This window comes from Orcinus orca, chromosome X (assembly GCF_937001465.1).
Source record: "Orcinus orca chromosome X, mOrcOrc1.1, whole genome shotgun sequence".
In the NCBI taxonomy this organism is placed as follows: Eukaryota; Metazoa; Chordata; class Mammalia; order Artiodactyla; family Delphinidae; genus Orcinus; species Orcinus orca.
In genome coordinates, this window is record NC_064580.1 from 51,185,969 (window position 1) to 51,330,147 (window position 144,179).

At 37.1% G+C, this 144,179-nt stretch overlaps 1 long non-coding RNA gene across 1 annotated transcript; it reads left to right on the top strand.

Annotated features, from left to right (window-relative positions):
- The first annotated feature begins 25,452 nt into the window (after positions 1–25,452).
- LOC125963012 (uncharacterized) lies at positions 25,453–101,306 on the top strand. Its single transcript, XR_007474772.1, has 3 exons — positions 25,453–25,569; positions 99,158–99,749; positions 101,147–101,306. It is a non-coding gene; the product is annotated as an uncharacterized LOC125963012 (long non-coding RNA).
- The last annotated feature ends 42,873 nt before the right edge of the window (positions 101,307–144,179 follow it).

Genomic DNA, 144,179 nt, shown 5'->3' on the forward strand with positions numbered 1-144,179 from the left:
GAACTACTAACCTGCACCGTGCAAAAAGGAGACCCCAAACACAGTAAGTTAAGCAAAATGAAAATAAAGAGAAACACACAGCAGATGAAGGAGCAAGGCAAAAACCAACCTGACCTAATGAGTGAAGAGGAAATAATCAGTTGACCAGAAAAAAATTCAGAATAATGATAGTAAAGATGATCCAAAATCTTGGAAATAGAATGAAGAAAATACAAGAAACCTTTAACAAGCACCTAGAAAAACTAAAGTGCAAAAAAACAATGATGAACAACACAATAAATGAAATTAAAAATTCTCTAGAAGGGATCAAGAGTGGAATGACTGAGGCAGAAGAATGAATAAGTGACCTAGAACATAAAATAGTGGAAATAACTACTGCAGAGCAGAATAAAGAAAAAAGAATGAAAAGAACTGAGGACAGTCTCAGAGACCTCTGGGATGACATTAAATGCACCAACATTCGAATTATAGGGGTCCCAGAAGAAGAAGAGAAAAAGAAAGGGACTGAGAAAATATTTGAAGAGATTATAGTTGAAAACTTCCCTAAGATGGGAAAGGAAATAGTTAATCAAGTCCAGGAAGCACAGAGTGTCCCATACAGGATACATCCACGGAGAAACACGCCAAGACACATATTAATCAAATTATCAAAAGTTAAATATAAAGAACAAATATTAAGCGCAAGAAGGGAAAACTACAAATAACATAAAAGGGAATCCCCATAAGGTTAACAGCTGATCTTTCAGCAGGAACTCTGCAAGCCAGAAGGGAGTGGCAGTATATATTTGAAGAGAATGAAGGAGAAAAACCTACTAGCATGATTACTCTACCCAGCAATGATCGCATTCAGATTTGACGGAGAAATTAAAACCTTTACAGACAAGCAAAAGCTAAGAGAATTCAGCATCACCAAACAGCTTTGCAACAAATGCTAAAGGAACTTCTCTAGGCAGGAAACACAAGAGATGGAAAAGACCTACAATAATAATGCAAAACATTTAAGAAAATGGTAATAGAAACATACATGTAGATAATTACCTTAAATGTAAATGGATTAATGCTCCAAACAAAAGACATAGATTGGCTGAAGGGATACAAAAACAAGACCTGGATATATGCTGTTGACAGGAGACCCACTTCAGACCTGGGACAATACAAACTGAAAGTGAGGGTATGGAGAAAGATATTCCATGCAAATGGAAATCAAAAGAAAGCTGCAGTAGCAATTCTCATATCAGACAAAATATACTTTAAAACAAAGATTATTACAAGAGACAAAGAAAGACACTACATCATGATCAGTGGATCAATCAAAGAAGATATAACAGTGGCAAATATTTATGCACCCAACATAGGAGCACCTTAATACATGAGGCAAATACTAACTGCCATTAAAGGGGAAATCAACAGTAACACAACCAGAGTATGGGTCTTTAACACCCCACTTTCACCAATGGTCAGATCATCCAAAATGAAAATAAATAAGGAAACACAAGCTTTAAATGATACATAAAACAAGATGGACATAATCGATATTTATAGGACATTCCACCGAAAAACAACAAAATACACTTTCTTCACACATGCTCATGGAACATTCTCCAGGATAGACCATATCTTGGGTCACAAATCAAGCCTTGGGAGATTTAAGAAAATTGAAATGCTATCAAGTACTTTTCTGACAACAACGCCATGAGACTATATATCGATTACAGGAAAAATTCTGTAAGAAATACAAACACATGGAGGCTAAACAACACACTAATTACTAACCAAGAGATCACTGAAGAAATCAAAGAGGAAATCAAAAAATACCTACAAACAAATGACAATGAAAACACGATGACCAAAAACCTATGGGATGCAGCAAAAGCAATTCTAACAGGGAAGTTCATAGCAATACAATCCTACCTTAAAAAACAAGAAACATCTCCAATAAACAACCTAACTGTACACCTAAAGCAATTAGAGAAAGTAGAACAAAAAAATCATAAAGATTAGATCAGAAATAAATGAAAAAGAAATAAAGGAAACGATAGCAAAGATCTATAAAACTAAAAGCTGGTTCTTTGAGAAGATAAACAAAATTGATAAACCATTAGCCAGACTTATCAAGAAAAAATGAGAGGAGATGCAATTCAATAGCATTAGAAATGAAAAGGAGAAGTAACAAGTGACACTACAGAAATACAAAGGAGCATGAGAGATTACTGCAAGCAACTATATGTGAATAATATGGACAACCTGGTAGAAATGGACAAATTCTTAGAAACGCACAACGTTCTGAGACTGAACCAGGAAGAAATAGAAAATATGAACAGACGAATAACAAGCACTGAAATTGAAACTTTGATTAAAAATCTTCCAGAAAACAAAAGTGCAGGACCACTTGGCTTCACATGAGAATTCTATCAAATATTTACAGAAGAGCTAACACCTACACTTCTCAAATGCTTCCAAAATATAGCAGATGGAGGAACACAGCCAAACTCATTCTACGAGGCCACAATCACTCTGATATCAACACCACACAAACATGTCACAAAGAAAGAAAACTACAGGCCAATATCACTGATGAACATAGACGCAAAAATTCTCAACAGAATACTAGCAAACAGAATACAACAGTACACTAAAAAGATCATACACCATGATCAAGTGGGGTTTATCCCAGGAATGCAAGGATTGTTCAATATACGCAAATCAATCAACTTGATACACCATATTAACAAATTGAAGGAGAAAAATCATATGATCATCTCAATTGATGCAGATAAAGCTTTCAAAAAAATTCAACACTCATTTATGATAAAAATCCTTCAGAAAGTAGGCATAGAGGGAACTTCCCTCAACATAATAAAGGCCATATATGACAAACACACAGCCAACATTGTCCTCAATGGTGAAAAAGTGAAACCTTTTCCACTGAGATCAGGAACAAGACAAGGTTTCCCACTCTCATCACTCTTATTCAACATAGTTTTGGAAGTTTTAGCCACAGCAATCAGAGAAGAAAAAGAAATAAAAGGAATCCAAATTGGAAAACAAGAATTAAAGCTGTCATTGTTTGCACATGACATGATACTATGCATAGAGAATCCTAAAGTTGCTACCAGAAACCTACTAGATCTAATCAATGAATTTGATAAAGTAGCACAATACAAAATTAATGCACTGAAATCTCTTGCATTCCTATACACTAATGATGAAAAATCTGAAAGTGAAATTAAGAAAACACTCTCAGTACCTTTGCAACAAAAAGAGTAAAATATCTAGGAATAAACCTACCTAAGGAGAAAAATAACATGTATGCAGAAAATTATAAGACCCTGATGAAAGAAATTAAAGATGATACAAATATATGGATAGATATACCATGTTCTTGGATTGGAAGAATCAACATTGTGAAAATGACTCTACTACGCAAAGCAATCTACAGATTCAATGCAATCCCTATCAAATTACCAGTGGCATTTTTCACAGAACTAGAACAAAAAATTTCACAATTTGTATGGAAACACAAAAGACCCCGAATAGCCAAAGCAATCTTGAGAAAGAAAATGGAGCTGGAGGAATCAGGCTCCTCCACTTCAAAGTATAGTACAAAGATACTGTAATCAAGACAGTATGGTACTGGCACAGAAACAGAAATATAGATCAACAGAACAGGATAGAAACCCAGAGATAGACCCACGCACATATGGTCACCTTGTGTTTGATAAAGGAGGCAAGCATATACAGTGGAGATAAGAGAGCATCTTCAATAAGTGGTGCTTGGGAAACTGGGCAGCTACATGTAAAAGAATGAAATTAGAACACTCCCTAACATCATACACAAAAATAAACTCAAAATGGATTAAAGACCTAAATGTAAGGCTACACACCATTAAACTCTTACAGGAAAACATAGGCCGAACTCCGTATGACATAAATCACCGCAAGGTTCTTTTTGACCCACCTCCTAGAGAAATGGAAATAAAAACAAAAATAAACAAATGGGACCTAATGATACTTAAAAGCTTTTGTACAACAAAGGAAACCAAAAACAATACGAAAAGACAGCTGTCAGAATGGGAGAAAATATTTGCCAATGAAGCAACTAACAAAGGATTAATCTCCAAAATTTACAAGCAGCTCATGCAGCTCAATAACAAAAAACAAAAAGCCCAATCCAGACATGGGCAGAAGACCTAGATAGACATTTCTCCAAAGAAGATATACTGATTGCCAACTGACACATGAAAGAATGCTCAGCATCATTAATCATTAGAAAAATTCAAATCAAAACTACAATGAGATATCACCTCACACTGGTCAGAATGGCCATCAACAAAAAATCTACAAACAATAAATGCTGGAGAGGGTGTGGAGAAAAGTGAACCCTCTTGCACTGTTGGTGGGAATGTCAATTGATACAGCCACTCTGGAGAACAGTATGGAGGTTCCTTAAGAAACTAAAAATAGAACTACCATATGACCCATCAATCCCACTACTGGGCATATACCCTGAGAAAACCATAGTTCAAAAAGAGTCATGTAGGGCTTCCCTGGTGGCTCAGTGGTTGAAAGTCCACCTGCCGATGCAGGTGACGCGGGTTCATGCCCCAGTCTGGGAATATCCCACATGCCGCGGAGCGGCTGGGCCCGTGAGCCATGGCCGCTGAGCCTGCGCATCCGGAGCCTGGCAACGGGAGAGGCCACAACAGTGAGAGGCCCGCATACCGCAAAAAAAAAAAAAAAAAAAAAGAGTCATGTACCAAAATGTTGATTGCAGCTCAATTTACAATAGCCAGGACACGGAAGCAGCTGAAGTGTCCATCAACAGATGAATGGATAAAGAAAATGTGGCACATATATACTATGGATTATTACTCAGCCATGAATATGAACGAAACTGTGTAATTTGTAGTGAGGTGGATGGACATAGGGACTGTCATACAGAGTGAAGTAAGTCAGAAAGAGAAAACCAAATACCGTATGCTAACACATATGTATTGAATCTAAAAAAAAAAAAGAGAGAGAGAGAAAATGATTAGAAGAGCCTACCGGCAAGATGGGAATAAAGATGCAGACTTACTACAGAATGGACTTGAGGATATGGGGAGGGGAAGTGTAAGCGGGGACAAAGTGAGAGAGTGGCATGGACATATATACACTACCAAATGTAAAACTGATAGCTAGTGGGAATCAGCCGCAGAGCACTGAGCCATCAGCTCGGTGCTTTGTGACCACACAGAGGGGTGGTATAGGTAGGGTGGGAGGGAAGGAGATTGTAGAGGGAAAGGATATGGGCACCTATGTATATGTATAACTGATTCACTTTGTTATAAAGCAGAAATTAACACACAATTGTAAAGCAATTATACTCCAATAAAAATGTTAAAAAAATAAAAATAAATAAAATTTAAAAAATAGAATTAATGCTCATCATTCTCAAACTGTTACAAAATATTGAAGAAAGGAATACTTCCAAACTCAATCTAGAATGCCAACATTACCCTGATACAAAAGCCAGTACTATAAGCCAAAAATCTTGATGAATACATGCAATAATTCTCAATAAGATACTAGTAAACTGAATGCAGTAGCACAGTAAAAAGATTATTTACCTTCACCATGTGGCATTTATCCCTTGGTTGTAAGGAAGCTTCAGCATATACAAATCAAACAATGTTATATATCATGTTAATAGAATGAAATAAAAAAATCATATAATCCTTTCAATAGATGCAGAAAAAGCATTTGAGATAATTCAACATCTCTTCATTATAAAAACTTAAATTAGGTATAGAAGGAACCTAAGTTACATTTGACAAACTTACAGCTAACATCAAATGCAACTGCGAATTGTATTAAATTTTTCCTCTTGGATCAGGAATAAGACAAGAGTGCCCACCTACTCCACTCCTATTCAACTTAATACTCAGAACCCTAGCTAGAGCAATCAGGCAAGAAGAAATATAAAGCATCAGAATGGAAAACGAAGAAATACAATTGTTCTTATTTGCAGGTAACATGATTTTATGGATACAAATGCTTAGATTCCACCAAGAAATGATTAGATCTAATCAGTGAGTTCAGTAATGTTGTAGGGTACAAAATAAACATGGAAACATTAATAATGTTTTTATACTCTAACAGAAATTTTCTGAAAAAGAAATAAAGAAAAAGATCCTATTTATAATAGCATCAAAAACGATAAAATATTTAGGAATAAATGTAAACAAGGAGGTGAAAAATTTCTACACTGCAAAACACAAGAGCTTAAAGAAATCAAAGAAGATATAAATATTTGGGATGGTATTGTTATTTATGCATTGGAAGAGTTGATATTGTAAAAATGTCCATACTCCCCAAATCAATCTATAGATTCAATAAAATTCCAATCAAGATTCCAATGGCATTTTTTGCACAAGTAGAAAAAGTCCTGAAATTTATATGGAGACAAAAAGACTCCAAATGGCAAAGCAATCCTGAGAAGAAAAACAAACCAAGAGACATCACACTTCTTGATTTCAAGTTATATTTTGAAGCTATAGTTAAAAAAAACAGTGTGGTGCTGACATAAAAGTAGACACATAGACCCATAAAACAAAATCAAGAGCCCAGAAATAAGACCATTGCATATATAGTCAACTAATATTTGACAAGGGAGCCAGGAATACTCAATGGAGAAAAGACAGACTCTTCTATAGATGGTGTCAATTAAATAGATGTAAAATATTTATTTTTATATATCATATTTTATATATATATCATGTGTTATATACATGATAATATATTATATATACATATACATATTATAATTTATATATTATGTGTTGTATAATATATATAAATGTCAATTTTATCTCAATAAAACTGAGAAACAATCTTGAATATGTATGGCACAATATATATTTGTAACTATGAAATTCGCATTGATAAAATCCATCAAATTTTATCAGTTATATACATGCATACATTTTTGTGTGTTTGTAACTCTATAATTTGGTTACATATGTAGCTTTGTTTACCACCATTACATCAAAGTATTTAACTGTACCATCTCAACAATACTCCCTCTTTTAGCCCTTGCAATGAATCACACTCACTGCCTCCCTTTACTGACTTCAAGGGATTTAGGGGATGATCAAAGAAAAATATACAATCATGAGGTGGTAGCAGCATTCAACAAACTCTATTTAGGTGATCCTTTGGCAAGTGTGCCTAGAAGTATGGAAAGAAGATTGGGATTGTGGAGGCTATAAAAATGGGAACTCCTTGAGGACAGGGAAACCAAAAAGGAGCTTACATGTCTAAGTGATATTGCTCAGCATCCCAGTGAGGAGTCTCTGGGTCAGAGGACAGCAGTATCTTGAGGTCTCTATAGCTCCAAAGTTCATATATCAATGGCTAATAGATGTTGGGTGCAGTTTGTGGGTTATGCAAAACAGGCAGGTTCTAAATGGTTAAAGTCTGCTAATTTGGGCTCTCTTTAAAGCAAATGGAGAGGGAGATCAAGATTGCAGAATACGAGGATGTGGAGATATGTCCCCCCATGAACACATCAAAAATGCATCTACACATGGAACAATTTAGGAAACTAAATGGAAACTGTCAGAAGGACTCCTGTACAACCAAGGCTGTAAGAAAGATACACATATAATTGCATAGAAAGGGAAGAAAGGCAACAGGTCAGGACTTGAACCCCTGCGGGGAGACTCAGAGGAAAAAGGAGATCACATATGTAGACAGAGTCCTGGGATCCTATGCATAGGAGACAAACCCCTGTGGCTGCTTGAAGAACTGCTAGCAGAGATAGAAAGCCTGAAAAAGCCTCGACTTGACTCATGAGGTGTGCACGAGCGCTGAATTTTATCCCCAGGCAGGGAGAAGAGGGGTCTCTTCTAGTGGCTGCCACCTCACAGCATTCACCAGTCTAAGCTGAGTGAATGCCCTGGCACTGTTCACTCCATGCCACACTTTGGCACTGGATCTAGGACAGCCAAGGCCCAATCAACGGACTTAGAGGCAACTCAGGAGCTTAAGGCCTATCCCAGGTGGGGTGGCAGCAGACATTGTTGGTGATCACTCAAGAGGTGCCCCAGAAGCAGCCCAGACCTTTGATGGCATCATGGATGCCAGATTTCAGTGACCACCTCACTGCATGCCCCAGCCAAAGGCCTGTGAACGCTCCAGCCCAAAACCCTTTATGCCAGAGCCTATCATTAGATCTGAAGTGGCTACAAAAGGGGAAGAGATGCAACAGTGGGCTGCATATGAGAAGCAGACATCTATAGAGGCAGAGCGAGAGAAATCTGTAAGCACATGAGCCCAAATTGCTGCAGTACTCCTTTCTTTTGGGGCAAAGTTCTCAGTATAGGGAGATGGGAAAACACAAATTTAAAGGGAAAAAAGTAAACTTTAGCAACTTGGGATCAGACTCCACCCCTGACAGGGCAGTGTCAGCCACTGAGCAGAGAGAAAGTCCCACCTCACAACACATGTAGGCTCTAGATCCTCCAACAAATGTCACACCCATTACCAAGGTGAGGGCTGCCAGCACACCTTGAAGAAAGATATAACTGGCACACAAATCAAATCAAGCTCTCTCATCAAAAACATTTGGCGGGCTTCCCTGGTGGTGCAGTGGTTGAGAGTCCGCCTGCCAATGCAGGGGACATGGGTTTGTGCCCCAGTCCGGGAAGATCCCACGTGCCACGGAGCGGCTGGGTCCGTGGGCCATGGCCGCTGAGCCTGCGCGTTCAGAGCCTGTGCTCTGCAACGGGAGAGGTCACAACCATGAGAGGCCCGCGTACCGCAAAAAAAAAAAAAAAGAAGAAGCATTTGGCACAGGCAGACTTTATAGGGAAGCTCCCACATAAGAACACCACTTCAAGACCACAACAGGTAAATCTTTTACTTAAATTCATAGAGACAGGGAAAGTTAGGTAAATTAAAAAGCAGAGGAAATACTGTCAATTCAAATAACGAGAGAAACCCTATAAAAAATAGTGAAATAGAAATAAGCAATCTACCAGATACAGAAGTTAAAACATTGGTAATTAAAATGCTAACTGAATTACGGAAAATAATTGATCTATACACATCAATTTAACAAGGAACTAGAAAATATAAAGAAGACCTAATCAAAAATATATAATTTAATGCCTGAGATTAAAAACACTAGAAGTTATGAATAGCAGACTAAATGACACAAAGGAACTCATAAATGATCTGGAAGATAGAATAAGAAAATCACCTATCAGAACAGCAGAAAGAAAGACAAATGAAAAAAAAAATGAGTGCAACATATGTGATCTCTGGGGTAACATCACATGTCAAGAATAGGATACAGGGGTTCCAGAAGTAGAAGAGAGAAAAGTATGTATTTGAAGAGTTTGTGGCTGAAAACTTCCCAAACCTAAAAAAGGAAACCGATATGCAGGTACAAGAAACACAGAGAGTCCCAAAGAAGATGAACCCAAAGAGACCCATACCAAGATATATCACAACTAAAATGTCAAAATAAGCAAAAATGGGAAAAGAACAAACAAGTGGAGACTAAACAACATGGTATTAAAAACAAGTGGGTCAATGATGAAATCAAAGAGGAAATCAGGAAATACCTCCAGAAAAAAGGAAAAAGAAACAACATTCTCAAATCAATCAATGTGATGCATCACATTAACCAAATAGTAAAAATTACATGATCACCTCAATAGGTTCAGAAAAAGCATTTGACATAATTCACATCCATTTATTTAAAAAAAAGTAATTGAATGGGTACAGAGGAAACGTATCTCACCAGGATAAAGTCCATTTATGAAAAAACACACAGCCAACATCATACTCACTGGTAAATGCTCAAAGCGTTCCTGCTAAATTCAGGAACCAGACAAGAATGCCCACTCTCACCACTTCTATTTAACATAGTATTGTAAGTCCTAACCACAACAATTAGACAAAAAAAAGAAAAAGAAAGAAATAAAATGTGTCCAAATTGGAAAGGAAGAGGTAAAACTGTCACTATTTGCAGATCACGGGATACTTTATGCATAAAACACTAAATTCTCCGCACCAAAACTATTAGAAAAAATAAATTAATTCAGCAAAGTTACATAATGCATGATTAACATACAGAAATCTGTTGCTTTTCTACACACTAATGAACTATCAAAAAGAGAAAATTTTAAAGTCTTCTTTAAAATTACATCAAAGGGGGAAGACGAGGGGAAGATGGCGGAAGAGTAAGACACGGAGATCACCTTCCTCCCCACAGATACACCAGAAATACATCTACACGTGGAATAACTCCTACAGAACACCTACTGAATGCTGGCAGAAGACTTCAGACCTCCCAAAAGGCAAGAAATTCCCCACGTACCTGGGTAGGGCAAAAGAAAAAAGAATAAACAGAGACAAAAGGATAGGGACGGAACCTGCACCAGTGGGAGGGAGCTGTGAAGGAGGAAAGGTTTCCACACAATAGGAAGCCCCTTCACGGGTGGAGGCTGTGGGTGACGGAGGGGGAACTCTTTGGAGCCGCGGAGGAGAGCACAGCAACAGGAATGCGGAAGGCAAAGCGAACAGAGTCCCTCACAGAGGATCGGTGCCGACCGGTACACACGAGCCTGAGAGGCTTGTCTGCTGACACGTAGGGGCAGGCGGGGCTGGGAGCAGAGGCTCGGGCTTCGGTCTGAGAGCAGGGAAAGGACTGAGGTTGGGAGCATGAACACAGCCTGCAGGGGGTTGTGCACCACGGCTAGCTGGGAGGGAGTCTGGGGAAAACTCTGGAGCTGCCGAAGAGGCAAGAAACTTTTTCTTCCCTCTTTGTTTCCTGGTGCCCGAGGAGAGGGGATTAAGAGCACTGCCTAAAGGAGCTCCAGAGACGGGCGCGAGCCGCGGCTAAATGCGCGGACCCCAGAGACGGGCAAGAGACGCTAAGGCTGCTGCTTCTGCCACCAAGAAGCCTGTGTGCCAGTACAGGTCACACTCCACACCATCCAGAGAGATTGTGCAGCCCGCCACTGCCAGGGTCCCGGGATCCTGGGACAACTTCCCCGAGTGAACGCACGGTGCCCCTCAGGCTGGTGCAACGTCATGCTGGCCTCTGCCGCCACAGGCTCGCCCCGCACTCCGTGCCCCTCCGTTCCCAGCGGCCTGAGTGAGCCAGAGTCCCCAAAGCAGCTGCTCCTTTAACCCCGAACTCTCTGAGCGAAGAACAGGCGCCCTCCGGCGACCTACACACAGAGGCAAGGCCAAATCCAAAGCTGAGCCCCTGGGAGCTGTGAGAACAAAGAAGAGAAAGGGAAATCTCTCCAAGAAGCATCAGCAGGAGCGGATGAAAGCTCCACAATCAACTTGATGTACCCTGCATCTGTGGAATACATGAATAGACAACAAATCATCCCAAATTGAGGAGGTGGACTGTGAGAGCAACATTTATGATTTTTTCCCCTTTTCCTCTTTTTGTGAGTGTGTATGTGTATGCTTCTGTGTAAGATTTTGTCTGTATAGCTTTGTTTCCACCATTTGTCCTAGGGTTCTATCTGTCTGTCTTCTTTACTTTGTTTTTTTTCTTAATAATTATTTTTTATTTTAATAATTTTGTTTTATTTTATTTTATCTTCTTTCTTTCTTTCCTTCCTTCCCTCTTTTAGACAACGAATCATCCCAAATTGAGGAGATGGACTTTGAAAGCAGGATTTATGATTTTTTCCCCTTAACCTCTTTTTTTTTAAATCTTTATTGCAGTATAATTGCTTTACAGTGGTGTGTTAGTTTCTGCTTTACAACAAAATGAATCAGTTATACATATACATATGTATATGTATGTCTCCCTCCCTCCCACACTCCCTATCCCACCCCTCCAGGCGGTCACAAAGCACCGAGCTGATCTCCCTCTGCTATGCAGCTGCTTCCCACTAGCTATCGACCTTACGTTTGGTAGTGTGTATATGTCCATGCCTCTCTCACGCGCTTTGTCACAGCTTAACCTTCCCCCTCCCCATATCCTCAACTCAATCCTCTAGCAGGTCTGTCTCTTTATTCCTGTCTTACCACTAGGTTGTTCATGACATTTTTCCCCTTATATTCCATATATATGTGTTAGCATACGGTATTTGTCTTTATCTTTCTGACTTACTTCACTCTGTATGACAGACTCTAGGTCTATCCACCTCATTACAAATAGCTCAATTTCGTTTCTTTTTATGGCTGAGTAATATTCCATTGTATGTATGTGACATATCTTCTTTATCCATTCATCCGATGATGGGCACTTAGGTTGTTTCCATCTCTGGGCTACTGTAAATAGAGCTGCAATGAACATTTTGGTACATGACTCTTTTTGAATTATGGTTTTCTCAGGGTATATGACCAATTATGGGATTGCTGGGTCATATGGCAGTTCTATTTTTAGTTTTTTAAGGAACCTCCATAGTGGCTGAACCAATTCACATTCCCACCAGCAGTGCAAGAGTGTTCCCTTTTCTCCACACCCTCTCCAGCATTTATAGTTTCTAGATTTATTGTTGATGGCCATTCTGATTGGTGTGAGATGATATCTCATTGTAGTTTTGATTTGCATTTCTATAATGATTAATGATGTTGAGCATTCTTTCATGTGTTTGTTGGCAGTCCGTATATCTTCTTTGGAGAAATTTTAATTTTTGTCTTCTGCCCATTTTTGGATTGGGTTTTTGTTTTTTTGTTATTGAGCTGCATGAGCTGCTTATAAATTTTGGAGATTAATCCTTTGTCATTTGCTTCATTTACAAATATTTATTTCCATTCACAGGGTTGTCTTTTGATCTTTTTTATAGTTTCCTTTGCTGTGGAAAAGCTTTGAAGTTTCATTAGGTCCCATTTTTTTTTTACTTCCATTTCTCTAGGTTTCCCACCAGTCAACAAGGATCTTGCTGTGATTTATGTCATAGAGTGTTCTGCCTATGTTTTTCTCTATGAGTTTGATAGTTTCTGGCATTGCATTTAGGTCTTAATCCATTTTGAGCTTATTTTTGTGTATGCTGTTAGGGAGTGATCTAATCTCATACTTTTACATGTACCTGTCCAGTTTTCCCAGCACCACTTATTGAATAGGCTGTCCTTTCTCCCCTGTACATTCCTGCCTCCTTTATCAAAGATAAGGTGACCATATGTGCATGGGTTTATCTCTGGGCTTTCTATCCTGTGTCATTGATCTATATTTCTGTTTTTGTGCCAGTACCATACGGTCTTGACTACTGTAGCTTTGTAGTATTGTGTGAATACAGGGAGCCTGATTCCTCCAACTCCGTTTTTTGTTCTCAAGATTCGTTTGGCTATTCAGGGTCTTTTGTGTTTCCATAGAAATTGTGAATTTTTTTGTTCTAGTCTGTGAAAAATGCCAGTGGTAGTTTGATACGTATTGCATTGAATCTGTAGATTGCTTTGGGTAGTAGAGTCATTTTCGCATTGTGAATTCTTCCAATCCAAAAACATGGTATATCTCTCCATCTATTTGTATCATCTTTAATTTCTTTCATCAGTGTCTTAAAATTTTCTACAAACAGGTCTTTTGTCTCCTTAGGTAGGTTTACTCCTAGATATTTTATTCTTTTTGTTGCGGTGGTAAATGGGAGTGTTTTTCTTGATTTCTCATTGAGTTTTTTCATCATTAGTGTATAAGAATGCCAGAGGTCTCTGTGCATTAATTTTGTATCCTGCTACTTTACCAAATTCATTGATTAGCTCCAGTAGTTTTCTGGTAGCATGTTTCGGATTCTCTATGTACAGTATGATGTCATCTGCAAACAGTGACATGTTTACTTCTTCTTTTTTGATTTGGATTCCTTTTATTTCCTTTTCTTCTATGATTGCTGTGGTTAAAACTTCCAAAACTATGTTTAATAAGAGTGGTGAGAGTGGGCAACCTTGTCTTCTTCCTGATCTTAGTGGAAATGCTTTCAGTTTTTCACCATTGAGGATGATGTTGGCTGTGGGTTTGTCATATATGACCTTTATTATGTTGAGGAAAGTTCCCTCTTTGCCTACTTTCTGCAGGGTTTTTATCATAAATGGGCGTTGAATTTTGTAAAAAGCTTTCTCTGCATCTATTGAAATGATCGTACGGTTTTCCTCCTTCAATTTGTAAATATGATGTATCACATTGATTGATTTGCATATATTGAAGAATCCTTGCATTCCTGGAATACACCCCACCTGATCACGGTGTATGATCCTTTTAATGTGCTGTTGGCTTCTGTTTGCTAGTATTTTGTTGAGGATTTTTGCACCTGTGTTCATCAGTGATATTGGGCTGTAGTGTTCTTTCTTTGTGACATCCTTCTCTGGTTTGGGTATCAAGGTGATGGTGGCCTCGTAGAATGAATTTGGGAGTGTTCCTCCCTCTGCTATATTTTGGAAGAGTTTGAGAAGTATAGGTGTTAGCTCTTCTCAAGTATTTGAAAGAATTCGCCTGTGAAGCCATCTGGTCCTGGACTTTTGTTTGTTGGAAGATATTTAATCACAGTTTCAATTTCAGTGCTTGTGATTGGTCTGTTCATATTTTCTATTTTTTCCTGATTCAGTCTTGGCAGGTTGTGTATTTCTATGAATTTGTCCATTTCTTCCAGGTTGTCCATTTTATTGGCATAGTGTTGCTTGTAGTAACCTCTCATGATCTTTTGTATTTCTGCAGTGTCAGTTGTTACTTGTCCTTTTTCATTTCTAATTCTACTGATTTGAGTCTTCTCCTTTTTTTTTCTTGATGAGACTGGCTAATGGTTTATCAATTTTGTTTATCTTCTCAAAGAACCAGCTTTTAGCTTTATTGATCTTTGCTATCATTTCCTTCATTTCTTTTGCATTTATTTCTGATCTGATCTTTATGATTTCTTTCCTTCTGATAACTTTGGGGTTTTCTTTGTTCTTCTTTCTCTAATTACTTTAGGTGTAAGGTTAGGTTTTTTATTTGACTTGTTTCATGTTTCTTAAGGTAGGATTTTATTGCTATAAACTTCCCTCTTAGAACTGCTTTTGCTACATCCCATAGGTTTTGGCATATGTGTCTCCATTTTCATTTGTTTTTAGGTATTTTTTGATTTCATCTTTAATTTCTTCAGCGATCACTTCTTTATTAAGTAGTGTATTGTTTACCCTCCATGTGTTTGTATTTTTTACAGATCTTTTCCTGTAATTGATATCTAGTCTCATAGCATTGTTGTCGGAAAAGATACTTGATACAATTTCAATTTTCTTAAATTTACCAAGGCTTCATTTTTTTTTTTTTTTTTTTTTTTGCGGTACGCGGGCCTCTCACTGTTGCGGCCTCTCCCGTTGCAGAGCACAGGCTCCGGACGCGCAGGCTCAGAGGCCATGGCTCACGGGCCCAGCCGCTCCGCGGCATGTGGGATCTTCCCAGACCGGGGCACGAACCCATGTCCCCTGCAAAAGCAGGCGGACTCCCAACCACTGTGCCACTAGGGAAGCCCCCAAGGCTTCATTTTTGACCCAAGATATGATCTATACTGGAGAATGTTCCATGGGCACTTGAGAAAAATGTGTATTCTGTGGTTTTTGGATGGAATGTCTTATAAATATCAATTAAATCCATCTCGTTTAATGTATCATTTAAAGCTTGTGTTTCCTTATTTATTCTCATTTTGAATGATCTGTCCATTGGTGAAAGTGTGGTGTGAAAGTCCCCTACTATGAATGTGTTACTGTTGATTTCCCCTTTTATGGCTGTTAGTATTTGCCTTATGTATTGAGGTGCTCTTATGTTGGGTGCATAAATATTTATAATTGTTATATCTTCTTCTTGGATCGATCCCTTGATCATTATGTAGTGTCCTTCTTTGTCTCTTCTAATAGTCTTTATTTTAAAGTCTATTTTGTCTGATATGAGAATTGCTACTCCAGCTTTCTTTTGGTTTCCATTTGCATGGAATATTTTTTCCATCCCCTTACTTTCAGTCTGTATGTGTCTCTAGGTTTGAAGCGGGTCTCTTGTAGGCAACATATATATGGGTCTTGTTTTTGTATCCATTCAGCCAATGTGTGTCTTTTGGTGGAAGCATTTAGTCCATTTACATTTAAGGCAATTATCGATATGTATGTTCCTATTCCCATTTTCTTAATAGTTTTGGGTTTGTTATTGTAGGTCATTTCCTTCTCTTGTGTTTCTTGCCTATAGAAGTTCCTTTAGCATTTGTTGTGAAGTTGGTTTGGTGGTGCTGAACTCTCTCAGCTTTTGCTTGTCTGTAAAGTTTTTAATTTCTCCATCAAATCTGAATGAGATCTTTGCTGGGTAGAATAATCTTGTTTGCAGGTTTTTCTCCTTCTCACTTAAATATGTCCTGCCAGTCCCTTCTGGCTTGCAGAGTTTCTGCTGAAAGATCAGCTGTTAACCTTAAGGGGATTCCCTTGTGTATTATTTGTTGTTTTTCCCTTGCTGCTTTAATATGTTTTCTTTGTGTTTAATTTTTGACAGTTTGATTAATATAGGTCTTAGCGTATTTTCCTTGGATTTATCCTCTATGGGACTCTCTGTGCTTCCTGGATTTGATTAACTATTTCCTTTCTCATATTAGGGATGTTTTCAACTATAATATCTTCAAATATTTTCTCAATCCCTTTCTTTGTTTTTTCTTCTTCTGGAACCCCTATAATTTGAATGTTGTTTTGTTTAATGTTGTCCCAGAGATCTCTGAGACTGTCTTCAGTTCTTTTCATTCTTTTTTCTTTTTTCTGCTGTGCAGTAGTTATTTCCACTATTTTATCTTACAGGTCACTTATCTGTTCTTCTGCCCCAGTTATTCTGCTCTTCATCCCATCTACAGTATTTTTAATTTCATTTATTGTGTGTTCATCTTTGTTTGTTTCGTCTTTAGTTCTTATAGATCCTTGTTAAATGTTTCTTGCATTTTGTCTATTCCATTTCCAAGCTTTTGGATCACCTTTACTATCATTATTCTGAATTGTTTTTCAAGTTGACTGCTTATTTCCTCTTCATTTGTTAGATCTGGTGAGGTTTTTTTCTTGCTCTTTCATCTGCTGCGTGTGTTTCTGTTCTAATTATGCTTATGTTACTGTTTTTGGTGTCTCCTTTTTGCAGGCTGCAGGTTCATATTTCCTGTTGTTTTTGGTGTATGTCCCCAGTGGCTCAGGCTGGTTCAGTGGGTTGTGTAGGCTTCCTGGTGGAGGGGACTAGTGCCTGTGTTCTGGTGGATGAGACGGAATCTTGTCTTTCGCTGGGCAGGTCCACGTGTGATGGTGTGTTTGGGGGTGTCTGTGGACTTACTATGATTTTAGGCAGATTCTCTGCTAATGGGTGGGTTTGTGTTCCTATCTTGCTAGTTGTTTGGCAGAGGGTGTCCAAACTGTAGCTTGGTGTTCATTGACTGAAGCTGAGTGCTGGATTTGAGTTGGAGATCTCTGGGATATTTTCACCATTTGATATTATGTGGAATTGAGAGGTGTCTTGTGGACCAGTGTCCTGAAGTTAGCTCTCCCACCTTAGAGTCACATCACTGACTCCTGGCTGCAGCAACAAAAGTCTTTCAGCCACACGGCTCAGATTAAAAGGGATAAAATGTAGGAAGAAAGAATTAGTAGAAGTAGAAGGAAAGAGAGAAAGAAAGAAAGAAAGAGAGAAGGAAAGAAGGAAAGAAAGAAAGAAAGAAAGGAGGGAAGGAGGGATCGAGGGAGGGAAGAAGGAAGGAAGGAAAGAGGGAAGGAAGTAAAAAAAGAAAGAAAGAATATAAGGTAAAACAAAATAAAGTACTATAAAATGTAATAAAGTTATTAAAATAAATCAATTATTAAGAAAAAAAAAGAGGTGGATAGAAGCCTAGGACAAATGTTGGAAGCAAAGCTATACAGACAAAATCTCACACAGAAGCATACATAGGGCTTCCCTCGTGGTCCAGTGGTTGAGAGTCCGCCTGCCGATTTAGGGGACATGGGTTCGTGCCCCAGTCCGGGAAGATCCCACATGCTGTGGAGCGGCTGGGCCCGTGAGCCATGGATGCTGAGCCTGCACATCCGGAGCCTGTGCTCCACAATGGGAGAGGCCACAACAGTGAGAGGCCCACGTACCACACACACACACACACAAAAAAAAAGCATACACATACACACTCACAGAAAGGAAAAGGGGAAAAAATCATAAATCTTGCTCTCAAAGTCCACCTCCTCAATTTGGGATGATTCGTTGTCTAAAGGAGAGAAGGAAGGAAAGAAAGAAAGGAAGAGAGAAGATAAAGTATAATACAATAGTTATTAAAATAAAAAATAATTATTATGAAGAAAAAATTAAAAAATGGACAGAGAGAACCGTAGGACAAATGGTGGAAACAAAGCTCTATAGACAGAATATCACACAGAAGCACACACAAACACACTCACAAAAAGTGGAAAAAGGGAAAATTTTTAAAATGTTGCTCTCAAAGTCCACCTCCTCAATTTGGGATGATTCGTTGTCTTTTCATGTATTCCACAGACGCAGGGTACATCAAGTTGATTGTGGAGGTTTAATCCGCTGCTTCTGAGGCTGCTGGGAGATATTTCCCTTTCTCTTCTTTATTCTCACAGCTCTCAGGGGCTCATCTTTGGATTTGGCCCCGCCTCTGCGTGTAGGTGGCCGGAGGGCGTCTGTTCTTCACTCAGAAAGGACGGGTTTAAAGGAGCAGCTGCTTCCAGGACACTGGCTCACTCAGGCCAGTGGGGAAGGAGGGGCTCCGAGTGCGGGATTTGCCTGTGGCAGCAGAGGCCGGCGTGACGTTGCATCAGCCTGAGGGGCACCGTGCGCTCACTTGGGGAAGTTGTCCCAGGATCCCGGGACCCTGGCAGTGGCAGGCTGCACAGGCTCCCCGGAAGGGGTGTGTGGATAGTGACCTGTGCTCGCACACATGCTTCTTGGTGACAGCAGCAGCAGACTTAGCATCTCATGCCCGTCTCTGGTGTCCATGCTTTTAGCCGCGGCTCACGCCCGTCTCTGGAGCTCCTTTAAGCAATGCTCTTCATCCCCTCTCCTCACGCACCAGGAAACAAAGAGGGAAGAAAAACTCTCTTGCCTCTTTGGCAGGTCCAGATATTTCCCCAGGCTCCCTCCCAGCTAGCTGTGGTGTACTAACCCCCTGCAAGCTGTGTTCATGCCACCAACACCTGTCCTCTCCCTGTGCCAGAGCCTCAGCACCCTGCCCCGCCCACCCTGGCAGGTGAGCAGACAAGCTTCTTGGGCTGGTGAATGCCGGTTGGCACCGATCTGCTGTGTGGGAATCTCTCTGCTTTTCCCTCCACACCCCTTTTGCTGTGCTCTCCTTCAGGGTCCGAAGCTTTCCCTCTCTGCCACCCACAGTCTCCACCTGCGAACGGGCTTCCTAGTGTGTGGAAACCTTTTCTCCTTCACAGCTCGCTCCCACTGGTGCAGGTCCCATCCCTATCCTTTTGTCTCTATTTATTCTATTTTCTTTTGCCCTACCCAGGTACGTGGGGAGTTTCTTGCCTTTTGGGAAGTCTGAGGTCTTCTGCCAGCATTCAGTAGGTGTTCTGTAGGAGTTGTTCCACTTGTAGAATTTCTGGTGTATCTGTGGGGAGGAAGTTGATCACTGCGTCTTACTCTTCTGACATCTTCCTGCCCCCTCTTCCTCTTTTTCTGAGTATTTATGTGTATGCTTCTGTGTGAGCATTTTTCTGTATAGCTTTGCTTCAACCATTTGTCCTAGGGTTCTATCCATCCATTTCTTTTTTCTTTTTTTTTGTAACTATAATTTTATTTTAATAACTTTATTATATTTTATCTTACTTTATTTTACTTTATCTTTTAATTCTTTCTTTTTTTCCTTCCTTCCTCCCTCCCTCTTTCCCTCCCTCCCTCCCTCCTTTCTTTCTTTCATTCTTTCTTTCTTTCTTTCAACTTCTTCTAATTCTTTCATTCTACATTTTCTCCATTTTATTCTGAGCTGTGTGGATGAAAGGCTCTTGGTGCTGCAGCCAGGAGTCAGTGCTGTGCCCCTGAGGGGGGAGAGCCAACTTCAGGACCCTGGTCCACAAGAGACTTCCCAGCTCCACATAATATCAAACAGCGAAAATCTCACAGAGATCTCCATCTCAGCTCCAACACCCAGCTTCAGTCAATGAACAGCAAGCTACTGTGCTGCACACCCTATGCCAAACAACTAGCAAGACAAGAACACAACCCCAGCCATTAGCAGAGAGGCTGCGTAAAATCATAATAAGTCCACAGACACCCCAGAACACACCATCACACGTGGACCTGCCCAGCAGAAAGACAAGATCCAGCCTCATCCACCAGAACACAGCCACTAGTCCCCTCCACCAGGAAGCCTACACAACCCACTGAACCAAGCTTAGCCACTGGGGACAGACACCAAAAACAACGGGAATTACGAACCAGCAGCCTACAAGAAGGAGACACTGAACACAGTAAGATAAGCAAAATGAGAAGACAGAAAAACATACAGCAGATGAAGGAGCAAGATAAAAACCCACCAGACCTAAAAAATGAAGAGGAAATAGGCAGTCTACCTGAAAAAGAATTCAGAATAATGATAGTAAAGGTGATCCAAAATCTTGGAAATAGAATAGACAAAATGAAAGGAACATTTAAAAAGGACCTAGAAGAAATAAAGATGAAACAAACAAAGATGAACAACAAAATAAATGAAAGTAAAAATACTCTACATAGGATCAATAGCAGAAAAAGTGAGGCAGAAGAACGGATAAGTGACCTGGAAGATAAAAGAGTGGAAATAACTCTTGCAGAGTGGAATAAAGAAAACAGAATGAAAAGAACAGAGGACAGTCTCAGAGACCTCTGGGACAACATTAAAAACACTAACATTCGAATTATAGCGGTTCCAGAAGAAGAAGAGAAAAAGAAAGGGACTGAGAAAATATTTGAAGAGATTACAGTTGAGAACTTCCCTTATATGGGAAAGGAAATAGTTAATCAAGTCCAGGAAGCACAGAGAGTCCCATACATGATAAATCCAAGGAGAAATATGCCAAGGCACATATTAATCAAACTGTTAAAAATTAAATACAATGAAAACATATTAAAAGCAGCAAGGGAAACACAACAAATAACACACAAGGGAATCCCCATAAGGATAACAGCTGATCTTTCAGCAGAATCTCTGCAAGCCAGAAGAGACTGGCAGGACATTTTTAAAGTGATGAAGGAGAAAAATCTGCAACCAAGATTACTCTACCCAGCAAGGATCTCATTCAGATTTGATTTAGAAATTAAAACCTTTACAGACAAGCAAAAGCTGAGAGAGTTCAGCACCACAAAACAGGCTTTACAACAATTTCTAAAGGAACTTCTTTAGGTAAGAAATATTAAGGAAGGAAATGACCTACAATAACGAACACAAAACAATTTAGAAAATGGGAATAGGAACATACATATCGATAATTACCTTAAAAGATAATAGACTAAATGCTCCCACCAAAAGACATAGATTGGCTGAATGGATATAAAAACAAGACCCATATATATGTTGTCTACAAGAGACCCACTTCAGACCTAGAGACACATACAGACTGAAAGTAAGGGGATGGAAAAAGATATTCCATGCAAATGGAAACCAAAAGAAAGCTGGAGTAGCAATTCTCATATCAGACAAAATAAACTTTAATATACAGACTATTAGAAGAGACAAAGAAGGACACTACATAATGATCAAGGTATTGATCTAAGAAGAAGATATAACAATTATAAATATTTATGCACCCAACATAGGAGCACCTCAATACATAAGGCAAATACTAACAGCCATAAAAGGGGAAATCGACAGTAACACATTCATAGTAGGGGACTTTAACACCCCACTTTCACCAATGGAAAGATCATCAAAAATGAAAATAAATATGGTAACACAAGCTTTAAATGATACATTAAAAAAGATGGACTTAATACATATTTATAGGACATTCCATCCAAAAACAACAGAATACACATTTTTCTCAAGTGCTCTTGGAATATTCTCCAGGATAGATCATATCTTGGGTCACAAATCAAGCCTTGGTAAATTTAAGAAAATTGAAATTGTATCAAGTATCTTTTCTGACCACAGCGCTATGAGACTAGATATCAATTACAGGAAAATATCTGTAAAAAATACAAACATATGGAGGCTAAACAATGCACTACATAATAACGAAGTGATCACTGAGGAAATCAAAGAGGAAATAAAAAAATACCTAGAAAGAAATGACAATGGAGACACGATGACCCAAAATTTTTGGGATGCAGCAAAAGCAGTTCTAAGACTGAAGTTTATAGGAATACAATCCTATGTTGAGAAACAAGAAACATCTCGAATAAACAACCTAACTTTGCACCGAAAGCAATTAGAGAAAGAAGAACAAAAAAACCCCAAAGTTAGCAGAAGGAAAGAAGTCATAAAAATCAGATCAGAAATAAATGAAAGAGAAATGAAGGAAACAATAGCAAATATCAATAAAACTACAAGCTGGTTCTTTGAGAAGATAAACATTATTAATTAAACATTAGCCAGACTCATCAAGAAAAATGGTAGAAGACTCAAATCAATAGAATTAGAAAAGAAAATGGAGAACTAACAACTGACACTGCAGAAATACAAAAGATCAAGAGATATTACTACAAGCAACTCTATGCCAATAAAATGGACAATCTGGAAGAAATGGAGAAATTCTTATAAAGGCACAACCTGCCAAGACTAAATAAAGAAGAAATGCGAAATCTGAACACACGAATCACAAGCACTGAAATTGAAACTGTGATTAAAAATCTTCCAACAAAAAAAGGCCAGGGCCAGATGGCTTCACAGGCGAATTCTATCAAACATTTAGAGAAGAGCTAACACCTATCCTTCTCAGATTCTTCCAAAATATATTAGAGGGAGGAACACTCCAAAACTCATTCCACGAGACCACCATCACCTTGATACTAAAACCAGGCAAGGATGTCACAAAAAAAGAAAACTACAGGCCAATATCATTGATGAAAATAGATGCAAAAATCTTCAACAAAATACTAGCAAACACAATCCAACAGCATATTCAAAGGATAATACACCACGATCAAGGGGGGTATATTCCAGGAATGCAAGGATTCTTCAACATACGCAAATCAATCAATGTGATACACCATATTAACGAATTGAAGGAGAAAAATCACATGATCATCTCAATGGATGCAGAGAAACTTTCGACAATATTCAACACCCATTGATGATAAAAACCCTTCAGAAAGTAGGCATAGAGGGAACTTTCCTCAACATAAAAAAGGCCATATATGACAAACCCACAGCCAACATCATCCTCAATGGTGAAAAACTGAAAGCATTTCCACTAAGATCAGTAACAAGACAAGTTTGCCCACTCTCATTAGTCTTATTCAACATAGTTTTGGAAGTTTTAAGCACAGCAGTCAGAGCAGAAAAGGAAATAAAAGGAATCCAAATCGGAAAAGAAGAAGTAAAGCTGTCACTGTTTGCACATGACATGATACTATACATAGACAATCCTAAAGATGCTATGGGAAAACTACTACAGTTAATCAATGAATTTGGAAAAGTAGCAGAATACAAAATTAATGCACAGAAATTTCGAGCATTCCTACACACTAATGATGAAAATTCTGAAAGTGAAATTAAGAAAACACTCCCATTTACCATTACAACAAAAAGAATAAAATATCTAGGAATAAACCTACCAAAGGAGACAAAAGACCTGTATGCAGAAAATTATAAGACACTGATGAAAGAAATTAAAGATGATACAAATAGATGGAGAGATATACCATGTTCTTGGATTGGAAGAATCAACATTGTGAAAATGACTCTACTACCCAAAGCAATCTATAGATTCAATGCAATCCCTATCAAACTACCACTGGCATTTTTCACAGAACTAGAAGAAAAAAATTCACAAATTGTATGGAAACACAAAAGACCCCGAATAGCCAAAGCAATCTTGAGAACGAAAAACAGAGCTGGAGGAATCAGTCTCCCTGACTTCAGACTACAAAGCTACAGTAATCAAGACCGTATGGTACTGGCACAAAAACAGAAAAGTAGATCAATGGAACAGGATAGAAAGCCCAGAGATAAACCCACGCATATATGGACACCTTATGTTTGATAAAGGAGACAGGAATATACAGTGGAGAAAGGACAGCCTCTTCAATAAGCAGTGCTGGGGAAACTGGACAGGTACATGTAAAAGTATGAGATTAGATCACTCCCTAACACCATACACAAAAATAAGCTTAAAATGGATTAAAGAACTAAATGTAATGCCAGAAACTATCAAACTGTTAGAGGAAAACATAGGCGGAACGTTCTATAACATAAATCACAGGAAGATCCTTTTTGACCCACCTCCTAGAGAAATGGAAATAAAAACAAAAGTAAACAAATGGGACCTAATGAAACTTCAAAGCTTTTGCACAGCAAAGGAAACCATAAACAAGACCAAAAGAGAACCCTCAGAAGGGGAGAAAATATTTGGAAATGAAGCAACTGACAAAGGATTAATCTCCAAAATTTATAAGCAGCTCATGCAGCTCAATAACAAAAAAACAAACAACCCAATCCAAAAACGGGCAGAAGACCTTAATAGACATTTCTCCAAAGAAGATATACAGACCACGAACAAACACATGAAAGAATGCTCAACATCATTAATCATTAGAGAAATGCAAATCAAAACTACAATGAGATATCATCTCACACCAGTCAGAATGGCCAGCATCAAAACGTCTTGAAACAATAAATGCTAGAGAGGGTGTGGAGAAAAGGGAACACTCTTGGACTGCTGGTGGAATGTGAATTGGTACAGCCATTATGGAGAACAGTATGGAGGTTCCTTAAAAATATACAAATAGAACTACCATATGACCCAGCAATCCCACTACTGGGCATATACCCTGAGAAAACCAAAATTCAAAAAGAGTCATGTACCAAAATGTTCATTACAGCTCTATTTACAATAGCCCGGAGATGGAAACAACCTAAGTGCCCATCATCAGATGAATGGATAAAGAAGATGTGGCATATATATACAATGGAATATTACTTAGCCATAAAAGGAAACGAAATTGAGCTATTTGTAATGAGGTGGATAGACCTAGAGTCTGTCATACAGAGTGAAGTAAGTCAGAAAGAGAAAGACAAATACCGTATGCTAACACATATATATGGAATTTAAGAAAAAAAATGTCATGAAGAACCTAGGGGTAAGGCAGGAATAAAGACGCAGACCTCCTAGAGAACGGACTTGAGGTTATGGGGAGGGGGAAGGGTGAGCTGTGACAGGGCGAGAGAGAGTCATGGGCATATACACACTAACAAACGTAGTAAGGTAGATAGCTAGTGGGAAGCAGCCGCATGGCACAGGGATATTGGCTCGGTGCTTTGTGACAGCCTGGAGGGGTGGGATAGGGAGGGTGGGAGGGAGGGAGACGCAAGAGGGAAGACATATGGGAACATATGTTTATGTATGACTGATTCACTTTGTTATAAAGCAGAAACTAACACACCATTGTAAAGCAATTATACCCCAATAAAGATGTTAAAAAAAATAACAGTAAAAAACCTGTAAAAAATAGAAACACTTGGAGGTGAAATATTACACTACATAATAATCAAAAGATCACTGAAGAAATCAAAGAGGAAATTTAAAAATACACAGAAGCGAATGACAAGGAAAACATGATGACACAAAACCTATGGGATGCAGCAAAAGCAGTTCTAAGAGGGAAGTTTATAGCAGTACCATCCTACCTCAAGAAACAAGAAACATCTCAAAAAAAAAAAAAACCTAATGTTACATTTGAAGCAATTAGAAGCAGAAGAACGAAAAAAAAAAAAACCATACTTAGCAGAAGGCAAGAAATCATAAAGATCAGATCAGAGAGAAATGAAAAAGAAATGAAGGAAACAATATCAAAGATCAATAAAACTAAAAGCTGGTTCTTTGAGAAGATAAACAAAATTGATAAACCGTTAGCCAGACTCATTAAGAAAATAAAGGAGAAGACTCAAATCACTAGAATTATAAATGAAAAGGGAGAAGTAATGACTGACACTGCAAAAATACAAAGAACCATGTTAGATTACTACAAGCAATTATATACCAATAAAATGGACAACCTGGAAGAAATGGACAAATTCTTAGAAAAGCACAACCTTCTGAGACTGAACCAGGAAGAAATATAAAATATGAATAGACAAATCACAAACACTGAAATTGAAACCGTGATGAAAAACCTTCCAACAAATAAAGGCCCAGGACCAGATGGCTTCACAGGTGAATTCTGTCAAACATTTATAGAAGAGTTAACACCTATCCTTCTCAAACTCTTCCAAAACATAGCAAAGAGAGGAACACTCCCAAACTCATACTGCGAGGTTGCCATCACCCTGATACCAAAACCAGAAAAAGATGTCACAAAGAAAGAAAACTATAGGCCAATATCACTGATGAACATAGATGCAAATATCTTCAACACAGTACTAGCAAACAGAATCTAATAGCACATTAAAATGGTCATACACCATGATCAAGTGGGGTTTATCCCAGGAATGCAAGGATTGTTCAATATAAACAAATCAATCAATGTGATGAACCATACTAACAAATTGAAGTAAAAGAACGATATGATCAGCTCGATAGATGCAGAAAAATCTTTCGACAAAATTCAACACCCATTTATGATAAAAACCCTCCAGAAAGTAGGCATAGAGGGAAATTACTTAGACATAATAAAGGCCATATATGACAACCCCACAGCCATCACAATTCTCAATGGTGAAAAAGTGAAACCATTTCCTCTAAGATCATGAAGAAGACAAGGTTGTCCACTCTCACCACTATTATTCAACATAGTTTTGGAAGTTTTAGCCACAGCAATCAGAGAGGAAAAAGAAATCAAAGAAATTCAAATTGGAAAAGCAGAAATCTCTCACTGTTTGGAGATGACATGATATTATACATAGAGAATCCTAAAGATACTACTAGAAAACCTTTAGAGCTAATCAATGAATTTGGTAAAGTAGCAGGATACAAAATTAATGCACAGAAATCTCTTGCATTCCTATACACTAATGATGAAAAATCTGAAAGTGAAATTAAGAAAACAGTCCCATTTACCACTGCAACAAAAGGAATGAAATATCTAGGAATAAACCTACCTAGGGAGACAAAAGACCTGTATGCAGAAAACTATAAGATACTGATGAAAGGAATTAAATGTGACACAAAGAGATGGGGAGATATACCATGTTTTTGGACTGGAAGAATCAATACTGTGAAAATTGTTACACTAACCAAAGGAATCTACAGTTTCAATGCAATCCTTATCAAACAATCAATGGTATTTTTCACAGAACTAGAACAAAAAATTGCACAATTTGTATAGAAACAAAAAAGATCCTGAATAACCAAAGCAATCTTGAGAAAGAAAAACGGAGCTGGAGGAATCAGGCTCCCTATCTTCAGACTATACTACAAAGCTACAGTAATAAAGAAAGTATGGTACTGGCAGGAAAGCAGACATATAGATCAATGGAACAGGATAGAGAGCCGAGAGATAAATCCACGCACATACTGTCACTTTACTTTTGATAAAGGAGGCAAGAATATACAATGGAAAAAGACAGGTTCTTCAATATTTGGTGCTAGGAAAACTGGAGAGCTACATATAAAAGAATGAAATTAGAACTCTCCCTAATGCCATGCACAAAAATAAGGTCAAAATGGATTAAAGACCTAAATTAAGGGCAGACACTATTAAACTCTTAGAGTTAAAATTAGGCAGAACCCTCTATGACATAAATTACAGCAAGATCCTTTTTGACCCACGTCCTAGAGAGCTGGAAATAAAAAGAAAAACAAAAAAAATGGGACCTAATGAAACTTAAAAGCCTTTGCACAGCAATAACTATAAACAGGATGAAAAGACAACCCTCAGAATGGGAGAAAATATTTGAGAATGAAGCAACTGACAAAGGATTAATCTCCAACACTTACAAGCAGCTCATGCAGCTCAATATCAAAGAAACAATCAACCCAAGCCAAAAATGGGCAGAAGAACTAAATAGAGATTTCTCCAAAGAAGATATATAGATTGCCAACCAACAGATGAAAGAATGCTCAACATCATTAATCATTAGAGGAACGAAAATCAAAAGTACAATGAGGTATCACCTCACACCAGTCAGAATGGCCATCACCAAAATATCTACAGACAATAAATCCTGGAGGGGGTGTGGGGAAAAGGGAACCCTTTTGCACTGTTGGTGGTAATGTAAATTAATACAGCTATTATGGAGAACAGTGCTTCCTTAGATTTCCTTAAAATCTAAAAATAGAACTACCATATGAGCCAGCAATCCCACTACTGGGTGTATACATTGAGGAAACCATAATTCAAAAAGTGTCATGTACCCCAATGTTCATTGCACCTCTATTTACATTAGCCAGGATATGGAAGCAACCTAAGTGTTCATCGACAGATGAATGGATAAAGAAAATGTGGCACATATATACAATGGGATATTACTCAGCCATAAAAAGAAAGGAAATAGAGTTATTTGTAGTGAGGTGGATGGACCTAGCATCTGTCATGCAGAGTGAAGTAAGTCAGAAAGAGAAAGACAAATACCGTATGCTAACACATATATATGGAATGAAAAAATAAATGGTTCTGAAGAACCTAGTGGCAAGACAGGAATAAATATGCAGGTGTAGAGAATGGTCTTGAGGACATGGGGAGGGGGAATGGTTAGCTGGAACGAAGTGAGAGTGTGGCTTGTACTTATATATACTACCAAATATAAAATAGATAGCTAGTGGGAAGCAGCCACATAGCACAGAGAGATCAGCTTGGTATTTTGTGACCACCTACAGAGGTGAGATAGGGAGTGTGGGAAGGAGATGGAAGACTGAGGATATATGTGGATATATGTATATTTATAACTGATTCACTTTGTTATAAAGTAGAAACTAACACACCATTGTAAAACATTTATACTCCAATACAGATATTTTTAAAAAGTAATAAAATAAAGACTATTACAAGAGATAAAGAAGGACACCTTTTAATGATCAAGTGCTCAATCCAAAATGAAGATATAACAACTATAAATATATATGCACCCACGATAGGAGCACCTCAATACATAAAGCAAATACTAATAGCCATAAAAGGAGAAATTGACAGTGACACAATAATAGTGTGGTATTTTAACACCCCACTCTCATCAATGACATACCTTCCAGACAGAAAATCAACAGGCCTTATATGATACATTGGACAAGATGGACTTAATTGATATTTATAGAACACTCCATTCAAAAACATCTGAATAGACTTTCTTCCCAAGTGCCCATGTAACATTCTCCAGGACAGATTACGTCATGGGCCACAAATCAAGCCTTGGTAAACTTAAGAAAATTGAAACCATATTGAGCATCCTTTCTGACCACAATGGTATTCGATTAGAAATCAATTACAGGAAAATAACTGTAAAAAACATAGTAACATGGAAGCTCAACTATATTTTACTAAATGTACAATGGATCACTGAAGATATCAAAGAATATATCAAAAAATACCTAGAGACACATGAGAATGAAAACATAATGAACCAAAACTTATGGGACACAGCAAAAGCAGTTCTAAGAGGGAAGTTTATAGCAATACAGTCTTATCTCAGGAAAGAAGAAAAACCTGACCTGACACATAAAGCAACTAGAGAAAGAAGAATAAGCAAAACTCAATGTTAGTATAAGGAAATAAATCAGAAAAATCAGTGTAGAAATACGTGAAATAGAGACTAAGAAAACAACAGAAAATATCAATGAAAGTCACCCGGTTCTTTGAAATGATAAATAAAATTGATAAACTCTTTAGGAAGACTCATCAAGAAAAAAAGGGAGTGTGTCCAAACCAATAAAATTAGAAAGAAAAAAGAAGTTACAACTGACATCACAAAAATACAAAAAATTAAGAGACTACTACAAACAACTATGCACCAATAAAATGGATAGCCTAAAAGAAATGGACAAATTATTTGAAAGGTAAAACATTCCAAGACTGAACTAGGAAGAAATAGAAAATGTGAACAGAAAAGTCACAAGTAGGGCTTCCCTGGTGGCACAGTGATTGAGAGTCCGCCTGCTGATACAGGGGACACGGGTTCGTGCCCTGGTCCAGGAAGATCCCACATGCCACGGAGCAGCTGGGCCCGTGAGCCATGGCTGCTGGGCCTGCAAGTCTGGAGCCTATGCTCTGCAATGGTAGAGGCCACAACAGTGAGAGGCCCACGTACCCCCCCTCCAAAAAAAAAAAAGAAAAGAAAAGTCACAAGTACTGAAATTGAAACTGATTTAAAAGCTTTTAAAAAATGAAAGTCCAGGAGTAGATGGCTTCACAGGTGAATTTTATCAAATATTTAGAGAACTGTTAACATCTATTGTTCTGAAACTCTTCCAAAAACTTACAGAGAAAGGAAACTCCCAAACTCATTCTATGAATCCAGCATTGCCCTGATACAAAACCAAACAGATACCACAAAACAAGCAATTTACAGGCTAATATCACAGATGAACTTAGATGCAAAAATCCTCAGCAAGATACTAACAAACCAAAATTAAGGAAACAATCCCATTTACCAAAGCATCAAAAAGAATAAAATACCTAAGAATAAACCTACCTAAGGAGACAAAAGCCCTGTACTCTGAAAACTGTAAGAGGCTGATGAAAGTAATCGAATATGACACAAACAGACGGAAAGATATACCTTGTTCTTGGATTGGAAGAATCAATATTTTCAAAATGACTATACTCCTCATGGTAATATACAGATTCAATGAAACCCTTACAAAACTAGCAATGGCATTTTTCACAGAACTAGAACAAAATAATTTTAACATTTGTAAGGAATCACAAAAGATCCCAAATATCGAAAGCAATCCTGAGAAAGAAAAATGGGCCTGGAGGAATGAGGCTCCCTGACTTCAGACTATGCTACAAAGCTACAGTAATCAATACAGTATGGTACTGTGCAAAAAAACAAATATAGATTAATGGAACAGGATAGAAAGCCCAGAAATAAACCCATGCACCTATGGTCTATTAATCTATGACAAAGTAGGCAAGAATATACAGTGGAGAAAAGACAGCCTCTTCAACAACTGGTGCTGGGAAAACTGGACAGCTACATGTAAAAGAAAGAACTTAGAAAATTCTCTATCACCATACACAAAAACAAACACAAAATAGATCAAAGACCTAAATGTAAAGATGGATAATAAAAAACTCTCCAAGGAAAACATAGGCAGAACACACTTTGACATAAATTGCAGCAAGATCTTTTTTGACTCACTTCCTAGAGTAATGAAAATAAAAACAAAAATTAAAAAATGGAACCTCATTAAATTTAAAAGCTTTTGCACAAGAAAGGAAAACATAATGAAAATACAACCTACAAAATTGGAGAAAATAGTTGCCAACAAAGCAACTGACAAGAGATTAATCTCCAGAATATATAAACAGCTCATGCAGCTCTAAGTCAAAAAAAAAAAAAAAAAGTCCAATAAAAAATGGGCAGAAGTTCCAACTTAAATAGACATTTCTCCAGGGAAGAAATACAGATGTCCAAAAAACAAATGAAAAGATGCTCAACATCATGAACTATCAGAGAAATGTAAATCAAAATTACATTGAGGTACCACTTAACACTGGTCAGAATGGCCATCATCAAAATGTCTACAAACAATAAATGCTGGAAGACCTACTAGAGAATGGACTTGAGGACATGGGGAGGGGGAAGGGTAAGCTGGGACAAAGTGAGAGAGTGGTAGTGTATATATGGACATATATATACTACCAAATGTAAAATAGATAGCTAGTGGGAAGCAGTCGCATAGCACAGGGACATCAGCTTGGTGCTTTTTGACCAGCTAGAAGGGTGGGATAGGGAGAGTGGGAGGGAGGGAGGTGCAACAGAAAAGAGGTATGGGGATATATGTATATGTATAACTGATTCACTTTGTTATAAAGCAGAAACTAACACACCATTATAAAGCAATTATACTCCAATAAAAATGTCAAAAGAAAATGCTGGAGAGGATGTAGAGAAAATGGAATCCTCCTACACTCTTGGTCGGAATATAAATTGTCAAAATCAGTAAAGAGAAAAGTAAGGAGGTTCCTTAAAAAAACTAAAAATTGAAGTGCTATATGATCCAGCTATCCCACTCCTGGCATATATCTAAGAAAAGAATAACTCAAAAAGATACATGCACCTCAATATTCATTGCAGCACTGTTTACAATAGTGAAGACATGGAAGCAACCAGAATGTCCATCGACAGATGAATGGATAAAGAAGATGTGGTACATATATACAATGGAATATTACTCAGCCATAAAAAAGAATAAAATAATGACATTTGCAGCAACATGGATGGGCCTAGAGGTTATCATACTAAGTGAAATAAGGCAGAGAAAAGCAGTTATCATATTATGTCACCCAAATGTGGAATCGAATTTTTAAAAAGGATATAAATGAACTTATTTACAAAACACAAACAGATTCACAGATTTCAAGCCCAAACTTGTGGTTACCAAAGGGGAAATGTGGAGGGGAGGAATAAATTAGGAACTTGCGATTAACATACACACTACTATATATAAAATATATAACCAACAAGGACCTACGGTATAACACATGGAACTCTACTCTGTATTAACCTATATGGGAAAGAAGTCTGATGAAGAATGCATATATGTATTTTTATAACATTATGCTGTACACCTGAAACTACTGTAAGACTGTAAATCCACTCTATTCTAATAAAATTTAAAAAAAAACAGAAAATGATAATAACGGAGTACTATGAACAACTCTAAACACATAATTTTGACATGTGGTGAAAAGGACTACTTACTCAAAAAACAGACTACTACCACTCTCTAAATATGAAATAGGTAATTTGAATAACTCTACATTTTAAGATTTAATCAACATTATATTTAAGAAATTCCCTCATAATGAAGTGATCACTGAAGAAATCAAAGAGGAAATAAAAAAATACCTAGAACCAAATGACAATGGAGACAAGATGACCCAAAACCTATGGGATGCAGCAAAATCAGTTCTAAGAGGGAAGTTTACAGCAATACAAGCCCACCTTAAGAAACAGGAAACATCTCGAATAAACAACCTAACCTTGCACCTAAAACAATTAGAGAAAGAAGAATAAAAAAACCCCAAAGTTAGCAGAAAGAAAGAAATCATAAAAATCAGATCAGAAATAAAAGAAAAAGAAATGAAGGAGACAATAGCAAAGATCAATAAAACTAAAAGCTGGTTCTTTGAGAAGATAAACAAAATAGATAAACCATTAGCCAGACTCATCAAGAAAAAAAAGGAGAAGACTCAAATCAATAGAATTAGAAATGAAAAAGGAGAAGTAAAAACTGACACTGCAGAAATACAAAAGATCATGAGAGATTACTACAAGCAACTCTATGCCAATAAAACGGACAACCTGGAAGAAATGGAGAAATTCTTAGAAATGCACAAACTGCCAAGACTGAATCAGGAAGAAATAGAAAATATGAACACACCAATCACAAGCACTGAAATTGAAACTGTGATTAAAAATTTTCCAACAAACAAAAGCCCAGGACCAGATGGCTTCATAGGCAAATTCTATCAAACATTTAGAGAAGAGCTAACACCTATCTTTCTCAAACTCTTCCAAAATATAGCAGAGGGAGGAACACTCCCAAATTCCTTCTACGAGGTCACCATCACCCTGATACCAAAAACAGACAAGGATGTCACAAAGAAAGAAAACTACAGGCCAATATCACTGATGAACATAAATGCAAAAATCCTCAACAAAATACTAGCAAACAGAATCCAACAGCACATTAAAAGGATCACATACCATGACCAAGTGGGGTTTATTCCAGGAATGCAAGGATTCTTCAATATACGCAAATCTATCAATGTGATAAACCATATTAACAAATTGAAGGAGAAAAACCATATGATCATCTCAATAGATGCAGAGAAAGCTTTTGACAAAATTCAACACCCATTTATGATAAAATCCCTGCAGAAAGTAGGCATAGAGGGAACTTTCCTCAACATAATAAAGGCCATATATGACAAACCCACAGCCAACATCATCCGCAATGCTGAAAAACTGAAAGCATTTTCACTAGGATCATGAACAAGACAAGGTTGCCCACCCTCACCACTCTTATTCAATATAGTTTTGGAAGTTTTAGCCAAAGCAATCAGAGAAGAAATGGAAATAAAAGGAATCCAAATCGGAAAAGAAGAAGTAAACCTGTCACTCTTTGCAGATGACACGATACTATACATAGAGAATCCTAAAGATGCTACCAGAAAACAACTAGAGTTAATCAATGAATTTGGTAAAATTGCAGGATACAAAATGAATGCACAGAAATCTATGGCATTCCTATACAATAATGATGAAAAATCTGAAAGTGAAATCAAGAAAACACTCCCATTTACCACTGCAACAAAAGGAATAAAATATCTAGGAATAAACCTACCTAAGGAGACAAAAGACCTGTATGCAGAAAATTATAACACACTGATGAAAGAAATTAAAGATGATACAAATGGATGGAGAGATATACCATGTTCTTGGATTGGAAGAATCAACATTGTGAAAATGACTCTACTACCCAAAGCAATCTACAGATTCAATGCAATCCCTATCAAACTACCACTGGCATTTTTCACAGAACTAAAACAAAATATTTCACAATTTGTATGGAAACACAAAAGACCCCGAATAGCCAAAGCAATCTTGAGAACGAAAAACAGAGCTGGAGGAATCAGTCTCCCTGACTTCAGACCATACTACAAAGCTACAGTATTCAAGACAGTATGGTACTGGCACAAAAACAGAAAGATAGGTCAATGGAACAGGATAGAAAGCCCAGAGATAATCCCATGCACATATGGTCACCTTATCTTTGATAAAGGAGGAAGGAACGTACAGTGGAGAAAGGACAGCCTCTTCAATAAGTGGTGCTGGGAATACTGGACAGATACATGTAAAAGTATGAGATTAGATCACTCCCTAACACCACACACAAAAATAAGCTCAAAATGGATTAAAGACCTAAATGTAAGGCCAGAAACTATCAAACTCTTAGAGGAAAACATAGCCAGAACACTCTATGACATAAATCACAGCAAGGTCATTTTTGACTCCCTTCCTAGAGAAATGGAAATAAAAACAAAAATAAGCAAATGGGACCTAATGAAACTTCAAAGCTTTTTCACAGCAAAGGAAACCATAAACAAGACCAAAAGACAACCCTGAGAATGGGAGAAAATATTTGCAAATGAAACAACTGACAAAGGATTAATTTCCAAAAATTACAAGCCACCCATGCAGGTCAATAACAAAAAAACAAACAACCCAATCCAGAAATGGGCAGAAGACCTAAATAGACATTTCACCAAAGAACATATACAGACTGCCAACAAACATATGAAAGAATGCTCAACATCATTAATCATTAGGGAAATGCAAATCAAAACTACAATGAGATATCATCTCACACCCGTCAGAATGGCTATCATCAAAAAATCTAGAAACGATAAATGCTGGAGAGGGTGTGGAGTTAAGGGAACACTCCTGCACTGCTGGTGGGAATGTGAAATGGTACAACCACTATGGAGAACAGTATGGAGGTTCCTTAAAAAACTACAAATAGAACTACCATATGACTCAGCAATCCCACTACTGGGCATATACCCTGAGAAAACCGAAATTCAAAAAGAGTCATGTACCAAAATGTTCATTGCAGCTCTATTTACAGTAGTCCGGAGATGGAAACAACCTAAGTGCCGATCATCAGATGAATGGATAAAGAAGATGTGTCACATATATACAACGGAATATTACTCAGCCATAAAAAGAAACGAAATTGAGTTATTTGTGGTGAGGTGGATAGACCTAGAATCTGTCATACAAAGTGAAGTAAGTCAGAAAGAGAAAGACAAATACCGTATGCTAACACATATATATGGAATTTAAGAAAAAAATGTCATGAAGAAACTAGGGGTAAGACAGGAATAAAGACACAGACCTACTGGAGAACGGACTTGAGGATATGGGGAGGGGGGAACGGTGAGCTGTGAGAAAGCGAGAGAGAAGCATGGACACATATACAGTACCAAACGTAAGGTAGATAGCTAGTGGGAAGCAGCCGCATAGCACAGAGATATCAGCTCGGTGCTTTGTGACCGTCTGGAGGGGTGGGGTAGGGATGGTGTGAGGGAGGGATATGCAAGAGAGAAGAGATATGGGAACATATGTATATGTATAACTGATTCACTTTGTTATAAAGCAGAAACTAACACACCATGTAAAGCAATTATACCCCAAAAAAGATGTTAAAAAAAAAGCAATTCCCTCAAATTAATCTCCAGGCCCAGATGATTTCAATGGAGAATTATTTAATAAAAACATCTTTAAAGAAAATTAACACCTATTATATACCATCTTTTTTAAAAAATAGAAGAAAAGGCAACAGTTCTTAATAGATGTATTAATGTATTTTTACTCTTATACCAAATCCAAATAAAGACAGATGAATGAAGAAAACTGCAGAACTATATCTCTTGTGAATACAAATATCTTTAATATATTATTAACAAATAGAACTCAGCAATATATAAAATATTTATAAACCATGACCATGTGGAGTTTACTCTGGAGATCCAAGGCTAGTTAAATATTTGAAATCAATAAACTATTCCACCATATTAGCAATAAAATTCATGACCCTATCAATCAATGTATAAAAAATTTGACAAAATTCAACACCTATTCATGATAACACTCAGAAAAATCGGAATAGAGGGGAAGTTATCCTTGGTAAAGACTATTTAAATAACACAGGGTTAGCATTATAATGATATATTATATATATACCAATACATAAAGGTAAAAGTCTGAGTGTTTCTCCCCTAAGATCAGGAACAAGACAAGAATTTCTGTTCTCACGACTTATATTAAATATAGTGCTGGAATTTCTAGCCAATGCAATAAGGCACATTTAAAGAAAATTCATAAAGATCAGAAAAGGAATAATATAACTACCCATAGTTGAGATTACATGATTGTCTGGTTAGAAAATCTATATTAATTAATTAGAATTAATTTTAAACACTTTGTAGCAGTAGTAAGTGATTTCATCAAGGTCGTTTTTATTTGTATGTATTAGGAATGAGCAAACATGTGGAAACTGAAATTTAAAATATAATACAATTTACAATCACTCTAAAAATGAAATAGTTGTAAATATAACAAAAAAATACTGGAGTTGTTTGCTGAAAACTACAGAATGCTGATGAAATCAAGAATGATCAAGATAAATGGAGTGATAAGCCACATTCATTGATTGCAAGACTCAACATAGTAAAGATGTGAATTCTCTCCAAATGAGTATACATATTTAACAAAATTGCTGTCAAAATTCCAGCAAGAATTTTTATAGGTGTAGATAAAGTTATTCTAAAAGTTATGTGGAAAGGCCAATGAATAAGAATAGAGTAAAAGTTTTTGTAAATGATGAATAAAATGTGAAGAATGTATACTTAATTTCATGACACTATATAGCTCTTATAATCAGGACTGTGTGATATTTGTGGAAGGATAGAAACATAGACTAATGGAACAGGGCAGAAAACCCAGAAATAGACACACATATACCAAACTGATTTTTTAAATAAGGTATCAAAGCAATTCAATGGAGGAAAAAGAGGATTTTTAACAAATGGTGCTGGAGGGGGTTGCACCAGAGGCCAGTAAATGAAACTTGACTTAAATCTAACTCCTAAAAATTAATTTTAAATGGATCAGGAACTTAAACATAAAACTATAAAATCTTAGAATAAAAAAGGAGAAAGTCTTTAAGATCTAGGGTTCATCAAAGAGTTCTTGATATGGACACCAAAAACATGTTCCATAAAAGGAAAAAAATGATAAATTGGATCAAATGAATATTAAAAACTTTTGTTCTGTGAAAGAATCTGTAAAGAGGATGAAAGATAAGCTACAGATATCACATGTACAACAAAGAGCTAGTGTCTGGGTTATATGTAGAAATCTTAATACTCAACAGTTTAAAAAATCCAATTAGAAATTGAACTAAAGACATGAAGAGAATTTTCACTGAAAAGAATATACAGATGGAATTTAAGCACATGAAACATCCTTAATCATTAGGAACATGCAAATTTAAACCAAAATAAGATATAAGTACACACCTATTGGAGTGGCTAAAATAAAAAATAGTGACAATAAATGCTGGTGAGAAACTGGATCACTTATATATTGTTGATGAGAATATAAAATTGTACAGTCACTGTGGAAAACAATTTGGAAGTTCCATAAAAACTTAAAAGGCATGTACCATACGACACAGCAATTGCACTCCTGAGCATTTATCCCAGAGAAAGTAACATTTAAATTGACATCAAAACCCCTACATGAGTGTTCACAGAAGCTTTATTCATAATAGCCCAAAATTGTATACAACACAGATATCCTTCAATAGGAAAATAGTTAAACAAACTTTTGCCCATCTATATCATGGAATGCTCTTCAACAGTGAAAAACAATGAACTATTGATACACACAACAACCTGGACTAATCTTCAGTGAATTATGCTGAGTGAAAGTAGTCAATCCCTGTTAGTTACAATACTGTACGATTTATTTTATATAACATTCATGAAATGACAAAATTATAGAAATGGAGAACAAATTAGTGGTTTTCATGGGTCATGATGGGGATTGGGCAGGATGTAAGTGGGTGTTGCTATAAAAAGACAACCTAAGAGATCCTTGTGGTGATGGAAATACTCTCTATCAATGCCCAGTATGCTGATCATGACATTGTTCTATAATTTGGACGATGTTATCACTGGGGAAAACTGGGAAGATGGTACTTGGCTTTTCTCTGTACTATTGCATGCAACTGCAGGTGAATCTTCAATTATCTCAAAATTAAAAGTTTAATTAAAAAATATATGGGGGGCGGAGGGGAAGATGGTGGAAGAGAAAGACACAGAGATCACCTTCCTCCCCACAGATACACCAGAAATACATCTACACGTGCAGCAACTCCTACAGAACACCTACTGAATGCTGGCAGAAGACCTCAGACTTCCCAAAAGCCTCAGAAGCAGCAGACTAAAGCTCCACAATCAACTTGATGTACCCTGCATCTCTGGAATACATGAATAGACAACGAATCATCCCAAATTGAGGAGGTGGACTTTGGGCGCAAAATATATTATTTTGTCATCTTCTCCTCTTTTTGTGAGTGTGTATGTGTATGCTTCTGTGTGAGATTTTGTCTGTATAGCTTTCCTGACACCATTTGTCCTAGGGTTCTATCCGTCCTTTTTTTAAAAAAATTTTTTTCTTAATAATTAATTTTAATAACTTTATTATACTTTACCTTCTTTCTTTCTTTCTTTCTTTCTTTCTTTCTTTCTTTCTTTCTTTCTTTCTTTCTTTCTTTCTTTCTTTCTTTCTTTCTTTCTTTCTTTCTTTCCTTCCTTCCTTCCCTCCTTTAGACAACGAATCATCCCAAATTGAGGAGGTGGACTTTGAGAGCAAGATTTATGATTTTTTCCCCTTTACCTCTTTTTGTGAGTGTGTATGTGTATGCTTCTGTGTAAGATTTTGTCTGTATAGCTTTGCTTCCACCATTTGTACTAAGGTTCTATCTGTCCCTTTTTTTTCTAAATAATAATTTTTTTATTTTAATAACTTTATTATACTTTATTTTATTTTACTGTATCTTCTTTCTTTCTTTTTTCCTTCCTTCCTTCCTCCCTTCATTCCTTCCTCCATTCCTCCCTCCCTCCCTCCTTTCTTTCCTTCTTTCCTTCTTTTCTTCTTTCCTTAATTCCTTCCTTCCCTCCTTTCTCTCTCTGTCTTTCTTTCTTTCTTTCTTACATTCTTCTTACTTCTAATAATTCTTTCTCTCTATTTTTTTTCTCCCTTTTATTCTGAGCCATGTCTATGAAAGGCTCTTGGTGCTCCAGCCAGGAGTCAGGGCTGTACTTCTGAGGTGGGAGAGCGAACATCAGGACACTGGTCAACAAGAGACCTCCCAGCTCCATATAATATCAAATGATGAAACTCTCCCAGAGATCTCCATCTCAACACCAGCACCAAGCTTCACTCAATGACCAGCAAGCTATTAAAATCATAAGTCCACAGACACCCCAAAACACACCAACAGACGTGGACCTGCCCACTAGAGAGGCAATATCCAACCTCATCCACCAGAACACAGGCACAAGTCCCCTCCACCAGGAAGCCTACACAACCCACTGAACCAACCTTAGCCACTGGAGACAGACATCAAAAACAACGGGAACTACAAACCTGCAGCCTGCAAAAAGGAGAACCCAAACACAGTAAGATAAGGAAAATGAGAAGACAGTAAAACACACAGCAGATGAAGGAGCAAGATAAAAACGCACCAGACCTAATAAATGAAGAGGAAATAGGCAGTCTACCTGAAAAAGAATTCAGAATAATGATAGTAAAAGTGATCCAAAATCGTGGAAATAGAATGGACAAAATGCAAGAAACATTTAACAAGGACCTGGAAGAACTGAAGATGAAACAAACAATGATGAAAAACAGAAAAATGAAATGAAAAAGACTCTAGATGGGATCAATAGCAGAATAACTGAGGCAGAAGAACGGATAAGTGACCTGGAAGATAAACTAGTGGAAATAACTACTGCAGAGCAGAATAAAGAAAAAAGAATGGAAAGAACTGAGGACAGTCTCAGAGACCTCTGGGACAACATTAAACACACCAACATTCGAATTATAGGGGTTCCATAGAAGAAAAGAAAAAGAAAGGGACTGAGAAAATATGTGAAGAGATTATAGTTGAAAACTTCCCTGATATGGGAAAGGAAATAGTTAATCAAGTCCAGGAAGCACAGAGAGTCCATACAGGATAAATACAAGGAGAAATACACCAAGACACAAATTAATCAAACTGTCAAAAATTAAACACAAAGAAAGCATATTAAAAGCAACAAGGGAAAAACAACAAATTACACTCAAGGGAATCCCCATAAGGTTAACAGCTGATCTCTCAGCAGAAACTGCAAGCCAGAAGGGAGTGGCAGGACATACTGAAAGTGATGAAGGAGAAAAACCTGCAACTAAGATTACTCTACCCAGCAAGGATCTCATTCAGATTTGATGGAGATATTAAAACCTTTACAGACAAGAAAAAGCTGACAGAGTTCAGCACCACCAAACCAGCATTACAACAAATGCTAAAGGAACTTCTCTAGGCAAGAAAAACAAGAGAAGGAAAAGACCTATAATAACGAACACAAAACAATTTAGAAAATGGGAATAGGAAAATACATATCGATAATTACCTTAAATGTAAATGGACTAAATGCTCCCACCAAAAGACACAGATTGGCTGAATGGATACAAAAACAAGACCCATAAATATGCTGTCTACAAGAGACTCACTTCAGGCCTAGAGACACAAACAGACTGAAAGTAAGGGGATGGAAAAAGATATTCCATGCAAATGGAAACCAAAAGAAAGCTGGAGTAGCCATTCTCATATCAGACAAAATAGACTTTAAAATTTTATTTATTTATGGCTGTGTTGGGTCTTCATTTCTGTGCAAGGGCTTTCTCCTGTTGTGGCAAGTGGGGGCCACTCTTCATCGCTGTGCACAGGCCTCTCACTATCGCAGACTCTCTTGTTGCAGAGCACAGGCTCCAGACGCGCAGGCTCAGTAGTTTTGGTTCACGGGCCTAGTTGCTCCGCAGCATGTGGGATCTTCCCCGACCAGGGCTCGAACCCGTGTTCCCTGCATTGGCAGGCAGATTCTCAACCACTGTGCCACCAGGGAAGCCCCAAAATAGACTTTAAAATAAAGACTATTAGAAGAGATAAAGAAGGACACTGCATAATGATCAAGGGATCAATCCAAGAAGATATAACAATTGTAAATATTTATGCACCCAACATAGGAGCACCTCAATACATAAGGCAAATACTAACATCCATAAAAGGGGAAATCGACAGTAACACATTCATAGAAGGGGACTTTAACAACCCACTTTCACCAATGGACAGATCATCCAAAATGAAAATAAAAAAGGAAACACAAGGTTTAAATGATACATTAAACAAGATGGACTTAATTTATATTTATAGGACAATCCATCCAAAAACAACAGAATACACATTTTTCTCAAGTGCTCATGGAACATTCCCCAGGATAGATCATATCTTGGGTCACAAATCAAGTCTTGGTAAATTTAAGAAAATTGAAGTTGTATCAAGTATCTCTTCCAAACACTACGCCATGAGACTAGATGTCAATTACAGGAAAAGATCTGTAAAAAATACAAACACATGGAGGCTAAACAATACACTACTTAATAACGAAGTGATCACTGAAGGAATCAAAGAGGAAATCAAAAAATACGTACAAACAAATGACAATGGAGACACGACGACCCAAACCTATGGGATGCAGCAAAAGCAGTTGTAAGAGGGAAGTTTATAGCAATACAAACCCACCTTAAGAAGCAGGATGCATCTCGAATAAACAACCTAACCTTTCACCTAAAGCAATTAGAGAAAGAAGAACAAAAAACCCCAAAGTTAGCAGAAGGAAAGAAATCGTAAATATCAGATCAGCAATAAATGAAAAAGAAATGAAGGAAACAACAGCAAAGATCAATAAAACTAAAAGCTGGTTCTTTGAGAAGATAAACAAAATTGATAAACCATTAGCCAGACTCAACAAGAAATAAATGGAGAAAACTCAAATCAATAGAATTAGAAATGAAAAAGAAGAAGTAACAAATGACACTGCAGAAATACAAAAGATCATGAGATATTACTACAAGCAACTCTATGCCAATAAAACGGACAACCTGGAAGAAATGGAGAAATTCTTAGAAATGCACAACCTGCCAAGACTGAATCAGGAAGAAATAGAAAATATGAACACACCAATCACAAGCACTGAAATTGAAACTGTGATTAAAAATCTTCCAACAGGGGCTTCCCTGGTGGCGCAGTGGTTGAGGGTCCGCCTGCCGATGCAGGGGACACGGGTTCGTGCCCCGGCCCGGGAGGATCCCACATGCCGCGGAGCGGCTGGGCCCGTGAGCCGTGGCCGCTGGGCCTGCACGTCCGGAGCCTGTGCTCCGCAACGGGAGAGGCCACAACGGTGAGAGGCCCGCATACCGCAAAAAAAAAAAAAAAAAAAAAAAAAAAAAAAAAAAATCTTCCAACAAACAAAAGCCCAGGACCAGATGGCTTCACAGACGAATTCTATCAAACATTTAGAGAAGAGCTAACATCTATCCTTCTCAAACTCTTCCAAAATATAGCAGAGGGTGGAACACTCCCAAATTCCTTCAACAAGGCCACCATCACCCTGATACCAAAACCAGACAAGGATGTCACAAAGAAAGAAAACTACAGGCCAATATCACTGATGAACAGAGATGCAAAAATCCTCAACAAAATACTAGCAAACAGAATCCAACAGCACATTAAAAGGATCATACACGATGACCAAGTGGGGTTTATTCCAGGAATGCAAGGATTCTTCAATATACGCAAATCTATCAATGTGATAAACCATATTAACAAATTGAAGGAGAAAAACCATGTGATCATCTCAATAGATGCAGAGAAAGCTTTTGACAAAATTCACACCCATTTATGATAAAAACCCTGCAGAAAGTAGGCATACCGGGAACTTTCCACAACATAATAAAGGCCATATACGACAAGCCCACAGCCAACATCGTCCGCAATGGTGAAAAACTGAAAGCATTTCCACTAAGATCAGGAACAAGACAAGGTTCCCACTCTCCACACTCTTATTCAACATAGTTTTGGAAGCTTTAGTGACAACATTCAGAGAAGAAAATGAAATAAAAGGAATCCAAATCGGAAAAGAAGAAGTAAAGCTGTCACTGTTTGCAGATGACACAATACTATACGTAGAGAATCCTAAAGATGCTACCAGAAAACTACTAGATCTAATCAATGAATTTGGTAAAGTAGCAGGATACAAAATTAATGCACAGAAATCTCTGGCATTTTTATACAATAATGATGAAAAATGTGAAAGTGAAATCAAGAAAACACTCCCGTTTACCATTGCAACAAAAAGAATATAATATCTAGGAATAAACCTACCTAAGGAGACAAAAGACCTGTATGCAGAAAATTATAAGACACTGATGAAAGAAATTAAAGATAATACAAATAGATGGAGAGATATACCATGTTGTTGGATTGGAAGAATCAACATTGTGAAAATGACTCTACTACCCAAAGCAATCTACAGATTCAATGCAATCCCTATCAAACTACCACTGGCATTTTTCACAGAACTAGAACAAAATATTTCACAATTTGTATGGAAACACAAAAGACCCCGAATAGCCAAAGCAATCTTGAGAACGAAAAACAGAGCTGGAGGAATCAGGCTCCCTGACTTCAGACCATACTACAAAGCTACAGTAATCAAGACAGTATGGTAGTGGCACAAAAACAGAAAGATAGGTCAATGGAACAGGATAGAAAGCCCAGAGATAAACCCATGCACATATGGTCACCTTATCTTTGATAAAGGAGGCAGGAATGTACAGTGGAGAAAGGACAGCCTCTTCAATACGTGGTGCTGGGAAAACTGGACAGGTACATGTAAAAGTATGAGATTAGATCACTCCCTAACACCATACACAAAAGTAAGCTCAAAATGGATTAAAGACCTAAATGTAAGGCCAGAAACTATCAAACTCTTAGAGGAAAACATAGGCAGGACACTCTAGACAGAAATCACAGCAAGATCCTTTTTGACCCACCTCCTAGAGTAATGGAAATAAAAACAAAAATAAGCAAATGGGACCTAATGAAACTTCAAAGCTTTTGCACAACAAAGGAAACTATAAACAAGACCAAAGACAACCCTCAGAATGGGAGAAAATATTTGCTAATGAAGCAACTGACAAAAGATTAATTTCCAAAATTTACAAGCAGCTCATGCAGCTCAATAACATAAAAAATAAACAACCCAATCCAAAAATGGGCAGAAGACCTAAATAGACATTTCTCCAAAGAAGATATACAGACTGCCAAGAAACACATGAAAGAATGCTTAACATCATTAATCATTAGAGAAATGCAAATCAAAACTACAATGAGATATCATCTCACACCGGTCAGAATGGCCATCATCAAAATATCTAGAAACAATAAATGCTGGAGAGGGTATGGAGAAAAGGGAACACTCTTGCACTGCTGGTGGGAATGTGGCTTGGTTCTGTCACTATGGAGAACAGTATGGAGGTTCCTTAAAAATCTACAAATAGAACTACCATATGACCCAGCAATCCCACTGCTGGGCATATACCCTGAGATAACCAAAATTCAAAAAGAGTCATGTACCAAAATGTTCATTGCAGCTCTATTTACAATAGCCCAGAGATGGAAACAACCTAAGTGCCCATCATCGGATGAATGGATAAAGAAGATGTGTCACATATATACAATGGAATATTACTCAGCCATAAAAAGAAATGAAATTGAGCTATTTGTAATGAGGTGGATAGACCTGGAGTCTGTCATAGAGAGTGAAGTAAGTCAGAAAGAGAAAGACAAATACCATATGCTAACACAAATATATGGAATTTAAGGGGAAATTATATCATGAAGAAACTAGGGGTAAGACAGGAATAAAGACACAGACCTACTGGAGAACGGACTTGAGGATATGGGGAGGGGGAAGGGTGAGCTGTGACAAAGCGAGAGAGAGGCATGGACATATATACACTACCAAACGTAAGGTAGATAGCTAGTGGGATGCAGCCACATAGCACAGGGATATCAGCTCGGTGCTTTGTGACCACCTGGAGGGGTGTGGTAGGGATGGTGGGAGGGAGGGAGACGCAAGAGGGCAGAGATATGGGAACATATGTATATGTATAACTGATTCACTTTTTTATAAATCAGAAACTAACGCACCATTCTAAAGCAATTATACCCCAATAAATACGTTAAAAAAATAAAAAATAGAAAAAGAATAATGTAAAAGAAGAAAATATATATATGAAAAAATCCATATTTTCTTGGTGGAGAGCATGTGTTCAAATCATATCATTTCTTCTTTTTTTACTTTTTTTTTTTTTACTATTTTTCAAGGTTTACAACTTTTTGCCTACCCTAATCAGATTTTTGTGATTATTAAAATATGTGTTTGGTTTTATATAGGTATTTGTGAAAAGACAACTGGAAGATCTTTATTTTTCATAGTTGAGAATGTGTGCATGTCCATCCATGTGTAAAGGTTCATATTTTTATTATGAGTATAATGTTTGCTGAAGTGGGTGTATATTTTCATATATAATCTATGGTTTTATCTACATTAGTTGTAGTTTGTTAAGTACTTTGTGTGTATGTGAGATGGCATAGATTCTGTGAGGAGTGTGCAAACAAAATTATGATGGCTCCATTCATTTATTCACTTAATGAATCAATACTCTTTGAAAACGTTCTCTGTTCCAGGCTCTCGTAATATAGAGGTGACTAATATAGGGTCCTTACCATAGAGAATTTCCACTCTTTTGGGGAGGGTGATGTTTAATTACAGTACAGTATGTTGAGTGCTGTGATAGGGCAAAATATGGTGTGCTGGAAATGCAAATGAAGAGTATCTAATCAGATTGGAGATTTTAGTGGTCAGAAAAGTCTTCCTAAAATTTTGGTGTCTGAGTTGAGTATTGAGGTTTGAATAGTTGTGTATGTTTTAGGGGAACAGCAAAAAGAAACTGGGCGTGGATACCAACTGTAGTTTAGGTTAGGGTCTTCAAGGTTGGAGGCATGTGTGCAAACACCTCTGGGAGTGCACAAAATAATACTTTGAAGTGTGGAAAAATACTACGACTTTTAAAAAGAATCTTATACTTCAATCTCTTTCTTTATTTTTGTTCTGTAACGTGCATTTCATGTTAGTCCATAGGCGATGATCTTAAAATCTGTATTAGCACAGTACAATATAATCTATACATAAGTATATGCAGATACATTAGGGAGCGTGCTAATTATTTTAAATAGCAGTTACAGTTTGAAGACCACTGTTGTAAGGAATTGCAAATAGCTTGGTGTAGTTGGAGCAAAGAATGTGTGTGTGAGGAATTGGCAGGAGGTAAAACTAGGACAGACAGCACTGACCATGCCCTAGTGGTCCCAACTCCAGGCAAGCATCTATCTGCATTAGTAGAAAAAAAGGAAATCACAAAAAAGAGAGAAAATTTATGTAAATTGTTAACTGATAAACAGTTGAGAAAAGATACTAAGGATAATATTGGTGAATGTAATGGAAAAGGGAAATTAAACAGACCTGTTTAAAACATACAAATATTTAAATTATGTTTTAACAACTTTGAAAAATATTAAAAGGTAGACAACTTACTGGTGAGAATATCATAAATATATAAGATACATAACAGGTTAAACATTTACTATATTAAGAATTCTTACAAGTTAATTTTTAAAAAAGATAAAAATTCAAAGGAGAAGTTACAATCGACAATACAGAAATACAAAGGACTGTAAGAGAATGCTATGAGCAATAATACACTAGGAAAATGGACAACTTAGAAGAAATGGACAAATTCTTAGAAATGTACAATCTCTCAAGACTGAATCAGGAAGAAATAGAAAATATTAACAGATCAATGATAACTAGTGAAATTGAATATGTGATTTTAAAAATCCCAAGAAACAAAAGTACAGGACCAGATAGCTTCACAGGCAAATTCTAAAAACATTTAGAGAAGAGTTAACACCTATCCTTCTGAATCTCTTCCAAAAAATTGCAGGAGAGAACACTTCCAAACTCATTCTATGAGGTCACAATCACCCTGATACCAAAACCAGACAAAGATACTACAAAAAGAGAAAATTACAGGCCAATATCACTGAAGAATATAGACGCAAAAAATCCGCAACAGAATACTAGAAAACCAAATCCAACAATATATTAAAAGGATCATAAACCAAGATCAAGTGGGATTTATTCCAAGGATGCAAGGGTTATTCAATGTCTGCAAATCAATCAATGTGATACACCACATTAACAAATTGAAGAATAAAAACCATATATCATCTCAATAGACTCAGAAAAAGCTTTTCATAAAATTCAAAATCAAATTATCATAAAACACTCAAGAATATGGGCATAGAGTGAACATACATCAACATAATAAGGGTTATATATGATGAGACCACATACTCAATGGTGAAAAGCTGAAAGCATTTCCTCTAAGGTAAGAACAAGGCAAGGATGTCCACTCTTGACACTTTTATTTAACATAGTTTTGGAAAACCTAACCATGGCAATCAGAGAAGAAAAGTAAATAAAAGGAATCCAAACTGGAAAAGAAGAAGTAATCTTGTCACTGTTTGCAGATGACATGATACTATACATAGAAACTTCTAAAGACACTACAAGAAAACTACTAGGTCTCATCAGTGAATTTGGTAAAGTTGCAGGATACAAAAATAATACACAGAAATCTTTTGCATTTCTCTACACTAACAAGGAAAGATCAGAAAGAGAAATTAAGGAAGCAATCTCATTTACCATCACATCAAAAAGAATAGGATACATAGGAATCAATCTACCTAAGGAGACAAAAGACCTGCACTCCAAAAACTATAAGAATTTGATGAAAGGAATCAAAGACACAAACAGATGGAAAGATATACCATGTTCTTGTGTTGGAAGAATCAATATTGTTAAACTGACTATACTACCCAAGGCAATCTACAGATTCAATGCCATCCTAATCAAATTAACAATGACAGTTTTCACAGAACTATAACAAAAAAATTAACATTTGTATGGAAACACAAAAGACCCCGAATAGCCAAAGCAATCTTGAGAAAGAATGGAGCTGGAGGAATCAGTCTCCCTGACTTCAGACTATACTACAATGCTACAGTCATTAAACTAGTATGGTGCTGGCACAAAAACAGAAATATAGATCAATGGAGCAGCATAGGAAGCCCAGAAATAAACCCACCCACTTATGGTAAATTAATTTACAAGAAAGGAGGCAAGAATATACAAGGGAGAAAAGCAGTCTCTTCAAGAAATTGTGCTGGGAAAACTGGAAAGCTACATGTAAAACAATGAAATTAGAACACTCTCTAACACTATATACAAAAATAAACTCAAAATGGATTAGAGACCTAAATGAGACCTACTAGATTAGAGACCTACTATAAAACTCCTAGAAAAAAACATAAGGAAACACTCTTTGACATAAATTGCAGCAATATCTTGTTGGATCTGTTTCCTAGAGTAATGGAAATAAAAACAGAAAGAAACAAATGGGACCTAATTAAACTTAAAACTTTTGCACAGCAAAGAAAATGATAAAGAAAATGAAAAGACAACCTATGGAATGGAAGAAAATATTTGCAAACTATTTGACCAACAAGGGATTCATCTCCAAAATGTACAAACAACTCCTATAGCTCAATATCAAAAAAACAAACAACCCATGCAAAAAATGGGCAGGAGATCTAAATAGACATTTCCCAAAAGAAGACACATACATAGCCAAGAGGCATTTGAAAAAAATGAACAACATAGCTAATTATTAGAGAAATGAAAATCAAAGCTACAATTACCCCACAGTGGCCAGAATGGCCATCCTTAAAAGTCTATAAACAATAAATGCTGGAGAGGGTGTGGATAAAAGGGAACACTCTTGCACTGCTGGTGGGAATGTGAATTGGTTCAGCCACTATGGAGAACAGTATGGAGGTTCCTTAAAAAACTACAAATAGAACTACCATATGACACAGAAATCCCACTCCTGGGCATATACCCTGAGAAAACCATAATTCAAAAAGAGTCATGTACCAAAATGTTCATTGCAGCTCTATTTACAATAGCCTGGAGATGGAAACAACCTAAGTGTCCATCATCGGATGAATGGATAAAGAAGATGTGGCACATATATACAATGGAATATTACTCAGCCATAAAAAAAACCGAAATTGAGCTATTTGTAATGAGGTGGATAGACCTAGAGTCTGTCATACAGAGTGAAGTAAGTCAGAAAGAGAAAGACAAATACCGTATGCTAACACACATATATGGAATTTAAGAAAAAAATGTCATGAAGAACCTAGGGTTAAGACAGGAATAAAGACACACACCTACTAGAGGACGGACTTGAGGATATGGGGAGGAGGAAGGGCGAGCTGTGACAAAGTGAGACAGAGGCATGGACATATATACACTACCAAAAGTAAGGTGGATAGCTAGTGGGAAGCAGCTGCATAGCACAGGGGTATTGGCTCGGTGCTTTGTGACAGCCTGGAGGGGTGGGATAGGGAGGGTGGGAGGGAGGGAGACGCAAGAGGGAAGACATATGGGAACATATGTATATGTATAACTGATTCACTTTGTTATAAAGCAGAAACTAACACACCATTGTAAAGCAATTATACCCCAATAAAGATGTTAAAAAAAGAATGACAGTTGGGGGTTTCCCTGGTGGCACAGTCGTTGAGAGTCCGACTGCCGATGCAGGGAACGTGGGTTTGTGCCCTGGTCTGGGAGGATCCCACATGCCGCGGAGCGGCTGGCCCCATGAGCCATGGCTGCTGAGCCTGCGCATCCGGGGTCTGTGCTCCTCAACGGAAGAGGCCACAACAGTGAGAGGCCTGCGTACCACAAAAAAAAAAAAAAAAAAAGAATGACAGTTGGAACTCACAAGAAGTAAGAGTGCTTGTTAAGCAAGTGTTGGTTGAGCTTTTGAAACAATAATGATTAATGATTACATAGTTGTGAAACGGGGGTGGGATTTTTTTTTTTAGATGTTGGGGGTAGGAGTTTATTAATTTATTTTATTTATTTTTCCTGTTTTTGGTCTTCGTTTCTGTGCGAGGGCTTTCTCTAGTTGTGGCAAGCAGGGGCCACTCTTCATCACGGTGCGCAGGCCTCTCTCGTTGCGGAGCACAGGCTCCAGACACACAGGCTCAGTAGTTGTGGCTCACGGGCCTAGTCACTCCGCAGCACGTCGGATCCTCCCAGACCAGGGCTCAAACCCGTGTCCACTGCATTAGTGGCAGATTCTCAACCACTGCGCCACAAGGGAAGCCCAGGGGTGGGAATTTTGAAACTACCTGATTGCAGCTAGCAGCTGCTGTTTTGAAAATGGCTGGCGGCTGGTGGTGTCCTTGAGTTTGATACAGTTCAGAAAGCTCAAGTTCTCAGTGATGCAGGAATGTCTGAAATAACATCTACAATGCTTACCCTGCTCCATTTTGGCTGCTGGAAACATAGTTACTCAATTTTGATTTTTTTTTTTTTTTTTTTTTTTTTGCGGTACGCAGGCTTCTCACTGTTGTGGCCTCTCCCGTTGTGGAGCACAGGCTCTGGATGCGCAGGCTCAATGGCCATGGCTCACGGGCCCAGCAGCTCCACGGCATGTGGGATCTTCCCAGACCGGGGCATAAACCCGTGTCCCCTGCATTGGCAGGCAGACTCTCAACCACTGCGCCACCACGGAAGCCCTCAATTTTGATTTTTAAATGATCTTAAATATGTCATCAACATAGAGGGGAGTTCATGCCTTTTATCTCTAATCATTGTTCAGAGCCTTCTAGTACTGGTGTACTCCTGATTTCTTAGCTTCAAAATAGACATCTTTTACCCCCTCTCAGTGGGCTGCACTGGCTAATTCACTGAAGATGTCCCAAATGCAAAGTGATTGATGCACATACCAGACGTTCATTAAATACTTGTTGAATAGATGAATTGTTCAGTAAATAAACATCCACTAACTAAATTATTGTATTTTTCAGGTGAAATGCATAGATGTTGTTCAGACTTTTATCAACAGAATCAAGGATGTGAACCCAATGTTCAATGGAATTATCAAGTACAGGTGAACATTTTTACTCTCTCAAGCTTTTCATTTATTGCTATTGCCATGCCATCTTGGTGTATTTTCTGGACTCAGTTTCTTGCATTTCCTTCCTTTGATTTCCTACTGGGACCTGCCCTGACTTCTTTCTTTTTTCTTTTTTCTTTTTTTGCGGTATGCAGGCCTCTCACTGTTGTGGCCTCTCCCGTTGCAGAGCACAGACTCTGGATGCACAGGCTCTGCAGCCATGGCTCACGGACCCAGCCACTCCACAGCATGTGGGATCTTCCCGGACTGGGGCACGAACCCATGTCCCCTGCATCGGCAGGTGGACTCTCAACCACTGCGCCACCTGGGAAGCCCTGCCTTGACTTCTAATTCAGCACTTCCTACCCTTTGTTGAGCTTTTCTATTTATATGTCTGCTTCCTCCAGACTCCTATTGACTGTAACATGTTTGATGGCAAAGAATACATTTCATTGGATTTTACATATCTAACATCCAGAAAAAACCTTCATCATTGAAAGCTTACTGAATTAATGAGTCTTTGATAGTGACTCTAATAAGAGAGCCCTCCCTTCACCCCACACTTTCCAATGTGGATTTATTATAGTAGATGGTATTTTGAAAAGGTATTATATGCGACTTTTACATTTTTAGTTGCCAAGTCAACCCTTTTTGAGAGCTATGAGGTATTAAGGGCACAAAACGTGGATTTGTTTTCTATGACATCCTACCCAGTGACTAGAACAGTTCCTATCATATCATGACATAGTGTGGCATTTTCTGGGTCTCAGTCATTCATATACCATCTTTAGGATTTTTGTCTTGTTTGCACAACAACTCTGTTGTTTTTAATTAATATACTTAATACAATTGAATCACTTGCATTAACTTAATCATTTTTGAATGAAAATTTATATTGCTACAAAAAAGTGAAAACTGTAATCACTTGACATACATGGTTGCTGTATATTGACCTAAAAATAAACAGACAGCCAGATACTTCTCCAGCAAAGACGGCTTTATTTGGGACCAGGATAGAATTGAAATTCAAGGTCTGCAACCATGGTTAGCCAAGCACAAGTCCCTCACAGGACAAGGCTTTTACAGAGAGGAAAAGGAATTTGGGAAGGCTATAGTGAACAAAGAGTCCATGGCTTTACTTTGGCTGAGTCTTTGCCAGGAAGAAGAGGAGGTTTTCTTCTTCCTGTTGGGCTCTGATATAGTGGCAGGGCATGACAGCTCCCCATTGTAGTCTCCCCACTCTATTTGATTGATGTTTCTGTTTATTAATTTATATATATAAATAAAATGAAAATAGCCAGTATTGTGAAATTATAAACATTTAAAACACACTTATGAAATACAAACAGCACATCAAATGAATTTGTATCCTACTAGTTACTTTATACATGTTTTCTTATTTAATCATTTCAACTGCTTTTACAAAAATTAATGATTCCAGTCTTATAGATGTGAAGAGTGTGACCCAGAGAAATTAAATTATTTTCCTACGGTCACACAGCTGGTATGTGACAGAGCCATGATCAAAATATACAGACATCCAATGCCAAAAATCGAAATACATAAAGTCCTTATGTTCCAGGAATTCTCCCTTGTCCCTTTCCTTTTTCTATGGACCAGCATTCCACTGGTCCCATCTTCCAACACTTTCAGCAGCTCCTCACACCAGAGATATTTCCCCAGATTTTGCACTGTTTTTTTTAATTTGACATGTAGTTTAGGGTTAATTTGTTGACAGAATATGTCTTTAAACATTTGAGAACCAGAGGGAAATTCCACTATTTTTATTTCTCTATTACTATTTAAGTAGTATGAGTCATAAGGAGGGAGGTGTTTTGTTGCAAGGCTTGTTTATGTGTGTGAGGATATTAATAAAGTTTTGACAGATTTAAATTATTGTCCCTGTGGAAAATGATGGTTTGGACTTAAAAATAGAGTGGAGAGGTTGCTGGTGGGTAGATAGGAGGGATTGGGCTATCAGAAATTGAAGATTTGGGGGGCAAAGGAAGATGTGGAATAGGAGGAGGTGGAATTCATCACTCTTAAAAAGTACATCTAGAAATGGAACAATTCTGATAGAGCACTTGCTGAACATTAGCAGAAGACTTCAGATGCCTAAAAGGACAAGAAAAATCCCCACACAACTGGGTAGGAAGGAAGAAAGGAGAGAAAAAGAAAAGAGGAATCAAAAAAGGGACCAGCAACCCTGGTGGGAAGCTGAAGGTGAGGGGAGGTCCCCACACTCTGAAAAACTCCCTCATGGTGGGGAAATCAGCTGGGACAGCAAGGGACCTTTTGGAGATCTAAGGAAAATGCAGCAGATGGTCTGTGGAAGGCAGGACAAAGTAAGAACTGCATGCATGCTCTACACCAAAGCTCTGCGCATTCCAGTCTGAGTCGTGAGTCTACTGTCACGGAAGGGACTGGGTGCTGGAAAGTGGGGTTTACAGCATGGACCCATGGAGGGGACAGCTGTTGGCTGTGAAAAGACAGCCTGAAGGGAAAGGAATAAGGAGCTCCACAACAGGAAAGTCTGCAGAAAAAGCTCAGGACACCATAGAAGCAAGGTGTCATTGTTGAGTGGTGCACAAGTGGTGGAGCTGCCATTACAACCCCTTTCCCTGCCCACTGCCTTCTTGGGCCTCTGTGGGCACTGGGAGGGGCTCTGATTTGAGCAGGCCTGCCCACCCCTCGGGTGGGGTTCTCCTCTTTCCATGGGCTTTGGGGGCCTGAGTGCCACTCATCCCAAAACCTCCTTGGGAATCAGCACTGGGCACCCCTACCTGGGACGAGAGTCCACTGATGGTGACAGGGGCTGAGTGCTAAATCATGGGGGTGGGAGAATTTATCTGGAGAGAGGAGTGCTGTTGACTGCATGGATACAGCAGAGGGCGTGAGAGTGAGGGCATGTGCAGCCAGGAAAATTCCTAGAGGAAGTGTGGTCTGCCTAGAAATGAGGCCCGTTATTGAGAGGTACATGGTGGGGGCAGGGCTGCCACCTGCCCCCACATGACAGCTCCTGCCTCCACAGACACTGGGAGGCACTCCCACCAAAGCAAGTGCACCACAGACTGTTACAAGTGCCTGCTGGTTCCACCACCACAGAAAACTTACACACACCCCAATTGTGGCCACCATACTCCTCCCTGGCTTGAGTGAGTAAGCATGCCCCATGCAGTTGCTGCTTTCCCTCACTCTCACCTAGACAAGGAACAGAAGCCTGAGGGGGTGGTGCACACACAGAGGTGGGGTCAAAACCAAAGCTGAGCTCCACAGGTGGTGCGACTAAGGAAGAGGAATGGAAATCTTTCCATGAAGCTGCCCAAGCCATGGATAAAATCCCTGAGATCAGCTTGGTAAATCCTGCATCTCTGGAATACCTGAATAGACAATGAGTGTTCCCACAATTGAGAGCAGTCTAGCCTTTGCAGAAGTGGACTTTGGGTGTAAGTACATGTGGGAGTTGGGCCAGGTCAGTGCCTGAGCTGGTCTTACAGTGCCTGCAGCAGGTCCAGAGACTTACGTAGAGGTATTGGAAGGCCTCCTGAGGAGGGGCGGATTGACTCTGGCACACTGTGGGAGCAAGGACACTGACAGAGGAGGCCCCAGAAAAATATTTCTTACTATTATTCTTTTTTGTTTGTTTCATTTTGTTCAGTTGTTAATGTTGTTGCTTTTATTACTTTTTATCATTTACTTTTCCTTTATATATATATATTTTTTTACTTTACTTTTTTGTTGTTTTGTGGTTTTATTCTTGTTTTATGTTCTTGTTTATTTTATTTATTTATTTTTATTTTTTGATTGTTTTTATGTTTTCTTCACAACAGAAACAACAGAAAGTTGTTTGTTTGTTTTCTGATTTTGTTTTATTTTTTACTTTTGTTTTTGTTAGTTTAGTCCTTATTGGCTGTTCTCATTTTTGAATTATTTTGTTTGTTCTCTTGTTTTGTTTTGTCTTGTTTTGTCTTTTTTATTTTTTCTATGTGTGTGTGTGTTGTGTTGCTGTTGCTGCTGTTTGTTTGCTGTTGCTTTTGCTATTTGTCTTGGGTTTTGTTTGTTTGTTTTCTTTTCTTTCCTTTCTTTTTTCTCTGGCCAAACTGTACAGCTTTTGGGCTCTTGGTTTCCTGGTCAGGAGTCAGGCCTGGGCCTCTGGGGTGGGAGCACTGAGTACAGGAAGATGGACTGCCAGAGAATTTCTGGGTCCAGGGAATACTAATTGGTATGCGTGTGTGCTCTTGGAGGTATCTATATCAACACAAAGGCCCAGCCCCACAAAACTGCCTAAAGGCTCCAGTGCTGGAAACCTCATGCCAAACAACCAGCAAGACAGAAACACAGCCCCACTCATCAGCAGACAGGCTTGCTAAAGTCATACTAAGCTCAAACACACACCAAAACAGAACACATGATGGAGCCTTGCCCTTCAGAGGAAAAAGACTCAGCTCTACCCACCAGGTTGCAGGAACCAGTCCTTCCCACAGGACAGCATATACAAGCCCTTGGACCAACCTCACTCACTAGGGGGCAGACAACAGAAGCAAGAGGAACTACGGCCTTGCAGTCTGTGGAAAGGAGACAATAAACACAGCAGGTTAGACAAAATGAAATGACAGAGAAATATGTTGCAGACAAAAGAGCATTGTAAAATCCAAAAAGATCAAATAAATGAAGAGGAAATAGGCAATCTACCTGAAAAAGAATTCAGAGTAATGATAGTAAAGATGATCCAAGATCTTTCAAATAGAATGGAGGCATTGATCAAGAAGATACAAGAAATATTTAACAAGGACCTAGAAGAACTAAAAAACAATCAGTGATGAAAAACACAATAACTAAGTGAAAAATACACTAGAAGGAATCAATAGCAGAATAACTGAGGCAAAAGAATGGATAAGTGAACTGGAGGATAGAATGGGGGAAATAACTGCCAAGGACCAGACTAAAGAAAAAACAATGAAAAGGAATGAGGATAGTCTCAAAGACAATTGGGACAACATTAAACACACCAACATTTGAATTATAGTGGTCCCAGAAGAAGAAGAGGCAGGGGAAGGGCCTGAGAAAATATTTGAAGAGATTGTAGTTGAAAACTTCCATAATATGGGAAGGGAAATAGACAATCAAGTGCAGGAAGCACAGAGAGTCCCACACAGGATAAACCCCAAAAATACATGCTGAGAAATATATTAATCAATCTATCAAAAACTAACTACAAAGAAAAAATATTAAAAGCAACAAGGGAAAATCAAATAATAACATACAAGGGAATCTCCATGAGGTTTTCAGTTGATTTTTCACCAGAAGTTCTTCAGGCCAGAAAGCAGTGGAAGGATATATTTAAAGTGACAAAAGGGAAAAAGCTACAATGAAGATTACTTTACCCAGTGAGAACCTCATTCAGATTTGATGGAGAAATCAAAAAATTTACAGACAAGCAAAACTAAGAGAATTCACCACCACAAAACCAGCTTTAAAACAAATGCTAAAGGAATTTCTCTAAGTGGGAAACACAAGAGAAGAAAAAGACTTACAAAAACAAATCTAAAACAATTAAGAAGATGGTAATAGGAACATACATATCAATAATTACCTTAGAAGTAAATGGATGAAATGCTCTAACCAAAAGACACAGACTGGCTGAATGGATGCAAATATGAGACCCATATATATACTCTCTACAAGAGACCCACTTCAGACCTAGGGACACATACAGACTGAAACTGAGGGGATGGAAAAAGATATTCCATGCAAATGGGAATCAAAAGAAAACTGAAGTATCAATACTCATATCAGAAAAGATAGACTTTAAAATAAACACTATTACAAGAGACAAGGAAGGACACTACATAATGATTAAGGGATCCATCCAAGAAGAAGATATAACAATTGTAAATATTTATGCACCTAACGTAAAAGCACTTCAATACATAAGGCAAATGTTAACAGTCATAAAAGGTGAAATAGACATTAACACAATAATTGTGGGGGACATTAACACCCCACTTACACCAATGGACAGATCATCCAGACAGAAAATAAATAAGGAACCACAAGCTTTAAAAGACAAAATAGACCAAGAATCTTAATTATAGGACATTCCACCAGAAAGTGACAATACACTTTCTTCTCAAGTGCACATGGAATATTTTCCAAGATAGATCACATCTTAGATCACAAATCAAGCCTCAGTAAATTTAAGAAAATTGAAATCATATCAAGCATTTTTTCCAAACACAGCCCTATGAGGTTAGAAATCAAATACAGAAAACAAAAACTGTAAAAAGTACAAACACATGGAGCTTAAACAATATGCTGCTAAATAAGCAAGAGATCACTGAAGAAATAAAAGAGGAAATTAAAAAATACCTAGAAACAAATGACAATGAAAACACAATGACCCAAAACCTATGGAATGCAGAAAAAGCAGTTTTAATAGGGAACTTTATAGCAATATGATCCTACCGCAAGAAACAAGAAAAATCTCAAATCAACAACCTCACCTTACACCTAAAGCAACTAGAGAAAGAAGACAAAAACCCCCAAATTTAGTAGAAGGAAAGAACTCATAAATATCAGAGTACAAATGAACAAAGTAGAAACAAAGAAAACAATAGCAAAAAAAAAAACTATATGGAAATACATGTATATCTATAGCTGATTCACTTTGTTACACAGCAGAAATTAACACAACAATGTACAGTAATTATACTCCAATAAAGATGTTTTAAAAAGCTGGTTCTTTGAGATGATAAACAAAATTGATAAAACTTTCACCACACACATCAAGAAAACAACGGAGAGGACAAAAAGCAATAAAATTAGAAATGAAAAAGGAGAAGTTACAATGGACACTGCAGAAATAAAGAGAATCATAAGAGACTACTACAAGCAACTATGTGCCAATAAAATGGACAACCTGGAAGAAACAGACAAATTATTAGAAAACTATTTTCTATTTCTTCCAAGACTGAACCAGGAAGAAATAGAAAATATGAACAGACCAATCACAAGTATTGAAATTGAAACTGTGATTAAAAATCTTCCAACAAACATAGTTCCGGGACCAGACGGCTTCACAGGAAAATGCTATCAAATATTTGGAGAAGAGTTAAAATCTATCCTTCTCAAACTCTTCCAAAAAATTGCAGAGGGAGGAACACTCCCAAACTCATTCTACGAGGCCACCATCACCCTGATACCAAAACCAGACAAAGATGTCACTAAGAAAGAAAACTACAGGCCAATATCACTGATGAACATAGATTCAAAAATCCTCAACACAATACTAGCAAACAGAATCCAAAAGCATATTAAAAGGATCATACACCATGATCAAGTGTAGTTTACCCCAGGAATGCAAGGATTCTTCACTATATGAAAATCAATCAATGTGATACACCATATTAACAAATTAAGGAATTAAAACCATTTGATCATCTCAATAGATGCAGAGAAAGCTTTTGACAAAATTCAACACCAATTTATGATTTAAAAAACCTCTCCATAAAGTGAACATAGAGGGAAACTAACTCAACATAATAAAGGCCATATATGACACACCAACAGCAAAATTTATTCTCAATGGTGAAAAACTGAAAGCATTTCCGCTAAGATCAGGAAGAAGGCAAAGGTGTCCACTCTCACCACTTTAATTCAACATAGTTTTGGAAGTCCTAACCACAGCAATCAGAGAAGAAAAAGAAATAAAAGGAATACAAATTGGAAAAGTAGAAGTAAAACTGTCACTTTTGGAAGATGGCATGATACTATACAGAGAAAATCCTAAAGAGCCCACCAGAAAACTACTAGAGCTCATCAATGAATCTGGGAAAGTTGCAGGATACAAAATTAATGCACAGAAATCTCTTGTATTCTATACACTATCAATGAAATATCAGAAAGAGAAATTAAGGAGAAAATCACATTCAACACTGCAACAAAAAAACTAAAATACATAGGAATATACCTACAGACGGAGGCTAAAGGTCTGCAAGCACAAAACTGTAAGATACTGATGAAAGAAGTCAAAGACGACACAAACAGTTGGAGAGATATGCCATGTTCTTGGATTGGAAGAATCAATATTGTCTAAATGATTCTACTACTGAAAACAATCTACAAGTTCAGTGCGATCCCTATCAAATTACCAATGGCATTTTTCACAGAACTAGAACAAAAATATTTACAATTTATATGAAAACATAAAAGACCCTGAAATGCCAAAGCAATCTTAAGAGGAAAAACGGAACTGGAGGAAACAAGTTCCCTACTTCAGACTATACTACAAATCTACAGTAATCAAGACAGTATGATACTGGCACAAAAACAGTAATATACATAAATGGAACAAGATAGAAAACCCAGAGATAAACACAACCACCTATGATCACCTAATCTATGACAAAGTAGGCTAAAATATACAGTGGAAAAAAGACAGCCTCTTCAATAAGCGGTGCTGGGAAAACTGGACAGCTACATGTAAAAGAATGAATTTAGAACACTCCCTAACACCATACAAAAAACGTAACTCGCAATGGATTAAAGACCTACATGTAAGCTCAGACACTGTAAAACTCTTAGTGGAAAACATAGGCAGAATACCCTTTGACATAAATTGTAGCAAAATATTTTTGACCCACCTCTTAGAGTAATGAAAATAAAACCAAAAATAAATAAATGGGACCTAATGAAACTTAAAAGCCTTTCCACAGCAAAGGAAACCATAAAAAAAACCCAAAAGACAACCCACAAATTGGGAGAAAATATTTGCAAAAGAAGCAACAGACAAAGGATTAATCTCCAAAATATACAAGCAGCTCAATCAGCACAATATCAAAGAAACAAACCCAATCAAAAAACGGACAGAAGACCTAAATAGACCTTTCTCCAAAGAAGATATACAGATTGACAACAAACACATGAAAAGATGCTCAATATCACGAATTATTAGAGAAACGGAAATCAAAACTACAATGAGGTATCACCTCACACCTGTCAGACTGGCCATCATCAAAAAATCTACAAACAATAAATGCTGCAGATGGTGTGGAGAAAAGGGAACCCTCCAACACTCTTGGTGGGAATATAAATTGATACAGCCATTAGGGATAACAGTATGGAGATTCCTTAAAAGCCTAAAAATAGAACTACCATATGACCCAGCAATCCCATTACTGGGCATATTCCCTGAGAAAACCATAATTGAAATATTCACACGCACCCCAATGTTCATTGCAGCATTATTTACAATAGCCAGGAAATGGAAGCAACCTAAATGCCCATCGAAAGATGAATGGAAGAAGATGTGGTACATATATACAATGGAATATTACTCAGACATTAAAAGGAATGAAATTGGGTCCTTTGTAGAGACATGGATGGACCTACAGAGTGTCATACAGAGTGAAGGAAGTTGGAAAGAGAAAAAACAAATATCGTATATTAACATATATGTTGAATCTAGAAAAAATGGTATAGATGATCCTCTTTGCAAATCAGAAATAGAGACACAGGCACAGACACAGAGAACAAATGTATGGATACCAAGAGGGAAAGGGGTCTGGGAGGAATTGGGAGATTGGGATTGACCCATATACAGTATTGATACTACATATTAATAGAGCGCAAACGAGAACATACTCTATCGCACAGGGAACTCTACTTAATGCACTGTAGTGACCTAAATGGGAAGGAAATCCAAAAAAGAGGGGATATATGAATATGTATAGCTGATTCATTTTTCTGTACAGTACAAATTAACACAACATTGTAAAGCAACTTTACTCCAGTAAAAACTAATTTTTAAAAATTGAAGATTTAGAGACAGATAAGACAATGATGGCTCTAGGAGAGATGTTCAGAAATAATTTTATGAAGTTTATTCATTCTAGGGGTAACATCATTGTTTTGTCCTGTGTCTCTTAAAACACCCCAAAATTGCTAATTATAATGTTTCTATTGTACTTGAAATTAAGAATATTGGCAATAAAATGAAAAAATATACATAAAGCACCTAGCATAGAACCTTAAATCAATCACTCAGTGTTAACAATTTTTTTTAAACATCTTTATTGGAGTATAATTGCTTTACAATGGTGTGTTAGTTTCTACTTTAAAAAAAAGTGAATCAGTTACACATATACATATGTTCCCAAATCACTTCCCTCTTGTGTCTCCCTCCCTCCCACCCTCCCTATCCCACCTCTCTAGGTGGACAAAACGCACTGAGCTGATCTCCCTGTGCTATGCGGCTGCTTCCCACTAGCAATCTATTTTAAGTTTGGTACTGTATATATGTCCATGCCACTCTCTCACTTTGTCACAGTTTACCCTTCACCCTGCCCATATCCTCAAGTCCATTCTCCAGTAGGTCTGTATCTTTATTGCCGTCTTAACCATAGGTTCTTCATGACCTTTTATTTCTTCTTCTTAGATTCCATATACATGTGTTAGCATACGGTATTTGTTTTTCTTTTTCTGATTTACTTCACTCTGCATGACAGACTCGAGGTCCATCCACCTCACTACAAATAACTCAATTTCATTTCTTTTTATGGCTGAGTAATATTCCATTGTATATATTTGACACATCTTCTTTATCCATTCATCTGGTGATGGACACTTAGGTTGCTTCCATCTCCTGGCTATTGTAAATAGAGCTGCAGTGAACATGTTGGTACATGACTCTTTTTGAATTATGGTTTTCTCAGGGTATATGCCCAGTAGTGGGATTGCTGGGTCGTATGGTAGTTCTATTTGGAATTTTTGAAGGAAATTCCATACTCTTCTCCATAGTGGCTGTATCAATTTACATTCCCACCAGCAGTGCAAGAGTGTTCCCTTTTCTCCACACCCTCTCCAGCATATATTGTTTATAGATTTTTTGATGATGTCCATTCTCACTGGTGTGAGATGATATCTCGTTGTAGTTTTGATTTGCATTTATCTAAAGATTAGTGACGTTGACCATTCTTGCATGTGTTTGTTGGCAATCTGTATATCTTCTTTGGAGAAATATCTATTTAGTTCTTCTGCCCATTTTGGGATTGGGTTTTTTTTTTTGTTATTGAGCTGCATGAGCTGCTTGTAAATTTTGGCGATTAATACTTTGTCAGTTGCTGCATTTGCAAATATTTTCTCCCATTCTGAGGGTGGTCTTTTGGTCTTGCTTATGGTTTCCTTTGCTGTGCAAAACATTTCAAGCTTCATTAGGTCCCATTTTTTAATTTTTGTTTTTATTTCCATTTCTCTGGGAGGTGGAGCAAAAAGGATCATGCTGTGATTTATGTCATAGAGCATTCTACCTATGATTTCCTCTAAGAGTTTGATAGTTTCTGGCCTTACATTTAGGTCTTTAATCCATTTTGAGTTTATTTTTGTGTATGGTGTTAGAGAGTGTTCTAATTTCATACTTTTACATGTACCTGTCCAGTTTTGTCAGTGGCACTTATTGAAGAGGCTGTCTTTTCTCCACTGCATATTCTTGCCTCCTTTATCAAAAATAAGGTAACCATATGCGCGTGCGATTATCTCTGGGCTTTCTATCCTGTTCCACTGATCTATATTTCTGTTTTTGTGCCAAGACTATACTGTCTTGAGTACAGTAGCTTTGTAGTATAGCCTGAAATCAGGGAGCCTGACTCTTCCAGCTCTATTTTTTGTTCTCAAGATTGCTTTGGCTATTCGGGGTCTTTTGTGTTTCCATACAAATTGTGAAATTTTTTGTTCTAGTTCTGTGAAAAATGTCAGTGGTAGCTTGATAGGGACTGCATTGAATCTGTAGGCTGATTTGGGTAGTAGAGTCATTTTCACAATGTTGATTCTTCCAGTCTAAGAACAGGGCATATCTCTCCATCTATTTGAATTATGGTTAATTTCTTTTATCAGTGTCTTATAGTTTTCTGCATACAGGTCTTTTGTCTCCATAGGTATGTTTATTCCTAGATATTTTATTCTTTTCGTTGCAATGGTAAATCGGAGTGTTTTCTTATTTTCACTTTCAGATTTTTCATCATTAGTGTATAAGAATTCCAGAGATTTCTGTGTATTAATTTTGTATCCTGCTACTTTGCCAGATTCATTCATTACCTCTAGTAGTCTTCTGGTAGCATCTTTAGGATTCTCTATGTACATTTTCATATCATCTGCAAACAGTGAGAGCTTTACTTCTTTTTTTCCGATTTGGATTCCTTTAATTTCTTTTTCTTCTCTGATTGCTGTGGCTAAACATTCCAAAACTATGTTGAATAATTGTGGTGAGTGTGGGCAACGTTGTATTCTTCCTGATCTTCGTGGAAATGGTTTCAGTTTTTCACCATTGAGGACTATGTTGGCTGCGTGTTTGTCATATATGGTCTTTATTATGTTGAGGAAAGTTCCCTCTATGCTGACTTTCTGCAGGTTTTTTTAATAAAAAATGGTGTTGAATTTTGTCAAAAACTTTCTCTGCATCTATTGAGATGATCATATGGTTTTTCTCCTTCAATTTGTTAATATGATGTATCATGTTAATTGTTTTGCATATATTGAAGAATCTTTGCATTCCTGGAATAAACCCCATTTGATCATGGTGTATGATCCTTTTAATGTGCTGTTGGTTTCCGTTTGCTAGTATTCTGTTGAGTATTTCTGCATTTGTATTTTTCTTTCTTTGTGACTTCCTGTCTGGTTTTGGTATCAGGGTGATGGTGACCTCGTAGAATGAGTTTGGGAGTGTTCCTCCCTCTGCTATATTTTCGAAGATTTTGAGAAGGATAGGTGTTAGCTTTTCTCTAAATGTTTGATAGAATTTGCCTGTGAAGCCATCTGGTCCTGGGCTTTTGTTTGTTGGAAGATTTTTAATCACAGTTTCAAATTCAGTGCTTGTGATTGGTTTGTTCATATTTTCTATTTCTTCCTGGTTCAGCCTCGGCAGGTTGTGCATTTTTAAGAATTTGTCCATTTCTTCCAGGTTGTCCATTTTATTGGCATAGAGTTGCTTGTAGTAATCTCTCATGATCTTTTGTATTTCTGCAGTGTCAGTTGTTACTTCTCCTTTTTCATTTCTAATTCTATTGATTTGAGTCTTCTCCCTTTTTTTCTTGATGAGTCTGGCTAATGATTTATCAATTTTGTTTATCTTCTCGAAAAACCAGCTTTTAGTTGTATTGATCTTTGCTGTCGTTTCCTTCATTTCTTTTTCATTTATTTCTGGTCTGATTTTTATGAATTCTTTCCTTCTGCTAACTTTGGGGTTTTTTGATTCTTCTTTATCTAATTACTTTAGGTGCAAGGTTAGGTTGTTTAATCGAGATATTTCCTGTTTCTTAAGGTAGGAATGTATTTCTATAAACTTCCCTCTTAAAACTGCTTTTGTTGCATCTCAGAGGTTTTGGATCGTCGTGTCTGCATTGTTATTTCTTTCTAGGAATTTTTTGATTTCCTCTTTGATTTCTTCAGTGATCACTTCGTTATTAAGTAGTGTATTGTTTTGCCTCCATGTGTTTTTATTTCTTACAGATATTTTCCTGTAATTGATATCTAGTCTCATAGCATTGTGGTCTGAAAAGATACTTGATATAATTTCAATATTCTTAAATTTACCAAGGCTAGATTTGTGAACCAATGTATGATCTATCCTGGAGAATGTTCCATGAGCACTTGAGAAAAATGTGTATTCTGTTGTGTTTGGATGGAATGTCCTATAAATATCAATTAAGTACATCTTGTTTAATGTGTCATTTAAAGCTTGTGTTTCCTTATTTATTTTCATTTTGGATGATCTGTCCATTGGTGAAAGTGGGGTGTTACAGTCCCCTACTATGAATATGTTACTGTCAATTTCCCCTTTTATGGCTGTGAGTATTTGCCTTATGTATTGAGGTGCTCCTATCTTGGGTGTGTAAATATTTACAATTGTTATAACTTTTTGGATCAATCCCTTGATCATTATGTAGTGTCCTTCTTTGTCTCTTGTGATAGTCTTTATTTTAAAGTCTATTTTTTCTGATATGATAATTGCTACTCCAGCTTTCTTTTGATTTCCTTTTGCATGGAATATGTTTTTCCATCCCTTCACTTTCTGTCTGTATGTGTCCCTAGGTCTGAAGTGGGTCTCTTGTAGACAACATATATATGGGTGTGTTTTGTTGTATCCATTCAGCCAGCCTTTGTCTTTTGGTGGGAGCATTTAATCCATTAACATTAAAGGTAATTATCGATATGTGTGTTCCTATTCCCATTTTGTTAATTGTTTTGGGTTTGTTATTGTAGGTCTTTTCCTTCTCTTGTGTTTCTTGCATAGAGAAGTTCCTCTAGCATTTTTTGTAAAGATGGCTTGCTGGTGCTGAACTCTCTCTGCTTTTGCTTCTCTGTAAAGATTTTAATTTCTCCATCAAATCTGAATGAGATCCTTGCTGGGTAGAGTAATCTTGGCTGCAGGTTTTTCTCCTTCATCACTTTGAATACGTCCTGCCACTATCTTCTGGCTTGCAGAGTGTCTGCTGAAATATCAGCTGTTAACCATATGGGGATTCCCTTGTGTGTTATTTGTTTTTTTTTCCTTGTTGCTCTTAAGAGGTTTTCTTTGCATTTAATTTTTGATAGTTTGATTAATTTGTGTCTTGGCGTGTTTTCCTTGGATTTATCCTGTATGGGACTCTCTGTGCTTCCTGGACTTGGTTAACTATCTCCTTTCCCATATTAGGGAAGTTTTCAACTATAATCTCTTCAAGTATTTTCTCAATCCCTCTCTTTTTCTCTTCTTCTGTGACCCCTATAATTCGAATGTTGGTGCATTTAATGTTGTCCCAGAGGTCTCTGAGACTGTCCTTAGCTATTTTCATCCTTTTTTCTTTATTCTGCTCTGCCATAGTTATTTACATTATTTTATCTTCCAGGTCACTTATCCACTCTTCTGCCTCAGTTATTCTGCTATTGATCCCTTCTAGAGTATTTTTAATTTCAGTTTTTGTGTTGTTCATTGTTGCCTGTTTCCTCTTTAGTTCTTCTATTTCCTTTTTAAATGTTTCTTGCACTTTGTCTGTGCTACTTCCAAGATTCTGGATAATCTTTACTATCATTATTCTGAATACACTTTCTGGTAGACTGCCTATTTCCTCTTCATTTCCTAGGTCTGATGGGTTTTTACCTTGCTCCTTCATCCGCTGTGTGTTTTTCTGTCTTCTCATTTTGCTTATCGTACTGTGTTTGGGGTATCCTTTTTGCAGGCTGCAGGTTCGTAGTTGCTGTTATTTTTGGTAACTGTCCCCAGTGGCTAAGGTTGTTTCAGTGGGTTGTGTAGGCTTCCTGGTGGAGGGGACTTGTGCCTGTGTTCTGGTGGATGAGGTTGGATCTTGTCTTTCTGGTGGGCAGGTCCACATCTGATGGTGTGTTTTGGGGTGTCTGTGGCCTTATTATGATTTTAGGCAGCTTCTGTGCAAGTGGATGGGGCTGTTTTCCTGTCTTGCTAGTTGTTTGGCATAGGATGTCCAGCACTGTAGCTTGCTGGTCGTTGATTGAAGGTGGGTGTTGGTGTTGAGATGGAGATCTCTGGGAGATTTTCACCATTTGATATTACATGGAGCCAGGAGGTCTCTTGTGGACCAGTGTCCTGAAGTTGTCACTCCCACCTCAGAGGCAGAGCACTGACTCGTGGCTGGAGTACCAAGAGCCTTTTATTCACACAGCTCAGAATAAAAGTGAGAGAAAATAGAAAGAAATAAAGAAAGAGCATAAAATAAAATAAAGTTAAGATAAAAGTATTAAGAAAAAGTATTTTTAAGTGAAAATAAATAAATAAGAAAAAGAAAATGGACAGACAGAACCATAAGACAAATGGTGAAAGCGAAGCTATATAGACAAAATCTCACACAAAAGCATACACATACACACTCACAAAAAGAGGAAAAGGGGAAAAAATAATATATCTTGCTCCCAAAGTCCACCTCCTCAATTTGGGATGATTCGTTTTCTATTAACGTATTCCACAGATGCAGGGTACATCAAGTTGATTGTGAAGATTTAACCCATTGCTTCTGAGGCTACTGGGAGAACTTTCTTTTCTTTGTTCGCAGAGCTCCTGGGTTTCAGCTTTGGATTTGGTCCCGCCTCTGTGTGTAGGTCTCCTAGGGCATCTGTTCTTCTCTCAGACACGTTGGGGTTAAAGGAACAGCTGATTTGGCGGCTCTGGCTCACTCAGGACAAGGGGGAGGGAGGGGTCTGGAGTGCGCGGCGAGCCTGCTGCAGCAGAGTCCAGCGTGACGTTGCACTAGCCTGATGCACACCGTGTGTTCTCCCAGGGAAGTTTTCCCTGGATCACGGGACCCTGGCAGTGGTGGGCTGCACCGGTTCCTGGGAGGCTAAATGTGGATAGTGACCTGTGCTTGCACACAGGCTTCTTGGTGGCTGCAGCAGCAGCCTTTGTGTCCCAGGCCCATCTCTGTGGTCTGCCCTCATAGGCGGGGTTTGCGCCCTTTTCTGGAGCTCCTTTAAGCGGCACTCTTAATCCCCTCGCCTTGCGCACCAGGAAACAAAGATGGAAGTAAAAGTCCCTTGCCTCTTCGGCAGGTCCAGACATTTTCCTGGACTCCATCTCAGCTAGCCGTGGCGCACTAGCCCCCTTCAGTCTGTGTTCATGCAGCGAAACCCATTCCTCTCTCTGGGATCCAACCAAAGCCTGAGCCTCAGCTCCCAGTCCCCGCCCATCCCGGCGTGTGAGCAACCAAGCCTCTCGGGCTGGTGAGTGCTGGTTGGCACCATTCCTCTGTGCGGGAGTCTCTCCGCTTTGCCCCCTGCACCCCTGTTGCTGTGCTCTCCTCTGAGGCTCTGAAGTTTCCCCCTCTGCCACCTGCAGTCTCTGCCAGCGAAGGGGCTGCCTAGTGTGTGGAAACCTTTCCTCCTTCACAGCTCCCTCCCACTCACTGGTGCAGGTCCCGTCCCTATCCGTTTTTTTTTTTTTTTTTTTTTACACAGGCCTCTCACTCTTGTGGCCTCTCCCATTGCGGAGCACAGGCTCTGGATGCACAGGCTCAGTGGCCATGGCTCACGGGGCCATCTGCTCCATGGCATGTGGGATCTTCCCAGACTGGGGCATGAACCCGTGTCCCCTGCATCGGCAGGTGGACTCTCAACCACTGCGCCACCATGGAAGCCCCGTCCCTATTCTTTTGTCTCTGTTATTTCTTTTTTCTTTTGACCTACCCAGGTACGTGGGGAGTTTCTTGCCTTTTGGAAAGTCTGAGGTCTTCTCCCACCGTTCAGTTGGTGTTCTATAGAAGCAGTTCCACATGTAGATGTATTTCTGATGTATCTGTGGGGAGGAAGGTGTTCTCCGTGTCTTACTCTTCCGCCATCTTCTCCTCAAGCCGTGTTAGCTATTTTTATTGTTATGGTTATTATTACAACAGAAGTTCAGTAAATGGATCTGACCTTATGATTATAAAGGTTTACTGTATTGCTCTCTTCCCCTTATTTGGCACTAAAACTGCCTCTTAGGGTAGCTCAGTAGTTAAAGTCACAAAGCTATGAAATAGTAGGAGGAAACGTGAACTCTAATTCTTCTGGTTCTTAGCTTTGTCTTTCTACTCTTGAATGACTGATCAGAAAATGTTCACCACTTTATCACCTTCTTCGCAAACTTGTTCTTCTACCTGGTCATACAAGCAGGACACTTGGCTGTCACCCTGACCTCCACTTCTTCCCTCCTTTCCAAAGTCTATCTCCCAACTCTAATTAGTCTGAAAGTTTTACTGGTTCTTCTTCCTTATTTCCCATCATGCCAGTATTCTCTGTGCCTTCATATACTATTCCTTAGCCATACTGAACTACTCCATTTCCCCTGACTTGTGCTCTCTCCTATCTCCATAACTTTGAATATTTTGTTCCTTCTGCATTAAATACCTTCCGTTTCTCCACCTCTTCAGTATTTGACTGACTTAATTTTTTGAACCCAGCCTATATGTCTCAATTCCACTTTATTTAATCATCTCATCCTGTGTAAGGCATCTACCTTTGAGCTCCTTGAGCACATTTTGCTCTTGTTATCCTTGTTTCGTTCAAGGTCCAGAAACCACACTATTTTAACAAAGAATGTAACATAAGAAATTGTTGAAATAGGTAATTAAAGAATGGAAAAACAAAAAATGTAGCACTGGAGTAACACAGATAATTAACTGCATGAAACAGCTGCCACGCATAGATCTGAGAGAACAAAGGGGAAAGATTGGGATTACTAGAACCTTAGAAGCTCAAAGGAGGTGCCTGTAGAGCTAGGATTCAGACATATGTGAAGAGGGTGCTGCCTGGCTGCTGTTGCTATCTCAGAAGCTTAGAGAAGAAAGCTTGTAGAGCTGTGGTTCGGACCTCTATGGAGCAGTTGCCAGCTGATTGATACTTGTACATCTGAGGGTGGGTAGTGAGGCTGGTTCTAGAATGTGGAAAGAATTAGGAAGCTGGAGTCAACTACTATTGCCTGGAGGAAAGGCCATTCTTGGGGGTATTTTGTAAAGAGCAGCAAACAAACTGGAGGAAGCCAATCTCTTCACCTCTTACTTTGCCTTCCAGTCTCTAGAACCCTGTATTTGAAGAATCTAGTAAAGGAAATCTTAATTTTCTGAGACCCCTAAAAAATGAGGGGTACAGAATGCTTGGTTTGGGGCTGAGAGATAATAGTATAATAACTGATTCAACATTACATTGATATTTTGGTCTTAATTGTCTCGCCCACCAGACTGAGCTTCTCAATGGCAGGGACCATATCTAATTCATCTTGGTATTCTCAATGTCTTGCACATGGTCTGATATGTAGTAGTTCTTCATTAAATGATATAAATTTAGGTGTCTGTTCTTAGACTGTGTTCATTTTTGAACTCAAAATACAACTTCCTCTTATGCTTTGCAACCTGTCAACTTTTCGAGTCCTCTTGTATTATGACTTACAGTCCACTGTTTCTCTTCCTTGTCTTGAAAAGAACAGATTTGCTATTAGTTTTAGGCCTTGCTCTCTGGGGCATATATGATCATGCATTCCAGCCAATAGATATATTCTTTCCGAACATTGAACAACATAGAAAATGGTCAAGGCAAACTTGCTAATAGGCCTAGAGTCCAGAGGTGGACTAGCAAAAATACATTCTTATAGAGTCACACAGACCCAGATTGGAATCCTTCTGTTATTTCATAGTTTAGCCATCTTTCTGAATCTCTCTGAGTCTTTGTTTCATTCTTTATAAAATGGCAAAATAATATGTACCCTTAAGGTATATAGTTATACAAAATTAAATGTCTATAAAGTGCCCAACACTTTCTCATTTATCCCACAAACATTTGTTAGATTTCTTCTATGTGCCTGACACTGTGTTAGATGTTAAGGGATACTTAGGTGAACAAAACACAATCTCTGGCCTCTTTCACCTTCCAGTCTAGTGGTTGAACTGTAAAAATAATGATTGTTTATAGCACAGTTGAATTAATGCTCTAATAGGGTAAGAAGAGGATACTTTGGGAACATAGAAGAGGTGTACCTGTCCACGACTGGAGAGGTGTCAGATAAGACTTTCTGGAGGAAATGATGTAAAAGCAGAACTCTGAGGAATGAATAAGACTAAACCAGTTGACAGTGGCAGTCTCTATAACTTCTGCTATACAGATGAGGAGGCTGTATAGATTCCCACCAGAGCATGGGGATAAAATCCTCCTTGGATCTTGCTCTCTTTGCCCCTGTTCTACTGAGATCACTGGATGTGGGCAGGATTTCAGGGTATATGGATTTTAAAAGGCCTCTCAGACTTCAGTAGTCTTTCACTCACCCCACACTGTCTAGTCTATGTATCATTCTGTTGTCACAGCCTCCCTTAGGACCCATTCTCAGTCTACCCCCATAGGTGCAGAGCTAGGGATTCTTGCCTGGGGTACCTGGTTTTAGATTGGCTGAAATTATGGGGGTTTCTTTGGTGTCTGGTTGAATGTTGCCTTGTGGCACTAAGCCCATGCATAAGGGTATCTAGTTCACTTTCTGCCCTTCTAACCTTCACTTAGAGCTCTATGCTTTTGCTGATTATGTGTGGCTCAAGTTTGGACGATGCTACTGAAGGGGTTTTAAGATCTTTGGAAAGTGTACATAATTAAGGCACTAGCTCTGCCCTGTACCTGAAAATAATAGGACTTTGAAACCTCACTGCTCTGTTCTACATGGTTGGTAAATTCCTAGGGGTCATGTGTTCCAGAAACCCTGTCTTACCTCCAGCAAATAGGCTGTCAGTAAATGGTGCTGATAGCATCTTACTAGTAGGACATGTTGAAGAAGTACCTGCTACTGTTCTTCTCATTTTTTTTCCTGATAAAGAGGCTTATAGCCTACTTTCTAAATTTCATGTTGCTGATTCTCTGAGCTCTGTGATTTGGGCAATTTTGTCTTGGCTTAATCAGCTACAACCCTAATCCTTTGATTTTCATGACAGATAGTTCCTAAAAGTCAAATTTCTGCTGACTGTCAGAACTTGATAACAATAATGATGATAGTAATAGCCACCTTTTATTGACTGGCTTCTATGTGCTAAGAACTGTGTTATATGCATTATTTAATTTTAATGACAGAGCAAGTAAGGCCTATTGCTCTTCCCTGTTTTATAAATGGTGAAATGGAAGTTTAAGAAGTTGTCACTTACAAGGTCACATAGCCATCCCAGGTCAATCTGCCTTCAAAGCCTGGACTCTGACCAGGCGAATACAGTGCCTTTGGGTGGTCAGAGTCTGTATATTTTCAGGAACCAGATAATTTTTCAGATGAATATCTTGCTGTACCTAACCGGCTGTCATAGCTCACTCATTTTTCCAACATAGGCACACTTCTGTAAAGTGTAGTCAACAATTATTTTATCTGAATCTTCACCTCTTGTTTACACTGACACTCATTGAAATTTAGTTTCTGTCCCTAACATTCAGTTAAAACTGTCCTGCCAATTTTATTTGTTTAGATGCTTTTCACTACAAATAACAGAAAACTCAATTCAAAATGTTTAAAAACAATGAGGAAAATATATTATCCCATAAAACAGGAAGTCCTTAGGTAGATTAACCTCAGAATTGATTAATTCAGAGTTGAAAAGTGTCATCTATAGCCTATGTATTCAGTCTTTTCCTTGGACATCCTAGTTTGTCAGCCTTATTTTCAGGGTAGATCTGCACATTGTCATAAAATGGCTGCCATAGTGGCCAGATACCTATTGGTAAACCAATTTCTGGCAAGTTGAATATAATCACAGAGATCATATTAAACAAATAAGAAATCACACCCTTAAAGCTAGGAATTAACTACTCCCCTAAAATATATGGCAGGTAAGAAAAGTAATTGTCTGAAAAAGTTGAGGTTCTGTTAATACGAGGGAAAAATTGGATCTTGAGTAGCAGCCAACAATGTCTGCTACACATAAAAATATGACCTTGGGTGAGTCTTTTAAGAGTCCTTAAACTCTCTTTATATCATCAGTATAGTGGGGCATATGTTACATATCTATGGGATTTTTGTGAGGACAGAGTGAACGAGTGAATATACAATACAACCTTTGGCATATAAAATGCACCTAATAAGTGGTAAATGTTTCTTTTATTATTAAAATTATAACAGCTATATTCTTAAAAGTATATCTTCTTTTGGCTTCTAGAATTGCTCTTTTTTTTGTACTATTTTAATTTTTTCCAGGTTTACTGAGATATAATTGACAAATAAAATTGCATATATTTAAAGCATACTATGCGGAGATTTGGTATATGTATACTTCATGAAATGATTACTATTAGAAAGTTAATTAACATCCACATCACAGTTAGGTGATTACATGTAATATCACAAAGTTACCTTGATTTTTTTCTTTGATGAGAATACTTAGGATCTAATCTCTCACAAATATCAAATATACAATATGGTATTAGTGACTATTGTCACTATGTCCTACATTAGATCCTCAAATATAATTATCTTTTAATTGAAAGTTTGTACCCTTTGAAAAACATCTCCCTATTTCCTCCATGCCCCAGCCCCTGGTAACCATCTTTCTATGATGACTCTGAGTTCGATTAAGAAAAATTTTTTTAGATTACACATGTAACTGATCTCATATAGCATTTGCCTTTCCCTGCCTGGCCCATATCACTTAGCACAATGCCCTCAAGTTTCATCCACATTGTTATGAATGACAGTATTTCCTTCTTTTTTATCTGAATAATATTCCACTGTGTGTGTGTATATCACATTTTCTTTTATACATTCATCCATCTATAGACACTGTAGTTATTTCTATACATTGTCTATTGTGAAAAATGCTGTAATGAACATGGGAGTGCAGATATCTCTTCAAGATACTGATTTCATTTCAGCTTCCCTTGTGGCTCAGTGGTTAAGAATCCGCATGCCAATGCAGGGTACTCGGGTTTGAGCCCTGGTCCAGGAAGATCCCACATGCCGCAGAGCAGATAAGCCCATGCGCCACAAATACTGAAGCCTGTGCCTAGAGCCTGTGCTCCACAACAAGAGAAGCCATGACAATGAGAAGCCTGTGCGCCACTACGAAGAGTAGCCCTCACTTGCCACAACTAGAGAAAGACCATGCACAGCAACCCAACGCAGCTAAAAATAAATAAAACAAATAATTTTTTTTAAATGCTGGAAATGCAGACACGGAAATGCTGGATCATCTGGTTGTTCTATTTTTAGTTTTTTGAGGAACCTCCATACTGTTTTCCATAATGACTATACCAATTTACATTCCCACCAACAGTGTACAAGTGTTCCTTTTTCTCGACAGCTATGCCAACACTTGGTATCTCTTGTCTATCTGATAAAAGACATCTTAACAAATGTGAAGTGATGTCATTGTGGTTTTGATTTGCATTTCCTCAATGATTAGTGATGTTAAGCACCTTTTCATGTAACGGTTGGCCATTTGATTGCCATTTTGGAAAAATGTTTATTTACATGCTTTGACCATTTAAAAAAAAGGATTATTTCTTTATTTGCTATTGAGTTATATGAGTTTCTGATATAGTTTAGATTTTAACTCCATATGAAACATGATTTGAAAATATTTGCTCCCTTTCTATAGATTGCCTTTTCATTCTTTTAGTTGTTTCTTTTACTGTGCAGAGGCTGTTTAGTTTGATATAATCCCACTTGTTTATTTTTGCTTTTGTTGCTTGTGTGACAGTGTCACATCCAAAAATACATTGTCAAGATGACTGTCCAGTAGTGTTCCCTCTATGTTTTCTTCCAGGAGATTTATGGTTTCAGGTCTTACATTTAAGTCTATTTCAAGGTAAGTTTTGTAAGTTATGTAAGAGAGTAGTTCATTTTCATTTTTTTGCATGTGGATATCTGTTTTTCCCAACACCACTTACTGAAGAGATTTTCCTTTCCCCATTGTGTTATTGGCACACCCATATCAAAGGTTTGTTAACTGTATATCTGCGGTTTTGTTTCTGGATTCTCATTTATATTCATTGACCTATGTGTATGTTTTTATGCCAGTACCATATGGTTTTGCTTACCATAGCTTTGTAATATAATTTACTTTTTAAAAAATTTTATTGGAGTATAGCTGATTTACAATTTGTGTTATTTTTAGGTATACAGCATAGTGATTCAGTTATACATATACAAATATTCATTCTTTTTCATATTCTTATCCCATATAGGTTATTATAGAATATTGAGTAGAGTTCCCAGTGCTATACAGTAGGTCCTTGTTGATTATCTATTTTATACATAGTAGTGTGTGTATGTTAATCCCAAGCTCCTAATTTATCCCTCTATCCCACCTTTCCCCTTTGGTAACCATAAGTTTGTTTTCGAAATCAGTGAGTCTCTTTCTGTTTTGTAAATAAGTTCATTTGTATTATTTATTTTTTAGATTCCACATATAAGCAATATCATGTGATATTTGCCTTTCTTTGTCTGACTTAATTCAGTTAGTATGATAATCTCCATGTCCATCCATGTTGCTGAAAATGAAATTATTTCATTCTTTTTTACGGCTGAGTAATATTCCACTGTATATATGTACCGCATCTTTATCCTTTCCTCTGTTGATGGACATTTAGGTTGTTTCCATGCCTTGGATTTTGTAAATAGTGCTGCAAAGAACATTGGTGTGCATGTATTTTTTCTTTTTAACATTTTTATTTTATATTGGAGCATAGTTGATTAAAAATGTTGTATTAGTTTCAGGGGTACAGCAAAGTGATTCAGTTATACATACAAATGTATCAATTCTTTTTCAAATTATTTTCTCATTTAGGTTATTACAGAATATTGAGCAGTGTTCCCTGTACTATACAGTAAGTCCTTATTGGTTATCTATTGTAATATAGCAGTGTGTACATGTCAATCCCAAACTCACAATCTATCCCTCCCCCCCACTCTTTCCCCTGGTAACCATAAGTTCATTCTCTAAGTCTGTGAGTCTATTTCTGTTTTGTAAATAAGTTCATTTGTATCATTTTTTTGATTCCACATATAAGCAATATCATGTGATATTTGTCTTTCTCTTTCTGACTTCACTTAGTATGACAATCTCCAGCTCCTTTCATATTGCTGCAAAAGGAATTATTTTGTTCTTTTTATGGCTGAGTAATATTCCATTGTATATATGTACCACATCTTCTTTATCCATTCCTCTGTCAATGGACATTTACGTTGCTTCCATGTCTTGGTTATTGTAAACATTGCTGCAATGGACATTGAGGTGCATGTATCCTTTTGAACTAGATACATGCCCAGGAGTGGGATTGCTGGAACATATGGTAGCTCTATTTTTAGTTTCTTAAGGAACCTCCATGCTGTTCTCCATAGTGACTGTACCAACACACTCCCACCAGCAGTGTAGGTGGATATCCTTTCCTCCATGCCCTCTCCAGCATTTATTGTTTGTAGATTTTTTGATTATGGCCATTATGAAAGGGGTGAGGTGATACCTCACTGTAGTTTTGATTTGCATTTCCCTAATAATAAACAATGTTGAGCATCTTTTCATGTGTCTCTTGGTCATTTGATGTCTTATTTGGAGAAAAGTGTATTTAGGTTTCTGCATATTTTTTGATTGGGTTTGATGTTTTGTTTCTTTGTTTTTCTTGTTTTTTTGTTTTTTGGTATTCAGCTATATGAGCTACTTGTATGTTTTGGAGACTAATACACTGTTGGTTGTATCATTTGAAATATTTTCTCTCATTCTGTAGTTGTCTTTTCATTTTGTTTATGGTTTACTTTGCTATGCAAAAGTTTGTGTTTTTTCTGTTGTTATTTTTGTTTTTTTTAAGTGAGCTACTCCATTATTTCAAAGACTGTAAATTTTACAGCAACCACTGTATGTAATAAAGCATTGTAGTTGTTTCCAAAAATATTCTTAAATTTTAATAAATAAAGCATACTATTTTCCAGAAATTCCTGAAGGAGAAAGTGTACACATGATTGGAAATTTTCCACTGCATCTTCTTTATGTTTTTAAGTCAATTAAGTTCATGTTATCACCTACCCAGCACCAGCCTGACTCTAGATGAGGATTTAAGAAGAGTAGAGGGAATATTGTCTGATCATATTATTCTCCTGCTTAAAAACATGCAGTAATTTCCCATTCCCTACAGCATAAAGTCTATCTTTCCAGTATGCCATATTACACCCTTCACATTTTGGTCCTTTTCCCATAGCCTCTTTGCCCACTGCTCCCCAAGTGGCTCCCTCCCTCCAGGTATCCTATCTCATTCTCTCACCTCCTTTCTATATATGCCACACCATCCTCCTCCATTACAAAAACCCATTTCTCAGCATGGGTGATCTTTTCCTCCCACCCTGCCTGGGAAATTCCTGTTCAGGGAATTACATGGATACACAGAGAGGCCGTGGGTGTATTGCATACACATCTCTGTTAATGCTCACCACTTTTGAGGGTGTGTATTCAAGGAAATGTTTGGTCTCCATGACTGAGCTGCTTGAGGTGGGACCATAGTTTATTGTTTTTTTTTAAACACATTTATTGGAGTATAATTTCTTTACAGTAGTGTATTCATTTCTGCTTTATAACAAAGTGAATCAGCTATACATATACATATATTCCATATTGCCTCCCTCTTGCGTCTCCCTCCCACCCTCCCTATCCCACCTGACTAGGTGGTCACAAAGCACTGAGCTGATCTCCCTGTGCTATGTGGCTGTTTCCCACTAGCTATCTATTTTAAATTTGGTAGTGTATATATGTCCATGCCACTCTCTCACCTCGTCCCAACTTACCCTTCCCCTCCTTGTGACCTCAAGTCCATTCTCTACATCTGCATCTTTATTCCTGTCCTGTCCCAAGGTTCTTCAGAACCTTTTTTTTTAGATTCCATATATATGTGTTAGTATATGGTATTTGTTTTCCTCTTTCTGACTTACTTCACTCTGTATGACAGACTCCAGTTCCATCCACCTCACTACAAATAACTCAATTTCGTTTCTTTATATGGCTGAGTAATATTCCATTGTATATATGTGCCACATCTTCTTTATCCATTCATCTGTTGATGGACACTTAGGTGGCTTCCATGTAGTGGCTATTGTAAATAGAGATACAATGAATACTGTGGTACATGACTGTTTTTGAATTATGTTTTTCTCAATGTATATGCCCAGTAGTGGGATTGCTGGGTCGTATGGTAGTTCTATTTTAATTTTCTTTTGGAACCTCCATACTGTTTTCCATAGTAGTTGTATCAATTTGCATTCCCAACAACAGCGCAAGAGGGTTCCCTTTTCTCCACACCTCTCCAGCATTTATTGTTTCTAGATTTTTGGATGATGGCCATTCTGACTGTTGTGAGCTGATATTTCCGTGTAGTTTTGATTTTCATTTCTCTACTGATTAGTGATTTGAACATCCTTTCATGTGTTTGTTGGCAGTCAGTATATCTTCTTTGGAGAAATGTCTATTTAGGTCTTCTGCCCATTTTTGGATTGGATTGTTTGTTTTTTTGATATTGAGCTGCATGAGCTGCTTATAAATTTTTGAGATTAATCCTTTGTCAGTTGCTTCATTTGCAAATATTTTCTCCCATTCTGAGGGTTGTCTTTTCGTCTTGTTTATGGTTTCCTTTGCTGTGCAAAAGCTTTGAAGTTTCATTAGGTCTCATGTGTTTATTTTTGTTTTTATTTCCATTTCTCTAGGAGGTGGGTCCAAAAAGATCTTGCTGTGGTTTATGTTATAGAGTGTTCTGCCTATGTTTTCCTCTAAGCATTTTATAGCATCCGGTCTTACATTTAGGTCTTTAATCCATTTTGAGTTTATATTTGTGTGTAGTGTTAAAGAATGTTCTAATTTCATTTTTTAACTTGTAGCTCTCCTGTTTTCGCAGCACCATTTATTGAAGACACTGTCTCTCCTCCATTGTGTAGTCTTACCTCCTTTGTCATAGATTAATTGAACATAGGTGTGTGGGTTTATCTCTGGGTTTTCTATCCTGTTCCATTGATGTATATTTTTGTTTTTGTGCCAGTACGATACAGGTTTGATGACTGTAGCTTTGTAGTTTAGTCTGAAGACAGGGAACCTGATTCCTCCAGCTCCTTTCTTCTTTTTCCAGATTGCTTTGGCTATTCAGGGCCTTTTGTGTCTCCATAAAAAATTGTAAAATATTTGTTCTAGTTCTTTGAAAAATGCCATTGGTAATTTGAAAAGAATTGCATTCAATCTGTAGATTGCCTTGGGATGTATAGTCATTTTGACAATTTTGATTCTTCCAGTCAAAGAACATGCTATATCTTTCCTTCTGTTTGTGTCATGTTTGATTTGTTTCATAAACATCGTAGTTTTTTAAAATAAACTTATTTTATTTATTTATTTTTTACTGTGTTGTGTATTTGTTGCTGTGTGCGGGCTTTGTCTAGGTGTTGCAAGGTGGGGCTACTCTTCATTGCGGTGCACAGTCTTCTCATTTTTGTGGCTTCTCTTATTGTGGAACATAGGCTCTAGGCACAGACGCTTCAATAATTGTGGCATGTGGGTCAGTAGTTGTGGTTCTCTGGCTCTACAGCACAGGCTCAGTAGTTGTGGCACGTGGGCTGAGTTGCTCTGCTGCATGTGAGATTTTCCCGGATCAGGGCTCCCACCCATGTCCCGTGCACTGGCAGGTGGATTCTTAACCATTGCACACCAGGGAAGACCCACATTTTACAGTTTTAAGAGTACAGGTCTTTTGTGTCCTGAGGTAGGTTTATTCCTAAGCATTTTATTCTTTGTGATGCAATGGTAAATGGGATTGTTTCCTTAATTTTTCTTTCTGATATTTCATCGTGTATAGGAATGCAAGTGATATCTGTGTATTAGTTTTGTATCCTGCTACTTTACCAAATTAATTGATGAGTTCTGGTAGTTTTCCAGTGGCACTTTTAGGATTTTCTATGTATAGTATCATGTCATCTGCCAAAACTGACAGATTATTTTCTTCTTTCCAATGTGGTTTCATTTTATTTCGTTTTCTTTGATTGCTGTGGCTAGGACTGCCAAAACTGTTTGGAATAAAAGAGTTGAGAGTGGACATCCTTGTCTTATTCCTGATCTTAGACGGAATGCTTTCTGCTTTTCACCACTGAGAATGATGTTACTTGAGGGTTTGTCATATATGGCTTTATTATGTTGAAGAAAGTTCACTCTATACCCATTTTCTGGAGAGATATTTTTTAACCATAAATAGGTATTCAAATTTGTCATAAGATTTTCCTGCATCTATTAAAATGATCATATAGCTTTTTTCCCTCAGTTTGTTAATGTGGAGTATCACATTGATTGATTTGTGTATATTGAAGAATCCTTGCATCACTGGGATAAATCGCACTTGATCATTGTGTATAATCCTTTTAATATGTGGCTGGATTCAGTTTGCTAGTATTTTGTTGAGGAGTTTTGCATCTATATTCATCAGTGATATTGGCCTGTAGTTTTCTTTTTTTGTGACATCTTTGTCTGGTTTTGGTATCAGGGTGATGGTGGCCTCATAGAATGAGTTTGGGAGTTTTCTTCCCTCTGCTATATTTTGGAATAGTTTGAGAAGGATAGATGATAGCTCTGCTCTACATGTTTGATAGAATTCGCCTGTGAAGCCATCTGGTCCTGGACTTTTGTTTGCTGGAAGACTTTTAAACACAGTTTTTTTTTCAACATCTTTATTGGAGTATAATTTCTTTACAATGGTGCATTATTTTCTACTTTATAACAAACTGAATCAGTTATACATACACACATGTTTCCATATCTCTTCCCTCCTGCATCTCCCTCCCTCCCACCCTACATATCACACCCCTCTAGGCAGTCACAAAACAACTGGCTGATCTCCCTGTGCTACGCGGCTGCTTCCCACTAGCTATCCATTTTACGCTTGGTACTGTACATAGGTGCATGTCACTCTCTCACCTCATCACAGCCTACCCCTCTCCTTCCCCATATCCTCAAGTCCATGCTCTAGTAGGTCTGTGTCTTTATTCCAGTCTTAACGCTAGATCCTTCATGAACTTTTTAATTTTTTTCCTTAGATTCTATACATATGTGTTAACATACAGTATTTGTTTTTCTCTTTCTAACTTACTTCACTCTGTACGACAGACTCTAGGTCCATCCACCTCACCACAAATAACTCAATTTCGTTTCTTTTTATGGCAGAGTAATATTCCATTGTATTTATGTGCCACATCGTTTTTATCAATTCATCTGTTGATGGACACTTAGGTTGCTTCCATGTCCTGGCTATTGTAAATAGAGCAGCAATGAATATTTTGGTACATGACTCTTTTTGAATTATGGTTTTCTCAGGGTATATGCCCAGTAGTGGGATTGCTGGGTCGTATGGTAGTGCCATTTGGAGTTTTTGAAGGAACCTCAATACTGTTCTCCATAGTGGCTGTATCAATTTACATTCCCACCAGCAGTGCAAGAGTGTTCCCTTTTCTCCACACCCATTCCAGCATTTATTGTTTCTAGATTTTTTGATGATGACCATTCTGACTGCTGTGAGATGATATGTCATCGTAGTTTTGATTTGCATTTATCTAAAGATTAGTGATTTTGACCATTTTTTCATGTGTTTTTTGGCAAACTGTATATCTTCTTTAGAGAAATGTCTATTTAGGTATTCTACCCATTTTTGTATTGGGATGTTTGTTTTTTAGTTATTGAGCTACATGAGTGGCTTGTAAATTTTGGAGATTAATCCTTTGTCAGTTGCTGCATTTGCAAATATTTTCTCCCATTCTGAGGGTGGTCTTTTGGTCTTGTTTATGGTTTCCTTTGCTGTGCAAAAGTTTTTAAGTTTCTTTAGGTCCCATTTTTTCATTTTTGTTTCTATTTCCATTTCTCTAGGAGGTGGGTCAAAAAGGATCTTCCTGTGATTTATGCCATAGAGTGTTCTGCCTATGTTTTCCTCTAAGACCTTGATACAGTCTAGCCTTACATTTAGGTCTTTAATGCATTTTGAGTTTATTTTTGCATATGGTGTTAGGGAGTGTTCTAATTCCATATTTTACATGTACCTGTCCAGTTTTCCCAGCACTACATAGTGAAGAGGCTGTCTTTTCTCCACTGTACATTCTTGCTTCCTTTATCAAATGATAAGCTGACCATATGTGCGTGGGTTTATCTCTGGACTTTCTATCCTCTTCCATTGATCAATATTTCTGTTTTCGTGCCACTACCATACTGTCTTGATTACTGTAGCCTTGTAGTATAGTCTGAAGACAGGGAGCCTGCTTCCTCATGCTCCCTTTTTCGTTCTGAAGATTGCTTTGTCTATTCGGGGTCTTTTGCGTTTCCATACCAATTGTGAAATTTTTTGTTCTAGCTCAGTGAAATATGCCAGTGGTAGTTTCATAGGGATTCCATTGAATCTGTAGATTGCTTTTGGTAGCAGAGTCATTTTCACAATGTTGATTCTTCCAATCCAAGAAAATGATATATCTCTCCATCTATTTGTATCATCTTTAATTTATTACATAAGTGTCATAATTTTCTGCCTACAGTAATTTTGTCTCCATAGGTAGGTTTAGTCCTAGATATTTTATTCTCTTTCTTGCAATGGAAAATGGGAGTGTTTTCTTAATTTCACTTTCAGATTTTTCATCATTAGAGTATACGAATGCCAGATATTTCTGTGCATTAATTTTGTATCCTGCTACTTTACCAAATTCAGTGATTAGCTCTAGTAGTTTTCTGATAGCCTCTTTAGGATTCTCTATGTAAAGTATCATGTCATCTGCAGTGACAGCTTTTCTTCTCCTTTTCTGATTTGGATTCCTTTTTTTTTCTTTTTCTTCTCTGATTGCTGTGGCTAAAACTTCCAAAACTATGTTGAATAAGAGTGGTGAGAGTTGGCAACCTTGTCTTGTTCTTGATCTTAGTGGAACTGGTTTTAATTTTTCCCCATTGAGGACGACGTTGGCTGTGGGTTTGTCATCTATGGCCTTTATTATGTTGAGGAAAGTTCCCTTTATGCCTACTCTATGCAGGGCTTTTATCATAAATGGGTGTTGAATTTTGTCGAAAGTTTTCTCTGCATCTATTGAGATGATCATATGCTTTTTCTCCTTCAATTTGTTAATATGGTGTATCACATTGATTGATTTGCATATATTGAAGAATCCTTGCATCCCTGGAATAAATCCCACTTGATCATGGTGTATGATCCTTTTAATGTGCTGTTGGGTTCTGTTTGCTAGTATTTTGTTGAGGATTTTTCATCTATGTTCATCAGTGATATTGACCTGTGGTTTTCTTTCTTGGTGACATCTTTGTCTGATTGGTATCCGGGAGATGGTGGCTTCGTAGAATGAGTTTGGGGGTCTTCCTCCCACTGCTATATTTTGGAAGAGTTTGAGAAGGATAGGTGTTAGCTCTTCTCTAAATGTTTGACAGAATTCGTCTGAGAAGCCACCTGGTCCTGGGCTTTTCTTTGTTGGAAGATTTTTAATCACAGTTTCAATTTCAATGTTGTGATTGGTCTGTTCATATTTTCTCTTTCTTCCTGGTTCTGTCTCAGCAGGTTGTGCATTTTTAAGAATTTGTCCATTTCTTCCAGATTGGCCATTTTATTGGCATAATGTTGCTTGTAGTAATCTCTCATGATCCTTTATATTTCTCCAGTGTCAGTTGTTACTTCTACTTTTTCATTTTGAATTCTACTGATTGGAATCGTCTCCCTTTTTCTCTTGATGTGTCTGGTTAGTGGTTTATCAATTTTGTGTATCTTCACAAAGAACCAGCTTTTACTTTTATTGATCTTTGCTATCTTTTCCTTACTTCTTTTTCATTTATTTCTGATCTGATGTTTATGATTTCTTTCCTTCTGCTAGCTTTGGGGGTTTTTTTGTTCTTCTTTCTCTAATTGCTTTAGGTGCAAGGTTATGTTGTTTATTTGAGATGTTTCCTGTTTCTTAAGGTAGGATTGTATTGCTATAAACATCCCTCTTAGAACTGCTTTTGTTGCATCCCATAGGTTTTGTCTCATCATGTCTCCATTTTTACTTGTTTCTAGGTATTTTTTTATTTCCTTTTTGACTTCTTTAGTGATCATTTCGTTATTAAGTAGTGTATTGTTCAGCCTGCATGTGTTTGTATTTTTTACAGATATTTTCCTGTAATTGCTATCTAGTCTCATAGTGTTGTGGTTGGAAAAGGTACTTGATAAGATTTCAATTTTCTTAAATTTACCAAGGCTTGATTTCTGACCCAAGATATGATCTATCCTGGAGAATTTTCCTTAAGCACTTGAGAAAAATGTGTATTCTGTTGTTTTTGATGCAATGTCCTATAAATATCAATTAAGTTCATGTTGTTTAATGTATCATTGAAAGCTTGTGTTTCCTTATTTTCTTTTCAGATGATCTGTCCATTCGTGAAAGTTGGATATTAAAGTCCGTTACTATGATTGTCTTACTGTCAATTTCCCCTTTTATGGCTGTCAGTATTTGCCTTATGTATTGAGGTGCTCCTATGTTGGGTGCATAAATATTTACAATTGTTATATATTCTTCTTGCACCGATACCTTGATCATCATGTAGTTTCCTTCTTTGTCTCTTGTAATAGTCTTTATTGTAATGTCTATTTTTCTGATATGAGAATTGCTACTCCAGCTTTCTTTTGATTTCCATTTGCATGGAATATCTTTTTCCATCCCCTCACTTTCAGTCTGTATGTGTCCCTAGGTCTGAAGTTGTTCTCTTGTAGACAGCATATATATGGGTCTTGTTTTTGTATCCATTCAGCCAGTCTGTGTCTTTTGGTGGGAGCATTTAATCCATTTACAATTAAGATAATTATCTATATGTTCCTATTCCCATTTTATTAATTGTTTTGGATTTGTCATTGTAGGTCTTTTACTTCTCTTGTGTTTCCTGCCCAGAGAAGTTCCTTTAGCATTTGTTTTAAAGCTGGTTTGGTGGTGCTGAACTCTCTCAGCTTTTGCTTGTCTGTAAAGTTTTTAATTTCTCCATCAAATCTGAATGAGATCCTTGCTGGATAGAGTAATCTTGGTTGTAGGTTTTTATCCTTCATCCCTTTAAATATGTCCTGCCACTATCTTCTGGCTTGCAGAGTTTCTGCTGAAAGATCAGCTGTTAACCTTATGGGGATTCCTTTGTGTTTTATTTGTTGTTTTTCCCTTTCTGCTTTTAATATGTTTTCTTTGTATTTATTTTTTTATAGTTTGATTAATATATGTCTTGTCGTGTTTCTCTTTGGATTTATCCTGTATGAGACTGTCTGTGCTTATTGGACTTGATTAACCTTTTCCTTTCCCACATTAGGGATGTTTTCAACTACAATCTCTTCAAATATTTTCTCAGTCCCTTTCTTTTTCTCTTCTTCTTCTGAGACCCCTATAATTCGAATGTTGTTGCATTTACTGTTGTCCCAGTGGTCTCTGAGAATGTCATCAGCTCCTTTAGTTCTTTTTTCTTTATTCTGTTCTGCAGTAGTTTTTTCCACTATTTTATCTTCCAGGTCACTTATCCTTTCTTCTGCCTCAGTTATTCTGCTACTGATCCGTTCTAAGGTATTTTTGATTTCATTTATTGTGTTGTTCATCATTGCTTATTTCCTCTTTTGTTCTTCTAGGTCGTTTTTAAACGTTTGTTGTATTTTCTCCATTCTATTTCCAAGATTTTGGATCATCTTTGCTATCATTATTCTGAATTCTTGTTCAGGTAGACTGCCTATTTCCTCCTCATTTGTTAGGTCTGGTGGGTTTTTACCTTGCTCCTTCATCTGCTGTGTGGTTTTCTGTCTTACATTTTGCTTATCTTACTGTGTTTGTGGTCTCCTTTTCACAGGCTGCAGGTTCGTAGTTGCCAGTATTTTTGATGTCTGGCCCCAGTGGCTGAGGTTGGTTCAGTGGGTTGTGTCAGCTTCCTGGTGCAGGTGACTATTACCTGTGTTCTGGTGGATGAGGCTGGATCTTGTCTTTTTGGTGGGCCAGTCCATGTCTGATGGTGTGTGTTGGGGGTCTTTAACCTTATTATGATTTTAGGCAGCCTCTCTGCTAATGGATGAGGTTGTATTCCTGTCTTGCTAGTTGTTTGGCATAGGGTGTCCAGCCCTGTAACTTGCTGCTCGTTGAATGAAGCTGAGTCTTGGCATTGAGATGGAGATCTCTGGGAGATTTTTGCCATTTGATATTATGTGGAGCTGGGAGTTCTCTTGTGGACCAGTGCTCTGAATTTGGCTCTCCCACCTTAGAGGCAGAGCACTGACTCCTCGCTGGAGCACTAAGAGCCTTTCATCCACATGGCTCAGAATAAAAGGGAGAAAAAATAGAAAGAACTAAAGACAGAGGATAAAATAAAGTAAGATGAAATAAAATAGTTATTAAAATAAAAAATAATTATGAAAAAATATTTTTAAGTAAATAAATAAATAAGGAAAAAAAACAAAGGATGGACAGAATCCTAGGAGCAATGGTGAAATCAAAGCTATATAGACAAAATCTCACACAGAAGCATACACATACGCACTGAAAAAAAGAGGAGAAAGTGACAAAATAATATATCTTGCGACCAAAGTCCACTCCTCAATTTGGGATGATTCATTGTCTATTCAGGTATTCCACAGATGCAGGGTACATCAAGTTGATTGTGGAGCTTTAATCCACTGCTTCTGATGCTGCTGGGAGAGATTTCCCTTTCTCTTCTTTGTTTGCACAGCTCCCGGGGTTCAGCTTTGGCTTTGTCCCCACCTCTGCGTGTAGGTCACCTGAGGACTTCTGTTCTTCGCCCTGACAGGACGCGGTTAAATGAGCAGCTGCTTCAGTGGCTCTGGCTCACTCAGCCTGTGGGGAGGAAGGAGTACGGATGTGGGGCAAGCCTGCGGTGGCAGAGGCTGGTGTGAAGATGCACCAGCCTGAAGCACACTGTGCATTCTCCGGCGGAAGTTGTCCCTGGATCACGGGACCCTGGCAGTAGAGGTCTGCACAGGCTCCCGGGAGGGGAGGTGTGGAGAGTGACCTGTGCTCGCACACAGGCTTCCTCGTGGCTGCAGCAGCAGCCTTAGCATCTCATGTCCGTCTCCTGGGTCCACGCTGATAACCCGGGCTCGCGCCCATCTCTGGAGCTCCTTTAAGCAATGTTCTTATTCCCCTCTCCTTGTGAAACAGGAAACAAAGAGGGAAGAAAAAGTCTCCTGCCTCTTTGGCACGTCCAGACTTTTTCCCAGACTCCCTCCCGCCTAGCTGTGTTGCACTAGCCCCCTTCAGGCTGTGTTCACACAGCTAACCCCAGTTCTCTCCCTACGATCCCACCGAATCCCGAGCCTCAACTCCCAGTCCCTACCAGCCCCGGCAAGTGAGCAGACAAGCCTCTTGGGCTGGTGAGTGCTGGTTGGCACCGATTTTCTGTGCGGGAATTTCTCCGCTTTGCCCTCTGCACCCCTGAGTCTGCGCTCTCCTCCATGGCTCCGAATCTTTCCCCTCCACCACCCACAGTCTCTGCCCGTGAAGGGGTTTCATAGTGTGTGGAAACCTTTCCTCCTTCACCCCTCCCTCCCACTGGTGCAGGTCCCGTCCCTAATCTTTTTTCTCTGATTTTTGTTTTTTCTTTTGCCATACCCAGGTATGTGGGAAGTTTCTTGCCTTTTGGGTGGTCTGAGTTCTTCTGCCAGGTTTCAGTAAGTGTTCTATAGGAGCAGTTCCACGTGTAGATGCATTTCTGATGTATCTGTTGGGAGGAAGGTAATCTCCATGTCTTACTCTTCTGCCATCTTCTCCCTGGCCCTAGCTCTCCATTTTTGATGGACAGCTTTTTTGGGGGGTAAAGTATTCTTCCTTGGCAGTTTTTTTTTAAATCTTAGGACTCTGTATTTATCATCCCACTCTTTCTTGGCCTTTAAGGTTTTTGCTGAAAAGGCAGTGATAGCCTTATGAGAGTTCTCTTGTATGAGATGAGATTTTTTTCTTTAGCTGCTTCTAAAAGTTTTAATTGTCTTTTATTTTTCAGTTTTATTATAATGTATCTATGAAGTTGCCTTTGCATTCAATTTGTAAGGGAATCTATGAGTTTCATGTACCTTGATATCCATATCTCTTCCCTGATTTGGGAAGTTTTCAGTCATTATTCTGTGAATAATTTTCTGCTTTTTTCTCTCTCCCTTCTCCTTCTGAGAATCTTATAATAGGAATATTATCTTATTTAATGGTGTCACTTAATTCATGTAAGTTTTCTTCACTCTTTTTCATTATTTTTCTTCATTAACTATATAATTTCAAATCATCCATCTTCAAGTTTACAAATTATTTCTTCTGATGATTGAGTGTTCTGTTGATGCTCTCTATTTCATTTTTCATTTCATTTATTGTATTCTTTATATTAACAATTTCTGTTTGGTTCTTTTTATGATTTTTATCTCTTTGAATCTCTCATTTTGTGCATATACTCTTTTCCTGACTTTGCTGTTTGTGTTGTTTTGTAGCTCACTGACTTTCCTTAAAATATTTATTAATTTATTTTTCAGGCAATTCATATATCTTCATTTCTGTGTCATCAGCTCATGGAAAATTATTGTGTACATTTGGAGGTGTTATGTTTCTTTGATTTTAATGTCCCTTGTATTGACATGTGCACATTTGATAGTGTGGTCACCTCTTCCTGACTTTATGGACTGGTTTTGTTGGTTTAAGACCTTTACCTGTCAGTGAGTTTGAGAGATCCAGCTGTGTGCAGTGAGGTGTTTTGGCTCTTGGGAAATCCAAGTAGCATAGTCTTTGTGTAGCTCTGCTTAGCTGAGGTTATTGTCAGTGAAGGTTGCAGGGATCCTCAGTGGCCAAGGTGATAAGTGTCTGCAGTGGTGGTGAGGGCTGTTGTGGGCATCTTGATTTCTTTTTCTCTTTTTGTTCTAGCTGAGGGATCTGTCTTAGAACTGGTTCTGGCTCTCAGGCTTTCTCACAGTGGTGGTGGCACTGGTGTCTGATGTACAACTGCTTGTGGAGCACCCATGAAATCAGTGGCTGAATTGTGGGTGCTTTCAGAGTGACAGCCGCTATAGTGTCTTGGACAATGGCTTGCCTGCAGTCATAGTGGCTCTGTATCTGATGTATGAGCACACATGGAGCCACCACAGAGTCGGATACTCAAGCATGGATGCTCATGGAGGGATAGTGTCTCAGGGTTCTGTGGCAATGGCACCACACAGTGGCAGTAACTTTGGTGCCTGACACACGGATGCATGCAGACCAGTCATGAAACCTAGGAGTGTGGACACATGTGGATAGACAGTGCCTCTGTGGTTCAAGTCTCCGGCTAGCCTGTAGCAGTGGTGGTTCCCATGCCTGAGATATAGGTGCTCATAGATCAAGCTGTGGAACTGTGATTTGGAAGGCAGGCACATGAAGAGTGGCGACAGAGCTGAGGTCTGGATCACAGATGTGTATGGGGTGGTTGTGGAGTTGGTGTCTGAAGTGAGTATATATGCAGCAGTCATTGCTATGCAGTCTGAGATGTGTGGGGTTGAGGAATTAGCAGTCCTGATTCCAGAGCAGTACAACAACAGCTGTCTTTTGGGGAGGATACAGAAGTGCTTCCCTCTCTGGTGGGTTCAGGATGGTGATGAGTGTCAGTTACCTCAGTGCCAAAAGCTCCTGGTGTCCCCTGCAGAGGAGTCTGTTGGGGTCTGTGTGACAAACACTACAGGGTTTCCTTTGTGAAACCTTCATGGAGTCCATGGCTGTTGTGGGAGCTGTTGAGGTCCTCAGTGGAAAAGACTGCTGGAGTACTCCAGAAAGCAGGCCATTGGGGACCACCTTGGTATCTCCTGCGTGGTTGATGCAGATAAACCCTGTCCTCCTTTGTGCCTAGCTGTCTTCTTATCCATGTTGGTGAGTTAGTAATTCTCAGTAAACAAAAGCTAGACAAATACCTTAATAGAATTTCACTAAAAGGGGCCTTTTCTCCTGATTGTATCATCTTTTTATACCTTCTGTTTGGGGTTGTTTTTCTCTTTAAAAGAAGCATTAATAATACCTGTAATAGTTAACATTTCAATGCTTGCCATGTTCCAGGTACTGCTGTTAGTTTTTAAATCATATCAACAATCTTGTGAGGTAAATATTATGTTTTGTTATTCATATAAGGGAACTGAAATACAGAAAGTTTAGGTAACATGACTAAAGAGACACAGTAAATAGTGGAGCTAGGATACAAATCTATGTATTCTATCTGTAGATTAGCACTGTATAATATAAATAAATGTGAGCCACACATGTAATTTTGAATATTCTAATAACCACATTTAAAAAATAAAAAAGAATGGGTGAAATTAATTTTAATAATATGCATTATTTAACTGTGTTTAAAATATTATAATTTCAACATATTTTACTAGTCACTTTTCAAGTGCTCGGTAGAAATATATGGCTTATATCTACTATGTTGGACAGGTTAACTCTAGAGTCTGTGTTCTTAGGCTTCAGAACCAAATAAAATTAGCACAAAGTCATGGTTCTGTTATTTATTATCTGTGTGATCTTCAGCACAATTCTGAATGTCTCAGAGCCTGCTTCCTCATGTGTAAATTGTGCATAATAATGATACATACTTCACATGATTGCTAAGATTGAGTGATTATACAGTGTTTAGAGTAGTGCTGGGAACATATCAATGATTGTTAACTATCATCATCATTATCATTTATTACCCTAGCACACTCTATAATTTATGTTTCTTCCTATTCTGGCATATTGTCTAACACATCTGGCACTGATAAATCTTCTTTAGGGACTCCTAACAGTACTTTGCATCAATTTTCTCCCTGCATCCTCATAACCACTCTGCTAAGTAGACATCCCAATTTTACAATTTAGGCAATGGAAACTCAATGAGATAAAAGAACTTGCATAGGGGGCTTCCCTGGTGGTGCAGTGGTTGAGAGTCTGCCTGCCAATGCAGGGAACACGGGTTCATGCCCCGGTCCAGGAAGATCCCACATGCCGCGGAGCGCCTAGGCCTGTGAGCCATGGCCGCTGAGCCTGCGCGTCCGGAGCCTGTGCTCTGCAATGGGAGAGGCCACAACAGTGAGAGGCCCGCATAATGCAAAAAAAAAAAAAAAAAAAAAAGAACTTGCATAGATCACAGAAGTACTAAATGAGAACTCTAGAAATTTTCTTCGACTTGAAGGCATAGACTTATTTTTGTTTGAATACTTGGAATATTTTTTGAAGAAATTAATAAACAACATTGATACTTCCATTCAGCCCAAAGGTACTTTAACAAAGTTATTTTTTAACTTACATGACTGCTTATTTACAGGATTTAAAATTCCTCTTTTTAAGAATTAATGTTTGAGATAGAAATTCCTTTGACATCACATAATTTAGTGATTGTATTACCACATACACTCAAACTGTGTTATTTTAGGTGTTTTGATTTAATTGTATGTTTCTGAGAATTGCTGTAATTTATGCTTATCATAGAATATTTTCAAAAGACAAAAAAATTTACCCAGAATCTTAGCACCATAAGACTGGGTTATTCACTGTGAACATATATTTTATTTACAGTGCATGTACAATGTCATGTATAATGCATGTAATGTGAATTTTTCAGATTGGAATTAAACTAGAAATATAACATTGTAACCTTCTGTTTTCATTTAAATTAAATCATTTTATATCCTAAGAATTTCCAAAGGGCAGTACAAACTTTTACAGAACACCATTATTATTGAGTACACAGTTATCCATAATAGATATCTATAATAATTTATTTGGTGGCAGTCAGGTTGCTTTCACACTTTTTCCAGTATAAATAATGATGTACTGATTATCTTTCTGTATGTAATTTTGTTAGTATGTTGGATTATTGTACTTTTGATGCATTCCTAAAAGGAGAATCACTGGCTCAAAGGGTCAGCTTTATAAAGCTCTTGACATTAATTTCAACATGTCAATCTATTTTATTTTAGTAAAGTTGAGTAGATGGCTGCTTTTTTGTTTTTCCAGTATGCGGGCCTCTAACTGTTGTGGCCTCTCCCGTTGTGGAGCACAGGCTCCGGACGCGCTGGCTCAGTGGCCATGGGTCACAGGCCCAGCAGCTCTGCGGCATGTGGGACCTTCCCGGACCGGGGGACGAACCCGTGTCCCCTGCATCGGCAGGCGAACTCTCAACCACTGTGCCACCAGGGAAGCCCGATGGCTACTTTTTGTGTTTTATGTAGCTCTGTTACATTTCTTTCTAGGTTTGAGGCAGCTAAGAAGGAGGTCATGCTGTAGATAAAAAGCTTGAAGAGAAGCAAGGAAGATGAAGCCATCCTGGAAAAGAAATGGCCTTTCCTTGGGGTTCCTTTGAAAGTCAAGGAAACTTTGCAGCTAAAAGGTATTGTTCTTTGTATTTCCTTTCCTTAAACACATGCCATATATTTTCTGAACTTATAAACTGAAAAGGAGATTTGATTTCCATCAAAGTGGAAAACTAAACTTCTTCATCAGTTTTGAAATGAGGGAAATTATTGTGCAAATTCCATTGGGATGAGACATAATAACGACCATCATCTGTGTAGCATATGAGGGGCTGTGCTCAATGCCCATTAATCCTCAAAGCAGACTATAAGAACTGTAAGAATAGTATTATCTCTTTTTTCACATAAATAAATTGAGACTCATAAACCCAAAGTAGCTAGACAAAAGCCAAGCTGTAACTCTGATAAAAACCTGTGTTATCTCTATATAATACAATTCTTATTTAATAACTTCTGGCTAACCTCAAAAGTAAATGAAAATCCCAAATTTTTGGAAATTAAACAACATACTTCTAAATAACTGATGAGTCAATGAAAAAATTCAAAAGGGAACTTTTGAACTGAAGGGAAACAAAAGAACAATATAACAAAACTTATGGGATGCAGCTAAAGAAGTACTTAGAGGGAAATTTATGTCTTTGGATGAGTATAATTGAAGAAAAGATTTAGAATCAATAATCTAAGTTTACACCTTAGCAAACTTGGAAAATGTGGGCAAACTAAACTTAAACCAAGTAGAAGGCAAGGAAACAATAAAGATTAAAGTGGAAATCAGTGAAATAGAAAACACTAAAACAATAGATAAAATCAATGAAACCAAAAGTTTGTTTGAAAATATTAATAAAATTTTCAATTTTTTATATACATTAACCATTAAAGAGAGAAAACAAAAATCAAGAAAGGAAAAGATGGCACAAGTACAGTTTTTAATCGTATTAAAGAGATTATAAATTAATTATATGAGGAAGTTCATGTAAACAAATTATATAATGTAAGTGAAGTGGAAAGATTCCTAGAGAGACAGAAAAGGACAAAAGTGACTCAAGAAAAAAGGAAAATGTGAATAGACATATGGCAAGTAAAAAGATTGAATCAGTACTTAAAAATCTCCCCACAAAGAAAAACCCAGGCCTAGATGACTTCACTAGCAAATTCTATCACATTTTTAATGATGAAAGAATACAAAATTCTTTAAAAACTCTTCTAGAAAATTAAGGAGAAGGGAACAAAAAAAATAAATCTGTAGACCAATATCCCTCATGAGTGTAGGTGCAAAAATCTTCAACAAAATATTTTTTTAAATGAAGCCAGGAATATCAAAAAAGGATTATATATTTTGACCCAGTGGAATTTATCAAAGGAATGTAAGGTTTGTTTTATAACAGTGAAAATGCTAGAATTAATTGACCAGTTCAACATGGTCACAAAGTACAAACACATTAAAGTTGATTTTAAAAGTAGAGTAAATAAGGAAGTTGGAGGATTATCCTAAACCCGTAATCTTTTCTTCTCTGTTAAATGAGAGGGAACATAGTAGAATTTACAGAAAAAAGACTTGGAGTCACATGGACTTATCATTTAATTCTGGCTCTCCATTTTCTTGGCTGTGTGACCTTGAATCCACTTTTTAAAAAAATTTGAACTTCATATGTGAGAGTGACATCATCAAGATGGCAAAGTAGGAGTTTTCTACTCTCATCTTCCCATAGGACTTCAATTTTGGCAGTCACAGAGAGATGAGTGTACCTTTGTGCGAGTCAGGGAGTCCAGCAGATAAGTTCCAATGCACCTTTGGAGCAAAATATTCTTGGACACATTAAAGAGGGTAAGATGAACAGTTTCACTTTGCCCCCATCACCCTTCCTCTAACACATCAAGGGTCAGTGACAAGGTAGTTTCCTGCAGCCCGTGATTTCTCCAATGAGGAATTGAGAGCATGTGAAGGAGTGCATGACTTCTTCAGTCATGTGTGTCGCTGTCTAAAAGGCCCACCCAGATTCTTTCTTTCTTGCCTCACGCAGATTATCAACGTAATCAGCAAGGTGGAAGGACTGGATGTGACTGGGAACATAGTAGCCAGGGCTTGGAACATCAAAGGATTGCTATTAACTTCTTCTAAGTTCTTTCTACCAAACCATACACAGAATCCATCAGGAAGACTGCCCTTAAGCTACTGAGGATGCCTCACATGCAGTTCTCTCCCGACTGGCCCATAGGCACACCCAACGTTCTTCACACTTCATCCATGCTCCTCCCACCCCCATATGGCCAGCTCTCAGTGCCCACTTCTACATAAAGTGATAGTGAGACATTGGAAATGGTTAGCAAGCAAGTGCTGAAAGCAGGCCTGACTGCAGGATTGGAAAAAATCTCATAAACTTGAACATTTTTGGGTGCTGCATTAAAGAAGACAAATGGGAGGTTGTCAACACCCAGCCTGGCCTTGTGGGATTGAGAGAAGACATACAGTTTTAAGAATTCCCCCCTAAGAAGAAATAAGAAGTGTACATTGTAGAAAATGTCTGAGAAAGCCTCAGAATCCCAAGCTAGACTGGCAGGTGAAGGTATCTCTCTCTTGAAGCTAGTCAGTAAGGAGTGGAGGAGGTGATTCCTTCTTAAAATGCAAAGACAGTACCATAAGACTTCAAGGAACATGAAAATTCAAGGAAACATGACACCATGAAAGGAACACAATAATTTTCCAGTAAATAGACCCCAAAGAAATGAAGTTCTATGGATTGCCTGACAAATAATTCAAAATAATTGTACTACAAGGGAACACAGATAGACAATTTAACAAAATTGGGGAAATAGTACATGAACAAAATAAGAGTTTCAACAGAGAGATGGAAATCATACAGAAGAACCAAAAAGAAATTCTAGATCTGAAAGATAAATTGAATTAAATGAAAAATGCAATAGATGACATCAACAGCAGACACAATCAAACAAAAGAAAGGGGCTTCCCTGGTGGCACACTGGTTGAGAGTCCACCTGCCGATGCAGGGGACACAGGTTCGTGCCCCGGTCTGGGAAGATCCCACATGCTACGGAGTGGCTAGGCCCGTGAGCCATGGCCGTTGAGCCTGCACGTCCAGAGCCTGTGCTCTGCAATGGGAGAGGCCACAACAGTGAGAGGCCCACGTACCACAAAAAAATAAAAAGAAAGAAGGAGTGAACTTTCAGATGTGTCATTTGAAATTATACAGAGGAAAAAATGAATGAAGAAGAATGAAGAAAGCCTGCATGAATTATGGGACTCCATTAAGTAAACAATATTCTTATTATAGAAGTACCACAAGTAAAAGAATGTGAGAGAAAGGGACAGAAAGATTATTTAAAGATGTAATGGTTGAAAAATTCACAAATCTGGGGAGAGATATGGACATCCAGGTACATGAAGCTCATAGTTTTCTACAGAGACACAGCCGAAAGAGGACTTCACTGAGACACTTTATTTAAAAATTGTCAAAAGTAAAAAACAAACAAAGAGAGAATTTTGAAAGCAGCAAGAGAACAAACAAAAAAACAAACCTCATCTCAACAAGGGAACTTCCATGGGGTTATCATCAGATTTTTCAGCAGAAATTTTACAGGCCATGAGAAAGTGGGATGATAAATACAAAGTGCTGAAAGAATTAAAAAACTGTCAATCTCTTGCCAACTACTTTACCCTGAAAAACTGTCCTTCAGAAATGGAGAGATAAAGTCTTTTCCAGACAAAAACTGAGGGAAGTCAGGACCACTAGACCTGCCTTACAAGAATGCTAAAGAGAGTTCTTGAAGCTCAAATGAAAGGATCCTGATTGGTAACATGAAAATATGAAAATACAAAACTCACTGGTAAATGTAAGCATAATTAAAATTAGAATTCTTTAATATGGTAATGTGGTATTTAAATCACTTACCTGTAGTATAAAGGTTAAAAGGCAAATATTTTAAACATAATTATAGGTACAATAATTTGGATATTTTATTGTACAATGGATACACAATATAAAAATATATAAATCATGACATCAAAAATGTGAAATGTTGGGGGGGAATAAAAGGGTAGAGTTTTTTAATGCCCTCAAAGATAATTGTTATCAGATTAAAATAGACTTATAAGATGTTTTATGTAAGCCTTATGGTAACCACAAAGCGAACGCCAATTGTAGGTTGATAAAAGAAAGAAATCTGCAACTCTATGCCAATAAAATGGACAATCTGGAAGAAATGGACAAATTCTTAGAAATGCACAACCTGCCAAGACTGAATCAGGAAGAAATAGAAAATATGAACAGACCAATCACAAGCACTGAAATTGAAACTGTGATTAAAAATCTTCCAACAAACAAAAGCCCAGGACCAGATGGCTTCACAGGCGAATTCTATCAAACATTTAGAGAAGAGCTAACACCTATCCTTCTCAAACTCTTCCAAAATATAGCAGAGGGAGGACCACTCCCAAACTCCTTCTACGAGGCCACCATCACCTTGATACCAAAACCAGACAAAGATGTCACAAAGAAAGAAAACTACAGGCCAATATCACTTATGAACATAGATGCAAAAATCCTCAACAAAATACTAGCAAACGGAATCCAACAGCACATTAAAAGGATCATACACCATGATCAAGTGGGGTTTATTCCAGGAAAGCAAGAATTCTTCAATATACGCAAATCTATCAATGGGATAAACCATATTAACAAATTGAAGGAGAAAAACCATGTGATCATCTCAATAGATGCAGAGAAAGCCTTTGACAAAATTCAACACCCATTTATGATAAAAACCCTGCAGAAAGTACGCATAGAGGGAACTTTCCTCAACATAATAAAGGCCATATACGACAAGCCCACAGCAAACATCATCCTTAATGGTGAAAAACTGAAAGCATTTCCACTAAGATCAGGAACAAGACAAGGTTGCCCACTCTCACCACTCTTATTCAACATAGTTTTGGAAATTTTAGCCACAGCAATCGGAGAAGAAAAGGAAATAAAAGGAATCCAAATTGGAAAAGAAGAAGTAAAGCTGTCACTGTTTGCAGATGACATGATCCTATACATAGAGAATCCTAAAGATGCTCCCAGAAAACTACTAGAGCTAATCAATGAATTTGGTAAAGTGGCAGCATACAAAATTAATGCACAGAAATCTCTGGCATTCCTATATACTAATGATGAAAAATCTGAAAGTGAAATCAAGAAAACACTCCCATTTAACATTGCAACAAAAAGAATAAAATATCTAGGAATAAACCTACCTAAGGAGACAAAAGACCTGTATGCAGAAAATTATAAGACACTTATGAAAGAAATTAAAGATGATACAAATAAGTGGAGAGATATACCATGTTCTTGGCTTGGAAGAATCAACATTGTGAAAATGACTCTACTACCCAAAGCAATCTATAGATTCAATGCAATCCCTATCAAACTACTACTGGCATTTTTCACAGAACTAGAACAAAAAATTTTGCAGTTTGTATGGAAACACAAAAGACCCCGAATAACCAAAGCAATCTTGAGAATGAAAAAAGGAACTGGAGGAATCAGGCTCCCTGACTTCAGACTATACTACAAAGCTACAGTTATCAAGATGGTATGGTACTGGCACAAAAACAGAAAGATAGATCAATGGAACAGGATAGAAAGCCCAGAGATAAACTCACGCACATATGGACATCTTATCTTTGATAAAGGTTGCAGGAATGTACAGTGGAGAAAGGACAGTCTCTTCAAAAAGTGGTGCTGGGAAAACTGGACAGGTACATGTAAAAGTATGAGATTAGATCACTCCGTAACACCATACACAAAAATAAGCTCAAAATGGATTAAAGACCTAAATGTAAGGCCAGAAACTATCAAACTCTTAGAGGAAAACATAGGCAGAACACTCTATGACATAAATCACAGCAAGATCCTTTTTGACCCACCTCCTAGAGTAATGGAAATAAAAACAATAATAAACAAATGGGACCTAATGAAACTTCAAAGCTTTTGCACAGCAAAGGAAACCATAAACAAGACCAAAAGACAACCTTCAGAATGGGAGAAAATATTTGCAAATGAAAAAACCAACAAAGGATTAATCTCCAAAATTTACAAGCAGCTCATGCAGCTCAATAACAAAAAAACAAACAACCCAATCTAAAAATGGGCAGAAGACCTAAATAGACATTTCTCCAAAGAAGATATACAGACTGCCAACAAACACATGAAAGAATGCTCAACATCATTAATCATCAGAGAAATGCAAATCAAAACTACAATGAGATATCATCTCACACCAGTCAGAATGGCCATCATCAAAAAATCTAAAAACAGTAAATGCTGGAGAGGGTGTGGAGAAAAGGGAACACTCTTGCACTGCTGGTGGGAATGTGAATTGGTTCAGCCACTATGGAGAACAGTATGGAGGTTCCTTAAAAAACTACAAATAGAACTACCATATGACCCAGCAATCCCACTACTGGGCATATACCCTGAGAAAACCATAATTCAAAAAGAGTCATGTACCAAAATGTTCATTGCAGCTCTATTTACAATAGCCTGGAGATGGAAAGAGCCTAAGTGCCCATCATCGGATGAATGGATAAAGAAGATGTGGCACATATATACAATGGAATATTACTCAGCCATAAAAAGAAACGAAATTGAGCTATTTGTAATGAGGTGGATAGACCTAGAGTGTGTCATACAGAGTGAAGTAATTCAGAAAGAAAAAGACAAATACTGTATGCTAACACATATATATGGAATTTAAGAAAAAACATGTCATGAAGAACATAGGGGTAAGGCAGGAATAAAGACGCAGACCTCCTAGAGAACGGACTTGAGGTTAAGGGGAGGGGGAAGGGTGAGCTGTGACAGGGCGAGAGAGAGTCATGGACATATACACACTAATAAACGTAGTAAGGTAAATAGCTAGTGGGAAGCAGCCGCATGGCACAGGGATATTGGCTCGGTGCTTTGTGACAGCCTGGAGGGGTGGGATAGGGAGGGTGTGAGGGAGGGAGATGCAAGAGGGAAGAGATATGGGAACATATGTATATGTATAACTGATTCACTTTGTTATAAAGCAGAAACTAACACACCATTGTAAAGCAATTATACCCCAATAAAGATGTTAAAAAAAAAAAAAAGAAATCTAAGCTTACCACTGTGGCAGATCATTAAATCACAAAGGAAGAGAGAAGAAAAAGGAAAATAAAAAACAGCTAGAAAACAATTAACAGGTTAGAAATAGTAAGTCTTTACCTATCAATCATTACTTTAAATGTAAATGTATTAAATTCTCCAATCAACAGACATAGAGTGTAACACACGTAGAGCAATGTTTAACAACACAAGTAAAAATATGTTTGTAAAAATGCTACTTGCTTGCTATGTTAAGGAAAGAGTTATTTTCAGGGGGTAGATGTGATGGAAATTCTGTAATGTATATAAAGAAGTGTTTAAGAACATTTCTGGAAAATATATACAGAGTGGAAAAAATATACAGAGTGGCTGAATGAATAAAAATGCAAAACTCAACCATATGTTGCCTACAAGAAACTCACTTCAGCCTTAAAGAGGCAGAAACATTGTGAGTGAAGGGATGGAAAAAATATTCTGTGTAAATAAAAACCAAAAGTGCAGGATTATTTATACTTATAGCAGACAAAAATAATTTATTTCAAAAAGTGTAACAAAAGACAAAGAAGGTAAGGTCATTTTATAATGAAAAAGAAGTCATTTTATTAAGAGAATATAATAGTTATTAAAATATATGCCCCACCATCACATTGCTTAAATATATGAATCAAATATTAACCAATCTGAAAGATGAAATAGTCAGCAAGCACTAATAGTAGGGGCTTCAATACTACAATTTCACAAATGATTAGGTCATCCAATCAGAAAATTAATATAGGACTTGAACTAATGCTACACCAAGTGTACCTAACAGACATATACAGAACAATCAAACAATAGCAGAATACACATTTTTCTCAGCTGCACAATGAACATTCTCCAGGATAGATAAATTGTTAGGTCACAAAACAAGTCTTGGCAAACTTAAAGATATTGAAATAATATAAAGTACCTTTTACTAACAATGGTATGAAACTAGAAACCAATAAGTGGAGGAAAGCTGGATAATTTGCAAATATGTGAATATTAAACAATACTCTCCTAAGCAACTAATGCGTCATTAAATAATCAAAAGGAAAACCAAAAAAAATTATTGTGACAGATGGGATTGGAACATATCAAAACTTATGGGACAGGGCGGGAGAGAGTCATGGACATATACACACTAAAAAACATAAGGTAGATAGCTAGTGGGAAGCAGCCGCATGGCACAGGGATATCGGCTGGGTGCTTTGTGACCGCCTGGAGGGGTGAGATAGGGAGGGTGGGAGGGAGGGAGATGCAAGAGGGAAGAGATATGGGAACATATGTATATGTATAACTGATTCACTTTGTTATAAAGCAGAAACTAACACACCATTGTAAAGCAATTATATCCCAATAAAGATGTTAAAAAAAAAAAACTTATGGGAAACACAAAAAGTCATTGTTGAGGTAAGTTTATAGTAATAAATGCCAGCTAAGAAAAAAGAAGGATCTCAAATGAACAGCCTAACTTTAAGCCTCATGGAAGTAGAACAAGAACAACAAACTAAGCCCAAGGTTACCAAAAGGAAGAAAATAGCAAATATCAGAGCATCAATAAATGAAATAAATACTTTAAAATAACAGATAAGATCAAGGACAGCAAAAGTCAGTTTTTTATAAAGATAACAAATTTTTAAAATTTTCTAGGTGTTTTAAAAAATAAAAATCCTTAGCTAGACTAAAATAAAAGAGAAAATCAAATAAATTCAGAAATGAATGAGAAGACATTATAACTGATAACACAGAAGTACAAAGGGTCATAAGAGACTAGTATGAACAATTATATGCCAACGAATTGCATAACCGAGAAGAAATGAAAAATTCCTATAAACATACAATCCTGAATCATGAAGAAATACAAAATGTGAATAGACCTAGAACTAGTAGAGAAATTCAATCAATAATCATAAAACTCCCCAACACAGAAGTGTTGAGGGATAGATAACTTCCCTGGTTATTTCTATCAAATATTTAAAGACAAATAACACCAATATTTCTCAAATTCTTCCAAAAAATTGAAGAAGGAACACTTAAAAAACACATTTTATGAGGACAGTGTTAATCTGATTTAAAAAAAAATAAGCCAGACAAAGAAAATACAAGAAAACAAAATTACAGACCAATATCTCTTATGAATATCGATGCAAAAATCCTCAACAAAATACTATCAAACACAACTCAATAGTACTTTAAGTGGATCATGCACCATGATAAAAAGGGATTTATCCCTGGGATACAAGGATGGTTCAATGTAACACTGTTTTATGCAAAACAATAAACAGGATATACCACATTAACAGAATGAAAATAAAAATCATATTATCATTTTAATAGATGCAGAGAAAATTCCACATCCTTTTATGATAAAAAAACTCTCAAGAAATTAAATGTAGAAGAAATGTTCCTCAACATACTAAAGGCCATGTATCATAATATTATATTTAACTGGTTAAAGCTAAAGGCTTTCCTCTTCGATCAGCACCAAGAAAATGATGCCTAATCTCAAGACTTCTACTCAACATAGTACTATGTTGAAAACATATGAAAACCTATGTAGAGCAATTAGACATGACAAAGAAGTAAAACGCATCCAAATCAGAAGAGAAGAAATAAAATTGTCTTAGTTTGCAGATATCATGGTCTTATATGTAGATGATAAAAATTCAACAAAATTGCTGTAAGAACTAATAAATAAATTCAATTAAGTTACAGGTACAACATCAGTATTTTAAAAAATCAGTTGTGTTTCTGTATGCTGTCAACAAGCTATCTGAAAGAGAGTTTGAGAAAGCAATCACATTTTCAATTGCATCAAAAATAATAAAATAATTAGGATTAAATGTAACCAGGGAGGTGAATGAGATGTAAACTGAAAACTGTGACATTGAACCAAACTGAAAAAGACATAAATTAATGAGAGTTTATCTCATGTACTTGGATTAGAATAATTAATATTGTTATAATGATCATACTACCCAAACTGACCTACAGATTCAATGGAATCACTGTCTAGATACCAATGACATTTTTTCACAGAAATAGGAGAAACAATCCTAAATTTTGTATGGAACAAGAAAAGGCACTGTATAGCTAAAGTACTTTTGAGACTAAAAAAACAAAGCTGAGACATGACACTTCCTGAGTTCAAACTATATTACAAACTATTGTAATCAAAACGGTATGATACTGGTATAAAACAGGTTCATGGACCAATGGAACAGAATCAAAAGCCCAGAAATGAACCCCTCTGCAACTAAACTCTGAGAAGGGTGTCAAGAACACACAATAGGGAAAGGTTAGTTTTTCCATTAAATTGTGTTGGGAAAACTGTATATCCACAAGTAAAAGAGTGAAACGGGATCCCTAACACAACTCATAAAATTTAACTTGAAATGGATTAAAGACCAAAAGCTCCTTGACATTGGTCTTGGCAATTATTTTTTAAATACAACACCAAAACACAGGCAATAAGAGCAAAAAAAAGTGGGACTGCTTCAAACTTAAAAGCTGCTGCACAGCAAAGGAAAAAAATAAAAAAATAATAATAAGGATCAATCTACAGGATGGCTGGAAATATTTGTAAACTGTATATCTGATAAAGGGTTAATATCTAAAATATATAAGGAATTCATACAACTTAATAGCAAAAAACAACTAATCCAATTTTTTAAATGGTCAAATGACCTGAATAGACATTTTTCCAAAGAAGACATATAAATGACCAACAGGTCCATGAAAAAGTTTTCAACATCACTAATCATCAGGAAAATGAAAATTAATACCATAATGAGAAATCACCTCACACGTGTTAGGATGGCTATTATTGATAACAGAGTGATAAGAAGTGTTGGGAAGGATTTGGAGAAAATGGAACCCTTGTACAGTATTGGAGGTAATGCAAATCAGTACAACGATTATGGAAAATAGTATGGTGCTTCCTTAAAATTTAAAGGTAGAACTACGATATGATCTAGTATTTCCACATCTGGGTATATCTGAATGAAACAAAATCAGTATCTTGAAGAGATATCTGCATTCTCATGTTCATTGCAGCATTATTCACAATAGCCAAGATAGGAAATAACCTAAATGTCTGTGGATAGTTTAATGGATAAATAATGTATGATATATACACACAGAGACATAATGGAATATCGTTTATACATTAAAAAGAAGGCAGTCTTGCCATTCGTGACAACATAGATGAACCTTGAGGGCATTAGGCTAAGTTAAGTAAACCAGACAGAGAAAGTCAAACTCCTAGAAACAGAGAGTGGAATGGTGGTTGCCAGGAGGTGGGGGTGGGGAAAAATTGTCAAAGTCTACAAGTTGAATAAGAGAATATAACTTACATTATAGTGACTTTAGTTAATAATAATATATTGTTTACTTGAAATTTGCTTAGAGAGTAGATCATAAGCATTCTTACAAAAAAGGCAATGTATATACTAATTATCTTGATGTAGTAAATATCTCACAATATATTCATATATTGAATCATTATGTTGGATGATTTTAATATATACAATTTTACTTGTGAATTATACCTCAGAAAAGGTGAAAAATCTTCTTAATGTGGAAATAATTTCAAACTTATACAAAAATTGAAAGAATAACACCAATAATTCTAATATATCCATTATCTAGATTAATCAATTGTAGATATTTTTCCACATTTGTTTAATTTCTCTGTTCCATTTTCATGGCCTTTCATTTTCCTCCCCTATCCCCTCTCTTCCACTTTTTCTCTCTCTCTCTTTGCCTTTTTCTCCCTCCTTCCCTCTCTCTCACTCTCTCTTGTTTACCCCGAAATAATTCAGCAGTGTGTTTCTTAAGAAGGACTCATTTTTACATAAGCACATTATAGTTGTCAAATTCTGAAAATTTAACATTGAAACGATGCTATTATCTAATTGACAGTCAATATTCTAATTTCATTAATTGTTGCAATAATATCCTTAATAGATATCTTTTGCCTCATCAATGATCCTATCTATGATCACATATTGAAATAAGTCTAAATCTCTTTCGTGTTCTTTAATTTGAGACACTTTCTCATTCCTTCTCTGTCTTTCATGATATTAACATTTTTTGAAGAATACCAGCCAGTTGTTTTGTAGACTGTTCCTAGTTTGGGTTTGTCTGGATTTTCTTTATGATTAGATTAAGTTTATGCATTTTGTTGAATTTTTGCAGGTGAGAGGAATCATTTCTTTTTTTATATTTGATATATAACATTGTGTAAATTTAAGGTGCACAACATGATAATTTGACACATTTATATACTATGATATGATTGCCATTGTGGCAAGAATTAGCGCCTCTATCACATTACAAGTTACCATTTCTTTTTAGATGTTGGAATAATTAAGTTCTAAGTCTCTTAGCAAGTTTGATGATCATAACACAATATTGTTGTCTATATTCACTACACTTTCTATCAGATATCTAGGACTTACTACTTGTAAGTTTGTACCATTAAGCAACATCTGTCTTATCACCCACCCAATCCTCTGGTAACCACCAATTTATTCTCTATTTCTATGAGTCTGGCTTTTTGAGATTGATTCTACATATGAGTAATTCCATATAGTATTTGGTTTTCTCTGATTTATCTCACTTAGCATAATGTCTTCAAGGTCTGAACATATTGTTGCAAATGACAGGGTGTCTTTCTTTCTCATGGCTGAATAATATCTGAGTGTGTGTATCTATAACTATAGCTATATCTATAGCTATATCTATATCATCATATCTTCTTTATCCATTCATAATTGATGGGTTCTGGCTTCCATATCTTGGCTATTGTGAATAATGCTACAGTAAACATGAGAGTGCATATATCTATTTGATAACCTGCTTTATTTCCTTAGGGTTATATATCCAGAAATAGAATTGCTGGATCATAGGGTAGAACTACTTTTAATATTTTGAGGAACCTCCATACTCTTTTCCATGTATCTGAGCCAATTTATACTCCCACCAACAGTGAACAAGTGTTCACATATTTCCACACCCTGGCCAACAATTGCTATCTCCCATCTTCTTGATGACAGCCATTATAACAGGTGTGAGGTGATATTATATTGTGGCTTTGATTTGCATTTTCCTGATGATTAGTGATGTTGAACATGTTTTAATAGGCCTGTTGGCCATTTGGATACCTTCTTCAGAAAAAATGTTGATTTAGTTCTTCTGCAGATTTTAAATTGCTTGTTTTTTGTTACTGAGTTGTATGAGTTCTTTATATATTTTGGATATTAGCCCCTTATCCAATATATGGTTTGCAAAAATTTCTCCCATCTGTAGGGTCCCTTTCCTTTTCGTAATTCTTTATTTTCCAGTGCAGAAACTGTTACGTTTGATATAGTCTCGGTTATTGATTTTTGCTTTTGTTTTTTGTGCTTTGGGTATCATAGTCCAAAAATCATTGCCAAAACCAACATCAAGGAGCTTCTTCCCCACTTTTTCTTCTAGGAATTTTATGATATTTGTCTTATTTTTAAGTCTTTGATTCACTGCAAGTTAATTTATGTTGTTGGTGTAAGAGAAGTTTCGAATTTCACTTTTCTGATGTTTTTAAACAGTTTTCCAAATACCATTTGTTGAAGAGACTATCCTTTCCCTATTGGGTGTTCTTGGGCTGTTGTCAAATATTTGTTGACCATATATGCAGGGGTTTAATTATGGGCTGTCTATTCCATCATTGGTCTATATGTCTCTCTTTATGCCAGTACCATACTGTTTTTATTATTACAACTTTATAGTGTAGTTTGAAATCAGGAAGTGTGATGTCTCTTGCTTTGTTTTTTCTTCTCAGGATTATGTTGTCTATTCAGGGCCTTTTGTGGTCCCATACAAATATTACTATTGTTTTTTCTATTTCTGTCAAGAATGTCAATGGAATTTGCATATGAATTCTACTGAATTTATAGATGGCTTGGCTTTGTATGAACATTTTAACAGTATTTATTCTTTCAATCCATGCACATAGGATGTCTTTCCGTTTCATTGTCTTCTATTTCTTTCAACAAAATCTTAGTTTTTGTTGGACAGTTCTTTTACTTCCATGGTTTAATTTGTTCTGAGGTATTTTATTGCTTGATGCTATTGTGAATGGGACAGTATTTTATTGTTCTTTTCAGAAAGTTCATTATTCATGCAGAGAAATGCAACAGGTTTTTGTATGTTGATTTTATATCCTGCAATTTTACTGAAAGTGTTAAGTTCCAACAGAGTTTTTCATTTAATCTTTAGGATTTTCTATATATAAAATCCTACCATCTGCAAGTAGTGACAATCTTGTTTCTTCTTTTTTGATTTTGAAGCCTTTTATTTTTTGCCTTCTGTAATTAATTGCTTTAGCTATCACTTCTACTACTACATTGTATAAGAGTGTTGAGAGTGAGCATACTTGTTTTGACCTTATCCTAGAGGAAAAGCTTCAACTTTTTCACCATTAAGTATAATGTTAACTATGTTTGTCATATTTGTCCTTTATTACATTGAGGTATGTTCCTTCTATACCCAATCTGTTGACTTTTTAAAATCATGAATTGATGTTCTTTGTCAAATGATTTTTCTGCATCTGTTTCAATGGTCATGTGATTTTTATCTTTCATTTTATTAATAGCATGTATTACATTTATTGATTTGTTTATGTTGAATTATCCCTGTATCCAAGGGATAAATTACACTTGGTCATTGTGTATAACACTTTCAATTTCAATATAATACTTGAATTTGGTTTGCTTATATATTTTGAGAAATTTTGCATCTATATTCACAAGGAATATTGGTCACTAGTTTTCATTTTTTGTAGTATCCATATTTGGCTTTGGTGACAGGGTAACGCTGACCTCGTAGAAAGAGTTTGGAAGTATTTCCTCCTCTTCAATTTTTTGCAAGAGCTTGAGAAGGATTTGCATTAATTCTACATTACATGTTTTGTAGAATTAGCCAATGAAGCTGTGTTGTCCTATGGCTTTTCTGTGATGGGGGGGGTTCATTATGAATTCAGTCTCTACTCATTATTCGTCTGCTTAGATTTCTTATTTTATCCTGATTCAGTCTTGGTGGGTTGTGTGTTTCTAGGAATTTATCCCATTTCTTCTATCTAATTTGCTGGCATATACTTGTTCATAGTAGTCTTGTATGATGCTATATGGTTCTGTGGTATCAGTTTTAAACTCTATTATTTCATTTAAATTTTATTTGAATTCTCTTTTTCTTAGTCTACCTAAATTTTTGTTGTTTGTTTATCCCTTTCAAAACCAGCTCTTAACTTTGTTGATTCATTCTGTTGTATTTATGGTCTCTATTTCATTTATTTATGCTTTTATATTTAATATTTCCTTCTCTCTGCTAAATTTGAGTTAATTTCTTTTTTTTCTCTTGAGGTTTAAAGGTAAGTTCATTATTTGAGATCATTCTTTATTCATAATATATGCTTTGATTGCTATAAACATTCCTCTCAGAACTGCTTTGGCAACATATCCTAGGATTTGATATGCTGTATTTCCATTTTTGCTTTCTTTTTTTAGAGTATAATTGCTTTACAATGTTGTGTTACTTTCTGCTGCACAGTGAAGTGCATAAGCTATAAGTGTACATAAGTCCCCCTTCTCTTGTACCATCCCCACATGCTCATCCCACCCATCTAGATCATCACAGAGCAGCGAACTGAGTTCCCTGTGCTGTGCAGCAGGTACCCAATAGTTATCTATATTACACATGGTAGTGTATTTATGTCAAACCTAATCTCCCACTTCATGCCATTCTCCTTTCTCACCTCAAGTCCACACGTTCATTCGCTACATCTGCATTTCTATTCCTGCCCTATAAATATGTTCATCTGCACCATTTTTCTAGATTCCACATGTATGCATTAATATATGATATTTGTTTCCTCCTCCTGACATACTTCACTATGTATGACAGACTCTAGGTCCATCCACATCTCTACAAATGACCCAATTTCATTTCTTTTTATTTTATATATTTATTTTTATTTTATTTTATTTTATTATTTATTTTGTTAACATCTTTATTGGAGTATAATTGCTTTACAATGGTGGGTTAGTTTCTGCTGAATAAAAAAGGGAATCAATTATACATATACATACGTTCCCAAATCTCTTCCCTCTTGCATCTCCCTCCTTTGCACATTCCCTAACCCATCCCTCTAGGTAGTCACAAACCACCGAGCTAATCTCTCTCTGCTATGTGGCTGCTTCCCACTAGCTATCTATTTTACGTTTGGCAGTGTATATATGTCCATGCCACTCTCTCATTTTGTCACAGCTTACCTTCCCCGTCCACATATCCACAAGTCCATTCCCTACTAGGTCAGTGTCTTTATTCCCATCTTACCACTAGATTCTTCATAACTTTTTTTTTCTTAGATTCCATATATATGTGTTAGGATACGGTATTTGTCTTTCTCTTTCTGACTTACTTCACTCTGTATGACAGACTCTAGATCCATCCACCTCACTACAAATAACTCCATTTCATTTTTTTATGGCTGAGTAATATTCCATTGTATATATGTGCTACATCCTCTTTATCCATTCATCCGATGATGGACTCATAGGTCATTACCATCTCTGAGCTATTGTAAATAGATCTACAATGAACATTTTGGTACATGACTCTTTTTGAATTCTGGTTTTCTCAGGGTATATGCCCAGTAGTGGGATTGCTGGGTCATATGGTAGTTCTATTTGTAGTTTTTTAAGGAACCTCCATACTGTTCTCCATAGTGGTTGAACCAATTCACATTCCCACAAGCAGTGCAAGAGTGTTCTCTTTTCTCCACACCCTCACCAGCATTTATTGTTTCTAGATTTTTTGATGATGGCCATTCTGACTGGTGTGAGATGATATCTCATTGTTTTGATTTGCATTTCTCTAATGATTAATGATGTTGAGCATTCTTTCATGTGTTTGTTGGCAGTCTGTATGTCTTCTTTGGAGAAATGTCTACTTAGGTCTTCTGCCCATTTTTGGATTGGGTTGTTTTTTTGTTATTGAGCTGCATGAGCTGCTTGTAAATTTTGGAGATTAGTCCTTTGTCAGTTGCTTCATTGGCAAAGATTTTCTCCCATTCTGAGGGTTGTCTTTTGGTCTTGTTTATGGTTTCCTTTGCTGTGAAAAAGCTTTGAAATTTCATTAGGTTCCATTTGTTTATTTTTGTTTTTATTTCCATTTCTCTAGGAGGTGGGTCAAAAAAGATCTTGCTGTGATTTGTGTCATAGAGTGTTCTGCCTATGTTTTCCTCTAAGAGTTTGATGGTTTCTGGCTTTACATTTAGGTCTTTAATCCATTTTGAGCTTATTTTTTGTATGGTGTTAGGGAGTGATCTAATCTCATACTTTTACATGTACCTGTCCAGTTTTCCCAGCACCACTTATTGAAGAGGCTGTCCTTTCTTCACTGTACATTCCTGCCTCCTTTATCAAATGTAAGGTGACCATATGTGTGTGAGTTTATCTCTGGGCTTTCTATCCTGTTCCATTGATCTATCTTTCTGTTTTTGTGCCAGTACCATACTGTCTTGATTACTGTAGCTTTGTAGTATAGTCTGAAGTCAGGGAGCCTGATTCCTCCAGCTCCATTTTTCTTTCTCAAGATTGCCTTGGCTATTTGGGGTCTTTTGTGTTTCCATACAAATTGTGAAATTTTTTCTTCTAGTTCTGTGAAAAACGCCAGTGGTAGTTTTATAGGGATTGCATTAAATCTGTAGATTGCTTTGTGTAGTAGATTCTTTTTCAAAATGTTGATTCTTCCAATCCAAGAACATGGTATATCTCTCCATCTATTTGTATCATCTTTAATTTCTTTCATCAGTATCTTATAACTTTCTGCATACAGGTCTTTTGTCTCCTTAGGTAGGTTTATTGCAGATATTTTATTCTTTTGGTTGCAATGGTAAATGGGACTGTTTTCTTAATTTCACTTACAGATTTTTCATCATTAGTGTATAGGCATGCAAGAGATTTCTGTGCATTAATTTTGTATCCTGCTACTTTACCAAATTCATTGATTAGAGCTAGTAGTTTTCTGGTAGCATCTTTAGGATTCTCTATGTATAGTATCATGTCATCTGCAAGCAGTGACAGCTTTACTTCTTCTTTTTCCATTTGGATTCCTTTTATTTCTTTTTCTTCTCTGATTGCTGTGGCTAAAACTTCCAAAACTATGTTGAATTAATAGTGTTGAGAGTGGGAAACCTTGTCTTGTTCCTGATATTAGTGGAAATGGTTTTAGTTTTTCACCGTTGTACATGATGTTGGCTGTGGGTTTGTAATATATGACCTTTATTATGTTGAGGAAGTTTCCCTCTATGCCTACTTTCTGGAGGGTTTTTAGCCTAAATTGGTGTTAAATATTGCTGAAAGCTTTCTCTGCATCTACTTAGATGATCATATGCTTTATCTCCTTCAATTTGTTATTTTGGTGTATCACATTGATTGATTTGTGTATATTGAAGAATACTTGCATTCCTGGCAAAAAACCCACTTGATGATAGTGTATGATCCTTTTAATGTGCTCTTGGATTCTGTTTGCTAGTATTTTTTTTGAGGAATTTTGCATCTATGTTCATCAGTGATATTGGTCTGTAGTTTTATTTCTTTTTGACATCTTTGACTGGTTTTGGTATCAGAGTGATGGTGCCTCATAGAATGAGTTTGGGAGTTTTCCACACTCTGCTATATTTTGGAAGAGTTTTAGTAGCATAGGTGTTAGCTCTTCTCTAAATGTTTGATAGAATTTGCCTTTCAAGCCATCTGGTCCTGCTCTTTTATTTTTTGGAAGATATTTAATCACAGTTTTAATTTCAGTGCTTGTGATTGGTCTGTCCATATTTTTTATTTCTTCCTGGTTGAGTCTTGGAAGGTTGTGCATTTCTACATATTTGTCCATTTCCTCCAGGTTGTCCATTTTATTGGCATATAGCACCCTGTAGTAATCTCTCATGATCCTTTGTATTTTTGCAGTGTCAGTTGTTACTTCTCCTTTTTCATTTCTAATTCTGTTGATTTGAGTCTTCTCCCTTTTTTTCTTGAGAAGTCTGGCTAATGGTTTATCAATTTTGTTTATCATCTCCAAGAACTGGCTTTTAGATTTACTGTTCTTTGCTATCATTTCCTTCATTTCCTTTTCATTTATTTCTGATCTGATCTTTATGATTTCTTTCCTTCTGCTTCTTTGGGGTTTTATTGTTCTTCTTTCTCTAATTGCTTTAGATGTAAAGTTAGGTTTTTTATTTGAGTTGTTTCTTGTTTCTTAAGGTAGGCTTGTAAAGCTTTAAACTTCCCTCTTAGAACTGCTTTTGCTGCATCCCATACATTTTGGTTCGTTGTGTTTGCATTGTCATATGTTTCTAGGTATTTTTTAATTTCCTCTTTGATTTCTTCAGTGATCTCTTGGTTATCAAGTAGTGTGTTGTTTAGCTTCCATTTGTTTATATTTCTTACAGACTTTTTCCCATAATTGATATCTAGTCTCATAGCATTGTGGTCAGAAAAGGTACTTGATAGCATTTCAAGTTTCTTAAATCTCCCAAGGCTTGATTTGTGACCCAAGGTATGATCTGTCCTGGAAAATGTTCCATGAGTACTTGAGAGGAATGTGTATTCTGTTGTTTTTCAATGGAATATCCTATAAATATCAATTATGTCCATCTTGTTTAGTGTATTATTTAAAGCTTCTTTTTCCTTATTTATTTTCATTTGGGATGATCTGTCCATTGGTGAAAGTGGGGTGTTAAAGTCCCATACTATGATTGTGCTACTGTCAATTTCCCCTTTTATGGCTGTTAGTATTTCCCTTATGTATTGAAGTGCTCCTATGTTGGGTGCATACATATTTACAATTGTTATATCTTCTTCCTGGATTGATCCCTTGATCATTGTGTAATGTCCTTCTTTTTCTCTTGTAATAGTCTTGTTTTAAAGTACATTTTTTCTGATATGAGAATTGCTACTTCAGCTTTCTTTTGATTTCCATTTGCATGGAATATGTTTTTCCATCCCCTCATTTTCAGTCTGTATGTGTACCTAGGTCTGAAGTGGGTCTCTTGTAGACAGCATATATACAGGTCTTGTTTTTGTATCCATTCTGGCAGTCTGTGTCTTTTGGTTGGAGCATTTAATCCATTTACAATTAAGGTAATTATCAGTATGTACGTTACTATTTCCATTTTCTTAATTGTTTTGGGTTTATTATTGTAGGTCTTTTCATTCTCTCGTTTTTCCTGCCTAGAGAAGTTCCTTTAGTATTTGTTGTAAAGCTTGTTTGGTGGTGTTGAATTCTCTTGGCTTTTGCTTGTCTGTAAAGGTTTTAATATCTCTGTCAAATCTGAATGAGACCCTTGCTGGGTAGAGTAATCTTGGTTGTAGATTTTTCTCTTTCATCACTTTAAATATGTCCTGCCACTCCCTTCTGGCTTTCAGAGTTTTTGATGAAAGATCAGCTGTTAACCTTATAGGGATTCCCTTATGCGTTACTTGTTGTTTTTACCTTGCAGATTTTCATATTTGTTCTTTGTATTTAATTATCGATAGTTTTACTAATATGTGTCTTTTCGTGTTTCTCCTTGGATTTATGCTGTATGGGACTCTCTGTGCTTCCTGGACTTGATTAACTATTTCCTTTCCCATATTAGGGAAGTTTTCAACTATTATCTCTTCAAAAATTGTCTCAGTCATTTTCTTTTTCTCTTCTTCTCTGGGACCCCTATAATTCGAATATTGGTGTGTTTAATGTTGTCCCAGATGTCTCTGAGGCTGGCCTTAATTCTTTTCATTCTTTTTTCTTTATTCTGCTCTGCAGTAGTTTTTTCCACTATTTTATCTTCGAGGTCACTTATCCTTTCTTTCGTCTCAGTAATTCTGCTATTGATCCCCCTTCCAGAGAACTTTTAATTTCATTTATTTTATTGTTCATCTCTGTTTGTTTGCTCTTTAGTTCTTGTAGGTCCTTGTTAAACATTTCTTTTATTTCCTCCATTCTATTTCCAAGATTTTTCATCACCTTTATTATAATTATTCTGTATTCCTTTTCAGGTAGACTGCCTATTTCCTCTCCATTTGTCAGGTCTGGTGAGATTTTGCCTTGCTCCTTCATCTGCTGTGTGTTTCTCTGTCTTCTCATTTTGTTAAAGTTAGTGTGTTTGTGATCTCCTTTTTGCAGGCTGCAGGTTCATATTTCCCATTTTTTTTGGTGTCTGTCCCCAGTAGGTAAGGTTGGTTCAGTGGATTTAGTAGGCTTCCTGGTGGAGGGGATTGGTGTTTGTGTTCTGGTGGATGAGGCTGGATCTTGTCTTTCTGGTGGTCTGGTTCACGTCTTGTGGTGTGTTTTGGGGTGTCTGTGGCCTTAGTATGATTTTAGGCAGCCTCTGTGCTAATACATGGGGTTGTGTTCCTGTCTTGCTAGTTATTTGGTATAGGGTGTCCTGCACTGTATCTTGCTGGTCTTTGAGTGGAGCTGGGTCTTGGCGTTGAGATGGAGATCTCTGGGTGATTTTCACCATTTCATATTATGTGGAGCTAGGAGGTGTCTTGTGGACCAGTGTCCTGAACTTGGCTCTCCCACCTCAGTGGCACAGCCCTGAGGTCTGGCTGTAGCACCAAGGTCCTGTCCTCCACACAGCTCAGAATAAAAGGGGGAAAAAAAGAAAGTAAGAAGAAGATAAAATAATGTTATTAAAATAAGAAATTAAAAATAATTATTAAGAAAAATTTTTTAAGTCATAAAAAAACCGGACAGACAGAGCCCTAGGACAAATTGTAAAAGCAATGTTATACAGAGAAAAGCGCATAGAAGCCTACACATACACACTCACAAAAAGAGAAAAAGGGAAAATATATATATATATATCATTGCTCCCAAAGTCCACCTCTTCAATTTGGGGTGATTCATTGTCTATTCAGGTATTCCACAGTTGCAGGGTACATCAAGTTGATTGTGGAGATTTAATCCGCTGCTCCTGTGGCTCCTGGGAGAGACTTCCCTTTCTCTTCCTTGTTCCCACAGCTCCAGGGCTTCAGCTTTGGATTTGGACCTACCTCTGCGCGTAGGTCGCCTGAGGGTGTCTCTTCTTCACTCAAATAGGACGGGGTTAAAGAAGCAGCTTATTTGGGGTCTCTGGCTCACTGAGTCTGGGGGGAGGGAGGGGTACAGAATGCAGAGTGACCCTGTGGTGGCAGAGGCCGGAGTGATGTTGTATCAGCCTGAGGCACAATGTGCGTTCTTCTGGGAAGTTTTCCCTGGATCATGGGACCCTGGCAGTGGTGGGCTTCACAGGCTCTCAGGAGGGAGGTGTGGAGAGTGACCTGTGCTTGCACACAGGCTTCTTGGTGGCTACAGCAGCAGCCTTAGTGCTTCATTCCCGTCTCTGGCGTCTGTGCTAATAGCCGCGGTTCGTGCCCATCTCTGGAGCTCCTTTAAGTGGCCCTCTTAATTTGTTTCCTGGTGCACCAGGAAACAAATAGGCAAGAAAAAGTCTCTTGTCTTTTTGGCAGCTCCAGACTTATTCCCGCACTCCCTCCCGGCTAGCTGTGGCGCACTAGCCCCTTCAGTCTGTGTTCACGCAGCCAACCCCAGTCCTCTCCCTGGGATCCGACCAAAGCCCGAGCCTCAGCTCCCAGCCCCCGCCTGCCCCGGTGGGTGAACAGACAAGCCTCTCGGGCTGGTGAGTTCTGGTCGGAACAGATCCTCTGTGCGGGAATCTCTCCGCTTTGCCCTCTGCACCACTGTTGCTGCACTCTCCTCTCTGGATCTGAAGCTCCCCCCTCCACCACCCACAGTCTCCGCCCACGAAGGGGCTTCCTACTGTGTGGAAACCTTTCCTCCTTCACAGCTCCCTCCCACTGGTGCAGGTCCCTTCCCTATTCTTTGTCTTTGTTTTTTCTTTTATCTTTTACCTTACCCAGGTACGTGGGGAGTTTCTTGCCTTTATGGAGATCTGAGATTTTCTGCCAGTGTTCAGTAGGTGTTCTTTAGGAGTTTTTCCACATGTAGATGTATTTCTGATGTATTTGTGGGGAGGGAGGTGACCTCCATGTCTTACTCTTCCGCCATCTTGAAGCTCCTCCTTATTGCCCATTTAATCCTTGTTTTCCACTTTTTTTGTAGTTCTTTGTTAATATCTTCTGTTTGATTTTCCTTTTATGATTTGAAAATTTTCTTTTATAGTATGCTTGTGTTCCTTTCTTTTTGTATTTTGTGAGTCTATTGTAAGTTTTTGATTTGTGGTTACCATGAAGTTCAAGTATGTTGACCCCAAATTATATCTACTTCCTTTAAACTGATAGTCACTCAATCTCAAACACTTTCTAAAAGATTTACATTTTCATAGTCCTTTCCCCCACGTTTTCTGATTTTGATGTCTTATTTTACATCTTCATGTTTAGCTTTTTATTTTGTAGTTGTAATCACTTTTACAATTTTTGGATAGATTTTTTCATTTATATACTAGCTTATTTAAGTTTTCTTCAATCCTTTTATATTATTGTTATTGTGATTTTCCCTTTCCTATACGTTCTTGCTTCTTTTCTATTTTGAGAAGACAATCAATATTTCTTTTAGGGTAGGTTCAGTATTGATGAATTATCTTATTTTTGCTTCTCTATGAAATTTTTTATTTCTCCTTTTCTAAATGATAATCTTGTTGAGAGTTTTCTAGGTTGCATGACTTTGAATATAGGTTTCATGACTTTGAATATATCATTCCACTTCCTTCTGGCTTGCAGTTTCTGCAGAGAGTGTGAAGTTTTCAGCCATACATTTTCAAATACATTTTTTAAAATCCTGCTTAAATCCTGCTTTCTCTCTCTTCTCCTTCTGAAACCTCTGCAATGCATAGGTTGGCACATTTTACTTTCTCCTATAGATCTTGTATGTTCTTTCCATTTTATTTTATTTGTTTTTCTGTCTTCTGTTCTGATTGGTGATTTCCATTATTCTACCTTCTACTTCATTTATTCATTCTTGTGTGCCATTTAGTTAGCTATTCATCTTCTAGATTTATTTTTCTCAGCAAATGAATTGTGTATTTTTTCATTGAGTCATCTTTATAGTTTCTAGTTCCTTGTTACAGTGATCTGTGTTTTGATCAATAATATTTCTTAATTCCTTTAGCATTTTTCTTATCACCTTTTTGAACTTGGGGTCTAGTAGAATGGCCAGCTGTGTTTCATTATTTGTTCTTTCACTCGATTGCTTGTGTTCTTTTATTTGTGAGCAGTTCTGTTGCCTTTTCACTTGTCTTAACTTTCTCTGTCTCTGAGTGTTGGAGTAACAGTTATCTACTGTGGTCTTGAAGGGGTGTTTTTATGTGGAAGTGTCCCTGTGTAGGCTGTGTGTGTACAATATCTTTATTGCAAGGGCTGGTTTTGGCATGGACTCCATCCATGTCTTTACTCAGGGTGTGCTGACTGTTATCCCCTTGATAATAGGTGTGGTTGGTGTTGTATCTAGAGCATGTGTAGGATGTGTGATAGACCTCCCATTTTGCTCTGTGGTTGTCACTGCCCTGCCAGGGTCATGGTCTGCTCCCCAATTGTTTGAGTAGATACCCTACTGGTTAGGTTCAATCAAGCTTCATTTCCCTTGAGTGAGTGCCCTGCCCCAAAGGATGTGATTCCTGAAGCAAGTGAGGCCTGTGTAGTCACAGAGGACCTATGTGTCACTTGTGTATGTGTCTGTGGTTCCACTCAGAAGCAGCCTATGTTTGTGTCCCTATTTCTGTTTTGTTCACCCAATATCTAGTGCAAGGCTCTTGTGTAGACTTGGCTGAGGCTGAGGGTCAGGGCATTGTGGCTGCAGTACTTGTGGTTAGTGCACTGCTGACTGAGATCTGGGCTGCCTTTTCGGAAGTGTTCTCCCAGGACCTGTCTTCCCCAGATCTAGTGCTCGAGTATGGTGTGGATTGTCCAGAGCTGAGGTGCTTTACCTGAGAGATGAACTGCTGCATGCTCCTGAGCACACTTACAATGACCACTGCCACCTCACTAGTACCACACACCAGGCCTTCCAGGCTGTCTCTGCATAGCTAGATGAGTCTTATCCCAGGACCTGTCTGCCTGAGTTTCAGCACGTAGATGCTGTGCAATCCTGTTGTTCAGCCCTGTGTGTGCATTGGCAATGGCCACTGTGACTCCACCCATTACCTAGTGCACATGCTGGCAATGGCTATCACAGTCCCACCCAGACTTCACCCCAGGTCCTCTGGGCTGTCTCTGCATAACTAGATCAAGTCCTCTCCCAGGGCCTGTTAGCCCAAGATCCAGTGCTTAGCCACTGCACACTCTTGTGGTTCAGCCCCATGCATGTGCTGACAATGGCAGATAAGGACACACCAGGATCACACCACTGGGGCCCTGGTATTTCTGAATAGCTAGACCAATTATTTGCCCATATCTCTCCCCTGGTTGTGATGTGGAGTGAGCAGGGCAGGGGTGTTCACCCCTTTGGATTGTGAAGTGTAGCAAGGTGACAACTGGTGGTCCAAGGCTTTCTCCACCCTGAGTATTGAAAGCCAGCACATGCGTACCCATTACAACTAGAGTCTAGGCTTCTCCAGCCCTTCTGTCTGTCCCAGCTAGTTTCACAGCAGGCAAAGGGCCTTGTATCCTCTACATAAGACCACAGGACTGGGATGCCCAGATTTTGGCTCAATCTGCTCACTGCCCAGGTCAGGATCCACCCATTGGAACTTCTCTGTTTTACATCCCTCCCAGGGGCACAGGTCTTGATATGATGCCATTTTTCTCCATCCTTCCTGGTTACATGGAGATATTTCTTGCAGCTTTGGTTGTATAGGAGTTTTGCTCAGGTTCCAGTTAGTTTTCTGTAAGAATTGTTCCACATGTAGATGTATTTTGATATGTCTGTTGAGGGAGGTAAGCTCCATGTTTTCCTACTCCACTGTCTTAAATTTTTTTTTTTACTACTAAAAGTACAAGAGGCTTATGAAAAAAATGATCAGTTCCATATTATTGTCTTAAGGATTGGAGAATAATTTAGGGAAGCTTTCATCTTAAAAGTTGGGGAAAATTGCTGATTACTTAGACAGGGCAAGCCTCCTGATCCTGGTGAGTAGGTCAGGCCATAAGCCAAAAAAAATAATGCTGGGAGAAATGTGTGAAAGGGCAACCTTCTCATGCAGGGAGGGACCACTGCAGGCCTTACTCTTGCTACTCTAATCTCCTTGCCACCCTCAACTCTATCCTCATGGACCCAGAAGTTTCAAAACTTGGGGAAAGCTACAGGCAGTTTCAGGCCATTCAGACATGGCTCAGAGTGTGCTACAAAGAAAGAAAAAGACCATGAAAATATTTTTTGTTTTCGCACTTGACGTCTTGCAGTTTTACTGTGATTTATCTAGATGGGGTGTGTTTACAAACTGCCTAGGACATGGTTTGTTTTATCCACCTGAGTGTATGTGCCACTTTTAAACTCTCCAAAATTCTTAGCCTTTATCTTGCTAAATATTGCCTCCTCTCAGTTTTCTCTAGTCCTTATGGAATGTCTAATTTATGTTGTAGCTCCTTATTCTATCTCCATGGCTCTCAACTTTCTTTCACATATTCTATCCTTTTGTCTTCTCCAGACTACTTTGTAGATGATTTCCTCAGATCTATCATCCAATTCACCAGGTTTTTCTTTAGCTATTTCTATGATATTGATGCCAAAAATATACAGACTATATTATTTTTATTTCTAGGATTTCTATTTGCTTTTTTCCATATCTTAACTAATCAATTATTTTTACCTATAGTTGATTTACAATACTGAGTTAGTTTCAGGTGTACAGCTTCAAATTCTTTTCCATTATAGGTTATTACAAGGTATTGAATATAGTTCCCTGTGCTATACAGTAGGTCCTTGTTGTTTATCTATTTTATATATAGTAGTATGCATATGTTAATCCCCAAATCCTAATTTATTTCTCTCCCTCTTTGGTAACCATAAGTTTGTTGTCTATGTCTGTGAGTCTATTTCTGTTTTGTAAATAAGTTCACTTGTATCATTTTTTAAGATTCCACATATAAGTGATATTATATGATATTCATCTTTCTCTGACTTACTTCACTTAGTATGATAATCCATGTTGCTACAAATGGCAATATTTCACTATTTTTTTGGCTGAGTGATATTCCATTCTATATGTGTGTGTGTGTATATATATATATATATATATATATATATATATATATATATATATATATATATATACCATGGCTTCTTTATCCATTCATCTGTGGATGGGCATTTATTGATATTTAGCTTCCATGTTTGTTATTGTGAACAGTGCTTCTGTCAACATGGGTATGCATGAACCTTTTCAAATTATAGTTTTCATGTTTTCTGGATATATGCCTAGGAGTGGGACTGCTGGATCACACGGTAACTCTATTTTTAATTTTTAAAAGAACTTCCATAGTGTTTTCCATAGTGGCTGTGCCAATTTACATTCCCACTAACAGTGTAGGAGGGTTCCCTTTTCTCCACATCCTCCCCAGCATTTATTTGTACACTTTTGACGATGGCCATTCTGACTGTTTTGAGGGGATACCTCATTGTAGTGTTGATTTGCATTTCTCTAATAATTGAGGATGTTGAGCATCTTTTCATGTGCCTGTTGTCCATCTGTATGTCTTCTTTGGAGAAATGTCTATTTAGGTTTTCTGCCCATTTTTTGATTGGGTTGCTTGTTTTTTTGATATTGAGTTTTATAAGCTGTATGTATCTTCTGGGTATAAATCTGCTGTCAGTCACATCATTTGCAAATATTTTCTCCCATTCCATAAGTTGTCTTTTGGTTTTATTTATGGTTTCCTTTGCTGAGCAAAAGCTTATAACTTTGGCTAGGTCCCACTTGTTTATTTTTTCTTTTATTTCTTTTGACTTGGCAGATTCATCTAGGAAAATATTATTACTATTTATGTACTAGAATATTTTTCCTATGATCTCTTCTTGAAGTTTTATGGGGTCATGTCTTATGTTTAATTCTTTAAGCCATTTTGAGTTTATTTTCCTGTATGGTGTTAGGGAGTTTTCTAAATTCACTGATTTACATGAGGTCATCCTGCTTTCTCAACACCACTTGCTGAAGAGACTGTCTTTTCTCCATTGTGTATTCCTGCCCTTTGTCATAGATTAATTGAACATATGTGTGTGAGTTGTTTCCAGGCTTTCCAGTCTGTTCCATTGAGCTATATGTCTGTTTTTGTGCCAATACCATTTTGTTTTCATTACTTGCACCTTTGTAATATTGTCTGAAGTCTGGAAGGGTTATGCCTCCAGTTTTGCTCTTCTTCTTCAGGATTGCTTTGACAATTATGTCTTTTGTGGTTACATATAAATTTTACAATTATTTGTTCTACTTCTATGAAAAATGTTATGGGTAGTTTGATAAGGGTCACATTAAATCTGTAGATTTCTTTGTGTAGTATGACCATTTTAACAATATTAATTCTTCCAATCCAAGTGCATGGGATATCTTTCCATTTCTTTGTATCATCTTCAATATCCTTTATCAATGTTTTATATTTCTCAGCATATAGGTCTTTTACCTCCCAGGTTAGGTTTATTCATAGGTATTTTAGTTTATTTTTTGAAGTAATTTTATATGAGATTTTTTAAATTCTTTAAAATTTTATTCTTAGTGTAAAGAAATGCAAAAGATTATTGTATATTGGTCTTGTATCCTGCTACTTTACTGAGTTTATTTATTAGTTCTAATAGTTTTGTGTGGAAAGTTTAAGGTTCTCTGTATAGAATATCATGTCATCTTCATACAATGACAATTCTACCTTTTCCTTTCCAATTTGGATAATTTTTATTTCTTTTTCTCGTCTGATTGCTGTGGATAGGACTTCCAAAACTATGTTAAATTGTAGTGGTAAGAGTAGGCGTCCTTGTCTTTTTCCAGAATTTAATGGGAACTCTTAGGTTTTCACCATTGAGTATCATATTGGCTATGATATCTTTTATTATGTAGAGATATTATTTATTGTCATAAATATCTTTTATTATGTAGAGACATTTTCTGTCTATGCTCACTGTGGCAAGAATTTTTATCATGAATGGATGTTGAATATTATCAAATGCTTTTTCTGCATCTATCAAAATTATCATGTGTTTTTTGTCTTTTGCTATAGTGGTGTATCACATTGATTTATTTCCATATGTTGAACCATCCTTGTGACCCTGGAATGAATCCAACTTGATCATGGAGTATGATCCTTCCTTGTGATGTTGGATTCTCTTTGCTAATGTTTTGTTGAAGATTTTTTCATTTATACTCATCAAAGATATTGGCCTGTATTTCTTTTTTGTGGTGTGTCTATTTTGGTGTCAGGGTAATTGTGGTTTCATAGAATGGTATTGGGAGTGTTCCATCCTCTTCAATCTTTTGGTAGAGTTTGAGAAAGATGGCATGAGTTCTTTGTATGTTTGGTAGAATTCCTCAGGGAAGACATCTGGTCCTGGAATTTTGTTTGCAGGGAGTTTTTTTTAATTATAGATTATATTTCACTTCTACTAATCAGTCTGTTCAAATTATGTTTTTCTTCTTAATTCAGGATACAAAATTAATGCATATAAATCTCTTGCAATCCTATACATTGTCACTCATGGCTGCCAAATTGCACCAGTTGGCTAGTATCTCTAAAGAACCTAAAATCTATACAATTCTGAGCCCATTCCCCAAACCCACAATAGTCAATCTATTCTCTGCTTCCTGCTGCACTAGATCATTAAGAAAGGCTTGTGTTTCAGTAAAGGTGTAGTTTTTTATCTTAGTTCTACTTCTTGATTTTCTCCCATTACATTAAACTTATATGTTGTTATTGGAAAAAATTGTGGATGATATCCCTGTGAACCCTCTTCAGAGGTGACCACTTTTATTTTCAACATATTCCAAGATACCTCCCCAGAATTTAGGTCTGTCTCCACTAGCATGATATGCAAAGGTATTTTGGGGAAATCTCCTAGGATTCTTGAGTATAAAAACAGAGCCTAGGCATGTTGGTATGCCACAGCAATGCCCAGGAAGGGACTTTGCATTTATTGAGGAGCTAGTGTACCTCTTCAGGGTTTTTAGCAGTTGCTGACACCAGATATTCAGTACGTTTGCATTTGCCAATTCATTTTTAGTATCATTGCACCAGAGATTGGACCCACATTATCCCATCAGATCGGGGGAAAAGAGTGAGAGCAGTGAATGAAGTGGTGACACAGAGACTGTAAGCCTCTGTTGCTTTTCCCCTTTTGTGATGCCATAGGTTTACTGTTGCAAGGCTATTTCACTCTGTCAGGTTAGAGCACACAGTCCAGACATGACCTGCCAACTCAGTGGTCACAGGTAGAAGTCTCCTGTCCTTCTCACCTATGAGAATATTTTTTCCTTATGCCTTTAGCCCAGAGCCTCTTCTTGGGTGCTGACAATAGCCTTGCAATTCAGTCTGCCCTCCTATGGAGGATCCTTGTGTACGTTAATAGTCAATTAAGGCCTTTATAATTAATAGTCTAAACATCTCTTTAGGCCACTTGGCCTTATTGACATGGCTCTAGGGAAACTGTTGAATTATCATGGAAACTGTGTCATTTTGGGATTAATTCCACAGGCAACATGTGAAAACACATAGCAGGGAAACAGACCTCCAGCTAGCAGTTTTCCCTTCTCAGATGGTGTCAGTAAGACAGTTACAGCTAAAGGGCATTCCCCTCATTTAATTGCAAAGGCAATTATGCAAACTTGCTGACTACACTGTTTGTTTTGTGCCAGTCTTAGACTATTGATAGTAATGCTATCAATAGAAATGTCTGAGGGCACTCACCTGGGCCTGCAGTGAACACCCCACACAAACATTTCCCCTTTAAGAGTCAACGTTGTTCTGGACTTGCCCTTGTGATTCGTATTATAATTGCAAGATGCTCTCATCAATAACCATCAGGAAACTGGAAAAAAACAAGATTTTTTATTCACAAATCCTATAGGGTATCCAATATTGCAACACTCCTATGTACTATGTGGGGCCACACGACAAGGTCATAGATAGAGAATGTGGACCTTGGGCTCCGCTGCTATTATAGTTGAGGGTGGAAGGCCTAAGATTTCAAGAATTCAGTCTTTATTGGTGAATTTAAAACATAAGAGTGAGTATTAAAGTGCAGGAAGGGAAAAACAAGCAGACAAACAGTTATTGAAGTCACCAGAGTCTCTAAAATAAAGGAAACTTTGGGATGGGGGGCTAGGTTTTTACATATTTGTGTGGCTGGTAATGTGTTTATTCAAGATAGCCGTCTTTGAAGTGGATTCCTTGGTAATCAGAAGCTTAAGTCAAGCACTTGCATTACAATAAAAAATCCCACTGCAAGGTGCTTACACTACACTGCTCCACCCCAGTGGGTGCCCTTCAGCAATCTTCAGGTGACAGTCAGAAAAAGATAGAAAAGGTGACTGTACCCTCAAATGCACAGATGTCAGAGCAAAGACATTAGAAACACAAAAAAGCAAGGAAACATGACACCACAAAAGGAACACAATAATTGTCCAGCAACTGACTCCAAATAAATGGAGATTTGAGCATTACCTTAAGAAGATTTCAAAGTAATTATTTTAAGGAAACTCTGAAATATTCAAGAGAGCCCATATAGACAATTCAAAGAACTCAGGAAAACAATGCATGAACAAAATGAGAAGTTCATCAAGGGACAGAAATCATAAAATAGAACCAAACAGAAATTCTGGAACCAAGGGATATAATAAATGAAATGAAAAAAAATGCAAAAGTAATCTTCAATAACACATAAAATCAAGCAGGAAAAAGAATCTGCAAACTTGAAGATAGATCTCTTGATGTTATATAGTCAGAGGAGAAAAAGAAATAAGAATGAAAAAGATTGAAGAAAGAAAGCATACATGAAATATAGGACACTAACAAGGAAAACAATAATCACATTATGAAAGTCCCAGAAAGAAAAGAGAGAAAGGGACAAGAATCTTAATTAAAGATATAATGGCTAAAATCTTACCAAATCTGGAGAGAGATATGGCTATCCAAGTGCATGAAGTTCAAAGATCTCCAAGGAGATTCAACACAAAGACCTCTTCACTGAAACTCATCATAATAAAACTCAAAGAGACAACTTTGAAAGCCACAGGAGGAAAAAATACAAGTCATTCAAATAACTCAGTCAGGGGAACAAAAAGAAAAAAAAATAGTAAAAGAGTGAAGAAATCTGGCTAGACTTATGGGATATCTATTTAAAGAATATACACATTATGGGAATGCCAGAAGGAGAAGAGAAAGAATAAGAAACAGAAAGTACATTTAAAAAAATAATGGCAGAAAACTTCCAAAACATGGGGAGAGAAATGGAAATCCACAATCAAGAGGTTCAAAGTTCCCCAAATAGGTGGAATTAAATAAGGGCTACATGTGGACACATTCTAATTAAATTGTCAAAATCCAAGACAAAGAGAGTTTTGAAAACAGCAAGAGTGACTCATAATATACAAGGGAACTCCCATAAAGCTACAGGATTTCTCAGTAGAAACCTTGGAAGCCCAGAGGGTGTGAAATGTTATATTCAAAATATTGAAAGAAGAAAAAAAAAATCAAACAAGCGTACTACACTTAGAAAAGCTATCATTATGGAATCAAAGAGAAATACAGGCTTTTTCCAAATAAACAAAAGTGTAAGGAAGTTTATCACCACTAGACCTGCCTTACAAAAATTTCTAGAGTCTGTCAAACTGAAACCAAAGGATACTAATCGGTAACATGAAAACCTGGGGAGGTATAAAATTCACTAGTAAAGATGAACATATAATCAAATTCAAAATGTGCTAATACTGCAATGGTGGTATGTAAAACACTTTGAACTCTAGCTTATAGACTAAAAGACAAAAGTATAAAAAGTAATAGTAGCTACAATATTTTGTTAATGGATACACAATATAAAAAGATGTAAATTGGGACATCAACAACATAAAATGTGTGTAGGGGCAAATAAATGTTTAGAATTTTTATGCAAATGAAGTTAAGATATTATCAGCTTAAAATAGACTATTATAGGGCTTTCCTGGTGGCACAGTGTTTGAGAGTCCACCTGCCGATGCAGGGGACACAGGTTCGTGCCCCAGTCCGGGAAGATCCCACATGCCACAGAGTGGCTAGGCCCGTGAGCCAAGGCCACTGAGCCTGCGCATCCAGAGCCTGTGCTCAGCAATGGGAGAGGCCACAACAGTGAGAGACCTGCATACTGCAAAAAAAAAAAAAGAAGACTATTATAACTATAAGATATATTCTGAAAGTCTCATGATAATCACAAAGCACAAATTTAGACATGCAAATGATAAAAAGAAAAGAATCAAAGCTAACAACTACAAAAAGTCAATCCACAAGGAAGACATCAAGAGAGAAAGAAAAAGAGGAACTACAAAACAATCAGAAGTCAATTGACAAAATGGTAATAGTAAGTCTTACTTATCAAAAATTACTGTAGGTGTAAATGGTATAAAATCTCCAATTAAAAATCATCAAGCCGTTTAATGGATTAAAAAAAATACACGACCCAACTATATGGTGACAGTAAGAGACTCACTTAAGATGTAAGGACACTCATAGCCTGAAATTGAAGGGATACAAAAATATGTTACATGCAAATGAACATCAAAGGAGAGAAGGGGTGGCTATGCTTTTATAACACAAAATAGACTTAAGGTAAAAGTTGCAACAAAATTCGGTGGAGGTCATTATATAATGATAAAGGAGTCAACTCATCAACAGGCTATAATAATTGTAAATATATGCATGCCCAATATTGCAACACCTACATATATAAAACAATTACTAACAGATCTGAAGAAGAAATAGACAGCAATGAAATTGTAGTAGGGGATTTCAGTACCCCATTTCAACAACAGATTAGATCATCCAGAAAGAAAATCAAAAAAGAAATAATGGAATTGAACTAAACTTTAGAAAAAATGAACTTAATACACTTATAGAGAACATTCTGTCCAGCAACAGCAGAATAAACATTCTTCTAAAGCACACACAAAATATTCTCCAGGACAGATTGTATGTTAGTGAGAAATAAAATATTGGCTGCCATATCAATAAACAAATGATGTTGCAGTCATCAGTAATTGCAGCCATCCCCGACAATGAGCCCTGAGGGAACTCAGGATGGAAACAAGGAATGCCCACCATCTAGCAGTCATCAGACTACAGTCACCTCCAATGGTGCAGCTTGAGGAAACTCAGGATGAGAAAACACAGGATACTGGCCCCAGGAAACTGAGATGTATATCAAAAGAATGATTTCAGTGAACTTGGATTCTTGTATATTCTCATACATAGAAAAGTACTAAATTCCTTAATTTGAGATATCTCTTTCTTCTTTTATTAACATTATCTTTTGTTCTGACTACCTGGTGTTGTTGCAAAAACTCCTATATATCCTGGCTTTCCACCTTCCTCTTTGGAATAGCTTTCTCAGTGTTTATCTGAGATGCTGTCTCCCCACCTCGAAGTTCACCAAAAAAATGCATAACTCTCAACTTTTATGTTGTGCTTTTTTTTTTTTTTTTGGTCAACATTAGGTAAAAAACAAGTCTCAGCAAATGTAAAAGATTAAAATGATGTCAAGTAACTTTTCTGGCCAAATGATATGAAACTAGAATTTATTAATGGGAGGAGAGCTGGAAAATTCATGAATATGTGGGAATAACATAACACTGTTCACAAAAGTGGGTCAAAGAAGAAATCAAAAGGCGAATCAAGAAATAACTTGAAACAAATGAAAATGGAAGTACAACATATCAAAGCCTAAGAGATTCTGCAAAAGCAGTTCTAAGAAGGAAGTTTAGAGTGATAAACACGTACATTATAAAAGAAGAGAGATCTCAATTAAACAGTCTCACTTTACAGCTCAAGGAGCTAGGAAAAGAAGAACAAAGTAGGCCCAAAGTTAAAAGAAGTATGGAAATAACAAAGATCAGAATGGAAATAAATGGCATAGATACCAGAAAAAGAATAGAAAACATCAATGAAACTAAGAGCTGGTGTTTTGAAAAGATTAAAAGATAAACAAAATTGACAAACCTTTAGCTAGTCTAACTCAGAAAAAGAGAGAAGATTCAAATAAAATCAGAAATGATGGAGGAGACATTAAAAATGATACCACAGAAATACAAAGGATTATGAGAGACTACTATGAACAACAAAAACTGGATAACATAGAAGAAATGGATAAATACCTTGTATCATACAACTTACCAAGACTGAATCATGAAGAAATAGAAAATCTGAACAGACTAATAATGAATAAGGATATTGATTGAATCAGTAATACAAAACTTCCCAAGACAGTAAAGCCCAGGATAAGATGGTTTTACAGGTGAATTCAATCAAACAATTAAAGAAGAATTAATGTCAATTCTTCTCAAACTTTTCCAAAAAATTGAAGAGGAGAGAACACTCCCAAACTCATTTCATGGGGCTAACATTACTCTGATACCAAAGCCAGATAAGGACACATTAAGAAAAGAAAATTAAGGACCAACATCCCTGATGAACACAGATGCAAAAATACTCAACTAAATATTATCAAACTGAATTCAGCAGCACAGAAAGGATCAGTCACCATGATTGGTGTGATTTATTCCTTGGATGTAAGGAAGGTTTAACATACACAAATCAACAAATGTGATCTACCACATTAATAGAATGAAAGATAAAATTATATGATCATCTCAATAGATGCAGAAAAAAGCATTTGACAAAATACAACATCCTTTCATGATAAAAAAAGTCAACAAATGGTTATAAAAGGAACATACCTCAACACAATAAAGGCCATATATGACAAGCCCATAACCAACATCATTCATAATCAATATTGAAAGGTTGAATACTTTTCCTTTAATACCAGGAGCAAGACAAGGGTGCTCAATCTCACCACTCTTATTCAACATATTACTGGAAATCCTAGCCAGAGCAATCAGGCAAGGAAAAGAAATAAAAGGCACCCAAATAGGAAAGTAAGAAGTAAAATTTCCTGTTTGCAGATATAATCTGATGTATAGAAAATCCTAAAGACTTCACAAAAATACTGCTAGAACTAATCAATAAATTCAGGAAAGTTGCAAAGTTCAAAATCAACATAAAAATAGTTGCATTTGCATACACTATCAGCAAAACATAAAATAAATAAATAAATAAAACAGTAATAAGGAAAATCAGTAATAAAAGAAGTAGAAATAAAGGAAACAATCTCATTTAAGACATTCTTAAAGAAGAATTAGTGATCACACTAACATTGCTAGGTAGCAAAACTTAGGTACCTGTACTAATTCTGTGATTATAGGTTCATAAAAATACATATAAAAATTGGACAAAATAGAGATCCCAGATTTTGACCTGTGTGTATATAACCATTTGGTTTATGACAAAGGTGACAGCACAGAACAGTTGGGAAAAGATAGCCTTTTTAGTGTATGGTATTGCAGAAGATGAAAATTCACATGATTAAAAAGGCTAATTCACACCACTCACCCAAAAATTAACTCCTGGCAAATTATAGTTTTAAATATGATAGCCAAAAATTTAATGGCTAAATAAGGTGGTACAGGAGAAAATACATTATGACCTCATAGTAAGGAAATAATCCTTTATAAGTTTCAATAAAATCACTAATTATAAAGAAAAACATTGTTTTACACTATGTTATTTTAAAATTATAAAACCCTATTTATTAAATGATGTAAGAAAGTGAAACAGCTATAAATTAGAAAAGGGACTATGACACATATGTTACAAATGACTGCTCTTGAGAATATATAAATTTCCACAATTATAAGAAAAAACAGACAATTCAATAAGAAGATGGACAAAAAGACTTGGACAGAGAATTCACAAAGGAAGAGATTCCAGCAATGTATAAACATATGAGAAAGTGCTCAACAGCATTAATAATCAGAGAAGCAGAAATTTAAAGCAGAATGGTATATCATTTATAGACAACCATGTTAACTGAACTTAAAGTGTTGCAATGCCATGTTTTGTCAAAGATGTGGTACAAAGGCAACTCTCAAAAACATCTGGTGTGAATGCAAATCAGTACAACTGCTCTGGAAAACAGTTTGGTATTATCTTTGATATTTAAAGATACTTATGATGAAACCACTCTGTTGATAGGTATATACCCTAGAGCCCTGGGATACTGGTACATGGATGTTTATAACAGTTTTATTCAGAACACTTGAAAAGTTTAAATAACCGAAATGTCCAAAAATATTACAATGGATAAATTTCTTGTGTTATCTTCATATAATGAATGATTTTACAGGAATTAACCTGAAACAACTTCAGCGCAGCTTCTTGATTTACTCTTAAGACGTTAATGGTAAGTGAAAGATCAGAAGAAATACATACATTGTGAGGCAATTTGTATAAATCTTAAAAATAGATAAATATTTTTATTAGTTAAGGATTCATAAATAGGTGGTAAAACCATTAAAAACACAAGAAAATGATTACCATAAAATCTACAATAAAGGATATGTCTAAATTAGGTGAGAGACAGGTGTCATTGGAAATAAACAAATATGGGGAAGGCTTCTAGTGTTGTTCTCAATGCTCTATTTCTTGACCTGGGTGGTGGTTACATTTATGTTTTAATCATTTTTCTGTATATCTGTTACATTCACACAAAATGCTTTTAAAAAAGAAGGAGTATGGCAAACAGAGAAAGATGAGTAAGTAGAAATGATAACTGAATGCTTTCTGTTAAAGGGCAGCTTTTAGTTTTTTTTAACATATATTATTTTCTTATCTGTGATATCTCCTGTGACTAAGGTACCATGATGAGAGCATTTATCGTTTAGTTTACCTTTTACAATTTTTTCATTTAGTTTATCTTTTACAATTTTTTCTTAAATCATTAAATACTGTGCATTCCCAAAGACAATTTGTGTAATGACAATGAAAACATGATGACCCAAAACCTATGGGATGCAGCAAAAGAACTTCTAAGAGGGAAGTTTATATCAATACAATCCTACTTCAGGAAATAAGAAACATCGGAAATAAACAACCTAACCTTACACAAAAAGCAATTGGGGAAAGAAGAACAAAAAAACCCTAAAGTTAGCAGAAGAAAAGAAATCATAAAGATCAGATCAGAAATAAATGAAAAAAATTAAAGAAATGATAGCAAAGATCAATAAAATGAAAAGCTGGTTCTGTGAGAAGATAAACAAACTTGATAAACCATTAGCCAGACCCATCAAGATAAAAAGGGAGCAGACTCAAAACAATAGAATTAGAAAAGAAAAAGAAGTAAAAACTGACACTGAAGAAATACAAAGGATCATGAGAGATCACAAGCAACAATATGCCAATAAAATGGACAAACTGGAAGAAATGGACAAATTCTTAGAAAAGTACAACCTTCCAAGACAGAAGCAGGAAGAAATAGAAAATTTAAACAGACCAATCACAAGCACTGAAATTGAAACTATGACTCAAAATCTTCCAACAAACAAAAGCCCAGGACCAGATGGCTTCACAGGAGAATTCTATCAAACATTTAGAGAAGAGCTAACACCTATCCTTCTCAAACTCTTCCAAAATATAGCAGAGGGAGGAGCACACCCAAACTCAACCTATGAGGCCACCATCACCTTGATACCAAAACCAGACAAAGATGTCACAAAAAAAGAAAACTATAGGCAACTATCACTGATGAACATAGATGCAAAAATCCTCAACAAAATACTAGCAAACAGAATCCAACAGCACACTGAAAGGATCATACACAATGATCAAGTGAGGTTTATCAGAGGAATGCAAGGATTCTTCAATATATGCAAATCAATCAATGTGACAAACCATATTAAAAAATTAAAGTAGTAAAATCATATGATCATCTCAATAGATGCAGCAAAACTTGTGACAAAATTCAACACCCATTTATGATAAAAACCCTCCAGAGAGTGGGCATAGAGGGAACTTACCTCAACATAATGAAGCCATATATGAAAAACCCACAGCCAACATCATTCTCAATGGGGAAAAAATGAAACCATTTCTGCTGAGATAAGGAACAAGACAAGGTTGCCAACTCTCACCATTACTCAACACAGTTTTGGAAGTCTTAGCCACAGCAATCAGAGAAGAAAAAGAAATAAAAGGAATCCAAATCAGAAAAGAAGTAAAGCTGTCACTGTTTGCAGATGACATGATACTATACGTACAGAATCCTAAAGATGCTAACAGAAAACTACTAGAGCTAATCAATGAATTTGGTAAAGTAGCAGGAAACAAATTAATGCACAGAAATCTCTGACATTCCTATACACTAATGATGAAATATCTGAAATAGAAATTAAAGAAACACTCCCATTTATCACTGCAACAAAAAGAGTAAAATAACTGGAAATAAACCTACCTAAGGAGAAAAAGGACCTGTATGCAGAAAACTACAAGACACTGATGAAAGAAATTAAAGATGATACAAACAGATGGAGAAATATAGCACGTTCTTTGAATGGAAGAATCAACATTGTGAAAACGACTATACTATGCAAAGCAATCTACAGATTCAATGCAATCACTATCAAACTACCACTGACATTTTTCACAGAACTAGAAAAAAAATTTTCACAATTTGTATGGCAACACAAAAGACCCCGAGCAGCCAAAGGAATCCTGAGATAGAAAAAGTAGAGTTGGAGGAATCAGGCTCCCTGACTTCAGGCTATACTATAAAGCTACAGTAATCAAAAGAGTATGGTGCTGCCAAAAGAACAGAAATATAGATCAACTAAACGGGATAGAAAGCCCAGAGATAGACCAACATAGATATGGTCACCTTATCTTTGATAAAGGAGGCGATAGTATACAATGGAGAAAAGACAGCCTCTTCAAAAAGTGGTGCTGGGAAAACTGGACAGCTCCATTGAAAAGAATGAAATTAGAACGTTCCCTAACACTGTATACAAATATAAACTCTATGTGGATTAAAGATCTAAATGTAAGGTCAGACACTATAAAACTCTTAGAGGAAAATAAAGGCAGAACACTCTATGACATAAATCTCAGCAAGATCCTTTTTGACCCACCTCCTACAGACATGGAAATAAAAAGAAAAATAAACAAATGGGACCGAATGAAACCTAAAAGCTTTTGCACAGCAAAGGAAACCATAAACAACATGAAAAGATAACCCTCAGAATGGGAGAAAATATTTGCCAATGAAGCAACTGACAAAGGATTAATCTCCAAAATTTACAAGCAGCTCATGCAGATCAATATCAAAGAAACAAACAACCCAATCCAAAAGTTGGCAGAAGACCTAGATAGACATCTCTCCAAAGAAGATATACAGATTGCCAACAAACACATGAAAGAATGCTCAACATCATTAATCATTAGAGAAATGCAAATCAAAACTACAATGAGATATCGTCTCACACACAATGAGGTATCATCTCACACACATGGTCAGAATGGCCATCATCAAAAAATCTAGAAACAATAAATGCTGGAGAGGGTGTGGAAAAAAGAGAACACTCTTGCACTGCTGGTGGGAATGTGAATTGGTTCAGCCACTATGGAGAACAGTATGGAGGTTCCTTAGAAAACTAAACATAGAATGGCCATACGACCCAGCAATCCCACTACTGGGCATATACCCTGAAAAAACCATAATTCAAAAAAGGTAATGCACCACAATGTTCATTGCAGCTCCATTTACAATAGTCAGGACATGGAAGCAAGCTAAGTATCCATCAACAGATGAATGGATAAAGAAGATGTGGAACATATATACAACAGAATATTACTCAGCCACAAAAGGAACAGGAATTGAGTTATTTGTAGTGAGGGGGATGGACCTAGAATCTGTCCTACAGAGTGAAGTAAGTTAGAAAGAGAAAAATACCATATGCTAACACATATATATGGAATCTAAGAAAAATAATGGTCACGAAGAACCTAGGGGCAAGACGGGAATAAAGACGCAGACCTACTAGAGAATGGACTTGAGGATATGGGGAGGGGGAAAGGTAAGCTGGGAGAAAGTGAGAGATTGGCATGGACATATATACACTACTAAATGTAAAATAGATAGCTAGTGGGAAGAAGCCGCATAGCACAGGGAGATCAGCTTGGTGCTTTGTGACCTCCTAGAAGGGTGGGATAGGGAGAGTGGGAGGAGACATGGGGATATATGTATATGTATAGCTGATTCACTTTGTTATAAAGGAGAAACTAGCACACCATTGTAAAGCAATTATACTCCAATAAAGATGTTAAATAAAAAAGGAAGGAGAGAAAAAAAAAGAAAGCAAAACTTACAAACACGTGGAGGTGAAACAATATGGTGGTAAACAACAAATACATCACTGAATAAATCAAAGATGAAATTAAAAATACGTGGAGACAAATGAAATGAAAACAATGGTCAAAAATTTATGGGACACAGGAAAAGTAGTTCTAAGAGAGAAGTTTATGTCAATAAAATCCTACTCAGAAAATCTCGAACAACCTAACCTTACACCTAAGGGAACTAGAAAAAAAAATTACTAGAAGAAAATAAAGATCAGAGCAGAAATAAATGAAATAAAGATTTATAAAATGTAAAAGATCAATGAAACTTGAATCTGGTTATTAAAAACATAAACAAAATGATAAATATTTAGCTAGACTCATCAAGAAAGAAGGGGAAGGACCAAATAAATAATATCAGAAATGAAAAATGAGAATTTGAAAACAACACTACATAAATAAAAAGGATCATAAGAGATTACTATGAACAATTATAATGCAATAAAATAGACAACCTAGAATAAATGGACAAATTCCTATAAATGTATATTCTCCCAATACTGAATCAGGAAGAAATTAAAAATATAAACAGACTTATTACCAGTAATAAAATTGAATCAGTAATCAAAATCCCCAACAAACAAAATGCCAGAATCAGACAGCTTCACAGGGGAATTCTACTAAACAGTTAAAGAGCAGTTAAAAACTATCCTTCTCAAAAGACTACAAAAATTGCAGCAGTATGAACCCTTCCAAAAATATTCTACAAAACCAGCATCACCCTGATGTCAAAACCAGACAAAGGAACCAAAAAAATAATAGGAAAGAATCTAAAATTAGGGGCCAATATATCTGATGAACATAGGTGGAAAATTATCAAAAAATTATTAGCAAGCCAAATTCAAAATTATATTAAAAGGGTGATACACAAAGATCAAGTGAGATTTATCCCAGGGATGTAAGGAAGTTTCAACATCTGAAACTATTGTTATATCACATCAACAAGTTTTAAAAATCATATGATTATCTCAATAAATGAACAAAAAGCTTTTGACAAAATTCAACATCCATTTATGACATATATTTACCATATCATGTATAGAGGGAACATACCTCAATGTAATAGAGGCCACATATGACAAGCCCAAAGCTAACATCATACTCAACAACAATGAGGTTATATATTAACCACAGTGAGGGTATGTATTAGTGTTTTCATTTTCTTTGGATATACAGACAGGAGTAGAAGTGCTGGATAATTTGGTAGTTCTATTTTTAGTTTTGTGAGGAACTACAAACTGTTTTCCATAAGTTTGCACCAATTTACATTTCCACCAACAGCGTACAAGGGTTTCCTTTTCTCCATATCCTTCCCAACGTTTGTTATTTGTAAACTTTTTGATAATAGCCATTCTGACAGTTGTGAAGTAATAGGTCATTGTGGTTTTGGTTAGCATTTCTCCTATAATTAGCGATGCTGAGCATCTTTACATGTGCCTGTTACACATCTGTACAACTTCTTTGGAAAAATGTCTGTTCAAGTCTTCCCATTTTTAATGTTTTTTTTTATATTCAGTTGTATGATCGTTTATATATTTTGGATATTAAACTGTCATCAGTTATATCATTTGCAAATATCATCTCATGTCCAGTAGGTTATCTTTTCCTTTAGTTGATGGTTTATTTTGCTGTGCAAATGTTCTTAAATTTAATTAGATCACATTTGTTATTTTTGCTTTTATTTCCTTTGCCTTAGGAGATAGATCTAAAAATATACTGCTACAATTTATGTCAAAGAATATCCTCCCTATTTTCTCTTCTAGGAGTTTTATGGTATCAGGTCTTACATTTAGATTTTTAATCCATTTTGAGTTAATGTTTGTATATGGTGTGAGAAAATGTTCTAATTTAATTATTTTAAAGGTAGCTCTCCAGTTTCGCCAGCACCTCCTACTGAAGAGACAATTTTTCTTGGCTATTATTGTGTTGAGATATGTTCCCAATATACTAACTTTGATGACAGTTTTTATTATAAATAGATGTTCGATTTTGGCAAATGATTTTTCTGTACCATTGAGATGATCATGTAATTTTCTATCCTTCCTTTGTTAATGTAGTGTATAACATTGATTGATTATTTTTAACATCCTTATTGGAGATAATTGCTTTATGTTGTTGTGTTAATCTCTGCTGTATAACAAAGTGAACCAACAGTATGTATACATATATCCCCATATCCACTCCCTCTAGTGTCTCCTTCACACCCTCCCTATACCACCCCTCTAGGTGGTCACAAAGCACAGAGCTGATCTCCCTGTGCTATGGGGCTGCTTCCCGCTAGCTATCTATTTTACATTTTGTAGTATATATATGTCCATACCACTCTCTCACTTTGTTGCAGCTTGGCCTTCCTCCTCTCTGTGTGCTCAAGTACATTCTCTATGTCTGTGTCTCTATTCTGGTCCTGCCACTAGGTATATTAGAACAATTTTTTAAAATTCCATATATATGTGTTAGCATACGGTATTTGTTTTCCTCTTTCTGACTTACTTCACTCTGTATGGCAGACTCCAGGTCCATCCAACTCACTACAAATAACCCAATTTCGTTTCTTTTTATGGCTGAATAATATTCCATTGTATATATTTACCACATCTTCTTTATCCATTCATCTGTCTATGGACAATTAGGTTGCATCCATGTCCTGGATATTGTAAATAGTGCTGCAATGAACATTGTGGTACATGACTTTTTTTTCTTAAACATCTTTTTTGGAGTATAATTGCTTTACAATGGTGTGTTACTTTCTGCTTTATAAGAAAGTGAATCAGTTATACATACACATATATCCCCATATTTCTACACTCTTACGTCTCCCTCCCTCCAACCCTCCAGGGAATGCTCTTCCACTGTTGGTGGGAATGTGAATTGATACAGCCACTATGGAGGACAGTATGCAGGTCCCTTAAAAAACTAAAAATAGCACTACCCTATGACCCAGTAATCCCACTACTGGGCATTTACCCTGAGAAAACCATAATTCAAAAAGAGTCATGTTGCAGGACATGGAAGCAACATGACTCTTTTTGAATTATGGATTTCTCAGGGTAAATGCCTAGCAGTAGGATTGCGGGGTCGTATGGTAGTTCTACTTTGAGTTTTTTAAGGAACCTGCATACTGTCCACCATAGTGGCAGTATCAATTCAAATTCCCATCAACAGTGAAAGAGCATTCCCTTTTCTCCGCACCCTCTCCAGCATTTATTGTTGATAGATTTCTTTATCATGGCTGTTCTGATTAATGTGAGGTGACACCTCATTTTAGGTTTGATTGGCATTTCTCTAATGAATAGGGATGTTGAGCATCCCTTCATGTGTTTGTTGACAATCTGTATATCTTCTTTGGAGAAATGTCTATTTAGGTCTTCTGTCCAGTTTTGGATTGGGTTTGTTTTTTTGATATTGATCTGCATGAGCTGGTTGTAAATTTTGGAGATTTATCCTTTGTCAGTTGCTTCATTTGCAAATATTTTCTCCCGTTCTGAGGGTTGTCTTTTCATCTTTTTTATGGTTTCCTTAGTTGTGCAAAAGCTTTTAAGTTTCATTAGGTCCCATTTTTTATTTTTGTTTTTATTTCCAATTCCCTAGGCAGTGGCTCAAAAAGGATCTTGCTGTGATTTATGTCACAGAGTGTTCTGCCAATGTTTTCCTCTAAGAGTTTTAGAGTGTCTGGCCTTACATTTGGATCTTTAATCCATTATGAGATTATTTTGCTGTGTGAGGTTAAGGAGTATTCTAATTTCATTCTTTTACATGTAGCTGACCAGTTTTCCCAGCACCACCTATTGAAGAGGCTGTCTTTTCTCCATTGTATATTCCTGCCTTCTTTATCAAAGATAAGGTTACCATATGTGTGTAGGTTTATCTCTGGACTTTCTATCCTGTTCCATTGATCTATATTTCTGTTTTGGTGCAAGTACCATACTGTCTAGATTACTGTAGCTTTGTAATATAGTCTGAAGTCTGGATGCCTGATCCCTCCAGCTCCATTTTTCTTTCTCAATATTGCTTTGGCTATATGGGGTCTTTTGTATTTCCATACAAGTTTTGAAATTTTTTTGTTCTAGTTCTGTGAAAAATGCCATTGGTAATTTGATAGGGATTGCATTCAATCTGTAGATTTTTTGGCTAGTAGAGTCATTTTAACAAATTTGATTCTTTCAATCCAGGAACATGGTATATCTCTCCAACTCTTTGTATCATCTTTAATTTCTTTCATCAGTGTCTTATAGATTTCTACATAGAGGGGTTTTGTCTCCTTACGTAGGTTTATTCCTAGGTATTTTAATATTTTTCTTGCACTGGTAAATGGTAGTGTTTCCTTAATTTCTCTTTCAGATTTTTCATCATTGCTGATAGGAATGCAAAAGATTTCTGTGCATTAAATTTGTATCCTCTCCTGCCACTTTAAAAATTCATTGATTAGCTCTAATAGTTTTCTAGTAGCATCTTTAGGATTCTGTATGTATAATGTAATGTCATCTGCAAACACTGACAGTTTTACTTCTTTTCAGATTTGGATTCTTTTATTTCTTTTTCTTCTCTGATTGCTATGGCTAAAATGTTCAAAACTATGTTGAATAAAAGTGGTGAGAGTGGGCAGCCTTGTCTTTTTCCTGATCGTAGTGGAAATATTTTTGGTGTTTCACCACTGAGAACAATGTTGGCTTTGGGTTTGTCATATATGGCCTTAATTATGTTATGGTAAGTTCCCACTATGCCTATTTACTGGAGGGTATATATCATAAATGGGTGTTGGATTTTGTTGAAAGCTGTTTCTGAAACTATTGAGATTATCATATGGTTTTTATCCTTCAATTTGTTAATATGGTTTATCACATTGATTGATTTGCTTATATTGCAGAATCCTTACATTCCTGGGATAATCCCCACTTGATCATGGTGTATGATCCTTTTAATGTGTTGTTGGTTTCTGTTTGCTAATATTTTGTTGATGATTTTTTCTTCTATGTTCATCACTGATATTGGCCTGTAGTTTTCTTTTTTTGTGACATCTTTCCCTGGTTTTGTTTTTTGAGTGATCGTGGCCTCTTAGAATGAATTTGGGAATGTTCCTCCCTCTGCTGTATTTTGGAAGAGTTTGAGAAGGATAAGTGTTAGCTTTTCTCTAAATGTTTGATAGAATTCGCCTGTCAAGCCATTTGGTCCTGGGCTTCTGTTTGTTGGAAGACATTTAATCTCAGTTTCAATTTCACTGCTTGTGATTCATCTGTTTATCTTTTCTATTTCTTTCTGCTTTTCTAAGAATTTGTTGTGCTTTTCTAAGAATTTGTCCATTTCTTCCAGGTTGTCCATTTTATTGGCATAGAGTTGCTTGTAGTAATCTCTCATGATCTTTTGTATTTCTGCAGTGTCACTTGTTACTTCTCCTTTTTCATTTCTAATTCTATTGATTTGAGTCTTCTCCCTTGTCTTCTTGATGAGTCTGGTTAATGGTTTATCAATTTTGTTTATCTTCTCAAACAACCAACTTTTAATTTTATTGATCTTTGCTATCATTTCCTTCATTTCTTTTTCATTTATTTCTGATCTGATTTTTATGATTTCTTTCCTTCTGCTAACTTTGGGGGTTTTTTTGTTCTTCTTTCTCCAATTGCTTTAGGTCCAAGGTTAGGTTGTTTATTCGACTTGTTTCCTGTTTCTTAAGGTAGGATTGTATTGCCATAAACTTCCTTCTTAGAACTGATTTTGCTGCATCCCATAGGTTTTGGGTCGTCATGTCTCCATTGTCATTTTTTCTAGGTATTTTTTAATTTCCTCTTTGATTTCTTCAGTGATCACTTCGTTATTATGTAGTGCATTGTTTAGCCTCCATGTGTTTGTATTTTTTACAGATCATTTTCTGTAATTAATATCTAGTCTCATAGCGTTGTGGTCAGAAAAGATACTTGATACAATTTCAATTTTCTTAAATTTACCAAGGCTTGATTTGTGACCCAAGATATGATCTATCCTGGAGAATGTTCCATGAGCACTTCAGAAAAATGTGTGGTCTGTTGTTTTTGGATGGAATGTCCTATAAATATCAAATAAGTCCATCTTGTTTAATGTATCATTTAAGGCTTGTGTTTCCTTATTGATTTAAATTTTGGATCATCTGTCCACTGGTGAAAGTGGGGTGTTAAAGTCCCCTACTATGATTTTGTTACTGTCGATTTCCCCTTTTATGGCTGTTAGTATTTGTCTTATATATTGAGGTGCTCCTATGTTGGGTGCATAAATATTTACAATTGTTATATTTTCTTCTTGGATCGATCCATTGATCACTATGTAGTGTCCTTCTTTGTCTCTTCTAATAGTCTCTATTTTAAAGTCTATTTTGTCTGGTATGAGAATTGCTACTCCAGCTTTCTTTTGGTCCCCATTTGCATGGAATATCTTTTTCCATCCCCTCACTTTCAGTCTGTATGTGTCTCTAGGTCTGAAGTGGGTCTCTTGTAGACAGCATATATATGGGTGCTGGTTTTGTATCCACCTAGCACCTGGAGCACCAAGACTCTCTCAGCCACATTGATGAGAGGAAAAGCGAGGAAAATAGAAAGAAATAAAGAAATTAAAAATAAAATAACATTATTAAAATAAAAAATAAATATATTATTAAAGTAAAAAACGTAATAAAAAAAGAAGAGAGCAACCAAACTAATAAACATATCCACCAATGTTAACAAGCGCTAAAACCTAAGATAAACATAGAAGTCCGAAACTAATCAGTCGCATACAGAAAACCCCAATTCTAGAGTTGCTCCCAAAGTGCACCACCTCAATTTTGGGGTGGTTCTTTGTCTATTCATGTATTCCACAGATGCAGGGTACATCAAGTTGATTTTGGAAATTTAATCTGCTGTTCCTGATGCTGCTGGGAGAAAGTTCCCTTTCTCTTCTTTGTTCGAACAGTTTCTGGGATTCATCTTTGGTTTTGGCTGTGCCTCTGCATGTAGGTCGCCCTCTGACGTCTGTTTTTTGCTCACACAGGAGGGGGTTAAAGGAGCGGCTAATTCAGGGCTCTGGCTCACTGAGGCTGTGGGGAGGGAGGGGTACAGAATGTGGGGTGAGCCTGCAGTGGCAGAGGCCAGTGTGATGCTGTCACAGCCTGAGGCATGCCATGTGTTCTCCTGGGTAAGTTGTCCCTGCATCACAGGACCCTGGCAGTGGCAGGTTGCACATGCTCCTGTGGGCAGATGTGTGGATATTGACCTGTGCTTGCACACAAGACTCTTGTTAGCTTCAGCAGCAGCCTTAGCATTTGATGCCCATCTCTGATATCCACACTGATAGACAGGGCTTGTGCCCATCTCTGAAGCTCGTTTAGGCAGAGCTCTGAATCTCCTCTCCTCATGCACCCAAAAACCATGTTCTCTTGACTGTTAGGCAGTTCCAAACTTTTTCCCAGACTCCCTCCATGCTAGATGTGACACAGTATCCTCTTTTTGCTGTGTTTACAGAGCCAACCCCAGTCCTCTCCCTGGGATGTGACCTCCGAAGCCCAAGCCTCAGCTCCCAGCCCCCACCCACCCCAGCATATGAGCAGACAAGCCTCTCAGGCTGGTGATTGCTGCTTGGCACTGATCCTCTGTATGCGAATCTCTCTGCTTTGCCCTCTACCCCTGTTGCTGCACTCTCCTCTGTGGCTCCAAAGCATCCCCCCTGCCAACACTGTTTCCACCAGCAAAGTGGCTGCCTAGTGTGTGGAAACTTTCCCTCCTTCACAGCTCCCTCCCAGAGGGGTAGGTCCCTTCCCTATTTTTTGTCTCTGTTTTTACTTTTTTCTTTTGCCCTACCTAGGTATGTGGGGAATTTCTTGCGTTTTGGGAAGACTGAGGTCTTCTGTCAGCATTCAGTAGGTGTTCTGTAGGAGTTGTTCCATATGTAGATGTATTTTTGATGTCTTTGTGGTGAGGAAGGTGATCTCCACGTCTTAGTCCTCTGCTATCTTGAAGGTCCCCCGTCACATTGATTGATTTTTAACTATTGAACTATCCTTGTATCCCTAGAGTGAATGTCACTTGATTATGTTGTATGATCATTTTTATATACTGTTTGGTTCAGTTTGCTCTTGAGGATTTGTTTGTCTATATTCATCAGAGATATTGTCCTGTAATTTTATTTTTTTATAGTGTCTTTGTCTTGTTCTGGTTTTCATTTCAGAGTAATTGTGTTCTCATAGTATGAATTTGGGACTGTTTCCTCCTCTCAATTTTTTGCAATTGTTTGAGAAGCATAAGTATTAACATTTCTTTATATATTTGGTAATATTCCCAGTGAAGCTGTGCCATCCTGAACTTTTGTTCGCTGGAAGTTTTTTTTATTACAAATACAATTTCATATTATTGATTAGCCTGTTCACATTGTCTATTTCTTGCTGATTCAGTCTTGGCAGGTTGTATGTTTCTAGAAATCTGTCCATTTCTGCTCGGTTGTCCAACTTTATACCTACTTGTTTGTACGTCCTAACCCCCTTCTCCTATCTTGCCCTGTCCCCAACCCCTCTTCTCACCAATAACCACTAGTTTGTCCTCTATTTCTGTGAGTCTCTTTGTCTTTTGTTATATTCATTCGTTTTATGTTTTTAAATTCACATATAGCTTAAAACATACATTATTTGTATTTCTATGTCTGACTTATTTCACTAACATTAATACCCTCTAGCTCCAACAGTGTTGGCCCAAATGGGAGATTTCATTCTTTTTTAATGTCTGAGTGATATTCCATTGTGTGGAATTATTTCTCCATTCATCTGTTTATGGACACTTATTTGGCTTCCATACATTGACTATTTTTTAACAATGCTTCTATGCTGCTATGAACATGGTTTGCATATATTTTTTCAAATTAGTGTTTTCATTTTCTTTAGTAATATTTCCAGGAGTGGAATACTTGGATCATATAGCAGTTCTTTTTTTAATTAAACTTTTTATTTTGAGATAATTGTAGACTCATGTGAATTTGTAAGAAATAATAGAAAGAGATTCCATGTATCCTTTACCCACTGTCCTTTACCACTTTGTCGTATTGTGCAAAACTGTAGCACAATATCACAACCAGGAGTTTGACACTGCTACAGTCAAGACAGAGAACATTTCCATCTCCTCAAGGATCCCTAATGTTGACCTATTATAGACAAACCCCTCACCTCCCACCCTGAGCCTCCCTTTAACCACCATCCGGCAACCACTACCTAATCTGTTTTCCATTTCTGTAGTATTGTCACCTCAAAAAAGTTAAATAAATGGAACTGTACAGTATGTAATATTTGGCTATTGGCAGTTTTTTTCACCCAGCATTATTCACTGGCCATTCCTTTTTATTGCTGTGTAGTATTCCATAATACGGATGTACCACGGTTTATTATTTTTATTTTATTTTACTTATTTTTTAAATCTTTATTGGAGTATAACTGCTTAACAAGGTGTGTTAGCTTCTGGTTTATAACAAAGTGAATCAGTTATACATATACATATGTTCCCATGTCTCTTCCCTTTTGCGTCTCCCTCCCCGAACCCTCCATATCCCATCCCTATAGGTGGTCACAAAACACCAAGCTGATCTCCCTGTGCTATGCGGCTGCTTCCCACTAGCTATCTATTTTACGTTTCGTAGTTTATATATGTCCATGCCACTCTCTCACTTTGTCACAGCTTACCCTTCCCACTCCCCATATCCTCAAGTCCATTCTCTAGTAGGTCTGTGTCTTTATTCTTGCCTTAAATCTAGGTTCTTCATGACATTTTTTTCTTATTTCCATA